Source organism: Oncorhynchus masou, chromosome 23, assembly GCF_036934945.1.
Source record: "Oncorhynchus masou masou isolate Uvic2021 chromosome 23, UVic_Omas_1.1, whole genome shotgun sequence".
Taxonomy (NCBI): Eukaryota; Metazoa; Chordata; class Actinopteri; order Salmoniformes; family Salmonidae; genus Oncorhynchus; species Oncorhynchus masou.
The window spans coordinates 38,069,065-38,213,243 of NC_088234.1; the positions used below are offsets into that span (position 1 = coordinate 38,069,065).

Sequence of the window (144,179 nt, forward strand, 5' to 3'; positions counted from 1 at the left end):
TTGGCATGACACAAAGTATCCTGGTGGCTGTACAGAGTCCGTCAACATATCCCGAGAGCCATGTTTCTGTGAAACAGAGAATGTTACAATCAAGGATGTCTCTCGAAAAAGCAACCCTTGCCCTAATTTTGTCTACCTTGTTACCCCGAGAGTGGACTTTGGCGAGAAAGCGGTGGGTGGTGTGCACGCCTTCGAAGCCTGACCAGGAGGCCGCCCCATCTCCCTCTTCTGCGGCAACGTTGTTTTGGGTCGGCCTCTGGAATCAGATCAAATGCCCTGGGTGGTGGTGCGAACAAAGGATCCGCTTCGGGAATGTCTTATTCCTGGTCGTAACGTTAGCTCACTAAGTCCTCTATCCAGCTTCATGATACACCCCTCAGGTGTCTGCCAGTCGAATACACGTCACTTTCTAAAATGTAATATAACAGAGAGCAAGAGAGAGTTAGGCACAATGGGCAGGGGAACACATTTTTATTGGTAGACAGGCAGAACCGACAGTGGAAAAGACAGATGTACAGATGACATATCCAGTATAACATGTAAGAACCAAAATAGATACAAGACAGACAGAACCTTACTAGAGCAGATGCATTGCAGCATATTGTTCAGCTGAACCTGAATGGCTTTTAAGTACAAAAGATGAATCACAAACCCTGATTATGAAAAGTGTGAACAGATATGTCAAACTACTACGCAGATACCCAATATGTACCAGTGTTAAAAGGACAACAAAAACAAAATGTTGAACAAGGTTGTATTCATTCGGGCACACAGTTTCAAAACGTTTCAAGACTTTGTGTAACGTCAAACAAAAAAGTGTTTCCTTTTGTACATTTTCAGATAAACGGGGAGGTGCTTTCTTTAATTTTGTGCCTAGTGAATATATCACATAACATGCCATTTATGTTCAATGTTGATTTTCTTTACATTACAGTTGATCCCATGTGGCTCAGTTGGTAGTGTGGCACTTCCAACACCAGGGTTGTGGGTTAAATTCCCATGGGAGCCCAGTACAAACAAAATATGAAAATTACGTACTCACTACTGTATGTCGCTCTGTCGCTCTGGATAAGAGCGTCTGCTAAATGAATAAAATGTAAATCAAAAAATAGAGACCCACCCAAGAGTTGTGCAAAATTATCACCCCCCAAAAAGAATCATATATACACATTTAGTATCATGTATCATCCCAAGTAACTCCAATTTAAACCATAATCTTAAGAGAGTGCCTGCTGGTGGTGATCATAACATCAGACAGTAAAATTCAATGACCTCATTCTGGGTGGAGCCATCTGGTGAATTCAATGACTTTTCAAGCATCTTACTTCAGAACACCCATGGCACCAGTGGGTGGCAGCAATGTGCTTAACATCAACCCTGTTATCTATGGTTACTTCCCAAATGGCACCCTATTCTCTATTTAGTATGCTACTTTTGACCAAGGCCCATAGGAGGGCCCTGGTCAAAAGTAGAGCACTATGTAGGGAATAGGATGCCATTTAGGACACCCACCTATACTAGTCACACAGTATTTCATTTTATTCGCCCTATTATCCAAAGCTTTCTACCAACACCCTGTCTCCCTAGCAATCTCAATAGGCAACGAAAGGGTTAATAAATCTTAAGTTTATGTAAATCCTGCCAGAATGACAGCAAACCAATTTCCTACCAACATGTAGTTAGCTCTATCTGGGGGGGAGGGGGAATCCGTTTTTGTTTTACAAGGTAAAAATGCAAAACAATTTGCAATGTTAAAACAAGGAATAGCGGCACAGGAATACTAAATCAAGACTGTAGGATTCAGCACAATTAAACAAAAGTATTTTACAGGGATATCGCAATTACAGAAAAGCACAGCAATGGCAACAGAGATTCCAGATGTAACTAAACCGTGTACACACACACAGTTATTTACTAAGGGTTTACAGGAAACATTTCACAAGAGGTGTGTTTCTTGCTGGGTAGTTTCCCAGTCTGATCCCAATAGCCTATAGGGACACACGCCTGTTTCAGGAAATGCCCTGTTTTTAATGTGTCCCATAGCCAACATGCCCTGTATACCTCTAGCCCAGAAAACATTCCCTCACCGGTAGAGGGTGTGGCAGGGGGGTCTTTGGGAGGAGGTCCTGATTACTGAGAGGGAGAAGCGGGCATGTCTTTGGGACCAGAGTATCTGAAAGAAACAGGCAACCGCATGGTTGCCTTGGGTTCAAGGCTCAGAAGACTTTAGAGCAACATGGATGTGTCTTTAGGGAAGTGGTTGTGGTAGCAGAGATCAAAGTGTCGCTGAATCTTTGGGCTTCTGGCTCTGGGAGCTGACTTGGTGTAGTAGGTAGATGTTTCTTTGGGGCAGTGTTTATTTTGGTGGGCTTAGACAGAAGTAATGTGTGCTAGTATGTTGCTAATTTCTCAGTTTCCGCTGTACAGATCTACAGTGCTGGAGCTCAGGCCACGGCTCTCCTTTAGCCTGCTGATGCCTGGACCCTGAGAAAGAAAGAGAGAAGAGGAGTTAGAGAAAGGGGGGCATCAATATATGCATCATAATTAAAGGAAAGAAGCTACCACACAAATAAAATAACATTTTATTTATCACATGCGCCGAATACAACAGGTGTAGACTTTACAATGATATGCTTGTTTACGAACCTTTCCCAGCAATGCAGAGTTGAAAAAATTAAATAGTAACTAACATAAGAGGTATAAAATAAAATACACATGAATGGAGCTATATACAGGAAGTACCAGATCAATGTACAGAGGTACGAGGTACTTAGTGTATGTACATGAAGGCAGGGTAAAGTGACTAGGCATCTGGATAGATTAGAGTAAAATAAAGAGTAGCAGCAGCAAATGTGTAAAAGTGTGTGTGTGCAAATGTATGTTTGTGTTGTGTCTGTATGCGTTGTTTGAAAGTGTGAGGGACGTGTGTGGGAGTGACAGTGTGTGTGTATACAGATAGTTCGGGTACCATTGGTTGACTATTTAGCAGTCTGGCTATTTAGCTGTCTTATGGCTTGAGTGTAGAAGTTGTCTCGGAGCCTGTTGGTCCGAGAGCAGATGCTCCAGTACCATTTGCAGGACGGCGAAGTATACAAAGAATCACTTTTATTACTAACATCTCAGCCTCACTGCTTTCATACCTTAATATATGCATATTACTGTAGCAGTCATATGGCTCCCTGATTTCTACATCCCACGGAGCTACTAGACAGTGTCTCTTACCTGGAAACCATCTAGGTCACTGGCCTTGTTCAAGTAGTTCAGGGAGGCAGCTCTCTTCATGCTGTTGGAACACCCCCCAAAAAGTTACATTTAAAGTAACCTTTATTTAACTAGGCAAGTCAGTTAAGAACAAATACTTATTTACAATGACGACCTACCGGGGAACAGTGGGTCATCGGATGGGGCCACGGTGTCTCCTGACCCCTCCTGTCTCAGCCTCCAGTATTTATGCTGCAGTAGTTTATGTGTCGGGGGCTAGGGTCTGTTTGTTATATCTGAAGTACTTCTCCTGTCCTATCCGGTGTCCTGTTGTGAATTTAAGTATGCTCTCTCTTTCTCTCTCGGAGGACCTGAGCCCTAGGACCATGCCTCAGGACTACCTGACATGATGACTCCTTGCTGTCCCCAGTCCACCTGGCCAAGCTGCTGCTCCAGTTTCAACTGTTCTGCCTGTGATTATTATTATTTGACCATGCTCGACATTTATGAACATTTGAACAGCTTGGCCATGTTCTGTTATAATCTCCACCCGGCACAGCCAGAAGAGGACTGGCCACCCCACATAGCCTGGTTCCTCTCTAGGTTTCTTCCTAGGTTTTGGCCTTTCTAGGGACTTTTTCCTAGCCATCGTGCTTCTACACCTGCATTGCTTGCTATTTGGGGTTTTAGGCTGGGTTTCTGTACAGCACTTTGAGATATCAGCTGATGTACGAAGGGCTATATAAATACATTTGATTTGGGTTAACTGCCTTGTTCAGGGGCAGAACAACAGATTTTCTCAAGCCAGACTTTTGCTAGGACTGTCTGGGAGTGGTCTGAGTGATGGACAAGCCTAGTGGGAGGGATATTTAACCTGAAAACTAGTGGTTATTGGCAGAGAATTGAAACTCTTGTTATTGGTCTATTATTATGGTCTACTATTGGTGACGTCGCCTGGCAAACCAAAACAGGCAGAAAATCCAGGTGGTCTTTTCAAACAGCACTTACACTAAAAGGGCATTATCATTGTCACAGTTTTATTCCAACATAGAAAAATCATGTTTTTGACTACACTGGGCTTAAGAACACCAGACCTGGGTTCAAATACATGCATGTTTAAGTATTTGTATTTTAAATAATGTGTATTTTAGTTTTTTCAAATAATGTGGCTGAATCAACTACTTCTATTTGAAGTATTTGAAAGTATTAGTTTCAAAAAAAGTATTAGAAAAGATCCCATAAATAGCCTAGTATTAGAAACTACTTTCAAATACTTGTTTCCAAATATATTATTTAAAATACCCCTAGGACAAAAAAGACCTGGGTTCAATTGCATGGAATATTTGTGTATTTCAAAATACATTCAAATATTCAACTACTTGCATTTTAAAAAGAGTAGAAATATCCAAATGTATGTGAAAGTAATTGAAATTGTATTTGAACCCAATTCTGAAGGACACAAGAGGTTGTTTGTGATCTGAGCATGTGCCTGCTAGACTTTTAGACATCAAATTATGATCCATCTAACCCAGTTTTAGCAGATTTTGTCATGTTAATGTGAAAAGTGTGTTTCAGCTTTGCCAGGCATCTTGACGCGTTTTTTTCCCCCGTGACTTTCATTGAGTTATTTTCATTAGGCACCAAACAGATGTTAGACTATGTCCATTGCAAAATGCTTTCTGTTGTGTGCCCTAAAGAACACGACTCAGTTCTTAATTATATTCATCTGGACAGTGATGGTGTTGTTCTTACTTGGTGCTGGTTCTGGTTGGTTCTGGAGGTCCATTGCCCTGTAGTTTTTTCACTAGTAGCTCGCTGCTTCTACGCAGGACGTCCCTTAGCTTCCCTAGGGAACCACTGCGCTGTAGCGCCCCACTACCATCCTGTAGATACACCCACACATCAATGACCCTACACATACTGTACACATATACAATCAAACCAATTAGTAAACATGAAGACAACCACACATCAGGGACCCCATATACACATATTAAAATTACACAATCAGCGCAAATCAGATGACCTGCAGAAAACCACAGCTCATTAAGCTGGCAGGCACTTTCACAATAAAAAGAGACTGCAGCCCAATCCACACACTCCACATTGATTAAATAGACGTGGCTTTACTGGGTTATCAGTTATGTTAATTTCAGATTCAGATTGAAGTTGACATGAATATGCTTGTGGCATAGGAAGGTGCCAATTAGTATTTCCTGTAGGCAGGGGATCCCTTTTTTTTTAACGTGGCCAACTTTATGGAATAGAGGTAAAAGGTACACAAGTGGAAGAGGTATGAATGTTTGTTATTTCACTATAGAGGTGGTCTACAGTGGGCTCCACCTGTCAATCCATGCATCACTTTCGTCCAGACGTGTCTGTCCTACATAATAGGTCCCTCTGGATCCAAACCAGACATTCACAGGACTTTGTAGCATCTTTTGAACTGGACACTTCACAGCATTTTGATAAAGTGATTTTCATAGCATTTTCGCTATCCCTTAACCTGCTAAGTTAATTCTACTAACCTGCTGCGTAAAATCAGGAAGATGTGCAGAGAGAAATGACACCTCACAAATTAAAAACTTTATTTGGGAATACCAACAAGCATTGATGCAACAATCACAATGCAAGAAGAAATGGTAAATATTATGCAGTCCTACATTCTAAGATGGTGCTTATAGAGCTTGCCATGGAGTTTACTTCTGCCCTAGGAAACAGAAGTTCACACTATATAACATCAATTACAGACAACTTTAATAATTAAATCAGCATTCCACTATAACAATATTGTCCGAATTACATGATGAACATTGTTGTTTCTCTCCCTCTTTTTCAGTGTTGCTTGCATTCTTGAAAGTATGCTTTATGGCTAGGAATGTCAAAGGACATTTCAAAAGCCTGTGTGACGAGTGCCTTATCAAATCCATAAATATCATTACTACATTTACGCATAATATGGAAATTATAGTACATTCAGTTAGTTAAACACTTACGATAATGATCTTAAACCAGCACTGACTATGGGTTATGCAGTTCAAAAAGAGGTCTAGTCAAAATGGACAATGTTCACCTGTAATGAACTGTGTGACGTAAGGGGTAGGGAAGGCAACATATTAAAACACACAAATACACACATGCAATGATTCATACGTTTCCTCAAATGGCAACACTAATATGTCCTATAATCTCAACAACACATTCAAAGGCAATATGAAGCAGGCAATGAAGAGCCCACGTGGTCACTAACTTGCCCTTGGGTCTCAAGAGGTTAGAAAATCTAATTTGAAGGCAACAGATGTGCTGTTGCTTCGACAGGGATGTTTTGGCAACGTTACATGTTGGTTCTGTTACAGTAGCCTTTAACCAGATAATGTGCCACTATTCCCTTTTTAAAATGTAACCGATGCACGGTAAACAATAGGCCTACGGTGTGTAAAATGCTATGCATCAAAGAAGGGAGAGCAGTCTAGCCAAGAAGAACTCGAGCTCTCTGGAAATTATGAAGGTGACAGTTTGCTTATAAAGCTGCTGTATGACACAGGCTGAAAAAGGCTGCAGTGTGTTTTAGTCGATCAAGACAAAATAGGCAGCGGCTACTATAAGACCACATATTGGTAGTATAATAGGTTGACATACCACCGCCGCCTTCGGCAGTCAATACAAAGCAAGCATAATAAAAGTTGTAAATAAGAAAAACACACTAAATTAAAAATGAATAGGAAAAATATATATAAAAAGAGGATAAGTTTGAAACCCCAACATCAATCACTTTTGTCACAGCCAACCTAATATACCAAAGTCATACGCATTTATTACAATACAGTACCTTTTTAAAACTGCTCAGGCATATGGTTACACTTCAAAATGATGAAATTAACTTTAAGGAAGCAAATTATTATTAAGATACAGGCACCAAGTTAATCAACTGCAGACCCCAAGCCATTTTGTATTTGATCACAGACTATTTTCACCTGCCAGCTGCTTACAGTCCTGGGAGTGTACGTGTACGCTCTAGAAGGCAAAGCCACTCCAACACAAATACAGACTGAGGCCAATGCAAAGCAACAGTGAAGTCCTGAAGGGAGATGTGAGATGCAGACAGTCAAACCACAGCTACGTTGTGAAGGCAAAAGGACAGGCGTTATCATGGTAACAGACTGGCGTTTTGGGCAGATGTTAAGGGCTGTGGAAGCAGTTGCAGGTCATTGTCCAAAACCACTCTGGCATTTCTGCTTTGCTCTGTGTTCCCAACGGGCCACCGTATTTCCAAACACTTACCCCTTTCTATCATGCCATTACTAAATACAGTTGAATATTACATATGCATGTTAGAAGAAGACTGAGGTGGAGAGGGAGAGTTGGTGAGTTTTAGAGGAGAATGTGATAGGCATGACTTCATGTTATGGGAATAGGGAGAGAAAATTCTGACGAAGGAGCAAGACAAGGTTAGTGAAAGAAAAGGGTGAAAAGGGAGAGGGATCAGAGGGAAGAGGAAACCAAACATCCCAACGGTTGTCAGTACTGGGACAGACGTGACAACAGGGGGCAGTCTCGCCGAGGACACCAGGAACGGTAGAGGAGGAGCTTTTCATTTGGTGGTAGGAGAGAAGAGAAGGCCAAAGGGGATCGACAAAAACATCCTTTACTATTTGTTGGGGAAGAGGAGAGAAGGATGGAGGAATAATCTTGATGTGGCTTAGGCCTGAAGGAAAGAGGAAAAACACAAACAAACATATGATTAAAAAGCTCTGGGGTGGGGGCATCTTAATTATCCTAATGAGAAAAGATGTGATCTTGGCCAAATCTGCACTGCAGTATGATCTACTCTTGATTTAAAATAGAATCTATCTTAATTTGCATGGTATAAATGTTTAAATAGAAAGGAAGCATGCTTATGATGTGGCTCTGCCTTCCTATTCGAAGCTCAGAAATAATGTGTAGGCCTATGTGTTTATCAATTTACTTTAACAGCTTCACCATAAAATAGCAAATTAATGACTGGCAATCAAATAAATTCAAGTAGCCTTTCCTAACACATCAAATTCATCCATCCATAGCCTGCAGCATCCCAGCTGTGTTTTGTTTGAGGAATGAATAAACAGTGGGCAGTTTATGGATGGTGCTACAGCCTCCCTTCACCTACAGTGCTGGTCAGTGATGCTACTATTGTGTTTGTGTGCAGTCAGTCACTGTGACTCAGCCGTTTGCTGTACCGTCTCTGTGAGCAGACAAGCAAGGGTGGACTTGGCACACCGAGCCCAGCCAGTGACTGTGCACTGCAGACTGAAGGGCATGTGCAAGCATCAGCACTTCAGCAGCACAGTCATCAAACTAACAAATTGAGAGGCTGACGATGGCTAATACACCTGAAAATCTATCCATCTCTCTATACATATGATATACTGCTGTGAAGAAACTAGCAGTGGCACACGAGGAATATGTATAGACCTGATCATATGAATGCAGGACAGATAATTGTTATGAACATACCTTAAAAATTAATAAATAAACATTTTGGTTATAGATATGTTCAATAACATAAGGTAGTCTATATTAAGTGATAACAGCTAAAATTGTAACCCACACCCCGTACTAGGCTACATTATAATACACAAGATATAATAGCTCTCATATTGTAGTCTGTTTTCTGACATAAAGACCCCGCCCCAGCCCCCCCCCCAGCTTTGGTCCAACCTTAGTAGAATGCCGGAATCAAGAGGAAGAGTACAATCCACTGAACGAAGGAGGAACATTTGATGGACAGGCTGATTGGTTGCCATGGCAAGGGTAATCATCAAAAAGGTAGGTTAGTTGCACAAACAGAAAGAAAAAGGAACTTGAAGAGGATGACATGCATAGATGATGCAAAAAAGGCACCTACATCACAAGCACAGTACATACGCACATTCAAATCATGCATTTTTAACAGGCAAACATATACTGAGACAAGTTCCACATAACTACAGAATACGACCACAAGACAACACCTGCTTCCATGCTGCACAGAAAATCCCCACTACCCTCCGTGTACCGCTCTCAAACACTTGTTCAACACAGTGAGAAAGGAGTAAGGATGTAAGAGGGAAGGGACCTTGTGCCAACAATGCTGTTTTCAGCATACTTATATTTTTTCATAACTGATAATGCAGTAAATAGGCTATTCAATATACACTGAGTATACCAATCATTAAGAACACATTCCTAATATTGAGTTGCACCCCCCCTCTTTTGCCCTTAGAACAACCTCAATTCGTCTGGGCATGGACTCCAAAAGGTGTCGAAAGCGTTCCACAGGGATGCTGGCCCATGTTGACTCAAATACTTCCCACAGTTGTGTCAAGTTGGCTGGATGTCCTTTGGGTGGTGGACCAGTCTTGATACACGTGAAACTGTTGAGCGTGAAAAACCCAGCAGTGTTGCAGTTCTTGACACAAACCAGTGCGCCTGGCACCCACAACCGTACCCCATTCAAAAGGCACTTTTGTCTTGCCCATTCACCCTCTGAATGGCACACATACATAATCTGTCTCAATTGTCTCAAGGCTTAAAAGTCCTTCCCTTTATCTACACTGATTGAAAATTGATGCCACTTGTTAAATCCACAAGGGATCATAGACATACCAGGTGAAAACTACGTCATGGAACGAGGTGTCCCTAATGTTTTGTATACTCAGTGAGTCACACACTGGCCTTTAAACTGCACAAAGGAGTCAGAATCCAGAAGACAAGTTCACGTTTCAAGAAGCCAACTGTATTGCACTTTGAACGATTCAAAGTGAAAGACGTCTGAAATATGGACCCAAGAGGAGCCAAAAAAAGATTTTGAATGAAAAAGACACATCAGTTTATAAATCAATGTAGGTGATGAACTGGTAGTAAGTACCACACCAGAATTATACATGGGAAGTGATGAGCATCCCATACTCAAAATGTGTTAAGAAAACAACATAATTATGCTTAGAAGGAACCTTTTGTCAAATTTGACATGTTCATACAGTTGTACATGTATGAAATATTGATTTGATTCTCTATTCATTGAAATGGATGGATGGAGAAACATGTTCTTGAATCTGAAGAGTTTCCCCCTCGATTGCCATGATATTATTTCAACAGCTATGGCCATCACAATGATGGTAAACACGAGCATTCACCAAACAAGATTGACCTTGAGAAGACCGGCACAAACCTCAATAAATGGATGGGTTGGTGTGAACCTCATTGGACAATTTAATAGTGCGATCTATTAAAATCAATTTGTAGCAATCTCATTGGCAGAACTCAAGTGGACGAGTGAGCTTTGTAATCTTCTTACAAGATCATTAATTACACCCATGTGAAAGGTCTGATAATATGGTACTAGGTCCGCACAATTCCTATAGGAGACTGAATTTTGGCAAATGGAAAATATATTTTTAAACCCTCTGCATATCCGAATAATTGAGTTCAGACTGTGATAGCAAGCATCATATTTGTTCAGCCATCATACACGATTCAACAAATATATGCTCTACCCTTCATTAGAAGATCAATTCCAGATCTGAAAATAATTACATGAGCATAAGCAGAAAATAACAGAAAGGATTATGATGACACATGAATCAGCCGCAGCACAGCAGGTGGTTAATGGGTAATGTAGTGCAGTTCAAACCAATAGAACAACACGTTAAACATTGCTGGACTGTGTTAAAAAAAAAGGTGTGCCTCGCAGGCTAGCAGTTGTGGAACATGCGCGTTTGGAGTGGGAGGGCTGCAGTGAAGACTGGGTGTGCTAGTAGAAGAAGGCACAGACTCAGACTGGGGATCTCAGGGCAGTACCAGAAACGGGCATCCCAAATGGCACCCTACAGTGTTTCCCCTATACCCATTTGGCAACTGCTGCCAAACACTGAAATGTTTAAATTATGTATTCAATATAGATAAGTAAAATACAATACTTATGTGTTATTAGTTTAAGCACACTGTGTTGGTCTATTGGTGTGACTTAGATGAAGGTCAGATCAAACTGTATGACCAATTTATGCAGAAATCCAGGTAATTCCAAAGGGTTCACATACTTCTTCTTGCCACTGTATGTTTGAGTTACTCAGATAGCATAAGAACATGTCTTAAACCATGGCAAAATGTGTATAATTGCAGGAAATTAGCTTTAAAACTGCACATTTTCTCTCAGCATTCAGCCCTATGACAAAATGTGTATAATAAAAGGAAACTAGCTTTAAAAAAAAAAATCTCTTTTAGAGGCCAAGAGGAGGGCCTCTAAAAATGTTTGGGAGACAATGCCATTGGCCACGCCCACTACCATGCCCCCTCCCCCCCCCCTCCTCCCCTACACTAACGATGAGGTCGCAGTGCCTATTTTGGACACAGCCTAGCAGTAAACTCTCCCTATTAGCTCCTAACGGCAGAATCCCTTCTCACTATCCCGCACCGGCTTAGTCATGGCCCATCCGCAGCAGATCTGTAGCCCGACTTGCCTGCGCAGTAATAGCCCATTAAGTGCAGTAAGTGAGAAGGGGATTAAAGCACACGCCAGAATTGGAAGTCCAGATGTCCAAACAGGGACAAGCAGCCAGCATCTAACAGAGGCATTTCACTGCCAGGCTCAATTGGTTTGGATTCTAACCAGGTTTGGGCCCTTCCAGGGTTGGGGTCAATGGCATTTAAATCCATTCAACTTTCTGAATTGAGTGCATTGAAATGGAACTTCCCCAAACAAGGATGACTGAAAGGAAAGGCGGTCTGCCTAGTCACTGAATGCATTCAACTGAAATGTTTCTTCCACGTTTAACCCAACCCCTCTGAATCAGAGATACGCGGGGGACTGCCTTAAATCGACATCCAAGTCGTCAGTGCCCGGGGAACAGTGAGGGCCCTGGCAGAGTGGTGCCAGGAAAATAACCTCTCCCTCAATGTCGACAAAATTAAGGAGCTGATTGTGGACTTCAGGAAAGAGCAGAGGGAGCACGCCCCTATCCACATCGACGGGAGAAGGTGGAAAGCTTCAAATTCCTCTGCGTTACTTAACCCTGCACCTTAGAGGCTGCTGCCCTGTATACATAGACATGGAATCAGTGGCCACTTCATAATGGAACACTACTCACTTGAATAATGTTTACATACAGCTTTACTCATGTTAATACTGTATTTTAGTCAATGCCACTCCGACATTGCTCATCCTATATTCTTAATTCCATGATTTTACTTTTAGATTTGTGTATTGTTAGATACTACTAGGGGTGGCAGGTAGCCTAGTGGTTAGAGCGTTGGGTCAGTAACCGAAAGGTTGTTAGATCAAATCCTTAAGATGACAAGGTAAAAATCTGTCATTCTGCCCCTGAACAAGGCAGTTAACCCACGGTTCCTAGGCCGTCATTGAAAATAAGAATTTGTTCTTAGCTGACTTGCCTAGTTAAATAAAGGTTAAACAAAAATAAATACTGCACTGTTGGAGCTAGGAACACAAGCATTTTGCTACACCCGCAATAACATCTGCTTAGGTTATTGACTGTACGATTGTTTATCCTATGTGTAACTCGGTGTTGTTTTTGTCGCACGGCTTTGCTTCATCTTGGCCAGGTCACAGTTTTAAATGAGAACTTGTTCTCAACTGGCCTGCCCGGGGAAATACACATTTTATTTTTATGTGACCAATAAAATAAATGTGATAACTGCCTTGCTCAGGGGCAGAACGATTTTTACCTTGACAGTTCGGGGATTCGATCCAACAACCTTTCGGTTACTGGTCCAACACTTCTACCCGCCAGGCTACCTGCCACCCCTATACTAAATCAAGCTGTGAGCTATCAGATTGCCCCATTACCTAGGTGTCAGTAAGGTAGGACAAACAGTATAGCCCAGTGAATTCTGTAAAAAGGGATTCTGCCTTCCCAGGATGCCCCAGAGTGAACCTGTGCCATTTGATTCTCCCTTGTTTAAGCAACATTTAACAAAAACTGTTGGATATTAAAACGAGAAATAAAATACTTCAACAAGCGTCACCCAAAAAATGTAACACATTCAAAGCCAGCAGTTAAAATGAACAAGAGTTACATATCAGGTTATGCCAGCACTCAATCAGCTTTGTGCCTTTCCAAAAAGGATTTACAGGTGACGCTTTGGTGAGGACAGGGCAATAATACAGAGAGCTGGCTGACTGATACAGTATATATCTGGAATACAATTCCTTATAGATACACTCCTGGTCCTGGAGATGAACAGCCTTGATTGCCTTGCACACATACTTTACTACTTGATGACACTGTCAGCCTCCCAAATATGTTTCATGCTTCACCCAAAATGTGCGCTTCAGACGACGGTACACTCCCTCTCATGGATTTAACACCCTCCAGAAAAATGGTTACACACCAATCCAATGCTTTTAAATCCATGATAGGTAGTGTGCAAGTACACACGCTGGGAAAAGTGTGTAGAATTGGTACACAACCACTGTATGCAGTGTTTAAGATTAGGGCTGCGGGGTGTGTGCAACCTGTACCAGCCCATCAGCTCAGCAGTGTACTGTGTATAACTGCTCTGTCCATCATTAAGGCCACCGAAATTTAGGGGACTGAATAAATTAATGTGGATTTGTACTCACCCCGTTCCACTCTACGCCCATACTCACTTCCTCGAGGGTCTCAGAGCCGCTCTCGTACTTGACGCTGGACAGGCTGTCCCGGCTCCTCCGCCTCTCCCTGTCCCCCTCGCCATCCTTTAAGATCTCCACCACACGTGTCTGTTGGATGGGGTCTATGCCCTGGGGGAGGTTCCAAAGACAATCGCCCCAGAGACACACACACACACACACAAATACAAACACATGCATACACACACTTTAAGAAATCACTAACCTTGAACAATTTAATGGCTAGCTAGTGAATTCTGGTACAGATAGGCTGTGAAATTAGAGTGGAATTACAGGGGTGTTATGTGATATTCGTTCCACTGCCTCAGGCATTCTGCTGGTGCATGGAGACAATGGAGCCACTACAGAGACATGGACACTACAATGACAGTTACATGAGAGTGATGTTAGTAGGGATACATGGAGACTATTGACAGTTCCTGTTATAATTAAACCACTTACTGTGTTGATCTGCATCCAAAGCATGGTAGAGAGAGGAAAAAATAGCATGAGATTCTTTGCCCAGCCTATGAGCAGGTAGTGCATACTGTACACACTTACGCAATAGATATGCACTAATAGTTTATTGGTATATGAGGAAATATTTATTCAAATCATACAAGTATTCAAGTATCACAAAAGCATTGTAGCTTTAGGCATATACAGTGACTATAGAAAGTCTACATCCCGTCAAACTTTTCACATTTTGGGATTGAGATAGATTGAATTATAATTTTTTGTCATTGATCTACACCAAATACTCCATAATGTCAAAGTAATTTCATTTTTTTTTTAAACTAAAGTAGTAATTTCATAAGTATTCACCTCCTTTGTTTAGACAAGGCTAAATTAGTTCAGCAGTCAAATGCAGTCAAATTCCTTTTTTGCATATGTTGATGTTGGGGTGGTGCTGGAGATGACGAATATGAAGCAGGCATTTTTTTTTTTTTTTTTTTTTTATTTCCCTTTAACAAATCACAAGTTATATATATTGACTGTGTGAAATAGAGATTGACATGATTGTTGAATGACTAACCCTTGCTCTGTCCCCCATACATCAACTGTAAGGTCCCTTGAATATCAAGCACATTCAACTACAAAGACCAGGGAGCTTTTCGAAAGCCTCAGAAGGGCAGTGATTGGTAGATGGGTAACAATAAATCTGACATTGAATATATCTTCAAGCATGGTCAAGTAAATAATTATGCTGTGGATTATGTATTAAACCACCCAGACACATCAGTGATGTCACCATGAGACCATTGGTGATTTTAAAACAGCTACAGAGTTCAATGGCTGTGATGGGAGAAAAGAGAATATGGATCAACACATTGTTGTGACTCCAAAATAATGACAGTGAAAAGAACACAAAATATCCCAAAACATGCATAGGTATGAAACAAGGCACTAAATGAATACTGCATTAAACAGAGAAAAGGAATACACTTTTTCTAAATGCAAATCTTTATGTTTGGGGCAAATCCAACAACACTGAGTAACTGCCTATTTACAGTATTTTCAAGCATGGTGGTAGATGAATCATGGTATGGGTATGTTTGACATCGGCAAAGCCTGGGGAGTTTTTCAGGATAAAAATAAACTTGGAGGCAAGCACAGGCAAAATTATACAGGAAACCCTGCTCCAGTCTGCTTTACACCAGACACTGGGAGAGGAATTCACCTTTCAGCAGGACAACCTACAACAAAACCAAATCTACACTGTTTCTTACCAATAAGATAGTGAATATTCCTGATTGGCAAATTTACTCTTTTCACTAAAAATCTGCTTGAAAATCTATGGCAAGCCTTGAAAATTGCAGTCTAGCCATGATCCCAACACCTTGACAGAGCTTAAATAATTTTGAAAATAATAATTGGCAAATATTGCACAATACAGGTGTGCAAAGCTCTTATGAGACTGACCCAATAAGACTTACAGCTGTAATCGCTTCCAAAGGTGTTCCTAACATGCATTGACTCAGGGGGGTGAATACTTCTAATCTAATCAAAGTATATTCATGTTTTATTTTTTCATTCATCTTTAAGAAATATTTAAATGTTTCATCCACTTTGGAATTAGAGCGTATTTTGTGTAGATTGTTGACAAAAAAATTACAATTAACCCCATTAGTGTCCTGAGTTAACAGTATCATCCGTGGTCATTTGTGTACATTATACACTGTGTGAGTATTTATAGCTAATGTATTATCCTGACCTGCTTGCGGGACCTCATGGCACACTCCTCCAGGGTCTCAGCGGCCTCTAGCTTGCCCTGTCGGCGGTACAGAGCTCCCAGGTTTCTCAAGGTGGTGTTCACTGTCGGGCTAGAGGGTCGACAGACACAGCAGTGGTCACTCATAATGATGACAGATGTGTGTTCAGTAGGGTACACCGTAGTTTTGCAAGTTCAGAACATGATATTAATCTCTTAATAACGCTATGCATAATTGACAAAACTACATTGCCCTGTTATATTGAAACCTTTGAAATACATAATCTCAATGTATGTTTGAATAGGGGCAAGACTAATGACTTAATGTGTTGTCTCCGCTAAGTCATCCCAATTCATGGCTCTTGGCTCACCTGTTCACTTTGCAGGCCTTGTACCATCCTCCATACTCGCCGTACGGGGTGTTGTCTCTGTGCTTGCCCTGGAATCAAATCAAAGTTATTGGTCGCATACACAGATTTTCCAATGATATCGCAGGTGCAGCAAAATGCTTATGTTACTAGCTCCAACAGTGTAGTAATTAAAGAGACGTCTTTAAAGGGAGAAGGAGAGACGAATGGAAGTGGCGAGAGATGAGTGGATCTTCAGACAGTAACTATGACATTCATGCCGTTATACAGGTAGGTGTTATAGAGCTCCACCTAGTATGGCCTTAGGTACACGTGAGCTCAACGTAGGCAAATACACAAAACCCACCTTACTCATCTCCTCTCTCTCTTCGGCGTGCATCCAGATGGGTTTGTTCTCAGCTGCAGATAAAGAGAGCACAGACAGACGTATACAGTGCCTTCTGAATACTTTTCGACCGCTTGGACTTGGCCGCCGACCACTTGGACTTTTCCAAATGTTGCTACATTACAGCCTTATTCTGAAATGGATTAAGTACTTATGACTGCAGGGGCAGTATTGAGTAGCTTGGATGAAAGGTGCCCAGAGTAAACTGCCTGCTCCTCAGTCCCAGTTGCAAATATATGCATATTATTGGTATTGGATAGAAAACACTGAAGTTTCTAAAACTGTTTGAATGATGTCTGAGTATAACAGAACTCATATGGCAGGCAAAAATCTGAGATGAAATCTAAACAGGAAGTGGGAAATCTTAGGTTGGTTGATTTTCAACCCAGCCCCTATTGAATACACAGTGGGATATTGGTTGTTGCACTTCCTAAGGCGTCCACTAGATGTCAACAGTCTTTAGAAACTTGTTTGAGAATTCTACTGTGATGTGGGACCGAATGAGTCAGAGGTCTGCCAGCAGTCACGCGCTGGTCACGCACATTTCACATGAGGGAGCTGCGTTCCTTTGCTTTTCTGAAGGCAAAGGAATTCTCCGGTTGGAATATTATTGAAGTTGTTAAAAACATCCTAAAGATTGATTCCATACATCATTTGACATGTTTCTACGGACAGTAACGGAACTTTTTGACATTTTGTCTGCAACTAGGGAACGCGCTTCATGACTTTGGATTTTTTTACCAAACGTGCTAACAAAAGTAGCTCTTTGGACAAAAATGATGGACATTATCTAACAAGTCAAACATTTAACGTGGAACTGGGATTCCTGGGAGTGCATTCTGATGAAGATCAAAGGTAAGTGAATATTTATAATGCTATTTATGACAAATGTTGACTACCTAATATGGTGGATATCGTTTGGCTGCTTTGTTGTCTGAAATTCAGATTATACTCAGATTATTGCATGGTTTGCTTTTTCCATAAAGCTTTTTTGAAATCTGACACAGCGGTTGCATTAATGAGAAGTGTATCTACATTTCCATGTCCAACAATTGACATTTATAATGAGTATTTCTGTAAAATGTGGCTCTCTGTTATATCACCGGATGTTTTTGGAACTATTGAACATAAAGCGGCAATGTATATTGAGATTTTTTATATAAATATGCACCTTATCGAACAAAACATACATAGATTGTGTAACATGAAGTCCTATGAGTGTCATCTGATGAAGATCAAAAGTTAGTGATTCATTTGATCTCTATTTGTGCTTTTTGTGACTCCTCTCTTTGGCTGGAAAAATGGCTGTGTTTTTCTGTGGCTTGGCTCTGACTTAACATCATCGTTTGTGGTGCTTTTGCTGTAAAGCCTATTTGAAAATTGGACACTAGTGAGATTAAAAACAAGATTACCTTTAAAATGGTATAAAACACATGTATGTTTGAGGAATTTTAATTATGAGACTTCTGTTGTTTGAATTTGGCGCTCTGCACTTTCTCTGGCTGTTGTCATATCAATCCCGTTAACGGGATTGCAGCCCTAAGAAGTAAAAAAAAAAAAAAACTTCAGCAATCTACACACAATACCCCATAATGACAAAGCAAAAACAGTGTTACACACACAGTTCAGACCCATTGCTATGAGACTCAAAATTGAACTCCGGTGCATCCTGTTTGCATTGATCAACATTGAGATGTTCTTACAACTTGGAGTCCACCTGTGGTAAATTTAATTGATTGGACATGATTTAGAAAAGCACACCTGTCTATATAAAGGTCCCACAGTTGACAGCGCATGTCAGAGCAAAAACCAAGCCATGAGGTCGAAGGAATTGTCCATTGAGCTAAGAGACAGGATCGTGTCGAGGAACAGATCTGGGGAAGGGTACCAGAACATTTATGCAGTATTGAACGTCCCCCAAAACACAGTGGCCTCCCATCATTGTTAAATGGAAGCAGTTTGGAACTACCAAGACTCTTCCTAGAGCTGGCCGCCCAGCTAAACTGAGCAATTGGGGGAGATGGGCCTTGGTCAGGGAGGTGGCCATGAACCGATGGACACTGACAGAGCTCCAGAGTTACTTTGTGGAGATGGGAGAACTTTCCAAAAGGACAACCATCTCTGCAGCACTCCACCAATAAGGCCTGAATGGTGGAGTGGTCAGACGGAAGCCACTCCTCAGTAAAAGGCACATGATAGCCCACTTGGAGTTTGCCAAAATACACCTAAAGACTCTCAGACTACAAGAAACAAGATTATCTTGAACTCTTTGGCCTGAATGCCAAGCGTCACGTCTGGAGAAACCTGGTACCATTCGTACGGTGTAGCACCATCATGCTGTGGAAATGTTTTTCAGCGGCAGGGACTGGGAGACTAGTCAGGAGCGAGGCAAAGATGAACGGAGCAAAGTCCAGAGAACTCCTTGTGAAAACCTGCTCCAGAGCGCTCAGGACCTCAGACTGGGGCGAAGGTTTACCTTACAACAGAACAACAACCCTAAGCACACAGCCAAGACAACGCAGAAGTGGCTTTGGGACAATTCTCTGAATGTCCCAGCCAGAGCCCGGACATGAACCTGATTGAACATCTTTGAAGAGAACTGAAAATAGCTCTGCAGCGATGCTCCCCATCCAACCTGACAGAGCTTGAGAGGATCTGCAGAGAAGAACGTGAGAAACTCCCCAAATACAGGTGTGCCAAGCTTGTAGCATCATACCCAGAAGACTTCAGGCTGCCATTGCGGCCAAAAGGTGCTTCAACAAAAGGGTCAGAATATACTTAAGTAAATGTGATATTTCCCCCTCAAATTATACATTTGCAAAAATGTCTAAAAATACATTTTTGCTTTGTCATTATGGGGTAGTGTGTGTAGATTGACGAGGGGGGAAACTATTTAATCAATTTCAGAGAAGGCTATAACGTAACAGAATGTGGAGAAAGTCTCTGAAAGTTTTCAGACCTCTAATGCACTGTATATGCTCTGAGGACCAGGCAGTGCACCTCTCATTTCTATTCTTTAAAGTGTGTGAAGCAGCACTCTTCAGACGGAATAAAAGTTGTCATTTTAAAGTGTCATTGTTTCAAACCAATAGGTATTCTGATCTATTAACGATCAAGACTTGGGACTTTCACAAGAAATTGACTGTACCATTAACATTTCTCCTAGAGATGAAATGTAACCTGCTAAATACAGTTTCTCTCGTTGAAACCAGACCAATCAATTAAGTTATTTTGCAAATTGAGACAGAGGTCAAATATAGTCCATTTTAAGAATAAAAAGACAAAGATAATATATGACACATAGTAAAATTGTTATACTGCACCTACTTTGTCTAAACTTCACGAAACCAACAGAAACAAAGAGTTGCCTTGTCCCAATTCATGAACAAGCCTTGAAGCAATTTCGAGAATCCACCAAACTCTTTTAGTTTCGCTCTGTCAGCGTTAATGTTCCCTTGTGCCAAGTCGCACACTTTCTATTTTTGTACCAAAGCGACATTCCAAAGTAGGATATCGAATCGCTTGAGGCAGACCATTAAATAGCAAAGTTTAACCAAGTTTTTTTGTAAAAGGAATAAGAGCAAGGAAAGTTCATGTTAAACCAGGAAAACCCCTCTTTATTTTGTTCAGAATGGTCTCTTGAAAAATCCTATCCTGACTGGTGGGCGAGCCTTGCCTTGACGAACCAACGTCACTGTTTAGAACACTGTCCATTTTTTAACCCTGTGTCCGTCAGTGACCCTGCTAGCTGGGGAAAGACGAGCAGTAAGACAAGAGGCATATCGAGAAGATTTGCATGTTGTAAAAACATGACATCTTTCTAAGGGAGCCCTGCCCTACCACCTCCACCAGTTCTGCTCATATCTTGATTATGGAAAACTACAGGTAAATGCCAAAATATTGGAAACACTTGAATAAATGAGGAATACAAAGTATATTGAAAGCAGGTGCTTCCACACAGGTATGGTTCCGGAGTTAATTAAGCAATTAACATCCCATCATGCTTAGGGTCATGTATAAAAATGCCAGGCAGGCCATTATTTTAGCTACTATGGCTATGCCACCAAAGGATCACAAATCCCCCATCCACAGGGCACGGGTGGTCATTGAATGGTTTGATGAGCATGAACACAGTGGAAACCATATAACATGGCTGTCTCAGTCACCAGATCTCAACCCAACTGAACACTTCTAGGAGATTCTGGAGTTGTGCCTGAGACACTGTTTTCCACCACAATCAACAAAACACCAAATTATGGACTTTCTTATGGAAAAATAGTGTTGCATCCCTCCAGTAGAGTTCCAGACATTTGTATAAATCTATGCCACGGTGCATTTAAGCTGGCTCATGGTGGCTTAACACCCTATTAAGACACTATTATTATTTGACCCTGCTGGTCATCTATGAACATCTTGGCCATGTTCTGTTATAATCTCCACCCGGCACAGACAGAAGAGGACTGGCCACCCCTCGTAGCCTGGTTCCTCTCTAGGTTCTGGCCTTTCTAGGGAGTTTTTCCTAGCCACCGTGCGTCTACACCTGCATTGCTTGCTCTTTGGGGTTTTAGGCTGGGTTTCTGTACAGCACTTTGTGACATCAGCTGATGTAAGAAGGGCTTTATAAATACATTTTATTGATTGACTGTTGGTGTTTCCTTTATTTGGGCAGTTACCTGTATATTCCCCTTCTGAGGTAAGAGCTTAATTGAAAAGCATTGATGTAGGAAATGCAATTTGGCTCATATCCAACCTTAATTGACTACACCATATACATTCCTCCTACAGATAACCATTAACTTCTGGTGTAACAACCAGACTGTGGACCTCCTTTCCATAGGTTCCCTGATGATTAACAATATTTCAAATCAGAACCCATCAGATGCGTTGGATCATACAGTAGAACTCAGTTCTTCTTACCATCGACAGATCCAAACTCTTTCTCATGGGCACGGGTCAGAATCTCTTTGTACAGAATCTCAGCCTCTTTGTATTTCCCCTGCTTGAGAAAGCAGGATGCCTGGAGAGAAAAGAGGAGAGAAAAAAAGTACTTATCAATGTTGTATCAAAACGAGGGTATTGAATCACACTGTGTTCCCTGAAAGAACATAGCCAATCCATCCATCCACATATTTCCCCAGTGTAGTTCAGAGGCTCATGAACAATGATATAGCACTGCTGCGCCTGCCTCTGGGTCTCAATACAACACCTCAATGAATCATAAAGCAGACAAGATATGAATGGGCGGACGAGACTAGCTACGGGACTCTGAAAGCTGGCGGAGAATAGACAAAGCTCTAGTGACCTTGTGCAGTGCACCAGTTTGCTTTACATACTAATTGAGGCCGTTTTCCCCCTTTTTTAGAGCGCCAAGTTCAATTAACTACAAAGCAAAGGTGCCGCTGTGTGTCAATCATGCTTTGAATGTGAGGCAAACTCGAAAAGTATCCAATATAGATGGTTCATCCTGACTGAATCAAATTCTGTGTCTTTCAGAATACGAACTTTGAAACTCCACAGCTGAATGTGAAGTGATGCTTCTATTTACAATCTATCAAAACTCTGGGCAAGCATCTTAAGCATCTACAACTGTAATTACAAGCCACTCCCACAGGAACATAACTAATCTAGGGACACAGAAACCCTGACTCTAACCAAACATGCAAATTCAAACTAACCCACACATGGTTTATATGGGTGTGATTTTGTAAGTGAATGACTATGCACATGATCATTTGTTTTCTAATTGGACAAGTCCAGGTAGTCCCTCTCCCGGTTTCAGTAAATTTTATTTGGTTTGGTGCCTATTGAACACCACCCAAGTGTTGCCCAGTAGTACTCACCAGGTTGTTCTTGGTCTTGGCCACATTGGCATCGTCTGGACCCAGTCTGCACTCATAGATCTCAAGGGCACGGCAGTAGTAGTACTCCACCTCTTCATACTTGCCCTGGTTCTGACACAGCAGGGCCAGGTTGTTCAGCTGCTTAGCCACATCTGGGTGGTCCTTGCCCAGCACCTGAGAGGGACAAAAACACAAGAGGTATATGTATTTAAATATGTTGTCTGGCAACCAGGAAGGTCAATACAGTATCCATGTAATTATCTGTGGTTGCATGAACGAATCACATAATGAAAATGGCAAAATAACAGAAATTCAACCAAAACCGTTATAAAACGGTCAAATAAAAACTGCCAAAACATTAACACAAGTCAGTAGCTTTTTCTAAGCATATTATACAATTATCTTAGTGCTGCAGGCAGAGAGCTTAACTGTTTTGTTGTCTACCATTCAAGTATGTCTCAACCTTTGATTGTGTTCTAATCTGCTTAATTAAATAATATCCCCAAGTCTCTTCCAGCAGTCAACATAAGGTTTCTCCACTCAAAAGAAGCAAATCTAATAAAACCCAGATCAATATGGAGCGAGCTGTTTGGGGCTCTGAGGCACAGAACGTATCTGCTACGTTACGGCCACACTGTACTTTCTCTCTTTTCTTCCAAACCCCTCTCTCCTGCCTGGTAATTATAATCATCACGTCACAGGAATATCATTCTGCGAGAGTTTCTATCAGAACTGAGGCCTAGATAAGTGTGTTTTCAGGTGATCTGAGCAATATTATGTCAGGGTAGCAATAGATAAGAGGTCTACCTTTTCTCTTATCTCCAAAGCTCTCTTGCACAGTGGCTCGGCCTCCTTGTACTTGCCCCTCTTTCCATAGAGCACGGCCAGGTTGTTGAGTGTAGCAGCAACCTGGATGACAGGAACAAACACACACAACAAGGATTAGACTCCTTGGAGTTGTCACTAACCAGTAACCATTTGTATATAATATCAATATTTCCATCTATGTCATCAGGTGATGTATCAAGACCATAACATGGATATTGCCCAGTCTAACATGTTTTAGCTATTCGTCACTTGGGTCTGGTATAAGTGAGATTCATATAGCCAACAGTGTTTTCATTAGTTTGTCTAGAGGACCAGGGAGAGAGAGGGAGGGGGAGAGAGGGGCATGGCACCTAGTGCATGCTTCAAATTGACTTCCTCCAACCCTTATTCTTAAACAAAAACATAGTCATCCTTCCTTTCTCTTGACTACACCAGCAGCATACGAGTCTTTGTCCCAAATGGCACCCTACATAAAGCACTCCAGGGGCCCTGGTCAAAAGTATTTTACTAAATAGAGAATAGGATTCCATTTGGGATGCAGACGATTGTTATGGATCATTCTCAGGGATGTTGATGAAGTGGTCATAAACACCGAAGGACCATTTCTCTGTGTGTGAGGTTGTTTTGGAAATGCATTAGCTCTGGGTTTAGGTGAAAGGGTATTGAACAGTTGTGATTGATGACCTTCAGGTAAGAGACTAGCAACATAAATCCATATCAGGAATTGATGTGGATAAAGCAAAAAATGCATATACAGACGTAGTGTGGGACGGTAAGTAAGGCGGGCTTGTACATTATTGGCTCCCCAGTGACAAAGCCCACCAAGCCATTCTGGCTATTGTAAACTAACACCCGATGACAATTTTTTTTATTCCACATATGGGTCAGTCTGTCCACATAGTGTGGTTGTCATGAAGAGGGTCCTTGCTTACAGCAGGGTGGTCTTTGCCGAGAGTCTTCTCCCGGATGGACAGAGCGTCGTTGAGCAGATGGGCAGCCTCTTTGTATTTGTTCTGATCCCTAGAGACAGAGAGATCGAGAGAGAGATCGAGAGATTGAGAGAAAAACACAGTAAAAGTGTGAGAAAATTTTATCAGTGTTATTTCTTGATAGTTGCCAGTTGAAAATACAAATTTACACAGGACCTACACAGGACCTTCTAATCAGCAGGTTTGCACGGGCAGGAGTGTCGGCGTTCCATGGTGACATCACCATGCGGTAAATTGGTTAACAGGCCAATAAGAGTTCCAAACCACTGCCAATAACAGTTTTCCCCTCCCAAATCAGACTACTCTCAGACAGTCCTAGCTAAATTCTTGCATGAGAAAAGTGTCATGAAAAAAAGCTATTTACGCCCATTTTAAAGTAAGGTACTTCAATTGTTATCCAGAAATGATTTGATATAGAAAAAAAATGTCTGCAATGGGTCTTTAAATCATTGTCTGCTAGATGCCCTAATGAACACAACCCTGATATAGATCACGAGAATGCCAGGCCTCACCTGTAGACAAGGGCCAGTATATTGAGCATGGTGGCGACATCAGGGTGGTCGTGTCCGGAGGTCTTCTCCAGGTCCTCCAGGGCCTGTTTGCAGAGGGGCACGGCCACCTCGTAGCGCCCCTGGGAGGCATACTGGATCACCAGATTGTGGAGGGTCCTCAGGCGGGCTGGGATCTCATAGCCTCCCTGTTGGGCTGCGGCCACCGCAGCACTGTTGTGCTGGTGCTGCACTGTGGGGGTGAAGGAAGGAGGGGACACAGAGCAAAGGGCATGTCAACAGGAAGACGAAGGACACTGGTTGACCTTGTTATTTGTAACAAACAGTGCAGTGAAAGTGGAAGACTGAAATGTTGCCACAATAAACAAGGTGCAGAGGTAATTGTGTGTGTGTGAGGGAGAAATCTTTTCTACAACAGTGCATTTTTTTTTTATTGTAGTTGAGTAGCAGAACTCCAATAATACAAGCCAAGGATCTACAATTATATCTAAGACTGTGTCCCAAATGGCAGCCTATGGGCCCTTGTCAAAAGTAGTGCACTTGATAGGGTCGAGGGTAGGCTGACATCATTGTTAACCTTTATTTAACCACAGAGGTCACATTGAGATTAACATCTCATTTACATTTGGGAAGCATCCTAAAAAGTACAGAGATGTCAGTGGTTCTTACTGCCTTGGCCTTGCTCCTCTTCGTCGTTGGGGAAGAGATCATCCAGAGAGTCCTTTGGTGGCTCGCCGTCCTTCTCCTCCTGCTGAGAGACATCACCAGTCATTAGCCCAATTAACACAAGCACTCAACTACCATGAACAGCCACGTAAAATCCGAATATTATATTGTGATCGAGTGAGGGTGGGTGTGTGATGGCCGGTATATTCCTGCTTGTTGGCTACATCTGCTGGCCAGGAGAGAAGGTGGCCCGGAATGGTAAGAGCCTAATTAACCACACCTGAATATAATTAGCTTGGCGGTTGGGTGGTGGCTGTTTTTAACCTGGCTTTGGCCAGATCTGCTTGTGTCCCTGGAGCAGCAAGAGCTGAAATGCTGAGCCCTCTAATGCGGAGAGGGATATCAGACCCAACGAGACAAGAACCTACCGGACGTTACTTGGCCGTAGACCTGACCCCAGTAAGAACAAGACTGCTAGATTTCTGTTTTATATCCCGGCAAACAGCTTTGCTGTCCAGTAGCAGAGACGGACCGGAGGAATCATGTAGAAAGGCTCGGTTTTGATTCTGTTTTTGGTTTATATTCTGTTAATGAATAAAAGTCCTGGGTAGTTTCCCTGGAGAAAAGGTCCACCTTGGTCTAAGCTTGTGCTACTTCACATTATCGTCACTTGTGGGCCAGCCCGGCACCCCTGACCGCTACACTGGTGGAGAATGCAGGCATTAAATCTCTGGGTTTGGAGGGCTAAGAGACAAAAGACTGATGTAATTCCATATCATGGAGAACCTCAAGTAGCTGGCTCATGACAGCCAGGCCCAGTATGACATAACACAGGGAGTTCATTACAAATGCTAGGTTCCTGGTCCATTTACAGACCATCACCACTGGTGCTCCACAGGCAACCCCAGCCAGTGGACCCAACCTGGAAAGGCTCCTGCTGAAAATTACAGAGGCGGATGATGTGGAAGCCTACCTCTTGCCTCAGAGAACCGCAACACGGGAGGGTTGGCCTGAGAGCACCTGGGTTGGGCTGCATGGACCCTTCCTGGCTAGAGATGCACACCGGTCCTACTATGACCTATCAGATGATCAAGCTAAAGATAACAAGGTGGTTAAGGCAGCGATTCTGGCGCAGCATGGCTACACGTTGATTAGCCAGGTCTTGGAGTTCCATGAATGGACCTTTGTCCCCATCCAGTCAGTTAGGGCCCAGATGCACTACCTTATGTGGCTGGCGAAGGCCTGTTTGCAGAGTGACCCCTCAGGGCCTAGTGTGGAGGAGAGTGGTAATGGACCACTTCCTACGGGCCAAGAAGGTGGCCAGCCAGGGCAATCCACAATCCGTGTACCAACTAGTCCTCCTAGTGGAGAGCCACCAGACCACAATGGATATGCTGGAATCTGGTAAGACAGACAAGACTGAGGGTAAGCTAAGGTAACAACCAGAGACCCCTGCCTCACGCCCAGAGGTGGAGTCGCCCTGACAAGGTATGTTCGGGCTAAGCCCAGACCTAAGTTATGCATGTAGAAATTAACCCATTCCCACTCCGCAGACCCAGTTGGGGGGAGGCCCTGTCACTTAATGACTTGTTGGGAGGAATCACCAGCCCCCAGATTCCCAACCAAAGTAGATGGAAGAGATGCAGAAGCCCCGTTGGACACCGGCAGTACTATGTCGTTGATACAGCCACAGCCAGTAGGTGAGCACAATCGTACCCCAGAGAATCCCGTGGCAGTGTCCTGCATTCGTGGGGACACCAAGGAGTATAACACGGCAGTGGTGAAGCTGACAACCCCTCAATGGAACTATCAACTTCGAGTAGGGGTAGTGTCCAACCTCCCGGTACACCTTCTGGTGGGTCACGATTGTCCTCCTTTCTAAACTGTTGGGAAACAGAAGGCCCGGTTCAACTGTCTTCCGTTGGAAGACCCCAACCTCACCCAAGCGAGGAGCAAGGTCACTGAAGTAGATGGAAAGATGATCCCTGGGGAGAGCGAATTAAGATATCATTGATTCAGAGATTTCCATACCCAACTATAACATCTATAACATCTTCCGTCAAGATAGAACTGCCAAAGGGGGAGGAGTTGCAGTCTACTGCAGAGATAGCCTGCAAAGTAATGTCATACTTTCCAGGTCCATACCCAAACAGTTCGAACTACTAATTCTGAACATTACTCTCTCCAGAAATAAGTCGCTCACTGTTGCCGCCTGCTACCGACCCCCCTCAGCTCCCAGCTGTGCCCTGGACACCATTTGTGAATTGATTGCCCCCATCTAGCTTCAGAGTTTGTTCTGTTAGGTGACCTAAACTGGGATATGCTTAACACCCCGGCAGTCCTACAATCTAAGCTAGATGCCCTCAATCTCACACAAATCATCAAGGAACCCACCAGGTACAACCCTAACTCTGTAAGCAAGGGCACCCTCATAGACGTCATCCTGACCAACTGGCCCTCCAAATACACCTCCGCTGTCTTCAATCAGGATCTCAGCGACCACTGCCTCATTGCCTGTATCCGCTATGGAGCCGCAGTCAAACGACCACCCCTCATCACTGTCAAACGCTCCCTAAAACACTTCTGTGAGCAGGCCTTTCTAATCAACCTGGCCCGGGTACCCTGGAAGGACATTGACCTCATCCTGTCAGTTGAGGATGCCTGGTCATCCTTTAAGAGTAACTTCCTCACCATTTTAGATAAGCATGCTCCGTTCAAAAAAATGCAGAACTAAGAACAGATACAGCCCTTGGTTCACTCCAGACCTGACTGGCCTCGACCAGCACAAAAACATCATGTGGCGGACTGCAATAGCATCGAACAGTCCCCGCGATATGCAACTGTTCAGGGAAGTCCGGAACCAATACATGCAGTCAGTCAGGAAAGCTAAGGCCAGCTTCTTCAGGCAGAAGTTTGCATCCTGTAGCTCCAACTCCAAAAAGTTCTGGGACACTGAAGTCCATGGAGAACAAGAGCACCTCCTCCCAGCTGCCCACTGCACTGAGGCTAGGGAACACGGTCACCACCGACAAATCCATGATTATTGAAAACTTCAACAAGCATTTCTCAACGGCTGGCCATGCCTTCCGCCTGGCTACTCCAACCTCGACCAACAGCTCCGGCCCCCCCGCAGCTCCTCGCCCAAGCCTCTCCAGGTTCTCCTTTACCCAAATCCAGATAGCAGATGTTCTGAAAGAGCTGCAAAACCTGGACCCGTATAAATCAGCTGGGCTTGACAATCTGGACCCTCTATTTCTGAAACTATCCGCCGACATTGTCGCAACCCCTATTACCAGCCTGTTCAACCTCTCTTTCATATCGTCTGAGATCCCCAAGGATTGGAAAGCTGCCGCAGTCATCCCCCTCTTCAAAGGGGGAGACACCCTGGACCCAAACTGTTACAGACCTATATCCATTCTGCCTTGCCTATCTAAGGTCTTCGAAAGCCAAGTCAACAAACAGGTCACTGACCATCTCAAATCCCACCGTACCTTCTCCGCTATGCAATCTGGTTTCCGAGCCGGTCACGGGTGCACCTCAGCCACACTCAAGGTACTAAACGACATCATAACCGCCATCGATAAAAGACAGTACTGTGCAGCCGTCTTCATCGACCTTGCCAAGGCTTTCGACTCTGTCAATCACCATATTCTTATCGGCAGACTCAGTAGCCTCGGTTTTTCGGATGACTGCCTTGCCTGGTTCACCAATTACTTTGCAGACAGAGTTCAGTGTGTCAAATCGGAGGGCATGCTGTCCGGTCCTCTGGCAGTCTCTATGGGGGTGCCACAGGGTTCAATTCTCGGGCCGACTCTTTTCTCTGTATATATCAATGATGTTGCTCTTGCTGCGGGCGATTCCCTGATCCACCTCTACGCAGACGACACCATTCTATATACTTTCGGCCCGTCATTGGACACTGTGCTATCTAACCTCCAAACGAGCTTCAATGCCATACAACACTCCTTCCGTGGCCTCCAACTGCTCTTAAACGCTAGTAAAACCAAATGCATGCTTTTCAACCGATCGCTGCCTGCACCCGCATGCCCGACTAGCATCACCACACTGGATGGTTCCGACCTTGAATATGTGGACACCTATAAGTACCTAGGTGTCTGGCTAGACTGCAAACTCTCCTTCCAGACCCATATCAAACATCTCCAATCAAAAATCAAATCAAGAGTCGGCTTTCTATTCCGTAACAAAGCCTCCTTCACTCACGCTGCCAAGCTTACCCTAGTAAAACTGACTATCCTACCGATCCTCGACTTCGGCGATGTCATCTACAAAATTGCTTCCAACACTCTTTTCAGCAAACTGGATGCAGTTTATCACAGTGCCATCCGTTTTGTCACTAAAGCACCTTATACTACCCACCACTGCGACTTGTATGCCCTAGTCGGCTGGCCCTCGCTACATATTCGTCGCAAGACCCACTGGCTCCAGGTCGTCTACAAGGCCATGCTAGGTAAAGCTCCGCCTTATCTCAGTTCACTGGTCACGATGGCAACACCCATCCGTAGCACGCGCTCCAGCAGGTGTATCTCACTGATCATCCCTAAAGCCAACACCTCATTCGGCCGCCTTTCGTTCCAGTACTCTGCTGCCTGACTGGAACGAATTGCAAAAATCGCTGAAGTTGGAGACCTTTATCTCCCTCACCAACTTCAAACATCAGCTATCTGAGCAACTAACCGATCGCTGCAGCTGTACATAATCTATTGGTAAATAGCCCACCCATTTTCACCTACCTCATCCCCACAGTTTTTATTTATTTACTTTTCTGCTCTTTTGCACACCAATATCTCTACCTGTACATGATCATTTATCAATCCAGTGTTAATCTGCAATATTGTAATTATTCGCCTACCTCCTCATGCCTTTTGCACACATTGTATATAGACTCCCCTTTTTTTCTACTGTGTTATTGACTTGTTAATTGTTTACTCCATGTGTAACTCTGTGTTGTCTGTTCACACTGCTATGCTTTATCTTGGCCAGGTCGCAGTTGTAAATGAGAACTTGTTCTCAACTAGCCTACCTGGTTAAATAAAGGTGAAATAAAAATCAAATAAATAAAAATTTGTGATTAAGAGGCAGCTGTTGTATTATGCTAAATAAGTCAATTCTAAAGTTAAACTGTTATTGGTCCAAAGGCAGTATGACCCCACCATATTGAAAATTATCCAACTCTGATGTCCTTGGAGGCAATCTGGGGGTCCAGAAGACAAAGGACAGGGTCCTCTGGCGCTTCTACTGGCTGGGAGTAGTAAGAGCCATGAAGGACTATTGTCGGTTGTGTCCCGAATGGCAACTCAGTGCATCTAAAGCACACATCCTCTAATCCCTCTTCCTATTATGGATGTCCCCTTTGAGAGAATCACAACGGACCTGGTGGAGCCCCTGGTGAAGTCCACCAAAGGGCACCAATAGATCCTGGTGATTCTAGACTATGCCATTCCCATAAGAACTATGACCTCAAAAGGGATTGCCAAGGAACTGGTGTTGTTCTTCAGACGAGTTTCCTGTCCGCACAGAAGCAGCTCGAAAGGAGGTTGCAATCAACACGCAGCTTACAAAACTACAGCGGCAAGAGATGGGGGAACTAGTGGACCAGAGCAGGGACCTCTCTCCCTTCCCAGGGTGCACAACCTTGAAGCACCACCACATCATAACACTGAGACTGCACTTGTGAAGGTGGTAAATTACCTTTTAATGGCATCAGACCGAGGCTCTGCATCTGTCCTCGTGCTCCTAGACCTTAGTGCTGCTTTTGATACCATCGATCACCACATTATTTTGGAGAGATTGGAAACCCAAATTGGTCTACACGGACAAGTTCTGGCCTGGTTTAGATCTTATCTGTCGGAAAGATATCAGTTTGTCTCTGTGGATGGTTTGTGCTCTGACAAATCAAATGTAAATTTCGGTGTTCCTTAAGGTTCAGTTTCAGGACCACTATTGTTTTCACTATATATTTTACCTCTTGGGGATGTCATTCGAAAACAATGTTGACTTTCACTGCTATGCAGATGACACACAGCTGTACATTTCAATGAAACATGGTGAAGCCCCAAAATTGCCCTCGCTAGAAGCATGTGTGTACATATGCATATGTTTACACATAAGGAAGTGGATGGCTGCAAACTCTACTTTTAAACTCGGACAAAACAGAGATGCTTGTTCTAGGTCCCAAGAAACAAAGATCTTCTGTTGAATCTGACAATTAATCTTAATGGTTGTACAGTCGTCTCGAATAAAACTGAAGGACCCTGGCATTACTCTGGACCCTGATCTCTTTTGAAGAACACATCAAGACTGTTTCAAGCTTTTTTCCATCTACGTAACATTGCAAAAATCAGAGACGTCCTGTCCAAAAATGATGCAGAAAAATTAATCCATGCTTTTGTCACTTCTAGGTTAGACTACTGCAATGCACTACTTTCCGTCTACCCGGATAAAGCACTAAATAAACTTCAGTTAGTGCTAAATACGGCTGCTAGAATCCTGACTAGAACCAAAATATTTGATCATATTACTCCAGTGCTAGCCTCCCTACACTGGCTTCCTGTCAAGGCAAGGGCTGATTTCAAGGTTTTACTGCTACCCTCCAAAGCATTACATGAGCTTGCTCTTGCCTATCTCTCTGATTTGGTCTTGCCGTACATACCTACAGTGCCTTGCAAAAGTATTCGCCCCCCTTGAACTTTGCGACCTTTTGCCACATTTCAGGCTTCAAACATAAAGATATAAAACTATATTTTTTTTGTGAAGAATCAACAACAAGTGGGACACAATCATGAAGTGGAACGACATTTATTGGATATTTCACAAGACGCACGCAGGCCTCCTAATTGTCCCAAGAATTTCTAAGCAAACGGCTGGAGGCAGGGCTTTCTCCTATAGAGCTCCATTTTTATGGAATGGTCTGCCTACCCATGTGAGAGACGCAAACTCGGTCTCAACCTGTAAGTCTTTACTGAAGACTCATCTCTTCAGTGGGTCATATGATTGACTGTAGTCTGGCCCAGGAGTGTGAAGGTGAATGGAAAGGCTCTGGAGCAACGAACCGTCCTTGCTGTCACTGCCTGGCCGGTTCCTCTCTTTCCACTGGGATTCTCTGCCTCTGACCCTATTACAGGGGCTGAGTCACTGGCTTACTAGGGCTCTTTCATACCGTCCCTAGGAGGGGTGCGTCACTTGAGTGGGTTGAGTCACTGATGTGATCTCCCCCCCCCCCCCCCCCTTGGGCTGTGCCGTGGTGAAGATCTTTGTGGGCTATACTCGGCCTTGTCTCAGGATGGTAAGTTGGTGGTTGAAGATATCCCTCTAGTGGTGTGGGGGCTGTGCTTTGGCAAAGTGGGTGGGGTTATAACCTTCCTGTTTGGCCCTGACCGGGGGTGTCCTCGGATGGGGCCACAGTGTCTCCTGACCCCTCCTGTCTCAGCCTCCAGTATTTATGCTGCTGTAGTTTGTGTCGGGGGGCTAGGGTCAGTTTGTTATATCTGGAGTACTTCTCCAGTCCGATCCGGTGTCCTGTGTGAATTTAAGTATGCTCTCTCTAATTCTCTCTTTCTTTCTCTCTCGGAGGACCTGAGCCCTAGGACCATGCCTCAGGACTACCTGACATGATGACTCCTCTCGGTCCCCAGTCCACCTGGCCGTGCTGCTGCTCCAGTTTCAACTGTTCCGCCTGTGATTATTATTATTTGACCATGCTGGTCATTTATGAACATTTGAACATCTTGGCCATGTTCTGTTATAATCTCCACCCGGCACAGCCAGAAGAGGACTGGCCACCCCACATACCTAGAGAGGAACCAGGCTTTCTTCACAGATTTTGGCCTTTCTAGGGAGTTGTTCCTAGCCACCATGCTTCTACACCTGCATTGTTTGGGGTTTTAGGCTGGGTTTCTGTACAGCACTTTGAGATATCAGCTGATGTACGAAGGGCTATATAAATACATTTGATTTTGACTTCTGAAAACTAAATAAGATATCAAAATGTGACGCTTATCCTATGCCCGGTGTAGATGAGCTGACTGACCGCTTTGGCAGCGACTAGTATATCAGCACCCTGGATCTTACTAAGGGGTACTGGCAGGTTCCCGTGGCTCAAAAAAAGGGGGGAGAAGACTGCCTTTGCCACACATACAGTGCTGTCCCATTACACGGGTTTACCCTTCGGCCTGCATGGAGCTTCGCCTACTTTTCAGAGGCTAACGGCTAGGGTCCTGAGACCCCACAGTGAGTACTCGGCAGCATATTTGGACAACGTGATAGGGCTGTACACAAAGTGGAAATCTCACCTGAAGCAGCTCAACGCTGTCTTGGAGGTACTTCGCAGAGCAGGTCCAACCGCCAATGCAAAAAACATGCAGGCTGGGATTTGAGTAAGGAGAGTACCTGGCATCACCATCGGGGGGGGCAAAGTCAAACTGCTAGAGAACAAAGCTCAAGCCATCCGACAGAGGCCACAGCCACAAACCAAGTCTCAGGTAAAAACCTTAGGAATGCTGGTTAGCCTATCAAACTATGCAACTGTAGCTGGTCTTTTCACAGACCTGACCATAAAAGCCCCAGCCCAGCCTGGTCAGGTGGACTGACAAAGCGGAAGAAGCCTTCCAGAACCCAAAGGAGGCCCTGTGTTCCAGACTGGTCTTGGTGATGCCAGACTTTGGGGGAGAGAAGGTGGTCCAGACTGATGTCTCAGACAAATGGGTGGGCGCAGGCTTGTCCCGATAAATATGCAGGGAGGAGCATACCATCCTATATAAATCAGCCAGAAGCTGTATCCACAAGACCAAATACTCAGTGGAGAAAGAGTGCCTAGGGGTGCTGTGTGCATTGAAGAAGTTAATGTACCTCCTGGGACGACACTCACACAGGTCATGGACCATGCTCCTCTGGTCTGGATGTCCAGGAACAAGGAGACCAACAATAGTGCCCAGGTGGTTTCTCTCACGTCCACAGATCTGGGTCTAAATACGGGAATGCAGTCGCACTGTCCCGCTGGAACGCTGTGTGGACGACGACCACCCTACCCAGAAAGGGTGGGTGTGTGAGATGGACACTATATTCCTTCTCGTTGGCTACATCAGCTGGCCAGGAGAGGGGGTGGCCTGAAAGGGTAAGTTACACACACCTGAAAATAATTCACTTGGAAGTTGGGTGGAAACTGTTTTTAACCTGGCTTTGGCCAGATCTGCTTGTGTCCCTGGAGCAGCAAGAGCTGAAACGCTGAGCCCTCTAATGCAGAAAGGAATATCAGACCAAAACAGGACAAGAACTTACCGGACGTTAATTGGCTGTAGACCTGACCCCAGTAAGGAGAAGTCTGTTAGATAAATGTTTTATTTTGTTTGATATGCCGGTAAACAGCTTAGCTGTCCGGTAGCAGAGGGACCAGAAAAACACGTAGAAAGGCTCAAAGGAAGAGCTAGGTTTTTGGTTTGGTTTCATTGTTACCCAGCACGATGGCACATTCTGTTAATGAATAAAAGTCCTGGGTAGTTTCCCTGGAGAAAAGGTCCACCTTGGTCTGAGCTTGTGCTACTTCACACTTGTGGGCCAGCCTGGCACCCCTGCCCGCTACAATATTAAAATCACTCATGGCAATCATTCGGTCAAGTGCCACTAGAATAGAGAGAGACCGAGAATGACAAGCGTATTCATCTAATTATCTAAACAGCTGCGTCCTGAGCGCATGACAGAATGCCAGTTCTGAGGCATGTCTGTCTGAGCAGCTGTCATGCAGTTTCTTTACCAGCCATGTTGGAAAAATCTTGCATTCACTATAATGTCATCAGTACTTATTCTTCAGATATTTCTTCAGTCATAGTCATCTCAAGACAAGTGGGGGAAAAACCTGAACCATTTGATTCCTTTTCAAAATTCAGTTACGTTTTATGAACTAATGACACGACCCAGAAGAGATTTTAAATTCTATATTGTCAGCGTTCTTCAAGAACCCTAGGGGGGGAAGAAAAAAAAAAGAAAAAAACAATTCACACATCCATATGCATTTAAACATTTTCTTAGTCAGGCAACCTCTTCAAAGACCTTAAAATAAATAGCAGGGTGAGGGTTGTGGTCCCAGAGGAGATTAATCTGGAACGGGTCCTGCAGGGCCATTACAGCTGCAGTGACTGACTAATGAGAAAGTCTGGTGCATTCAATGACATTCAGTGACAATGTTGCAGATATACATTTAATGAATCAACCTGACAATGGCCAATTCTATATGACAGAAAATCATATCTGTCCTACAAAATGCAGTTCTATCTGAATGTTTTGTAACATTGCAACCTTCTAAAAGAGACTCACGAATACAGCCAGGGTCATTTTCAATATGCATTAAACAGAAGACAAAGAAGGGACTGAAAAAGGGAGCGACAACCTAGACTTGTCCAATAAGAAACATCTATTTTTTGTCGCAAAACACTTTGCATGCCCTAGTTAACATGACCCAGGGGGATTCATTCCAACCACTGGATCAATGAGGCCCTGACCAATCACTTTCCAGGAAGGCCATGCAGGTCATTTCCCCTTACCGGTAAAGACGTGATGGCTGCATTAATCTCACACCATAACCTGTGTGTGTGTATATACAGTTGAAGTCGGAAGTTTACTTACACCTAGGTTGGAGTCATTGAAACTAGTTTTTCAACCACTCCACAAATTTCTTGTTAACAAACTTTAGTTTTGGCTAGTTGGTTAGGACATCTACTTGGTGCATGACAAGTAATTTTTCCAACAATTGTTTAGACAGATTATTTCACTTAATTCACTGTATCAAAATTCCAGTGAGTAAGAAGTTTACATACACTAAGTTGAATGTGCCTTTAAACAGCTTTGAAAATTCCAGAAAATTATGTCATGGCTTTAGAAGCTTCTGTTAGGCTTATTGACATAATTTTAGTTATGGGTGTATTTCAAGGCCTACCTTCAAACTCAGTGCCTCTTTGCTTGGCATCATGGGAAAATAAAAATAAATCAGCCTAGACCTAAAAAAAAAATTTGTATACAAGTCCGGCAGCGATTTCCAAACACCTGAAGGTACCACGTTCATGAGTACAAACAATAGTACGCAAGTATAAACACCTTGGGACCACACAGCCGTCATACCACTCAGGAAGGAGACTCGTTCTGTCTCCTAGAGATGAACGTATTTTAGTGCGAAAAGTGCAAATCAATCCCAGAACAGCAGCAAAGGACCATGTGAAGATGCTGGAGGGAACGGGTACAAAAGTATCTATATCCACTGTAAAATGACTCCTATATTGACATAACTTGAGAGGCTGCTCAGCAAGGAAGAAGCCACTGCTCCTGAACCCCCGTAAAAAAGCCAGACTATGGTTTGCTACTGCACATGGGGACAACGATAGAACTTTTTGGAGAAATGTCCTCTGGTCTGAAGAAACAAAAATAGAACTGTTTGGCCATAATGACCATTGTTATGTTTGGAGGACAAAGGGGGAGTCTTGCAAGCCGAAGAACACCATCCCACCCATGAAGCACGGGGTGGCCGCATCATGTTGTGTGGGTACTTTGCTGCAGGAGGGCCTGGTGCACTTCACAAAATAGATGGCTTCATGAGGGAGGAAAATTATGAAGCAACATCTCAAGACATCAGTCAGGAAGTTAAAGCTTGGTCGCAAATGGGTCTTCCAAATGGACAATGACCCCATGCATACTTCCAAAGATGTGGCAAAATGGCTTAAGGACAACAAGGTCAAGGTATTGGAGTGGCCATCACAAAGCCCTGACCTCAATCCTATAGAAAATGTGTGGGCAGAACTGAAAAGGCGTGTGCGAGCGAGGAAGCCTACAAAACTGTCTCGGTTACACCAGCTCTGTCAGGAGGAATGTGCCAAAATTCCCCCAACTTATTGTGGGAAGCTTATGGAAGGCTACCCTAAATGTTTGACCCAAGTTAAACAATTTAAAAGGCAATGCTACCAAATGCTAATTGAGTGTATGGAAAGTTCTGACCCACTGGGAATGTGATGAAAGAAACAAAAGCTGAAATGAAAATCACTCGCTCTTCTATTATTCTGACATTTCACATTCTTAAAATAAAGTGGTGATCTTCACTGATCTAAGACAGGGAATTTTTATTGGGATTAAATGTCAGGAATTGTGAAAAACTGAGTTTAAATGTATTTGGCTAAGGTGTATGTAAACTTCTGACTTCAACTGTATGTATGCATGTATGTATATATACACACACATTCAAGGGTTTTTCCTTATTTGTACTATTTTCAACATCTTAGAATAATAGTGAAGACATCAAAACTATGAAATAACACGGATTCATGTAGTAGCCAAAAAGTGTTAAATCAAAATATATTTTAGATTCTTCAAAGTAGCCACTCTTTGCCTTGATGGCAGCCTTACACACTCTTGGCCTTCTCTCACACAGCTTCACCTGGAATGCTTTTCCAACATGCAGAGTTCTAGTAGGCTGCTTTTCCTTCACTATGAGGTCCAACTCAACCCAAACCCATCTCAATTGGGTTGGGGGTCAGGTGATTGTGGAGGCCAGGTCATCTGATGCAGAACTCCATCACTCTCCTTCTTGGCCAAATAGCCCTTACACAGCCTGGAGGTGTGTTTTGGGTCATTGTCCTAATGAAAAACAAATGATAGTGGGACTAAGCGCAAATCAGATGGGATGGCGTGTCGCTGCACAATGATGTAGTAGCCATGCTGGTTAAGTGGGCCTATAATTCTAAATAACTTGGTGATGACGGAAAGCACTCCCACACCTCCTCTTCCATGCTTCACGGTGGGAACCACAAGTGGAGATGATCAGTTCACCTACTCTGCGTCTCACAAAGACAGCGTTTTGAGCCAAAAATCTCTAAAATTTCACCGGTCTAGTGTCCATTGCTCATGTTTCTTGGCCCAAACAAGTCTTCTTCTTATTGGTGTCCTTTAGTAGTGGTTTCTTCGCAGCATTTCAACCATAAAGGCCACACAGTCTCCTATGAACAGCTGATGTTGAGATGTCTTACTTTATATGGGCTGCAATTTCTGAGGCTGGTAACTCTAATGAACTTATCCTTTGCAGCAGAGGTAACTCTGGGTCTTCCTTTCCTGTGGCAGTCCTCATGAGAGCCAGTTTCATCATAGAGCTTGATGGTTTGTGAGTGCACTTGAAGAAACCTTCAAAGTTCTTCATTTTCTGCATTAACTGACCTTCATTTCTTAAAGTAATGATGCTCATTTCTCTTTGCTTATTTGAGCTATTCTTGCCATAATATGGACTTGGTCTTTTACCAAGGAGAGCTATCTTCTGTATACCACCCCTACCTTGTCACAACACAATTGATAGGCTCAAACGCATTAATTTCAACAAATTAACTTAAGGCACACCTGTTAATTTAAATGCATTCCAGGTGACTACGTCATGAAGCTGTTGAGATAATGCCAAGAGTCTGCAAAGCTGTCATCAAGGGTGGCTACTTTGAAGAATCTCAAATATAAAACATATTTAGATTTGTTTAACACTTTTTTGGTTACTACATGATCCCATAGTTTATGTCTACTATTATTCTACAATATAAAAATAAAGAAACTCTTGAATGAGTAGGTTTGTCCAAACTTTTGACTGGTATTGTACATGCATACGTGAATCCACACATTTGTTAACTCACAGTGGGTGAGACGTCCTCGTCGTACTTCTTGAGCTGGTTCATGAACTCTAGGTGCTTCTTCTCCTCCTCCAGCTGTGCCACGCTCTGTTCGCTCTTCTGCAGCTTCTGCTGTGTGTTGGCCAGCTCGTCCCTCAGCCACTGGTTCTCCTGGCACAGCCGACGCACCTGGGCTCGCAGCTTCTGCTTTTCAGACTCCACCGCATTTAAGTGGTTGGACAGGGCCATCATCACCTGAGGAGAAGAGGGGAGGTGGTTATCAAACCACTGCACATCAGTAGCTGTCCATGGTTCTCTTCAGTCCGCTTCCATCCTAGTTCTCCCTGGTTCCTCAGATGGAGAAATAGCATTAGAGGTAAGAGAACAAGGCAATTGCAGAGAGAGCCTTGTGAAAAACAGAGACCCTAACAGACAACATACAGCTGTGTTAAGGGTGAATCATGACTGATTTCCTAAGCTTGGTCTAATATACTGTAGATTAAGTTGCTGTCTAATATAAGTACCCTCAGAAGTTAAAGCAGCAACCAACTTGAGTCATTTGCAGAGAACCTTATCCCAGATCTGTTAAACTGTCTACCTCTAGCCAATGGTAATTTTAACACCAAATAAATTTTGCAAGACAGCATTAAATAGATATGAGACCAAACTACTCAGCTCCTCCCTCAGGCTTACATACCTGTGCTTCTCCAAGGCCCAGCTCGATCATCTCCACAGACTTGCGCAGAAGGCTGGACTTCTCGTGCACCAGGTTAGCCTCATCTTTCTTCAGGCACTTGATGGTCTCCAGCAGGCTGTGCAGGATGGAGTTGTGCTCATTCTTCAGTGCCTCCAGGCCCTGGATCACCAGCTTGGTGTTGGAGATTATCTCCTCCTGGGACAGCTTCTCAAGCTTCTCTTCCCTTGGGTACACCATCGTGGACATCGTCTAGTCTACCGTAGGGGGGACCTGGGGGAGAGGAAGGGGGAAACAGGAGGACAAGGGTGGGTTGATGTCTTGGAAGAGAGGATAGATGTGTGTGTGTATGTATGTGTATATATATATATATAGTTGCAAAAAATTCCCAGGCTTTCAAGAAAACTTGGTTGGAAGACTCCCCGGAATCTGAAGTTTTGCAAGGTAGATGGGCCCACTCAATGTCAGGTGAAAAGAAATGTCAATTAAATAAAACTATGCATCCCAGTGGGACAATTATTGCAGGGCATATTAGAAGACAAGTAAACAACACATTTGATTAGTATTCCAACAGAGCAGAGTTCATTTACACAGAGCCTATTTAGCCGGGCGTACAATACATAATTATGGCCCCGATTTAGCTGTTGCAGAGAAGTTTGAGATCATAGCCAAAATCACCATGTCATTGCCACTCGGGGCACACTGACGTCACCAACGCTCGTTTAATGTGAGGGGGTCAGACACAACCTAAGGGCTACCAATCCCATCTGAGACTCCCCAGACGTCCCAATATTTTCAAAACATGTTTGATAAAAAATTAAATGACATCGGCACAAAATCTGCAATACGCTTGTAGTGTGAGATGTGCAACTGCAAGTTTTGAGAACTGTGATGAGCAATAACTTCATCTCTGGGGTGCTCATTGGTTATCGCATCAACCAGAATGTGTAGACTCTTGAACAGGAGCGATGACTACTACTAGTATGATTTCATACTTGCCTATAACCAAAGCGTCAAATCACTACATCTCTGAAGTTCAAACAATCTAAATCACTGTTTTCGCGAGACAGCGTGGTATTGAGAATCCTCACGACCAGGTGAAGAATCTTGTGTTAAGTGACCCATCTGTACAACATTGTTTAATGTGCGCACCACTACATTGGCAGGACAAAAAAAACAACAGGAAAGACAGTTGTTTAAATTGAGAGGCTCAGCGATGTTAGGATTTTGAAAGTGGGGTTGTGTACGCCCCGTATGACAGGAGTGAAGCTGGGTACTGTCAAATCTATACTGAACAAAAATATAAAAAACGCAACATTAAGTGTTCTTCCCATGTTTCATGAGCTGAAATTTGTTCCTTACGGACAAAAAGCTTCTCTCAACTTCTTTGCACAAAATTGTTTGCATCCCTGTTTAGTGAGCATTTCTCCTTTGCCAAGATAATCCATCCACCTGACAAGTGTGGCATATCAAGAATCTGACAAACAGCATGATTACACAGGTGCACCTTATGCTGGGGGTAATAGGACAATAAAATGTGCAGTTGTGTCACACGACACAATACCACAGATGTATCAAGTTGAGGGAGCATGTAATTGGCATGCTGACTGCAGGACTGTCCACTAGAGCTGTTGACAGATAATTTATGTTAATTTCTCTACCATAAGCCACATCCAGCCACCTGGACAGCTGATGAAAATGAGGGTTTGCACAACCGAAGACTTTCTGCACAAACTATCAGAAACCATCTCAGGGAAGCTCATCTGCATGCTCGTTGTCCTCACCAAGGTCTTGACCTGACTGCAGTTCGGAATGGTAACCGTCTTCAGTGGGCAAATGCTCAGCGTCGACGGCCACTGGAGAAGTGAGCTCTTCACGGATGAATCCCGGTTTCAACTGTACCTGCGCAGATGGCGTGTGTGGGGGCGAGTGGTTTACTGATGTCACTGTTGTGAACAGAGTGTCCCATGGTGGCAGTGGGGTTATGGTACGGGGCAGGCATACGCTATGTACAATGAACAAAATTGCATTTTATCAATGTCAATTTGAACGGACAAGAGATCCCGAAATAAGATCCGCCGCCACCCCCTCATGTTTCAGCATGATAATGCACGGCCCCATGTCGCAAAGATCTGTACACAATTCCTGGAAGCTGAAAATATCCCAGTTCTTCCATGGCCTGCATACTCAGACATGTCACCCATTGTGCATGTTTGGGATGCTCTGGATTGACACGTACAACAGCATGTTCCAGTTCCCGCCAATATCCAGCAACTTCTCACAGTCACTGAAGAGTGGGAGAATATTACACAGGCCACAATCGACAGCCTGATCAAACCTATGCGAATGAGATGTGTTGCGCTGCATGAGGCAAATGGTCACACCAGATACTGACTGGTTCTCTTTTAAAGCTATCTGTGACCAACCGATGCATATCTGTATTCCCAGTCATGTGAAATCCATAGATTAAGGCCAAATTCATTTACTTAAATTGACCGATTTCCTTATATGAACTGTAACTCTGTAAAACATTTGAAATTGTTGCATGTTGCATTGATATTTTTGTTTAATGTAGATGAAAAAAAAACATGAACACAAAACATCCGTCTACATCTCAGTGACTCAGTGAACCCGCCCTTCACAGTGATAGGCAGGCACGATGTCATCTCTCTGCTCCAGTCATGACACAGTAAGCGTAAAACTGAGGATGTGTGACTGACAAATTAACAGATTTTCTGGACATACAAGAAGAGATGAAAGGATTCAGAGATTTCATCAGTGAGATGGGTCATTACTTGTATGCTGTTAAAATTATGCCATGACTAACAAATGTACTAGGATTAGGCTAGGCTACTAACTGCCCAAAGTGAGTCACTACCGCAGCCTTAATGAGTACCCTATGAAAGACATTACTCACTGTTCTGTGTGGCCTTGATAGAAGAATGTTAGACCCAGTCTTATCACAGATAACTACAACAGCAAAACAATTAAGAAAATTGTATGCAAAAACAGACGAGACAAAAATTCTTTACAAACTGTAGGCCTGTAGGCTGTAACACTGGCCTTGTTTACTTATCAGCTGCTCTTATTACTATAATTTGTATAGACTTCATGTACACTACAGTATGTGGAAGGTGAACTTGTCTATAGACCTGCTTTCCATGATGAACAGCCGTGGGGGAGAATGGGATAGGCAAATTCTAGTGGCTAGGCTGGCAGGCGGGAATGCTTTGGGCCAATCCCAATAACACCAGGTTCAGAGCAGGACAGGGCTGCAGTTTGCCGGCTGTGGACTGAGGGCACACAGATTAGAGGTTGACCAATTAAATCGGCATGGCTGATTAATTAGGGCCAATATCAAGTTCATAACAATCGGTAATCTGCCTTTTTGGACGCCGATTACATTGCAATCCACGAGGAGACTGCGTTGCAAGCTGACTACCTGTTACACGAGTGCAGCATCAAAAGGACCTTGTGGATATGCAAGGAGCCGAGTTAAATTGCTAGCTAGCGTTAAACTTATAAAAAACAATCACTAATTTACTTCACATGGTTGATGATATTACTAGGTTAACTAGCTTGTCCTGCATTGCATATAATTAAAGTGGTGCCTGTTAATTTATCACCGAATCACAGTCAACTTCAACTTTGCCAAAAAGGTGATGATTTAACAAAAGCGCATTTGCGGGAAAAAAAGCACAATAATTGCACAAATGTACCTACCCATAAACATCACTGCCTTTCTTAAAATCAATACACAAGTATATTTCTTTAAACCTGCATATTTAGTTAAAATAAATGTTAGCAGGCAATATTTACTAGAGAAATTGTCACTGCTCGTGTTCAGTGCAAGCAGAGTCAGGGTATATGCAGTAGTTTTGGCCTCCGAACAAAGACCGTATTTTACATAATTATGACATAACATTGAAGGTTGTGCAAACTAACAGCAATATTTAGATATAAGGTTGCCACCCGTTCGATAAAATACGGAACGGTTCCGTATTTCACTGAAAGAATAAACGTTTTGTTTGCGAAATGATAGTTTACAGATTTGACCATATTAACTTCTTCGATATAGGGGGCGCTCTTTTAATTTTTGGATAAAAACACGTTCCCGTTTTAAACAAGATATTTTGTCACGAAAAGATGCCCGACTACGCATATAATTGACAGCTTTGGAAAGAAAACACTGACGTTTCCAAAACTGCAAAGATATCGTCTGTGAGTGCCCCAGAACTAATGCTACAGGCGAAACCAAGATGAAATTTCATACAGGAAATGCCCCAGAATTTTAATGCGCTGTGTTCCAATGTCTCCTTATATGGCTGTGAATGCGCCAGGAATGAGCCTACACTTTGTCGTTTCCCCAAGGTGTCTGCAGCATTGTGACATATTTGTAGGCATATCATTGGAAGATTGACCATAAGAGACTACATTTACCAGGTGTCCGCTTGGTGTCCTCCGTCGAAATTATTGCGCACTTTTCCATTTGGTTCAGAGGAGAAAGGCAACTGCCACGAATGATTTATCATCGAATAGATATGTGAAAAACACCTTGTGGTACGGCAACTGCTCCGCCCACAACCGTAAGGCTAAGTCGGAAGTTTACATACACCTTAACCAAATACATTTAAACTCAGTTTTTCACAATTCCTGATGTTTGAATCCCGTCTTAGGTCAGTTAGGATCACCACTTTATTTTAAGAATGTGAAATGTCAGAATAATTGTAGAGAGAATTACAGCTTTTATTTATTTCATCACATCCCAGTGGGTCAGAAGTTTACATGCTACCAAATACTAATTGAGTGTATTTAAATTGTTTCATTTGGGTCAAATGTTTTGGGAAGCATTCCACAAGCTTCCCACAATAAGTTGGGTGAATTTTGGCCCATTCCTCCTGACAGAGCTGGTACAACTGAGTCAGGTCTGTAGGCCTCCTTGCATAAAAACGCTTTTATCAGTTCTGCCCACAAATGTTCTATAGGATTGAGTTCAGGGCTTTGCGATGGCCACTCCAATACCTTGACTTTGTTGTCCTGAAGCCATTTTGCCACAACTTTGGAAGTATGCTTGGGGTCATTGTCTATTTGGAAGATTAATTCACGACCAAGCTTTAACTTCCTGACTGATGTCTTAAGATGTTGCTTCAATGTATCCACATAATTTTCCTCCCTCATGATACCATCTATTTTCTGAAGTGCACCACTCCCTCCTGCAGCAAAGCACCCCCAACACATGATGCTGCCACACCCGTGCTTCACGGTTGGGATGGTGTTCTTCGGCTTGCAAGCCTCCCCTTTTTCCCTCCTAACATAACGATGGTCATTATGGCCAAACAGTTCTATTTTTGTTTCATCAGACCAGAGGACATTTCTCCAAAAAGTTCTATCGTTGTCCCCATGTGCAGTAGCAAACCATAGTCTGGCTTTTTACGGGGGTTCAGGAGCAGTGGCTTCTTCCTTGCTGAGCAGCCTCTCAAGTTATGTCAATATAGGAGTCATTTTACAGTGGATATAGATACTTTTGTACCCGTTCCCTCCAGCATCTTCACATGGTCCTTTGCTGCTGTTCTGGGATTGATTTGCACTTTTCGCACTAAAATACGTTCATCTCTAAGAGACAGAACGCGTCTCCTTCCTGAGTGGTATGACGGCTGTGTGGTCCCAAGGTGTTTATACTTGCGTACTATTGCTTGCACAGATGAACATGGTACCTTCAGGCGTTTGGAAATTGCTCCCAAGGATGAACCAGACTTGTGAAGGTCTACAATTTTTTGTTGTTGTTGTCTTGGTTGATTTCTTTTGATTTTCCCATGATGTCAAGCAAAGAGACTGAGTTTGAAAGTAGGCCTTGAAATATATCCACAGGTACACATCCAATTGACTCAAATTATGTCATTTAGCCTATCCGAAGCTTCTAAAGCTTCTATTTTCTGGAATTTGCTGTTTAAGCCAACACTAGGTGCCATTCATAAGACTGTGCTATATTAAAGAAGATGTTGTTAGTGAGGCATTAAGGTGTTTCATGTATAAAAGTCTTTAAGAGAGAGGTCACTGTTCCTGCAACATTGTTTTGACCACATTCACACTTTATGGTTTAAACATTCTGCAGATAGTTGTTATAGAGCTAACTGATCTGTCAAAAGTGCCTGAAGTCCCCAGTACAGATAGGAGCAGAGTATGACCTTAGAAAATGTCACAGTCCATGTCAGTAGCCCTGTTCTGACATTTTACCTTTGTCGGGTGTCCAATCAAACATCTTTTGACCAATGGGTAAAATAATGTGTGTAGATGGTCACTGGTTTTCTTAGATGACTCAATCTCATGTTTCTATCATAATCTGTTTTAAAAGGGACAAAAAAAACACAAAAATAATGTATATATATATATAGAAAAACTCGGCAAAAAAAGAAATGTCCCTTTGTCAGGTCCCTGTCTGTCAAAGATAATGTGTAAAAATCCAAATAATGTCACTGTAAAGGGTTTAATGCAGTTAAATTGCAAAGAGAGGACAAGGTCTAGACATACACTACATGACCAAAAGTATGTGGTCACCTGCTTGTCAAACATCTCATTCCAAAATCATGGGCATTAATATGGAGTTGGTCCCCTTTGCTGCTATTCCAGCCTCCACTCTTCTCAGAAGAGTTTCCACTAGATGTTGGAACATTGCTGCGGGAACTTGCTTCCATTCAGCTACAAGAGCATTAGTGAAGTCGGGCACTGATGTTGGGCGAGTAGGCCTGGGTCACAGTCCGCATTCCAATTCATCCCAACGGTGTTCGATGCGGTTTAAGTCAGGGCTCTGTGCTGGACTTTATACACCTGTCAGCAACAGTTGTGACTGAAATAGCTGAATCCACTAATTTGAAGGGGTGTCCACATACTTATATGTACATAGTGTATCTCAGAAGGGCCGGGTCATGAATGAACAGGAAACATTTTTTTTAAAGTCTCAAAATGAAGCCAGTCAGGAGACCAGATGAAACATGTTTTTAGGAGTGCTAGAATTGCCTACAAAATGTACAGAAATAGTGTAGTGGCTTACATCAAGGTGTGTTTACTTTTCAAGACAAGAAACCTGCAAAACCTGCTTCTTTGCAAATACAGGCTAATCCTGTAGGCTAATGAAATACCAGGTGACTCCAGCACTAGCATAGCCAGAACCTCTGACTTCTACACACTTTGCCATTGGGCAAAGAGAAGCATTTGCAGTTTTATAGCTAATCTCATGCAATTCTACACATTTTGCCATGAAGCTGAGAGAAAATAGTGCTGTTTTAAAGCTAATTAAAGTTAAATTATAGTTGTGTGTTGACAGTGATAAAGGCAATGGATTATAAGAAGTTTTGTTTGCTAAGTGAACAAATTAAGTAGGCAGTGGCATGGTGCATACAGCCAAAGAAGCACAGTAACATATGCCTTAATGCAGTCATATTTGTGGCTTATTGCGGGTGTGGCTTTTAGCTTATTTTTGGCCACCCATCCCATGAGACTGAATGTCATTCAAGTTCATCTGAATGTCATTTCAGTGCACTGCTATGAATTCTGATGGTGTTTGCATGTTTAGGCAAAAATAAATGTGACATGTAGAGCATAAAAAAATAACTTTTTGTTGTTGCGCAATGTGATTGGGTGGGCCTGACTCCCCAGTGGGTGGGCTGGACTCCAGTAGTTTGACTTCTTATCGAAGGTTAAAACGTCAGTGGCAGAGAAGGATGTGGCTGTGTGCGAACAATAACTTTGCATAGGCTAGTAGTCTATAGGCCTTATCTTGCTTTACAAACAAAATTACTGTATAATTCCCCTTGCCTAGGCTATATGACAAATGTCTACCTGAACAGAAAATGACAGTCAAACTAAGCCAGGAGGAGCCAAACGCTTAGGGTAGATTTTGAAAATCAAACACAAACTTGAATCCAGTGAACGGAGCAGAAGGGGGATTTAGAGAAACACTGGATAGAGTGAGAGAATATTACAAGCCTCTCACCAAGGTTGCACTAAAAGGAAAAAAAAAGGGATTACAAACATGAAACAGCAGTGCCACAGAAGCTCAGGCTATGTTTCTGGTTGATGTGGTGCTCAAAGCTTCCCACTAATATTTCTATGCTATTTGAGCTCAAACGAGGAAACACATTCACAAATCAGGCTGTTGGGGCTAATAAAGTCTCACTGTAGACTTCCACTGCTATGGATGAAAGGATACAAGTCTCAGAGGCTCACAGCAGTGACAAACTAACCAGGGTCTCAGACAACAACAAAAAAGGTGTGAGCTATTGTTTCAAGCAGTAAGGCATCACTGTGCAACAGTGTAAGAACAAACCCCCTTGTGGTATGATTACTCGAGCAAGGACTTCTAGCTACTTCAGTAAATGGCTATTAGATCATCAAGAGCTGTGAAAGCTCAAACAGAATTCTTACTGGTATGTAAGGACTTGTCTAGAATCCAACCATTTAAAATGCAAAATAACCAACAAAAAAAAAGGAGTTTGGGAGGCAAGTTGAAGTTTGTCATGAGTATTTCCCAGGAGGCAGAACTGAGCGATTTCTGTTAGATCGGCCAGTTGCAAAGTAAAAATTGCCTATACTATAACAATTTATGAAAACATGATAATTTAAGGTTAGGGTTAGGCATAGCACATTACATCAAGCACGTTTAAAATCAGATGTTATGACTTTGTGGCTGTACCAGCTTGTGACCACTGCAGTGCTGCCTCCAGTACTGGAGTCATCCCAATAAATGCCAACCTGCGTTAGGGAAGGGGGTAAGTTACTTTGTAAGGTAAGCATTAGACAATCACATACCAGAATACATTTCTAGGCGAGGCTATATTCTTTCCAAACAAGTATTTTTGGGGGGTTTTATTTATTTTTGTTTACAATGTGACCTAGTCATTACCATTGATTACCAGGTACTAAGATGGTGTGATAGATTTTTACCTTTTTCCATACCAGCACCAGAGGGTCTCCAGTGATTATGGTAAAGTAGGCTCTAGTGCAGGGCTCTCCACCCTCTTCCTGGAGAGCTGCCCTCCTATAGGTTTGTTTCAGCCCCTGTTGTAACTAACCTGAGTCAGCTTATTAAAGAGGCTGCGAATTTTCGCAGCTTTTTGTTAAAAATAGCGCAAAATTTCAACGTCCTGCTAGTCATGCCAGGAATATAGTATATGCATATGATTAGTATGTGTGGATAGAAAACACTCTGAAGTTTATACAACTGGTTAAATCATGTCTGTGACTATAACAGAACGTGTGTAGGAGGCAAAATCCCAAGGAAAACTGTTCACAAAAAACAAAAAAAATATCAATCCGCCAGTCTCTGTATTGTCTATGGCAAGGGAAAGTAGATAGCGTCCGGTTTACAGTTCCTACACCTTTTGCACGATGTCGCCAGTGTTGGGAATTGTGTTGAAGTTAATCCTTGGTCAAATGAGAAATAGGCACTTCCTGTCGTCGAGTACACCCGAGGAAGTTATGAAAGGGAGAATATGGACCATGATTTCAAGACTTGCTGCTATTGAATAGAGATCGCCCCGTGATCAATTTGATCGATTATTAACGTTTGCTAATACCTACAGTTGGATTACAAAAGTAGTATGAAGTGTTTTGTCAAAGTTTATAGGCAACTTTTTTAATAAAAAAAATGACGTTGCGTTTTGAAACTGAGTTTTTTCCTGGATCTGACGGTTTTCATAAATGGACATTGTGGGTATACATGGACCGATTTAATCGAAAAAAAGACCCAATTGTGATGTTTATGGGACATATAGGAGTGCCAACAAAGAAGCCCGTCAAAGGTAATGAATGTTTTATATTTTATATCTGCGTTTTGTGTAGCGCCGGCTACGCTAATTATTTTGTTTTACGTCCCCTTCATGTATTTCGGGGGGTTGCATGCTATCAGATAATAGCTTCTCATGCTTTCGCCGAAAAGCATTTTAAAAATCTGACATGTTGGCTAGATTCACAACGAGTGTAGCTTTAATTGAGTACCCTGCATGTGTGTTTTAATGAAAGTTTGAGTTGTATCGAGTACTATTAGTTGGCGTTCTGGAATTTCCGCTGATTTTGATCCCTGTACAGGGACCGCAGCCATAGGAGGTTATCAAAAAGCTAATTGTTAGAATCAAGTTGCACTAGATTAGGGTGGAGAGAACACCTACAGGAGGATAACTCTCCAGAAAAAGGGTTGGAGCGCCCTGTTCTAAGCAGTTTTTTTTTTTTTGGGGGGGGGGGTCTCCGTCACCCAGGGTGGCACAAAAGACTTGTGAAGAGCAGAATCAACAACCTCTGCATAATCAAAACAGTTGCTTTGTGAGGTGTTACCTGTGGAAGATGTTAGTCCATGTGCACAGTTAGCCATTATATATAAAATGACACCCTCAAGTCAGAGCAGGTCTATAATCCCCTATCAGGGTGCCAAGGAATTCCATTGTAGGTTTATCAGAGGCAATGAAGTTTGCACAGTACAGTAGCTACTACAATAGTCTGTGGGCATACTTAGACATGCTGACACCTATTAGCAAAAACACTGGCTATCACGCGCCACTCCTAATGAAAAAGCGATGCTCGTTAGTTATAACACACTGCAGAACCCTGCATGACAGCCTACTCCTGCCCATATCTAGGCTAAAGACTTGCTAGTTCTGTTAATAAGCAGATGGGATAAGAAAAGTGGGAGATGGTGGCCCATGTGCTAATGATGATGATATCCAAGCAGTTCAAGCAAAGTAGCTACATTGTAGAAGAAAGGTAAGATTAATCAAGTCCTACGTAATTATCCTGATGCTTACATCTAACCTAGGAACAAACTTTACCGATTTTTAACCTAGGTCTAATCTAAATCACACAGAAGAAAATCAGTGAGTATAATTTCCATCAGAACATTCTTCAGGCAAAATACTTGGCTAAATGACATGTGGGCAGTATTTTTCTAGAAATGACACTAACCAGACATATGGTTATCAAAACATCTCCCCAGTGTTTTCAGTTAACTTGACATGGACGTCATAGAAAGGCCCACATCTAAACATTCCAGCAGAAAAATAACCAGACACAGAGAAAACCATTTAAAACGCTGAGAAAATGTGTTTCATAAGAAACCTCATCCCAAAATGTCCTGGTCCAAGAGTGATTCCTAAACACCGGCACTAAACACAATCTATTAAGTCCCTGTACCGTTAATATGTACTGACGTTGAAATAAAGCTAACTCAGTGGATCAGAAAACCAACCTCCGTTTCGGCAACAGATGATCAGATCCTCATCGCTCGACACAAGGACAGGCTGTTGAAATAATGACTCCGTCACCAGCAATAGACCCCGAGCACAGTCACCGTAGCAACAGCATCACAGAAAGACAAGGTTAATCCAAACAGAAAGAGACTGAGTGAGGCTCCTTTAGATGAGGGAAGAGAATCACTGAATGGATGGAAACAGCTAGGCAGGGCAGGGATAGAAAGGAAGGAGTGTGTGTCTGTGGTGGAGAGGATGGGAGAGCTCTGTGCCTGCAGGACTGTGACCTTCCCACTGACTGAGAACAGCCAGCCTCAGCATGGGGTGACGGAGCAGGCTTCAGAGTGTGGAGCCCCACCCTCACAGAGGAGCAGGTCAGGTGGGGGTAGGGGGAGGGAAGAGGGAGCTGTCCTGATCAAGAGAGCAGACACTGCCTCTGCTCTGCAGCCTGCATGCACAGGTTTGGGCACGTTTGCCAGTTCACATACCATTATCCAGGTGTCATGCAGACATAACACAGGCTATTTAACAAAAACAGACATTCAGGCCACAAAGAATACACAAACACACTGCCTAGGCTACAGTAGGCGAAGTAGAATTTTTTTCTTCAATCACAGTATTTTCAATATAAAGCTATTGGCAGTGCTATTTTGGTTATTATAGTTTGACATTCTGCATCAATAATATGGGCAACATTTTGTTATTGATAATGAAAGAAGTGGGAATGTTGTTCCCTTGTCATATAATTGCTACATTTAATATAAATATAGCATTAAAAGTAATTCCCCAGATATTGTTTTTTTTGGCTATTGGCTGCACAGATCAAGGTCACTGGCTTATATGGAGTTTCGCTGCAGAATTCTGTGGTAGCCATGCTGGTTTTTTTTTCCTTGAATTCTAAATAAATCACTGACAGTGTCACTAGCAAAGCACCCCCACCTCCATGGTGGGAACCACACATGCAGAGATCATCCGTTCACCTACTCTGCGTCTCACAAAGGCACGGTGGTTGGAAGCAAAAAAAACTCACATTTGGACTCATCAGACCAAAGGACAGTCCATTGCTCATGTTTCTTGGTCCAAGCAAGTCTATTCATCTTATTGATGTCCTTTAGTAGTGGTTTCTTCGCAGAAATTAGACCACGAAGGCCTGATTCATGCAGTCTGCTTTGCTTTATCTTGGCCAGGTCGCAGTTGCAAATGAGAACTTGTTCTCAACTAGCCTATCTGGTTAAATAAAGGTGAAACCCCCCAAAAAAACTGTTGATGTTGAGATGTGTATGTTGAACTCTTAAGCATTTATTTGGGCTGCAATCTGAGGTGCAGTTAATTGTCAATTTCTGAGGCTGGTAAACCTAATGACCCTGTCCTCCGCAGCAGAGGTAACTCTGGGTCTTCCTTTCCTGTGGCGGTCCTCTCATCATAGCGCTTGTTGGTTTTTGTGACTGCACTTGAAAAAACTTGAAATTTTCCAGAATGACTGACCTTCATGTCTTAAAGTAATGAACTGTCGTTTCTATTCACTTATTTGAGCTGTTCATGCTATAATCCGGACTTGGTCTTTTACCAAATAGGACTACCTTATCACAACTGATTGGCTCAAACACATTAAGAAGGAAAGAAATTCCACAAATTAACAAGGCACACCTGTTAATTGAAATGCATTCCTCACCTCATGAAGCTGGTTGAGAAAATGTGCTGTTTGAATGAATGTTTACACGCCTGCTTCTGCCTACCACCGCTCAGTCAGATACTTAGATACTTGTATGCTCCGTCAGATTATACGCAACGCATGACACACTAGATAATATCTAGGAATATCATCAACCATGTGTAGTTAACTAGTGATTATGATTGATTGATAACTTTTAAAAAACTAAGTTTAATGTTAGCTAGCAACTTACCTTGGCATACTGCATTCGCGTAACAGGCAGTCTCCTTGGAGTGCAACAAGAGGCAGGTCGTTATATTGCGTTGTAGTGAAAATCTGGTCGTTCTGCTCCTGAACGAGGCAGATAACCCACCGTTCCTAGGCAGTCATTGAAAATAAGAATGTGTTCTTAACTGACTTGCCTAGTTAAATAAAGATTAAATAAAGGCGTAAAAAAATAATTCGGCAAAATCGGTGTCCAAAAATACCAATTTCCAATTGCTATGAAAACTTGAAATCGGCCCTAATTAAATCGGCCATTCCGATTAATCGGTCGACCTCTAATTTGAAGAATATCGAATATATTTGTGATTTGTTTACCACTTTTTTGGGTTGTCTTTACTATTATTCTACTGTAGAAAAATAGTAAAAATAAGGAAACTCTGGAATGAGTAGGCGTGACCAAACTTTTGACTGGTACCGTATATTACGGACCAACATTGCTTATTCTAATACTTTATGAATTTGTTATATTTATTTATTTTACGATATTGGATTATGTGTGTATTGCTAGGTATTACTGCACTGTTGGAGCTAGAAACATAAGCAAAAATAACAACTAATAAACTTTTAGTTGATAGTGAGTGTTTGGGTGCAGGTTGACGTCTGTCTTGAATCCTGCCCTGGAGGCAGAAATGAGCGGTTTCCACCAGATGGGCCGGCGACAAAGTAAAAAATGGGCTATATCATAAAAATGTATGAAAAGCATATTTTTAGTTTTCAGTCTTAATTTAAGGTGAGGCATTAGGGTTAGCAGTGTGGTTAAGGTTAGGTTTCAAATCTTATTTTATGATTTTGTGGCTGGTTGACTCCGGCTAGTGGCCACTCGCAAAGCTGCCTCCAGGGCAAGATTATTGACAATACATGTCACCCTGCTGTTTGGGTGTGGTACGCTTTAGCATGACATCTCAGCTTTGAACTAACTCACCACCCATGGTATAGCCAAAACATCAATAGGCTATGAGATTAATCTTAATTACCATTTGTTACAACAATAAAAAGAGAGAACACTGCAAAAACAAGCCAGTTTGAATGAAACCAAGACCTCTGTACCATCTCTCCAGAGAAGCATTTCCTGTCCGCTTGCTCAGGCTGCTGAACACCAGTAGATAATTCAATCGTCCTGTTTACTGCACACACACACACACACATATCTCTTCCTCCCCAGTGGTACCAGACACAAAGAAACGTCAGCCAACTGGGAGGGTGTGGCAGGACATGGGACAGCTGAGAGGGAAGTGACCATGACACAGCTCCAATTCAATAATCTGCCCTATAAGCTGGTAGACACTGTGCTCTCTCTGTAGTACAGACAGTGGCCTCACAGATAAAATATCAAAAGAGTTAAGTGTATTGCTAAAGCGAGCCAGATGTGCAGCAAATCAAATGGCACAGCATATTCGTTAGCTTCTCTGTACACATATTGTTTGTTTACAATATAGTGGATGGTTGACTTCATATGCACAGATATGAAGACAGAGAAAACAATATTTGCCTATAACCTTTAAATTCATATGCCTTGTGACCCGTGATATATAGGTCTAAAGGCTGAAACAAGACAGTGGCCGAATAAATTCAACCACACCTTTGTTTTATCACAAAACTGGATAACAACCTCTGTCCAGTGAAGTCCACAAAACATATTGCATGTACAGTAACAGACAGTTACATGACCTACAGCATGGACAAGCAAGTTTAATATTCCTAACATTTTCGGACCACTAAACTATTGATTTAGAAGAGAGTTACCGTAAGCAGTAAACAGGAGCTGCCTCCACTATTCCAGCACAATTTCAACATCAAATCACCTATGCTTAGTCTAATACAGTGTCTTCACTGACATGTTCAACCTCTCCCGAACCGAGTCTAATACCTGCATGTTTCAAGCAGACCACCATAGTCCCTGTGCCCAAGAAAGAGAATGTAACCTGCCTAAATGACTAGCGCCCCAGTAGCACTCACGTCAGTAGCCTTGAAGTGCTTTGCAAGGCTGGTTATGGCTCACAAACCCATCATCCCGGGAAACCCAATCCAATTTGCATACCACAGATGACACAATCTCAATCGCCCTCCACACTGCTCTTTCCCACCTGGACAAAAGGAACACCTATGTGAGAATGCTGTTCATTGACTACAGCTCAGCGTTCAACACCATAGCGCCCACTAAGCTCATCACTAAGCTCATCACTAAGCTAAGGACCCTAGGACTAAACACCTCACTCTGCAACTGGATCCTGAACTTCCTGACAGGCGGTAAGTGTAGGCCACAACACATCTACCACACTGCTCCTCAACACTGGGGCATGTGCTTAGTCCACTCCTGTACTCCCTGTTCACCCACAACTGTGTGGGCAAGCACTCCAACACCATCATGAAGTTTGTTGACGACAACAGTGGTCGGCCTGATCACCGACAACTGCTTAACCAATTAATCCAAAAAGGTTACACTGCTGCTACTCGCTGTTTATTATCTTTGCATAGTCACTTTACCCCTACCTACATGTACAATTAACCGACTAACCTCAACCCCCGAACATTGGCTCGGTACCGGTACCCCTGTATATAGCCCCAGTATTGTTATTTGGTGCAACTTTTGTTCGTTTATTTGGTAAATATTTTCTTAAACTGCCGTTGTTGGTTAAAGACTTGTAAGTAAGCATTTCATGGTAAGGTTGATGTATTCGGCGCATGTGACAAATACCATTTTATTTGAGTAGCTAGCAAGCAACAAGATATGCTAAATAACCTCAAAAAAACACTTACAGGCAAATCAATCAGATTTGACCATTCAGACAAGTCACATGGCCAGGAATCAGATATGTATCTGAGGATAGATTTCCTATTAAGATGGCTTGAAATATACAATTCCATGTGCTTTTTTGGATGTTAAGACTGCAGGAAAAATAAGATTCCAATATGCAAATAAATAGGATTGGAGTCACTTCAAACTACCAACACGAACATGGCTTTAGCCTGAATCACAACCATTCCTGGAAGTATTGTGATGCTGCATCTCTTGGTTTAGAAACTGATGACAAAATGAGAAAAAAATATGTATAAATGGCACTAGTCACAACCACTCTAGCTGCGTTCAGGGAACAGGGAACGGTTATCCAACAGGGAACTTGGAAAAATACAAGGTCAAATAAAGACGTCCTTTATCTTGATGTCGGAGCTCTAGAAATAGGTCCGAGTTCGAGTTGGATAACCGTTCAAATCACAAGTCAGAGATATTCAAGTTCCCAGTTTTTTGAACGGGGCATTGATTGAGTACAACGACGGCTGGTAGTGACTTTTAGTATCAGGTTAGGAGAGCATTTTCGCTAACCCTTTTCCTAACCTTAACCTAATTCACCTAGTTAGCTAGGTTCATTATCTTAACCTGCTGCGTAAGTTCTCCTTACCTGCTACGAAAAATTAACTGTAGCTGTAGTAGTTATACCACAGCTAGAACAATGACTAAATATTTGGTTATACCACTTAGCAGCCTATTTTATCCATGAAGATTATAGGTAGCTACTAGAACATACCGAATGCGTTAAAATTGATTGCTACAAAAACAATGCGAAATGCTTCACGCCAGTTCAGAGAAAGCTAACGTTATCTAATGAATGTTTGCTAGCATTATCAAGCTAGACAATGGTTTCACCACAACCTATGAGAATACACTGTAAATCACCAGCAAACCACAATAATTGAGTGACATGACTTATTGTAATAATATACGTTTATGGCAGTCACACATTGACTTGAAGAAAAATCAAATTAATATCGAACTTGGACTCACCGAGAGCTGAGACTAACAGCTGGACCAGTCCCTTTAAATCCAAAATGTCCTCTGGAAAACGTATGCTCCCAGCAGGCTTTGCGTAGGGGTAAAATTACGTCATATTTTGTTTTCACCAGTTTGCTGGTCGGAGTATGGGTTATTGTTCTTTATCTGTATGTTGGCGTTCGCGCACTTTACCCACAGAATACTCATTGTTCGAATACTGATTGTAACCGCACAGACCGTACTATTCGTGACGTAAATTGAGCATGTAGTATGCTTAATGGTAATAGTATGACTGGAGTTAGTATGCCAAAAGTTCCCGGATGTCGTACTACATTCGCCAAAATACGAAGTATACAAGCAGTGGACACTGTTTCCGTGCTTTTAGTGCCCATAATGGAAATGTTCCGAAAATGGGCGTGGCTTCACAAAGTTATCAGATTTGAAGAATATGGCAAAAGTCCCACAAGAGGGCATACAAATTCATTGCTTTAAATAATTATGACAAATATTAAGAAAATGTTGAGCAATGTAATAAAGTAATGACTTTTCAAATAAGTTATGCTACACATTAAGTGTACAAATCGCAGAGCATATCATAACAGAAGTAGGTACTGTTAGCTAGCTACCTACTGTTAGTTGGCTACAAATACATCGAACTTGCCAGTATATTAACTATATGCTATCTAATAGACTGCTGCGCCACTAAGGAACTGCAACTCAGTGCAAGAGGCATCATGACAGTCCTGGTTCGAATCCAGACTGTATCACATCCGGCCGTGATTGGTAGTCCCATTAGGTGTAGGCCATCATTGTAAATAAGAATTTGTTCTTAACTGACTTGCCCGGTTAAATAAAATATCCAACGTTTATTGATTTGATTATTCACGTCATTCTTAGCTAAGTGCTAAAGTTGTTGTGCGTTCTCAACGGACATAAATTCGCTCTTAGCTATCTACTCCGATTTCAGAGCACTCTCTTATTAGTGTGCCAGAGCGCAGAATAACTGATGAATTTACTAACGCTCAACACCTGCTGAGCATTCAACACCATAGTGCCCTCAAAGCCCATCAATAAGCTAAGGACCCTGGGACTAAACTCCCTCTGCAACTGGATCCTGGACTTCCTGACGGGCCGCCCCCAGATGGTAAGGGTAGGGAACAACACACCCACCACGCTGATCCTCAACACAGGGGCCCCTCAGGGGTGCGTGCTCAGTCCCCTCCTGTACTCCCTGTTCACTCATAACTGTACGGCAGACACGACTCCAACACCATCATTAAGTTTGCAGATGACACAATAGTGGTAGGCCTGATCACTGATTACAATGACGAGACAGCCTTTAGGAAGGAGGTCAGAGACCTGGCCGTGTGGTGCAAAGACAAAAACCTCTCCCTCAACGTGATCAAGACAAAGGAGATGATTATGGACTACAGGAAAAGGAGGACTGAGCATGCCCCCATTATCATCGACGGGGCTGTAGTGGAGTAGGTTGAGAGTGCTGTTGTGTCCACATCACCAACAAACTAACATGGTCCAAGCAAACCAAGACAGTCGTGAAGAGGGCACGACAAAACCTCTTCCCCCCCCAGGAGACTGAAAATATTTGGCATGGGTCCTCAGACTTTCAAAAGGTTCTACAGCTGCACCATCGAGAGCATCACTGCCTGGTATGGCAACTGCTCGTCCTCCGACCGCAAGGCAATACAGAGGGTAGTACGTACGGTCCAGTACATCACTGGGGCCAAACTACCTGCCATCCAGGACCTCTATATCTTTCAGAGGGAGGCCCTAAAATTGTCAAAGACTCAAGCCACCCTAGTCATAGACTGTTCTCTCTGCTACCGCAAGGCAAGCGGTAACCAGAGTGCCAAGTCTAGGTCCAAGAGGCTGCTAAAACAGCTTCTACCCCCAAGCCATAAGACTCCTGAACGTCTAATGAAATGGCAACCCAGACTATTTGCATTGCCCTCCCTCCTTTACACCGCTGCTACTCTCTATTATTATCTATAAATAGTCACTTTAATAACTCGACCTACATGTACATATTACCTCAATTACCTTGACTAACCGGTGCCCCCTGCACATTGACTCTGTATCGGTACCCCTGTATATAGTCTCGCTATTGTTATTTTACTGCTGCTCTTTAATTACTTGTTACTTTTATTTCTGATTCATATTTTTTAAACTGCATTGTTGGTTAGGGTCTTGTAAGTAAGAATTTTACTGTAAGGTCGACACCTGTTGTATTCGGCGCATGTGAATAATACAATTTGTTTTGATTTGATTTGGCTGGTGAAAAGCGTAATTAAATTGTTGCCAGCAGCACAGTTAGTCACCAATGCTCTGGATAACATGAAAACAGCCTAACCAGCTCTGCTAGTGTGAGTAAAATGGTCAGAGTGAGGTGTTCTCTCTTTTGTGTCTGGAAGTATCGAGCTAGAAACCCTGCTCCTCTGCCAGAATGTCCAGTGTGCGCTCTGAATGCTTCGAGAGGGAAACGCTCTGAATTTACTAACATACAATCTGACAATGCTATGAATTTACAAATGACCAGAGCGCACACTGGCACTCCAGATAAAATGTATGAACACATCTGAAATCGCAATCTGGGGAGAGGTTGCATAGCAACAGCATCAACTTCCGGTAGACAGGTGCTGGTATGCTCTACTGAAAGGATACCGTTTATTTACAGTATACTGAAATGAAGTAATAGTATGTAGTATATACTCATTAAGTATGTTAGTATGGGTATTCGAACACAGCCATAGTTCTAAAAGTCGTTTTACTTTAGTGTACATCCCGCAACCTAGTTTGCAGGATGGAAACATGATTCCCCCCACAAATCAAACAACTTTTCTGTTAAAAAGAAATCAGATCTGATCCCTACACAGGCTCAAGGGAGCCTGGGAGGGCACTCCGTCTTCCAGCACCAGTACACACAAGTCTTCAGATGTATAATCCTTAAGTCTCCCAAACTTTTCTGCCACAGCCACAATAATGTCCAGTTTATTTGAGTTCTTTGAGAGTGGAATCGTATCTTCACTAGCTTCACTTGTTTTCTCAACTCTTTAATTTCAACTGCATAGGAGATTCGATTGACCGCTCTAACTTTTGCCACGTCAATATCCTTCACCCTTAGAAGGCACTCCAGAAACTCGGGATCATGATCCCCACCACAATTGCAACACTGTCGTCCTTCTACACATTGTTCTTCAGTATCCTCTGTCTGTCTGCACCCATTTGAAACATGGCCAAATCCTTACTTCTTTTTACACTGCAGTGGTTTGGCGACGAAAGCTCTTACAGCGTATCTTACATAACCAAGCTTCACATGCGTAGGTAGGTGCTATTTATTTAAAAAACAACAGGACCAACAGATTTTATTTTTCTCCATTCACCCAACGAGTAAGACGCTGGGTACCAACCACACCAGGAATTATTTTCAGGTATTCAACCTGAACATCCATCGTCACCCCTGAGATGACTCCTTTGATGAGTGCTCTGCTCTGAAGTTCAAAGCACAATACTTTTGTTGTCAGGATTCTTTTGAGGCTCACTGCAGTCTTCCTCTTGTTCTTCAGAAATACAATTCATCCAAATAAGACCCTCTGAAAGACTCAACCTTTCCCAGCACACACTTCACCATTTTCAACACCTCAAACGGGTCTCCCACATATGCATCCTTACTCAACAAACACATCCCAACAAGGAACGATTCATTATCATTCATACACGTATCCTCCACTTCAATTTTAGACAATTTCCTTTTTGTTCAAGTTTTTGACATTGCAGTTGTCCAGTCAACTTTGCTCGACGGGCTGCTTGATTCGAACTCAGCATCCACTTTAGCCATCTCTCAGGGGGAATTGGTTTGGCCTCACAGTACATTAAGTAATATCAAAGATTTTTTTTAACTAACCCAAGATAGACCACATCCTGTAGATTCCAATGGGAGGCTAGTGCCGAGTGGGCAGGATCAAGTGTGGGGATAGATTTTTCACGTTTATCCTCCCTCTTAGTGCTTTCAAAACAGCTGGGAACTTGGAAAAAAACAAGGTCAAATCATGACGTCAGTGATATTCAGGTCAGAAAGTCGGAGCTCTAGAAAGAGGCCCAAGTTTCCAACTTGGAATTCCAAGTTTTCAGTTGTTATGAGCGCAGCCTCTGCTCAAACCATGTGGTCATTATCAATAAAACATCCCAATACGGTGCAGAGCATTCGATTCGTCTGCTGGGGGGCAAGGAGAGTAGCTGCATTCTTTTCGTGATCAGTAAATATAATAATAATAATTACATTTCTATTTTTCTTTTCATAGCATCCGAAAGTGCTTCAAAAGCAAAAAACAGACAAGCAATATATCATGACAGGTGACATGTCAACCAATAAAGGCCAAATCTTTGAAAGCTGCATCCTCCAAAGAAGGAGAGGGTCGAGTACGAGGAGAACTACTCCCGAGAAAATGTCAGAAGTGGATGTTATGTTTGAATCAGATGGTGTGTCGAGTGGAGATGAGAGTGAGAAGAATTGGATTACAGTGGCGAATGCAAAAGAAAATAAGAGAAGTAAAGTGGTCGTGAAATCTAGTAAATCCAAACCTAGTTCAGATATTTCTTTAGTCAGAGTAAGGGTTTGGATCGATGTTGTTACCTGGGAGATCCGATTGAAGACTATTAAAATTCTGGATGTGTTGGATGAGATGTCGATGTGAGTAACGAGAAGTGGCCTTATTAAATTTTTTTGTGTATCTATGGAACAGAAGGAGCGTGCTCTGCATTTCAAGAAGATATCGGATTGAAATGTGTTGTCTGTGGATCATCGAAGCTGGGCGCCTATCAAGGGTGTAATCTCTGGGATGGCACTAGAAGTAAAAGCAAAGGATATACAGTGCCTTCGGTAAAGTATTCAGACCCCTGGACTTTTTCTGCATTTTGTTACGTTAAAGCCTTATTCTAAAATTGATTACATTTAAAAAAAAATCCTTAGCAATCTGCACACAATACCCCATAATGACAAAGGTTTTTAGACATGTTGGCTAATTTATTACAAATAAAAAACAGAAATACCTTTGTTACATAAGTATTCAGACCCTTTGCTATTAGAGTCGAAATTGAGCACAGGCACATCCTGTTTCCATTGATCATCCATGAGATGTTTCTACAACTTGGTTGGAGTCCATCTGTGGTAAATGTAATTGATTGGACATGATTTGGAAAGGCACACACCTGTCTATATAAGGTTGACTGTGCATGTCAGAGCAAAAACCAAGCCGTGAGGTCAAAGGAATTGTCCGTAGAGCTCAGAGACAGTGTTGTGTTGAGGCACAGATCTGGGGAAAGGTAGCAAAACATTTGCAGTATTGAAGGTCCCCAAGAACACAGTGGCCTCATTCATTCTTAAATGGAATAAGTTTGTAACCACCAAAACTTTTCCTAGAGCTGGTCGTCCAGCCAAACTGTGCAATCAGGGGAGAAGGGTCTTGGTCAGGGAGGTGACCAAGAACCCGATGGTCACTCTGACAGAGCTCTGGAGTTCCTCTGTGAGGATAGGATAACTTTGCAGAAGGACAACCATCTCTGCAGCACTCCGCCAATCAGGCCTTTATGGTAGAGTGACCAGACAGAAGCCACTCAGTAAAAGGCACATGACAGCCCACTTTGAGTTTGCCAAAAGGCACCTAAAGACTCTCAGTCCATGAGAAACAAAATTCTCTGGTCTGATGAAACCAAAATGGAACTCTTTGGCCTCAATGCCAAGCGTCACGTCTGGAAGAATCCTAGCACCATCCCTACGGTGAAGCATGGTGGTGACAGCATAATGCTGTGGGGATATTTTTCAGAAGCAGGGACTGGGAGACTAGTCTGGGTCGAGGGAAAGATGAACAGAGCAAAGTACAGAGATAAAAACCTGCTCCAGAGCACTCAGGCCCTCAGACTGGGGTGAAGGTTCACCTTCCAACAGGACAACGACCCTAAGCACACAGACAAGACAAAGCAGGAGTGGCTTCAAGACAAGACTCTGACGTCCTTGAGTGGCCTGGACTTGAACCCAATTGAACATCTCTGAAGAGAACGGAAAAAAGCTTTGCATCAACGCTCCCCATCCAACTTAACAGAGCTTGAAAGGATCTGCAGAGAAGAATGGGAGAAACTCCCCGAATACAGGTGTGCCAAGCTTGTAACGTCATTCCCAAGAAGACTCAAGGCTGTAATCGCTGTCAACTCGAGGCTGTAATTGCTGTCAAAGGTGCTTCATCAAAGTACTGAGTAAAGGGTCTGAATAATTATGTAAATGTGATATCAGTTTTTTATTTTTAGTGAATGAGCAAAACATTCTGAACCTGTTTAGCTTTGTCATTATGGGGTATTGTGTGTAGATTGATGAGGGGAAAAAACTATTTAATACATTTTAGAATAAGGCTGTAACGTAACAAAATGTGGAAAAAGTCAAGGGGTCATAAAACTATCCGAAGTCACTCTATGTGAAGAATTGGATCAAGTGGTTGGTGCACACCAACTGACCCACATGGTGGATGGAGTGAGGAATGTCAATCCATCCATTCTATTGTTTTTTATGAAGAGTCTCAAGTGTATGTAGACGGGAGGGGTATCGTATGCCAGCTGAGCTTTAATGATACAATTGTGGTAGTGAACATGCACCCAAATTTCTGAAGTGTCCGGTTAGGGTAAAGGAGACAGAGGTGGTACGAATAAGGACTGTCCAGCATGTCTCCTATGTGGAGGTCTGAGAAGAGTGGAAGAATAGAGTGAAATGGAATAAATAATGTTAGTAGGAGTAGAGACACCAGACAATATTCATTGTCAACAGAGGGACCCTGACAGTCGGAAAGATATCAATTTGTCTCTGTGAATGGCTTGTCCTCTGACAAATCAACTGTAAATTTCGGTGTTCCTCAAGGTTCCGTTTTAGGACCACTAATGTTTTCACTATATATTTTACCTCTTGGGGATGTCATTCGAAAACATAATGTTAACTTCCTCTGCTATGCGGATGACACACAGCTGAACATTTCATCGAAACCCTTGCGAGAAGCCTGGCATAAGGAAGTGGATGGCTGCAAACTTTCTATAAGATCTAAACCAGGCCAGAACTTGTCCGTGTAGACCAATTTGGGTTTCCAATCTCTCCAAAAGAATGTGGTGATCGATTCACGTAAATCGGCTCACGTAAACTGGCGCCAGGGGTCAGCGGCAATGTCGACAACCCACTGTGGTGGAGGTCCGTAGCGGTCCTGACTTGCAAATCGGTCGTCCGACCTGGGTATAGGGGTGAAAGACTAATCGAACCATCTAGTAGCTGGTTCCCTCCGAATTTTCCCTCAGGATATCTGGCGCTCGAAGTCTCGCAGTTTTATCTGGAAAAGCGAATGAATTAGAGGTCTTGAGGCCGAAACGATCTCCACCTATTCTCAAACTTTAAATGGGTAAGAAGCCCAGTGGGCCACTTTTGGTAAGCAGCACTGGCGCTGCGGGATGAACCGAACGCCGGATTAAGGCGCCTGATGCCGATGCTCATAAGACCCCAGAAAAGGTGTTGGTCAATATAGACAGCAGGATGGTGGCCTTGGAAGTTGGAATCCGTTAAGGAGTGTGTAACAACTCACCTGCCGAATCAACTAGCCCTGAAAATGGATGCCGCTGTATCGTCGGGCCCATACCCGGCCGTCGCCGGCCACGGGAGCCTCGAGGGCTATGCCAGGACGAGTAGGAGGGCCGCCGCGGTGAGCACGGAAGCCTAGGGCACGGGCCCGGGTGGAGCCTCTGCGGGTGCAGATCTTGGTGGTAGCAAATATTCAAACGTGGACTTTGAAGGCCGAAGTGGAGAAGGGTTCCATGTGAACAGCAGTTGAACATGGGTCAGTCAAATATGATGGCCTCCGTCGCCCCCGGCCGTTCGAAAGGGAGTCGGGTTCAAATCACCGAATCCGGAGTGGCGGAGACGGGCGCCGCGAGGTGTCAAGTGCGGTAAAACGACCGATCCCGGAGAAGCTGGCGGGAGCCCCGGGTGGAGTTCTCTTTTCTTTGTGAAGGACAGGGCACCCTGGAATGGGTTCGCCCCGAGAGAGGGGCCCAAGCCCTGGAAAGCATCACGGTTCTGGCGGCGTATGGTGAGCTTTCGCTGGCCTTTGAAAATCCAGGGAGAGGGTGTAAATCTCCCGCCGGGCCGTACCCATATCCACAGCAGGTCTCCAAAGTGAACAGCCTCTGGCATGTTAGAACAACGAATTTGAAACTTATTTTTTGACACTTTTTGAAAATCTTTTTTTATGCCGCTAGTTCGTCATGATGGAGACATCGTTTCTGGGTTAGGAATTTGAAATTTATTTTTCTGCACATTTTTGTGAACATCGCAGAAAATATATTTTTTAGTACCTATACGGCATAACGGTAGTTTCTCAATGAAGGGAGATACCGTTTCTGGGTCACAAATTTCAAAAACATAATTCTGCACTTTTTGTGAACATGGCAGAACATATTTTTCTTGTACCTACACAGCATAAGGGACGCTGGCATTACCTGTATGATTGATGAGGATCTCCATATTGCAAATGTACGGTCCCTTACTCGATGTCTGCAAAGTGTAATTTTCTTCAGTGTTGTCACATGAAAAGATATACTCAAATATTTACAAAAATGTGAGGGGTGTACTCACTTTTGTGATATATATATATAGATATATATATATATACAGTATAAATCTGGTCATGAAGCAGTGATGTGAATTCTCTAGTGCTCTTGTTCAGTAACATTTTTCCTGCTACAGTAACTGCCATCATAGCTCAAACTGAGATCTGTGTGAATCTATATTGGTGCCCAGGCTTGGTCTTAAGTGGAAGAGCCTCACTCTTCTTCTATTGTTTTTAATTCATATGTATAAGTGATGAGGCTATAGAGTGGATATGCAGTCTACATTGGAGAGTTGAAATCCCCTGCATGTTAGCTAGCGAGAAAACCCCCTTTTGGAAATGTTTTGGGTGTATTATAGTTTGGGTTCATATAGTTTGTTCAGACTCGGTGAGAATGGAGAGAGTTCAACACATGGGAATAGTTCAACACATGGGGAGAGTTCAGTTTTGTACATGGAACATTAGAGGGAGCCATAACCCCATTAAAAGGAAAAAGTACTATCTTTTTTGAAAAAAGCAAATATTAACATTGCTTTTTTGCAAGAAACTCACTTGGAGTGAGGAGCATTTGAGCATTTGAAATTGCAGTGAGGGGGGTTTGGTAAAGTGTTTTTCTCATAATTTTCAACCAGAAGTTGTGAAAAATAATCTACCACTTAAGGTGTTGAATTGTGTGAAAGATGCATTTGGTTGTTTTGTTATAATTAAAGGTACTTTACAAGGGCAGGACATTTCTATAATTAATATTTACTTCCCCCCTGCCCACCCCCTGATTTCTTCACTAAGGTATTTCTAGACTTCTCAGAATTAAACTCAGTGGCTGGAGGAGATTTAAAGTATTTGTTGAACCTCCTTATTGACAAGTTTCCCAATAGTATAGCTTCACCCTATACTCAAGTTAGGTAGCTTAAAGCTAGTTATGATGATCTGGGGTATGCTGATGTCTGGAGAACCTTTCATCCCTCCAGCAGAGAGTACACCTTTTTCTCTGCACCTTATGGATGTCAGACAAGAATAGATTATTTTTTTTATGCCCATGACATCTTTGCAGTTTGTTTTATCTGCTAATATAGGAAGCATAGTCATATCTGATCATGCTGAAGTGATCCTGGACATAAAACTCAAAAGGGGCACCCTATTCATCAAGACATTGGAGATTGAATTCAACCATTCTTAAAGATCATAATGTATTTATTACAGAGTTTGAAGCATTTTTCTCCCTCTCAGTCAACAGATAACCCCTCGCTCCTTTGGGAAACCTGTAAAGCATACGCCAGGGTCCTGATTATGTCATACTCAGCCACTAAGAGTGAAAAGCAAAAAACATTAGAGGGTGAATTGGCAACTCAATAGTAGGACTACATTAAAATTCCCACCCGTGCCCTATTAAAGGAAATATCAGTCCTTAGATTAACTTTGGACTCTCTTCTAAAACAGGACACTGAAAAGAAAATTAGATTTGTCAGGCAAAAGCTTTATGAACATGGCGATAAACCATACAAATATTTGGCGTACCTAGGTAAAAAGAGAGCAGACTCCCAGTCAATTGCTACTATTACTGATTCTGATAGCAACCATTTATATGAAAATAAATGGGTTAAGACATTTTATGCAAATCTTTATGCCTCAGAACTGACAAATGATGCACCCAAACCAAGCGAGTGTGGGAGAAATAATTGTATTTTACTACTGACGAGGAGATGTGGGAGGACATTTGGAGATATGCAAAAACATTATATTTCTGTAATCGTACTAGAGAAATCCAATTAAGAATAATACATGCATTGCATATATCCCCAAATAGCCCAGTCTTGAATGTAAAACTTATACAGACACCCTAACACATTGTCATGTTCCACATTATAAAGACACTGGTCTAAGAAATTGAAAAAATCCTAGGGTTCGACCTAGAATTTGACACAGTCTCTTTGCAGTTATGTCTCCCTAGTAGGCATGTTAATTCTGTGGGTAAGAGGAGCCTTTACAATATTCTTACTCTTACATTGGATACATTTTTTTTACATTTAAAAAAAAAAACCTTTATTTAACTAGGCAAGTCAGCTAAGAACAAATTCTTATTTAGAATGACGGCCTGCCAAAAGGCAAAAGGCCTCCAGCGGGGACCAGGGATTAAAAAGCACAACATGGTAGCAGCACAAAACATGGTACGAACATTATTGGGCAAAGACAACAGCACAAAGGTCAAGAAAGTAGAGACAACAATACATCACGCAAAGCAGCCACAACTGTCAGTAAGAGTGTCCATGATTGAGTCTTTGAATGAAGAGATTGAGATAAAACTGTCCAGTTTGAGTGTTTGTTGCAGCTCGTTCCAGTCGCTAGCTGCAGTGAACTGAAAAGACGAGCAACCCAGGGATGTGTATGCTTTGGGGACCTTTAACAGAACGGGTGTTGTATGTGGAGCATGAGGGCTGCAGTAGATATCTCAGATAGGGGGGAGTGAGGTCTAAGAGGGTATTATAAATAAGCAACAAATAGTGGGTCTTGCGACGGGTATACAGAAATGACCATTTTACTGAAGAGTATAGAGTGCAGTGATGTGTCCTACAAAAAACGTTGGTGGCAAATCTGATGGCCGAATGGCAAAGAACATCTAGCCCCTCGAGAGTACCCTTAGCTGCCTTATCTATAAATTACATCGGCGTAATCTAGCATGGGTAGGATGGTCATCTGAATCAGGGTTAGTTTGGCAGCTGGGGTGAAAGAGGAGCGATTACGATATAGGAAACCAAGTCTAGATTTAACTTTAGCTTGCAGCTTTGATATGTACTGAGAGAAGGACAGTGTACCGTCTAGCCATACTCCCAAGTACTTGTATGAGGTGACTACTTCCACAAATAAAATAAAATAAAATGTTATAGATAGCAGATGTTAATGCAAGTCTAGCGAAATGCTTGTACTTCAAGTTCCGACCATGCAGTAATATCTAACAAGTAATCTAACAATTTCACAACAACTACATTTTACACACAAGTGTAAAGGAATGAATAAGACTATGTATATATAAATATATGGATGAGCGATGGCAGAGTGGCATAGGCAAGATGCAGTAGATGGTAGAGTACAGTATATACATATGAGATGAGTAATGTAGGGTATGTATGTAAACATTATTAAAAAGTGGCATTGTTTAAAGTGACTAGTGATACATGTATTACATCAAATGTTTAATTATTAAAGTGGCTAGAGATTTGAGTTGGCAGCAGCCACTCAACATTAGTGATGGCTGTTTAACAGTCTGATGGCCTTGAGGTGGAAGCTGTTTTTCAGTTTCTCGGTCCCAGCTTTGATGCACCTGTACTGACCTTGCCTTCTGGATGATAACGGGGTGAACAGGCAGTGGCTCGGGTGGTTGTTGTCCTTGATCTTTTTGGCCTGCCTGTAACATCAGGTGGTGTAGGTGTCCTGGAGGGCAGGTACATTGCCCCCGGTGATGTGTTGTGCAGACCTCACTACCCTCTGGAGAGCCTTATGGTTGAGGACTGAGCCGTTGCTGTACCAGGCGGTGATACAGCCCGACAGGATACTCTCGATTGTGCATTTGTAAAAGTTTGTGAGTGTTTTCCGTGACAAGCCAAATTTCTTCAGCCTCCTGAGGTTGAAGAGGCGCTGTTGGGCCTTCTTCACCACGCTTTCTGTGTGGGTGGACCATTTCAGTTTGTCCGTGATGTGTACACCGAGGAACTTAAAACTTTCCACCTTCTCCACTACTGTGTTGTCAATGTGGATAGGGGGATGCTCCCTCTGCTGTTTCCTGAAGTCCACGATCATCTCCTTTGTTTTGTTGACATTGAGTTAGAGGTTATTTTCCTGACACCACACTCCGAGGGCCCTCACATCCTCCCTGTAGGCCGTCTCGTCGTTGTTGGTAATCAAGCCTACCACTGTAGTGTCATCTGCAAACTTGATGATTGATTTGGAGGCGTGCATGGCCACACAGTCATGGGTGAACAGGGAGTACAGGAGAGGGCTGAGAACACACCCTTGTGGGGCCCAGTGTTGAGGATCAGCGGGGTTGAGATGTGGTTTCCTACCCTCACCACTTGGGGGCGGCCCGTCAGAAATTCCAGGACCCAGTTGCACAGTCCGGGGTCGAGACCCAGGGTCTCGAGCTTGATGACGAGCTTGGAGGGTACTATGGTGTTAAATGCCGAGCTGTAGTCGATGAACAGCATTCTCACATAGGTATTCCTCTTGTCCAGATGGGTTAGGGCAGTGTGCAGTGTGGTTGAGATTGCATTGTCTGTGGACCTATTTGGGTGGGAAGCAAATTGGAGTGGGTCAAAGGTGTCGGGTAGGGTGGAGGTGATATTGTCCTTGACTAGTCTCTCAAAGCACTTCATGATGACGGAAGTGAGTGCTACGGGGCGGTAGTCGTTTAGCTCAGTTACCTTAGCTTTCTTGAGAACAGGAAGCATGTGGGAACAGCAGACTGGGATAGGGATTGATTAAATATGTTTGAAAATGTATATTGCCATGATTAAAAGCAATGGTTCGCGATTTCAGATTTGCTTGAATGTGGCCATCAGTCCATGGTTTCAACATCACCGATGCACTTGCTAATAAACTCGCTCACCGAATCAGCGTATACATCAATATTATTGTCTGAGGCTATCCGGGAACATATCCCAGTCCACGTGATCGAAGCAATCTTGAAGCATGGAATCCAATTAGTCAGACCAGCGTTGAACAGAACTGAGCACGGGCGTTTCCTGTTTTAGTTTTTGTCTATAGGCTGGGAGCAACAAAATGGAGTCCTGGTCAGATTTTCCAAAAGTAATCACACTTGTGGGGAGAGGGACATTCTTCTAACCAAACCAAATTACCTTTGTTTCGGAGCTGTTCAGAACCAGGGCAGAAAAAGCTTGTTGGACACAAAATCCAGGGACGGGCCAGCTGAGTATAAGACTCTATCATCTGCATATAAATGGACGTGAGAGCTTCCTACTGCCTGAGCATGTTGTTGGTGTAAATTGAGAAGAGCGTGGGGCATAGGACCGAGTCTTGGGGTAAACCCTCGGTGACAGATTTCCTAATGTTTAAACCATGAGTAGAGAGAGACTGTCAACGAATACAGCAAAGAGCTGCTGTTTTTATGACTGAGTTCATGTTTAAATTCTTAATCAGCACTGTCAACACTGGATGACGGTGTCCCTTTTTGGTCAGTGTCAGTGGAGGAAATTTTAAAATCTCTCTTTAAAAAAAATGTCCTGAACAACAATGCATTGGCAGGTCAATTCAAGCAAAGCCAGTATGCGGTGATAATGTATTGGGCCTGTAGCTTACTGTATAAACCTCATTGCTACAGTACTGTTTTTAATTGGTTAATGTTGCATAGGCTTACATTTTTTTAAGTCATGTTAATAAAGCGGTAGATCTCGGCATGCATTTTGACTCAGAATTTGATCTTGACTCAGAAAAAGTTGGTGACCACTGGTCTAAACCATCTGAACCATAAGGTTTTTGCGGATTAAGTTTAGGGAGCTCCTTTAGCACCTCGGACTCAGTGACCGCCTGCAGGGAGAAACTTTGTAGCAGGGAAAAGAGGGAGGAGCATCGGGGCAAGTTGTGTTAGAAGGGGTGGGAGATGAGGAAATGTTGGATGGGCAAGGAGGCATGGATGAGTCAAATAGGAACCCTGACTTAATGAAATGGTGATTAAAGAGCTCAGCCAGGTGTTTCTTGTCAGTAACAACGACATCATCAACATTAAGGGATATGGGTAGCTGTGAGGAGGAGGGTTTATTTTCCAGGTCTTTAACCGTTTTCCAGAACTTCTTGGGATTAGACCCACAGAGAGAGAACTGCTCCTTAAAGTAACTAGCTTTGGCCTTCCGGATAGCCTGAGTGCACTTATTTCTCATTTGTCTGAACAAGAGCCAGTCAGCCTGAGTGTGTGCGCCGAGCCTTTCACCAAATGCAATTTTTGAGGTGGAGTAACTCTTCAAGATCACGGTCGAACCAGGGGCTGAACCTGTTTTTAATTCTCATTTTCTATATGGCGGTGTGTTTGTTAACAATACCACTGAAAATATCAGAAAAGAAGGTCCAAGCAACTTCGACAGAGTGTGATTCTGTACCATTTTATAGAGGATAGTTCATGAAGGAAGGCTTGCTCATTAAAGTTTTTTAGCAAGCGACAAATCAGGACAGGTCGTTTCACTGAGCAGCCATTAAGAACACAGGCTGTAAAACAGTGATCACTAAGGTCATTACAGAAAACACCAGACTGATACCTGTCAGGATTATTTGTGAGAATAACATTGATGAGATTAGCTTTTTTGCACACCTGGATTGTACAATATTTGCCAATTATTATTTAAAAAAATCTTCAAGCTCTGTCAAATTGGTTGTTGAACATTGCTCGACAACCATTTTCAAGTCATGACATTTTCAAGCAGATTTAAGTCACAACTGTAACTCAGGAACATTCACTGTTTTCTTGCTAAGCAACTGTGTAGTTTTGGTTTTGTGTTTTATGTTATTGTCCTGCTGAAAGGTGAATTAATCTCCCAGTGCCTGATGAAAAGCAGACTGAACCAGGTTTCCTCTAGGATTTTGCCTGTGCTTAACTCCATTTAGTTTTTTTTAATTCTGAAAAACTCCCCAGTCCTTAATAATTACAAACATATCCATAACATGATGTAGTAGATATTGTACCAGTACAGAGGAATGGGGCAACAAGTGATATATGTTTCAGTAAAATTGGATTCTTTGCAATTTTAGCCATGGTTATCAACTGTACTGCAGGGATTTAAATAGTGGAGTAGGGTGGTGTTATTTTTTTTTATGTAGGGAGTTTAGTGTTATTTAGATGGTATGGTATTTGTTTATTTATTTTTAAAGAAAAGTACAAGGTAATGCAACATATTGGATACCAACCGCCGGTAAACCTAATCGAAGAAAACTGGGATAATTCTGTCACGTGACGTGCGGAGTGACGACCAAATCATTTTCATTTGGCCATTTCCTGGGAGAAGACTTTATTTATAACGTTTATATTTATAACGTTTATTTAGTTAACATAGTATGTGAACATTTTCAACAAATTACTTTCATCTGAATGTAAAATTCGATCATTGGGGCATGAAACGAGTGTTTACGTTTTGACATTGACCTACTAGCCAAGTTAGTTAACGTTGGACACTAACGTTACCGAAATAGCTAGCAGGAGTTTAGACGAACAATCAAAATTAAACTAACTAGTTAATTCAGGAATGTGCGAGTTATGAATTACCGCCCATTTTAAATATACTGAATTGGTGATCGGTATAGCCAGCGAATGAGAAATGTTCCAAATCATTTTGTTCAATCTGTGATTTGTTTACAGGGCAAAGGAATAGGCTTTCACATTTCCCCGGCAGATGGCGATGTTGAATCGTTTGTCTTTACCGTCCAAATGCATTGTTTGCAGCTGCCAATAAACTCTTACAAACCTTTCCACGGAGGGTATGTAAAACATTCTTCATTCATGCTGCAAAGGTGTCGATTTCCTCCTTAACTGGATTTAATGGCAACAAATCGTGAAAAATATTGGGCAAGATATGTGTACTTTCTTTATGAAACCATTTTCCACCGCCATGCTTATGTGGTTTTAATGCTTATGAATGCTAGTCCCGGATGATGCATATAGGTTGCAGCAGTATATAGTACCAAACGACGTTCCATACAGCAGTCTTCTGTTTACACCTGGCTGTCAGGGTGAACCGGTCAGAAATTACAGCACTTTTTGTACATAGACCACCCATTTTAGGGGACCAAAAGTATTGGGACAAATTCACTTGTGTGTATTAAAGTAGTGAAAGGTGAAATATTTGGTCGCATATTCATAGCACGCAATGACTACATCAAGCTTGTGTTTCTACACATTTGTTGAAATCGTTTGCTGTTTGTGTTTCAGATCATTTTGTGCCCAATATAAATTGAATGGTAAATCATGTATTGTGTCATTTGAGTCACTTTCATTGTAAATTATATGTCTCTAAACAATTCTACAATAATGTGGATGTTTACCATGATTACAGATAATCCAGAATGAATCGTGGATAATGAGTGAGAAGACTACAAATGCACCAAAGACATACTAACCTCTCACCATTGCAATAACAGGGGAGGTTAGCATTTGTGCGTCTAACTTTGTCATTGATCATTATTCAACATTATCTAATCATGGTAGCATCCACATTCATGTAGTGTTTAGAAACATTATTTTCTTATTTAAAAAAAAATACTTATCTTTTTACTACTTTAATACACGTAAGTGATTTTTCACAATACCATATCTATTATGCGTGGGAATACTTTGTAATAAATTTCCCAAATTAATATGACTTGGAACTGATTGGCTGGTGTCCAGAAAACTTCGGGGAGCAAATAAAATCACCAGTTGGGGAACCCTGGAGTAGAAGGAGATCAGTAGACACTGTAACCAAGAGAGGTGGTTGTTTAAGGGGAAGTGGTAGTGAGCAAAAGGTTCTGACTCAGATATATGCCTGTGAGTGCATATCAATTCTGTAAATCAGGCAAGATCTTGGTGCACTTGGGTCAGGGGCGCTGGTCCTGGAGTATATGATGATCGAGTGAGGGAACTGGTCGACACTACGTCCTGCCCAATCGAGGCTTCCTGAAACAACTGACAGACCTGGATATACAACTACAGGAGGACATACTAATACACTGAAACACACACATTCATCAGTAGAGAAGCAAACATGAGATGGACTATAACAACATGAAGGGAATAAACTATAATAATCTGTCTGAATGCTCACTGCTTGTATGTTCAACTCCATTGGACTTTGTTAAATGTGTATATTGCCATAATGTTAAATTATTACACAGTAAATACACTATTAAAAAATCTACCATATTGTCATTTCATTCATATTTTGAAAGCAATATGGCGATGGCACCTATCAATAAATGTGTTCTCAATTTACCTGGGGAAATTAAGACAAAAATAAATGTGTTAATTAAATATCCTTGGTAATTTGGGTTAGCAGCTCATATCGAGGATACACAGGATCCTTTCCTGAATCATAACAGTGATTTTATAAAAAATAATATTGCTAGCCTGTGTCAATGGACAATGAGTGAAGTATTCTGTAGAAGCAGCAAGTCACAATACCACACGCAGACTCAATGATATCAACAACCATACACATGAGGTGCTTACTTCTGCCCTAAGCCTCACAGCCCCTGCAGACCAAGTTCCCCATTTACAAACTAAACATTCGCACAAAGGTTCCTAGAGTGTTATGAGACTTATACACAGGCTGTTTATAAAATTATAAAAAGCCTATTATGATATTTGGTTTTAGACCAACTGAAATGTGTTTATTAGCCAATATCTACAGGCTACACCCGCATCACTTTAAAATGCATGATTTAAATATGAATCATTTGTAAAACAGCCATAAAAATCACTAATGACTCAAGAGGCTTTGACACGTTTACAAAGTGCACAGAGGCCTTTACACATTTACAAAGTGTACAGAGAACTTTACACTTTTACTGTGCGCTTTAAGGTTAAGGAATCCGTTTGGTTTTACAGCAACACTACCCTGCAACAACACTTCTCCGCTTCAATAAGCCTCCAGTCACAATAAAACATCAATCAATGAAAACAATGATCAAATCTAAACCACAATGACACCGCCTATCTAATTTCTATGCGCAGTGTTCACCCATCTGTAACTAACCCATTAACCATGTCCCTAACCTGTTACCTAATCCTGACTCACTAACTTGGCTTTAGCTCGGTCTCCAAGGAGAAGACTGGACAGCAGTCGGATTCCAGCAGCATCCTGCAGTGTGTGTAAACATGACAGTTTATTGAGAGGCTGATAGTTAACTGTGAATCGGCAGTATTACGTTGGTACCTAAGGTCTAACTGTGTTTACAGAGGGCAGTAGACTTCAGCAGTCCTTAGGGAGGGCAGTTGAACATCAGTATAAACAGATACTGCTGTATCAGGCAGTGTGGCCCGAGAGCATCCTCTAGCGTAGGACAAGAAGAATAGGCACAGAAGTCTGGTTGCAGAAAGACAAGGGAAGAAGGGATGAAAGCAATGACAGATATATGGATGGATTGGATGAAGGCATGGATGGATGGTTGAAAGAAAAAAAAGGACAGGGGGGACCTGGTTTCATTCAGTTGGAAGGTAAGGGTGGATGGGTTAGGGGTAGGGGTAAGAGGTCAGCAATTAAGGTTACAGGTCATCAGTGGAAGTCTGGTTTTTCGGGGAAGGTGCATCCTGCTCGTCTGATGATGACGTTGGCAGCATAGTGTCCTGCTTTCACACACTGTTCCCACTCCTTGTCCTGGACCAACTCTGACAGGAATCCTGCATGACACACACACACTTATTCAACTTTCTCAAGGACCAACTCCAAGGACCAGACAAATATCCCTACAGAAAGCCACCCAAAATGTTCATGCACATAGACAAACACACACTCAGGGACACGTACCTCCTACAAAGGCATCTCCGGCTCCATTTGTGTCCACAATGTCCTTCTGGTCAATCTTCAGCACTGGGAACGTCTCCACCTTGTCACCTCCTTCACACACACACACACACACATACGGGTTGAAAATGGCAAAGCAAAACACACACACACGGTATACGGGTAGAAAATGAAATGAAAATGAATTTGGGCACTAATAGGCACCTTAATTGGAATGTAGTGGCTGTACAGTATCATGCTATACATGTCAGAACTCTGGCTCTACGCTTCACAGCGCTGTACAGATATAGGATCATCATTTGAGCCATTTGCTACTGCAGGAAAATATTCCTGCAGCAACAGGAACTGTGAAATATTATGTGTATTATAATTAAAAAACATTGTTTGTAGGGGTTAATACATTTTCATGTTTGGGCAAATCATGTTGAACATTTTAAAGTGGAAATTACCAACTTTAGAAGCCATTTTAAACCTAAAATACAATACAAGTATGCATTTCTTGCTGTGCAGGAAAATCACAGCAACAAAAGAGTGATCAAGTTAAGATCCTACATCTGTATGGGTGTTAACTGTCAGCCGTTCTGAATTTAAGCATTGCGCACAATTTATTTTGTTGTCAGTGAGGGCAATTAATGTAAATTGCGATGACTCAATGTATTTTGAACGATGAGACGTTGAGAATAAGAGGATTATAAATAAATAATGCTTTGATGTCATACAAGCAAGCCATACCTGTGCCGAAAATAACTCATGTCATATACAGTGTCAATGTTTATGATCCATGTTTGATGTACAGATACATGATGATATGATGTCATACTCTGGGTTGTTCCGAACAGAATGAGCCCATGTTTGTTTATTGTGAAGAAAATTCACTGCTGCACATGCACCTGAATGCACTCATAACTCCTTTCTAGGAGCACCAAGATTACGATCTGTTTCTCTGAATTGCCTTGTGAAAGCCTAACACTGTAAGATCATATTTTATAACTTAGCTAGTCAAAAGAACACGCTTTCAAATGATGCCCACCTGACCCAGATTGTGATTTATAATGGACCCGTTTTGGGATAACGTAAACAACAGTAATTGTTTGATGGCAGGGATGCAGGATTGTGTTACAAACTAAACAATTACTACGTGTGCTTGCTCTAGTTCCTCAAAGGCACAGCTAGGAGAGCTCCAAAAAAGCATCTTATAGTTGAAGACTCTTCTTTGAGTCATAAAAGTGCATTGAAATTGCTTAGAAACTGTACACACGTTGTCGATGTGTGTGGCCACTTGGAGACAGACACCAGTTAGTCCTCTCACTCAAACCCTCTTATGTTGCACCTACCACACATTTTTCAGGAATAGTCTTATGTTATTGAATCAGTGTTTTCAGATTTCATTATCAATAAATGTGGCGAAAAGTATGGTAAATGTAAAATGCACATAAAATCAACAGTGTAATGTTTGGATTCAGTCTTGCGTCCGGTGAACTGTTGTGTCATCACCTTTAGTTGAAAATTTTTTCCATTATCTCCAAACTGTTCCCGTTCAATTGCTACCATGTTTATGCATATTGTTTCAAATTTCTTGTGTAAGAAACATTTCAATTTATCCTTATACATAATGGCCAATTCCAATGAGTTGCTGAAGGCAGGCTAGTTTCTGCACTCAAATCAGTGTGCGAGTGACAGTGTGTGTGCCTGTCAACGTGTGTGTGTGTGTGTAGTTACCTTTGGTCATGATGGTTCCGTCCTTCCCCTGAGTAAAGACAACGATTCTCGGTCTCTTCTTGTTGACTTTGGGCAGAGCCTCTGCCTTCTTAGCAATCTCCTCGATGTCCTCAGTCTACAAACACACACCATAGTCACAAACAAGCTATACTAATATACAAGAGTGTGTGTGTTTGTATTTCAAATCGCAGTCCACCCACCTGAAAGCCTTGCTCTTTTGAAAACGTGGCCGCCTCCTGAAAAACAGAAATATCCCATTCGTTTCCATTTACACGGGAGTGTACAAAACATATTAGGAACACCTGCTCTTTTCATGACATAACTTTCACCTGGTCAGTCTATGATCCCTTACTGACGTCCCCTGTTAAATACCACTTCATATCAGTGTAGCTAAAGGGGAGGAGACAGGTTAAAGAAGGAATTTTAAGCCTTGAGACATAGATTTTTATGTGTGCCATTCAGAGGGTGAATGGGCAAGACAAAAGATTTTAAGTGCCTTCGAAAGGAGTATGGTGTCATGAACTGCAACGCTCTTGGGTTTGTCAGGCTCAACAGTTCAAGAACGGTCCACCACTCAAAGGACATCCAGCCAACTTCACACAACTGTGGGAAGCATTGGAGACAACATGGGCCAGCATCCCTGTGGAACGCTTTCGACACCTTGTAGAGTCCATGCCCTGACAAATTGAGTCTGAGGGCAAAAGGAAGGTGTTCCTAATGTTTTGTACATTCAGTGTATTTCTCCATGTCGTCCTATCTCGTCTGCCTGTCGGTCTCTCTCTCCATCGTCCTCTCGCTCCCCATCTGTCTGCTTGTGTCTGTCGCCCTTTCTCTGCCTATTTGCCCGTTGGTCTCTTTCTTTCCGTCACTCTCTCCCTCTACCATTCAGTCTGTCTGTCTCTCTCTCTCTCTCCAGAAGTACCTAGATACTGGACAAATGAATGAATGAGGGTGTGTGTGTGTACCGTCTCGTTGCCGAACAGCACATCCACATAGGGCATGACCTCCATGAGGGCATCTTTGAAGAACTGAGAGATGAAGGGAGCGGAGAGGTTCAGAGTGAACAGCTTGTTGTTCTCAGAAGCGTGTTTGGCCACTTTCAGTATGGACTCCAGAGACACCGTCAGGAAGAAACCCTACGGAGGAGATAATAAAGCCTGTTATCACTGCTACACAGCCAGTTGTAATGCTACACAGAGCCTGTAATTACGCTACACAGCATGTTATAATCAATGCTACACAGCATGTTATACTAAATGCTACACAGCCTGTTATAATCAATGCTACACAGCCTGTTATAACCAATGCTACACAGCCTGTTATAACCAATGCTACACAGCCTGTTATAACCAATGCTCCACAGTATGTTATAACCAATGCTCCACAGTATGTTATAAGCAATGCTGCAGGGTATGTTATAATCAATGCAACACAGTATGTTATAACCAATGCTACACAGTATGTTATAACCAATGCTCCACAGTATGTTATAATCAATGCAAAACAGTATGTTATAACCAATGCTGCACAGTATGTTATAACCAATGCTCCACATTGTTATAACCAATGCTCCACGGTATGTTATAATCAATGCTCCACAGTATGTTATAATCAATGCTCCACAGTATGTTATAACCAATGCTTCACAGTATGTTATAACCAATGCTACTAAGCCTGTTATAATCAATGCTCCACAATATGTTATAATCAATGCTACACAGCCTGTTATAACAAATGCTACTAAGCCTGTTATAATCAATGCTCCACAGTATGTTATAATCAATGCTCCACAGTATGTTATAACCAATGCTCAACAGTATGTTATAATCAACGCTACTGAGCCCGTTATAATCAACGCTACTGAGCCCGTTATAATCAATGCTACACAGTATGTTATAATCAGTGCTCCACCGTATGTTATAACCAATGCTCCACAGTATGTTATAACCAATTCTACTGAGCCTGTTATTATTCCATGCTACTAAGCCTGTTATAATCAATGCTACACAGTATGTTATTATTCCATGCTACCCAGCCTGTTATAATCAATGCTACTAAGCCTGTTATAATCAATGCTACACAGCCTTTTATAATCAATGCTACACAGCCTTTTATAATCAATGCTACACAGCCTTTTATAATCAATGCTACACAGCCTGTTATAATCAATGCTACACAGCCTGTTATAATTAATGCTACACAGCCTGTTATAATCAATGCTACACAGTATGTTATTATTCCATGCTACTAAGCCTGTTATAATCAATGCTACTAAGCCTGTTATAATCAATGCTACTAAGCCTGTTATATTCAATGCTACACAGCCGGTTATAATCAATGCTACACAGTATGTTATTATTCCATAATCAATTATTCACAGCCTGTTATAATCCATGCTACACAGTATGTTATTATTCCATGCTACTAAGCCTGTTATAATCAATGCTACACAGTATGCTATAATCAATTATTCACAGCCTGTTATAATCAATGCTACACAGCCTGTTATAATCAATGCTACACAGTATGTTATTATTCCATGCTACTAAGCCTGTTATAATCAATGCTACAAAGCCTGTTATAATCAATGCTATAATCAATTATTCATAATCAATGCTACTATGTTATAATTCAATGCTACTAAGCCTGTTATATAATTATTCAAGCCTGTTATAATCCATGCTACACAGTATGTTATTATTCCATGCTACTAAGCCTGTTATAATCAATGCTACACAGTATGTTATAATCAATTATTCACAGCCTGTTATAATCAATGCTACACAGTATGTTATTATTCCATGTAACTAAGCCTGTTATAATCAATGCTACACAGCCTGTTATAGTTAATGCTACACAGCCTGTTATAATTAATGCTACACATCCTGTTATAACCAATGCTACACAGCCTGTTATAATCAATGCTACACAGTATGTTATTATTCCATGCTACTAAGCCTGTTATAATCAATGCTACACAGCCTGTTATAAGCCATGCTACACAGTATGTTATTATTCCATGCTACACAGTATGTTATAACCAATGCTACTAAGCCTGTATTAATCAATGCTACACAGCCTGTTATAATCCATGCTACACAGTATGTTATAACCAATGCCACTAAGCCTGTTATAATCAATGCTACACAGCCTGTTATAAGCCATGCTACACAGTATGTTATTATTCCATGCTACTAAGCCTGTTATAATCAATTATTCACAGCCTGTTATAATCCATGCTACACAGTATGTTATTATTCCATGCTACTAAGCCTGTTATAATCAATGCTACTAAGTCCGTATTAATAAATTATTCACAGCCTGTTATAATCCATGCTACACAGTATGTTATAACCAATGCCACTAAGCCTGTTATAATCAATGCATTACTGCCTGTTATAATCCATGCTACACAGTATGTTATTATTCCATGCTACGAAACCTGTTATAATCAATTATTCACAGCCTGTTATAATCCATGCTACACAGTATGTTATTATTCCATGCTACTAAACCTGTTATAATCCATGCTACACAGTATGTTATAACCAATGCTACTCAGCCTGTGGTCAACAATGCTACTCAGTGTGTGTGTATGTGGTCTTTGTTACATACAGCGATATAGTAAACTTTGGCTTTTTCCACCAGTTTCCAGTTCTCCTTCAAGTCCAGATGTTTGTCCTTCTTATAACAGTTAGCTGCCGCTAGGTTAGCTACCAGGGACCTGAGAGAGGAAGGGGGGGAGGAAGAGAAGAACGAGTGGAGTTGATGAGAGGGACACAGTGGAGTTACAGTGGTAAGACAAAGTATGTGAACCCTTTGGAATTACCTGGATTTCTGCACAAATTGGTCATGAAATTTGATCTGATCTTCATCTAAGTCACAACAATAGACAAACACAGTCTGCTTAAACTAATAACACACAAACAATTATACGTTTTCATGTCTTTATTGAATATATTCATAGTGTAGAGTGGGAAAAGTATGTGAACCCTTGGATTTAATAACTGGTTGGCCCTCCTTTGAAAGCAATAACCTCAACCAAACATATTCTGTAGTTGCGGATCAGACCTGCACAACAGTCAGGAGGCATTTTGGACCATTCATCTTTACAAAACTGTTTCTGTTCAGCAATATTCTTAGGATGTCTGGTGTGAACCGCTCTCGAGGTCATGCCACAGCATTTTAAATCGGGTTGAGTTCAGGACTCTGACTGGGCCACTCCAGAATGCGTATTTTCTTCTGTTGAAGCCATTCTGTTATTGATTTACTTCTGCGTTTTGGGTCGTTGTCCTGTTGCATCAACAAACTTCTGTTGCGCTTCAATTGCCGGACAGATAATAGCCTTACATTCTCCTGCAAAATGTCTTGATAAACTTGGGAATTCATTTTTCCGTTGATGATAGCAAGCTGTCCAGGCCCCGAGGCAGCAAAGCAGCCCCAAACCATGATGCTTCCACCACCATACTTTACATTTGGGATGAGGTTTTGATGTTGGTGTGCTGTGCCTTTTCTCCTCCACAAATAGTGTTGTGTGTTCCTTCCAAACAACTCAATTTTAGTTTAATCTGTCCACAGAATATTTCGCCAGAAGCGCTGTAGAACATCCAGGTGCTCTTTTGCGAACTTCAGACAGAAGTGGCTTCTTCCGTGGTGTCCTCCCATGAACACCATTCTTGTTTAATGTTTAACATATTGTAGACTCGTCAACAGAGATGCTAACATGTTCCAGAGAGTTATGTAAGTCTTAGCTGACACTTTAGATTCTTCTTAACCTCATTGAGCATTCTGCGCTGTGCTCTTGCAGTCATCTTTGCAGGACGCAACTCCTAGGGAGAGTTGCAACAGTACTGAAATTTCTCCATTTGGAGACAATTTGTCTTCCTGTGGACTGATGAACATCAAGGCTTTTAGAGATACTTTGGTAACCCTTTCCAGCTTTCTGCAAGTCAACAATTCTTAATCTGAGGTCTTCTGAGATCTTTGTTCGAGGCATGGTTCACATCAGGCATTGCTTCTTGTGAATAGCAAACTCAAATTTTGTGAGTGTTTTTTACAGGGCAGGGCAACACTAACCAACACCTCCAATCTTGTCTCATTGATTGGGACTCCAGGTTAGCTGACTCCAGACTCCAATTAGCTTTTGGAGAAGTCATTAGCCTAGGGGTTCACATACTTTTCCCAACCTACACTGTGAATGTTCAAATGATGAATTCAATATATACAATGATCAGTGTGTTATTAGTTTAAGCACACTGTGTTTATTTATTGTTGTGACTAATGTTAATGACCAATTTATGCAGAAATCCAGGTAATTCCAAAGGGTTCCCATACTTTATCTTGCCACTGTACATGGAGTGGAGCCTTGACCTGTTGTCCTTGGAGTGTGTGTATTATGAGAGTGAGCGAGTGACGTGTTTACCTGTTGTCTCCAGTGATGCATGCGGCGCAGGTCCCTGTAGGCTCCTCTGTCTGCTCATAGTAGTAGGCGTCTACGTGGGCATCGTCTGCCTTCTGCTTCAGAATCTCCCCAAACTTATCCTCTCCGATACAGCCGAAGAACGTACACACCTTGTGGGGATCCTGGATCATCCACTGTGTGTGTGTTTAAGTAGGTTAGCACGTGTGGTGCGTGTCAGTGTGTCTGAATGAAACATACCTGGGCAACCTTTACACATTTTGAAAAAGGTACAGTGGGATAGTGTAATGACTAAGTGTGTGTGTGCGTCTCATACCTGGGCGATTTTAATAGAGTTCTGTGTAGCTCCTCCGGCATGGTACTCTACTTTAAACTTTTTGACAATCTCTTCAAACCTACAACACACATGCACGTACAATGTTTAAGACAACAGGGAAGTTTGTTGTATGGTTTCAAGCTTTACCAGGATTCAGTACATATGGTATGAGAAACATAATATTTTTTCTTCCGAGACAGAGCTAAAGACCATTATGGCCCCAGTAGCTCCAAGTAACATGTTCTGTTCTCTATATATAGGAGCCTTATCACCTACTGATAACACACACAGACGGACAGAGAGAGTGTGAGAGATGGAGAGGGGATGGTAGAGGGGGAGAGAGGGAGGTGTTTGCGTGAGTACATATGCGGGTCCACGTGTGTATTAATGGGGGGGTGCATGTTAAACTGACTAAAATAGGCCTGGCCCAGCAGAACAGAGCTAAGGAGGTGAGGATGAGATTTTGCGAGATTGTTTGCGCCATTGGCTGAAAGAGACGCACAGGAGTGAATCAGAGGCCTTTCCCCTCCAGCACAGCTATTTCCCAACCTTAGTGGTTTGTTTACTGCCCAGTCTGTCTGCTGACTCAACTAGAGCAGGGTGGTTGTGTGCTAACACTACAGCTGAGGTCAGTATTGGTCATAACTCAAACATCTGGACAGGAATGGACTAAGGCTGGGGGGGAAGGGGGCCAACACACCTAGGACACAGCTCAAACACCTAAACTTGGGGTCCGTTCAGTATGACACAAAGTTAAAAAACATTCAGATAGAAATGTATTGTGTATAACATACATGATTGTCTGAAGAGTAGAATAAATCAACTAATTTATATCTGCAACATCATGAGTTGTACACTTCTTAGTCTCAATAAGCCACCTGCAGTGAGACGTTTCTCCTCGACCAATAAGAATGCCTGGATTAGAGCAGAGGGAAACTCTCAAGGCTACAACAAAACTCTGCACAGCTGAGACTGTTGCTCCCTCTGTCTGGACATGCTCCAGATATACTAATTATGTACAGATTTTCTGGGGCAGAATGAATCGAATGTCTCAGAGTAAGGGATTTCCCACATAGTTTTGAGCATAGTTTGAATCAGAGTCCAATTTTTTGTATTTACATTGTATTTCTTTTTTTTGGTCCAGTTGGTTTCACATTGCCAAATGTCAAACAAATAAAAAGTCCTAAACAAAAACCACGTGTCCATGCAAGTAATTTGTTTATTGGAAAAAATGCTCACGTTAAATCCATCTGTGAGCATCACTTGCGTGTCCCAATCTTCATAGTACTTTCGCTTTGGTCTTCCAACAACATGTGGGAGAAAACTGAGCAATAGCCACTCCAACCCTTATAGCCCACATCGCCCCTTAACGGATGCGCTTCTACTCAGAATGTTTCAGACATGTCAAGTTATAATGATGCATGCATTTTGCAACCAATCATAAGTTCTCACCTGCAGTGAACCACGGTGCATTATTTAGTGCGTTCCCGAGTGCAATAGTGTTCACACCAGTCCAAACAAACAGAATTAGGGGGGAAATGCACTAGAGTTGTAAAAGAGAAGCTCCAAATCAATTTGAAGTGAAAAGCCCCCTAAGAGTGCTGATCTAGGATCAGGTTCCCCGTGTCCATGTGATCATATTAATTGTGATCTAATTGGCAAAACTGAACCCAAATCAGCACTCCTTCTCTGAGATGCTTAGTTAATAGGTCCTTATCAATAATTTGCTTGCTGGAGGGCAAGGAGTCTCCCAGCTCCGCTAAAACTATTGACAACTGTGTGTCGTATTCAAGGGATTGTTAAATAAATGTTAAATATTTAGTTGGAATATCATCACCTATTGAAGAGCATTGCCAGAACTACACATTTCCAATTACTTGATGCAAAACAATTGCTCACATTTAGCTCTATCATCAGAGTTATACAGCAAGTAACTGCATGCTTTTCATGATCAGTAAACATCAATTGATCGTGTAATTTCAGATACGCGAGGGAAGTCTCACGATATCAGCCACCATTAATTTGATGTTTGAGTGATATAAAATAAAAGTGAACTATACCTGACAAGTATGAGTGGTTTAGCTTAATTTCCCATCCTTTGTGGGCTCTGCCTGTCAAGCAGCAGAAGGGCGCATTTGCCGATGTACTGTTGGTTGATAATGTTTACTTTGCAATGTACCGGTATAAACTTTGTACATTTGGCTACACATAGTGGTAAGTAGAACTAATGACTGCTTTGCACGCTGGCATTCTCTCAACCAGCTTCATGAGGTCCTTCGGTAGTCACCTGGAATGCATTTCAATTAACATGTGTGCCTACTTGAAAGTTAATTTGTGTAATTTCTTTCCTTCTTAATGTTTGTTTAACACTTTTTTGGTTACTACATGATTCCATATGTGTTATTTCATAGTTTTGATGTCTTCACTATTATTCTACAATGTAGAAAATAGTAAAATATTAAAGAATAACCCTTGAACGAGTAGGTGTTCTAAAACTTTTGACCGGTAGGGTAGTTAACAAGCAAACTTTCAGGAAATAAACTAGATGGCTATATCCAAATATTGATTGATTTGCTTGCCATCTATAATGGTGATGACAGTAGTCCGACTGACAACTTTGCCAGGACGAGAACTTGCTGATGTCAAGCTCTTTCCAAAAGCCTAATATCTGATGAAGCAAGCTAAATGCTTATCTAGCTAGCTACATGCCAAATTAATCTCCCAATGCCAAAAGAAGTGCTCAATGTTTTATGGTACAACATTCATATGATATACAGATCTGATCCGAAGGCAACGTTGGTTTTACCCTACTGAACCACGGGGAAAACCTCCACAGTCCTTTCCTTCCCCGCAGCTGTCTTCTTATCTCTATGTGATTAAATGTAGACTTTCTTCCTCAAACTGCTTTGGCCCGGCCAGGTGGGGGAGGTTAGGCCTCTTGCCCTTCTACTGGCTAGTTCTGAACCTCCTGCCCCATCATTGGCTAGACTCGTCCTGGAGAATTCTAGAACGTGCCTGTTCTGTCCAGCCCACTCCAGGAAAGAGAACAGCTCAGTGTGTGAACTTACGGACCCTATATGTGTCCCTGTGTGCCTGAACATCGACCACAGACAATCAGGAGTTTAAAATGGAAAAACACTTCTTCATGCAACAAAGAAATAAGCCAAATGTGAGGCAACTAAGACTTTAGATGAATCTCGGACGATGTTGAATGATTGATTGAAGTAATGTGAGTGGTAGGAGGTACTCACAATGCTTTATGCTTGTCCTCGGCCAGGATCTGGTCGTTGGGCTTCAGACCGTACCTGAGAGAGAGAATGAGAGAGAAGGGGCAGGAAGGGGGAGAGGGAACGAAAGAAAGAGATGAGTATCTTTCAGTCGTTGAGGATGAAAAAACAGGAGAGCTTCAGGGAACAAAGTCTGAGTCTGTGCCCTTTAAATGTCATTTTCTACGACACACAGAAATCCCCTCTGATTATATACATACGCACACAACGAGGTGATTAAAACCCACTCCACTTTGATCAGGATCTAGTTGATTACTTTACACCACAGCTCTCTCTGTATTTATCAGCTTTGTGTGTGTGTGTGTGTGTGTGTGTGTTGAATGTGAGTCTAGACTAAAATGATTGTTCCATAAAACCAAAGAATGTTCAAGGTTTGGTCACATTCTAGTTCTAATCCATTGTTTACGTAAGTGGTCTGAGACAGACTGGTCTCGGGGCTGTAATCTAGCAGAGCCCTTTGATCCGCTCCCACTACATACAACTACTAAACACTAATTAAACCTATATAAATTTTATCCAAACCCCATCTAACCCTTAACATGCTCTCACTACATACAGCTACTACCCCAACATAGGAGCTACACCAGTGCATCGAGGAGCGTCTCACGCTCGGAAAGAGTTACAGGTCTAGTGTAGCAGGCCAATAACCCCAATGATTCAGTCCAGATACATTTCCTCCACTCTGAACTAATCATCTCTCCCCTTTTCTCTTCATTTGGTGACATACAACTTCATAGCACTGTGACATGATGGTACAGGCCAGAGGAGTGACACACACACACAATCTGGTCCCTTACTATGGTTGTCTCCGTGCCAGCCTGCTAGCTATATATATCTCACACATACACTACCGGTAAAAAGTTTTAGAACACCTACTCATTCAAGGGTTTTTCTTTATGTTTTACTATTTTCTACACTGTAGAATAATAGTGAAGACAACAAAACTATGAAATAACACATAGGGAATCATGTAGTAACCAAACAAGTGTTAAACAAATCAAAATATATTTTATATTTTAGTTTCTTCAAAGTAGTCACCCTTTGCCTTGATGACAGCTTTGCACACTCTTGGCATTCTCTCAACCAGCTTCACCTGGAATACTTTTCCAACTGTCTTGAAGGAGTTCCCACATATGCTGAGCACCTGTTGGCTGCTTTTCCTTCACTCTGCGGTCCGACTCATCCCAAACCATCTCAATTGGGTTGAGGTCGGGGGATTGTGGAGGCAAGGTCATCTCATGCAGCACTCCATCACTCTTTTTCTTGGTCAAATAGCCCTTACACAGCCTGGAGGTCTGTTGGGTCATTGTCCTGTTGAAAGACAAATGACAGTCTCACTAAGCCCAAACCAGATGGGATAACGCTGCAGAATGCTTTGGTAGCCATGCTGGTTAAGTGTGCCTTGAATTCTAAATAAATTGCAGACAGTGTAACCAGCAACACACCCCACACCATAACAACTCCTCCTCCATGCTTTACTGTTGGAAATACACATGCAGAGATCATCCGTTCACCCACACCACATCTCACAAAGATACAGCGTTTGGAACCAAAAATCTCCAATTTGGACTCCAGACCAAAGGACAGATTTCCTCCGGTCTAATGTCCATTGCTTGTGTTTCTTGGCCCAAGCAAGTCTCTTCTTCTTATTGGTGTCCTTTAGTAGTGGTTTCTTTGCAGATATTCGACCATGAAGGTCTGAAGGTCAGTCACCTCTGAACAGTTGATGTTGAGATATGTCTGTTACTTGAACTCTGAAGCATTTATTTGGGCTGCAATTTCTGAGGCTGGTAACTCGAATGAACATATCCTCTGCAGCAGAGGTAACTCTGGGTCTTCCATTCCTGTGGCAGTCCTCGTGAGAGCCAGTCTCATCATAGCACTTGATGGATTTTGTGACTGCACTTGAAGAAACCTTCAAAGTCCTTGAAATGTTCCGTATTGACTGACCTTCATGTCTTATAGAAATGATGAACTGTCGTTTCGCTTTGCTTATTCAAGCTTATTTTGCCATAATATGAACTTGGTCTTTTGCCAAATAGGGCTATCTTCTGTATACACCCACCTCGTGAAGCTGGTTGAGAGAATGCCAAGCGTGTGCAAAGCTGTCATCAAGTCAAAGGATGGCTACTTTGAAGAACCTAAAATATTACTACATGATTCCATTAGTGTTATTTCATAGTTTTGATGTCTTCGCTATTATTTCACAATGTAGAAAATAGCACAAAATAAAGACAAACCCTTGAATGAGTAGGTGTTCTAAATTTTTGACCGGTAGTGTACACGTGCCATCTCTGAGCCCATGCCAGCCAAGACACCACTGATAGGACAGGGGTGAGGGAGGAGAGAGGGGGTGAAGAGAGGGTCGAGGAGTGGGGGAGAAATGAGGCCAGTGAAATAGTTTGGCCCTGGCCTTTTGGAATGGTCGGACGGTCAGCCCTACGTGTCAGTTCAGGACACTTCCTTCCACGCACACTGTGGAGCACTGGGGCATGGTCTCAGTCAGGGTAGACTGGGTAGGTGGTAGATAAGCAACTGAGGCGGAGCAGGTAGCTTTTGTGAGCCAAAAGGGTTCTTGCTCCAAACATCCAGTTCAAGTCAGTTTCTGTTTTTTCAGTTTTACAATATAGCATTTCCAAAACTGCCCCTCCAAAAAAGGCTTGTGTAACATGTAGGCTTACTGTTTAACATTTTGTTAAACTAAGAAAATATATTTCAGAGAAGGGGCCACCTACTGCAGTTTGTGGCCTTGAGGATGGATCATCTGTTACCCTAACCTGCTCAGTGGCTGACAGTTGCCGCTTCCAGCCACTGAGGTGCGTATGGGTGTGGTGTCTGTCCAAAAGGTTGGGAATTAATACAAAAGACAGCAACAACATGCGGGAGGAAACACAATAACCGCTGATTGCTGTGAATAGGGGAGACCGGGGCTGGTTGTCACAGTACTTAGCCTATTCCTCCCAATCTAGAGTGCGTTGTAGCCAAATAATTGTAAGATAGAAATGTGTGACTTCTTTGGAAGAGGTTATCTACCTAGTCAATTCATGTTAGCATCTCAAAACATTGAGATGAGGTGAATTCCTGTTTTTATAGGTGGCGGAAGTAAAGAAAATTGGCATGTCTTGGTATTTTCATTGTTTGAATTATGGGAGGCTATCCATGAACAATTATGTTTGTTGAAAAAAGCAAAGGGAGAGCTGTATTTCAAACCTATTTTCAAATTTCTAGGTCAAGCCATGTAGAATTATAGCATCATAGTTAGCCTTTATGCTTAATTCGGGATGGTTATATAAAAAGTTGTACTGACAAAGTATAAGCTGTTGAATAATAAATATTGTTTAAAATCAATTGTCTGGTTATTACTGGGCTACATTCATTTCAAGTAGACAGTGTGATAGGTAGGCTTAAACGAATAATTCACTCAAACTATCTTGCAGTATGTTTAGCATGTCAGCAGTCAAGTTTTAAAGATATACCATTTTCAAGAAGTAAAGTTTCACTTGCCACATCATAGCGAAAATTGTATCGCCATGATGCAAAACGCAGTGAAAATTAAAATCCTATATCTTGAAAACTTGACTGCTGACTTTCAAAACATTTTGGGACTTTATCAGCAATGGGCTAATGAAAAAAATACCAAAAGATAGTAGAAACGGTCAGATTGACCATCTTGGCCATTTTCAATTTAGTAATTTCAATAAAAACCTTGAACCTACCTGTCCCTGACTTTCCCTAAATATGTGTATTTTACACTATAGGAGTATTTTGAGATAAATATCATAAAATACAATAACTTTAAGCATTTCATTCTCAAAAGAGCCATGACACGACTGTATGCATATATTGAACAGTAGAATAGCAGGGCCGAGACGAGTACCAATAGCAGCTAATGACACGTCTTTTGGATGTCAACATTCTAACAGTCAAATAAATATATTAAATATATGCGATTGGAAAAATAATCATTTGGATGGGTTTCTAAAGATCTGAGGTAACAATCCGGAAACATTTATATTCGAAAGAACATAACTTTTCCTTATGTTACTTTAGGCTGGCTATGTGTAAAAAAATATATATATATAAAAATAAACAGAATTTCAAGTGTCAAATACATTTTATTTGTAGAGTGCCTTTGTTACAACTATGAATCAAAAATACACGTTGGAACACAGTAAAAGCTCATTTTTATAACGACAAAACAAATAAAAATACCCAAACCAAGACGCACGGTCAGCAAGATATTGGACACATTTTTTGCTTCGCTCGTGCTTACAGTATGGTATGCGTCGTCACCCGACAGTTGGATCTCATTTAGGGATAACAATCCCTTGTCCTAACAATCGACACAAATCTTTGTCACTTTCACTTGCAACACTTCCCACAAACAAGTCACTTTCAGCTGAAACGGGTGTCGCGGGTTCTGTTCCGAGTGCATCTTCCCCACCTGGCAGTTTCCCTTCCCCGGGAGCTGAATGCAATTTCGCTTGCCCAATGGCTCGTGTGGAATCTTTGCTGCTGCCTTGGCCCTCATATATCTCTCACGTTGCCCGTGTGCCAGATAAAGTCTCTCCTGCTCATGGTTTTGTTAAATTACTGCTTGAACACCACGTGTGCGTTGTTAGCAGCCAAGTCAAGCAGGTTGTAGAACACAGCAACAAGCCAGCGGCGAGTTCCACCTTTCACCGAGTACAGCAGTGCCATCTGATTCAAAACATCCATACCGACCTATGGAATAGAATAAAAAAGGCGAGGATAATTTTCTCATAGGAAAACAACAAGTGTGATAGAGCATAATGCATTGCATATGTTTATCTATATATGGCGATGTGTATTACGTAATAGTGACATACCTTTGTTCGTTGTAGTATGCAAGTCTCCGGTTCTCGTTGTGTCCCGATCAATGGCAACTGTCGACTGTCGGATGCATGATGCTCAAGACTCAAATGTTATTTCTTGCCATGGTAATGTGCGAGTGTTTGCTTGCAATTCTGAAGCACTGTTTGAATATTTATTTATTTAACCTTTATTTAACTAGGTTGTGGGAAACTGTTACTGTACAGTTGCCTTATTTTTGCACGATGGGAGGGAGCTCCCATCTCCTTTGTTCATGGTGCCGACCAGGCTTGTTTTCTTGCAAGCAACTTGTTCGCCAATGACGGTGAAGAAATTGTCCATGGTGACATTTTGCCCCTTGCCAATGTAAGGTTCCACAAGCATCATCACCACATTATCCAACACTCGCTCACCTGCTGCCCGATATGGGTCTTTCCCAGATATGGAAAGCCGTTCAGCACTAATCAGAAGGATAATCAGAGATGTCTTGATCCATTTCTTCCCCGCCATCCAAGTCGTTTTCATTCAGACTTGTAGTAACGCTAATGCAGCATGTACATCCATTCGTCTTGCTCTTCTCTTTGAAAATTACGCACGCGCTCACTGTAACCTACTCCAAGTAGGCCTAGAGTAAACTAAGACTGTTTGGATTTGGTGGACTGAAAGGGTAAACTGTTTTGAGTATAATTAGAAAATATTAATACAATAGACTGGCCCACCTGTTCTTCATTCACAATTAGTGATTACAGAATTGTATTTATCTGTGCATGGCTGAGCCATGCAAATCTATGGCTGATCCATGCCCTACCACAGTCAACATACTTTACAGTACATATATAATGGAATATAACAGAAAAATAAAATCCCAAATAGCTGTTGCTGATTGTCACCTGTACTCACATGGGCATGGAGCCATGGTTATTCTAGGAAAAAGTTATGAAACAGAGAGACCATCAGCACAATTTGTAGAGTTGTTTGGCAAAAATAGGTTAATTAGAAACCTTGGAATCTTCTCTTTCCGATAGGGTATAGCAATCAAAACGTATGTCCTGCATCGACTTCTGTAGGAGGATATGAAAGAAGTGCTATTTGGTAAACTCTGTTCCCTTCTTAGTCAATGCATCAGTCTCTTCATTCTCAATTTGATAATATTGTCACCAGGTTTGGAAATTAACACCAGCCAAATGAGGGTAGATTTTGTATGAATGTACATTCCACCAACCACGTTGGCAGGTGGTCCACACAGAGCGTTTGGGAACAATTTAAAAAAATAATAATCCAAAGCCCAAGTTTAGAAAGAAGCAGGTCGAAATGATGAAATGTTGACGTGTTTCTTGGTCAGTTAAATCATTTTGTTCACATGCTAGGTTGTTTTTCGATGTTAGTTTGAGTTTGTTGCAACTTTCTGCTGCTAGGAAGACATTGCAGTCTGAGATTTAAAACAAAATCACAGACCACAGAGTGCCCAAATTACCATGTTAACAGCCCTTCCCTTAAAAGGCCAAATGAAATTGTGTCTCACCTAATGATTATTTTTTTTACTCCTTTTTCTCCCCAATTTATACCAGTTATCCAATTGGTAGTTACAGTCCTGTCTCATCGCTGCAACTCCCGTACAGACTCAGGAGAGGCAAAGGTTGAGAGCAGTGCGTCCTCCAAAACACAACCCAACCAAGCCGCACTACTTCTTGACACAATGCTTGCTTAACCCGAAAGCCAGCCGCACCAATGTGTCGTAGGAAACACCGTGCACCTGGCGACCGTGTCAGCGTGCACTGCGCCCGGTCCGTCACATGAGTGGCGATGGGACAAGGACACCCCTGCCGGCCAAACCCTTCCCCTAACCCGGACGACGCTGGGGAAATAGTCTCCCGGTCGCGGCTACAGAGCCTGGACTCAAACCCAGAATCTCTAGTGGCACAACTAGCACTGCGATACAGTGCCTTTAGACCACTGCGCCACTCGGGAGGCCGTATGATTGTGCTTGATTGAGCATTTTTTATTTATTTCACTAGGCGAGTCAGTTAAGAACAAATTCTTATTTACAATGATGGCCTACCAAAAGGCAAAAGGCCGTCCTCCGGGGACGGGGGCCTGGAATTAGAAAAATACAAAATAAATATAGGACAACACACACATCACAACACTATATAAAAAGAGACCTAAGACAACATAACAGCAAAACATAACACAGCAATGGAAGCAACCCAAAATGACAACATGGCAGCACAAAAACGTGGTACAAACATTGGGCAAAGTCAACAGCACAAAGGTCAAGAAGGTAGAGACAACAATACATCATACAAAGCAGCCACAACTGTCAGTAAGAATGTCCATGATGGAGTCATTGAATGAAGAGAAAACTGAGATAAAACTGTCCAGTTTGAGTGTTTGTTGCAGCTCGTTCCAGTTGCTAGCTGCAGCAAACTGAAAAGAGGAGAGACCCAGGAATGGGTGTGCTTTGGGGACCTTTAACAGAATGTGACTGGCAGAATGGGTGTTGTATGTGGAGGATGAGGGCTACAGTAAATATCTCAGACTGGGGGGAGTGAGGTCTAAGATGGTTTAATAAATAAGTATCAACCAGTGGGTCTTGCGACAGGTATACAGAGATGACCAGTTTACAGAAGAGTATAGAGTGCAGTGATGTGTCCTATAAGGAGCATTGGTGGTAAATCTGATGGCCGAATATTAAAGAACATCTAGTCGCTCGAGAGCACCCTTACCTGCCGATCTACAAATTATGGCTCTGTAATCTAGCATGGGTAGGATGGTCATCTGAATCAGGGTTAGTTTGGCAGCTGGGGTGAAAGAGGAGCGATTACGATAGAGGAAACCAAGTCTAGATTTAACTTTAGCCTGCAGCTTTGATATGTGCTAAGAGAAGGACAGTGCACCATCTAACATTACACCCAAGTACTTGTATGAGGTGACTACCAGAGAAAGCATGTTGGCTTTGTTGTAGAGCATTTAACACAAAATCCGTGGAGGGTCCAGCCGAGTATAAGACTGTATCATCTGCATATAAATGGATGAGAGAGCTTCCTACTGCCTGAGCATGTTGTTGATGTAAATTGAGAAGAGCTTGAGGCCTCGGATCGAGCCTTGGGGTACTCCCTCTGACAGGTAGTGGCTGAGACAGCAGATTTTCTGACTTGATATACTGCACTCAGAGAGGTAGTTAACAAGCCAGGCCAAAGACCCCTCAGAGACATCAATACTCCTTAGCTAGCCCAAAAGAATGGAATGGTCTACCGTATCAAAAGCTTTGGCCAAGTCAATAAAAATAGCAGCACAATATTGTTTAGAATCGAGGGCAATGGTGACATCATTGAGGACCTTTAAGGTTGCAGTGACACATCCACAACCCGAGCGGAAACCAGATTCCATACCCAAGAGAATACTATAGACATCAAGAAAGTCAGTCAGTTGATTATTGACAAGTTTTCCCAACACTTTTGAGAAACAGGGCACAATAGAAATAGGCCTATAACAGTTAAGATCAGCTTGATCTCCCCCTTTAAATAAAGGAGAAACTGAACTGTGGCTGCCTTCCAAGCAATGGGAACCTCCCCAAAGGAGAGACAGGTTAAAACAGTTGGAGATAGGCTTTGCGATGATAGGGGCAGCAACCTTAAAGAAGAAGGGGTCTAATCCATCTGAGGTCAAAGTCAGGTTTAAGGAGCTCCTTTAGCATGGATCACTTCCAAAAACGTTTATTCATGAACAGCTAAAAAGCTTACAACAGCTAAGTGTTGTATCCAGGCACTCTGCGTTGCATCGTGCTTAAGAACAGCCCTTAGCCGTGGTATATTGACCATATACCGTACCCCCTCGGGCCTTATTGCTTAAATAAGCTGTATCACTCAGCATTTTGTTGCAGGGCAGGCACTTTCTTGATTATTGATGTTCAGTTGAAGTTTTTGTTTTTATTATTGGATCTTAATGATTTATTTTGACATATATTGGTTAAAAGCTGCAATAAACAACTTTTTGGTTGATCCTACCAAATTTACATTGAAAAGTGTGTTATACAGTACTTTTGAGAAGGTACTCACACCCCTTGAACTTTTTTCCACATTTTGTTACGTTACAGCCTGAACTTAAAATTGATTAAATAAAATGTTTTGTCACTGGAAGTGGAGAGATGTTTCTCTACATTTTTCTCTAAACCTTAATTGTTTCTCTACAACTTAATAAAAAAATGAAAAGCTGAAATGTCTTGAGTCAATAAGTATTCAACCCCTTTGTTATGCAAGCCTAAATACGTTCAGGAGTCACATAAGTTGCATGGACTCACTGTGTGCAATAAGTGTTTAATGTGATTTTTTAAATGGCTGCCTCATCACTGTAATCCACACATACAGATCATTTTAAGGTCCTTCAGTTGAGCAGTGAATTTCAAAAACAGATTAAACCACAAAGAACCGGGAGGTTTTCCAATTCCTCACAAATAAGGGAACCTATTGGTAGATGGTAAAAATAGAAAAATCATACATTGAATATCCCTTTGAGCATGGTGAAGTTATTACACTTTGGATGGTGTATCATTACACCCAGTCACTACAAAATACAGGTGTCTTTCCTAACTCAGTTGCCAGAGAGGAAGGAAACTGGACAATAACCTAAAATACAAGACCAAATCTACACTGGAATTGCTTACCAAGAAGACAGTGAATGTTCCAGAGTGGCTGAGTTAGTTTTTTTAATTGTATTTTTATTTTATTTAACTAGTCAGTTAAGAACACATTTTTAATTTACAATGACGGCCAACCCCGGCTAAACCTGGACGATGCTGGGCCAATTGTGCACCGCCCTATGGGACTCCCAATCACAGCCGGATGTGATAGACTGGATTCGAACCAGGGACTGAAGTGACGCCTCTTGCACTGAGATAGTGCCTTAGACCGCTGCGCCACCCGGGAGCTTTAACTTAAGTCTGCTTGAAAATCTATGGAAAAATATTGAAAACAGTTCTCTAACCATGATCAACAACCAATTTCAACCAAGCTCAGCGTTCAACACCATAGTGCCCTCAAAGATCATCAATAAGCTAAGGACCCTGGGACTAAACACCTCCCTCTGCAACTGGATCCTGGACTTCCTAACGGGCCGCCCACAGGTGGTAACGGTAGGTAACAACACATCCGCCACACTGATCCTCAACAGGGGCCCATCAGGGGTGCGTGTGCAGTCCCTTCCTGTACTCCCTGTTCACTTATGACTGCATGGCCAGGCACGACTCCAACACCATCATTAACATTTCCAGATGACACAACAGTAGGCCTGATCACCGAAAACGACGAGACAGCCTATAGGGAGGAGGTCAGAGACCTGGCCGTGTGGTGCCAGGACAACAACCTCTCCCTCAACGTGATCAAGAAAAAGGAGATGATTGTGGACGACAGGAAAGAGGGCCGAGCATTGACGGGGCTGCAGTGGAGCAGGTTGAGAGCTTCAAGTTCCTTGGTGTCCACATCACCAACAAACTAACATGGTCCAAGCACACCAAGACAGCCGTGAAGATGGCACGACAAAACCTATTCCTCTTCAGGAGACTGAGAAGATTTGGCATGGTCCTCAGATCCTCAAAAGGTTCAACAGCTGCACCATCAAGAGCATTCTGCCTGGTATGGTAACTGCTCGGCCTCCGACCGCAAGGCACTACAGAGGGTAGTGCGAATGACCCAGTATATCACTGGGGCCAAGCTTCCTGCCATCCAGGACCTCTATACCACACAGTGTCAGAGGAAGGCCCTAAAAATTGTCAAAGACTCCAGCCACCCTAGTAAGACTGTCATCTATGCTACCGCAAGGCAAGCGGTACCAGAGCGCCAAGTCTAGGTCCAAGAGGCTTCAAAACTGCTTCTACCCCCAAGCCATAAGACTCCTGAACATCTAGCATCTAGTCAAATGGCTACCCAAACTATTTGCAATGCCACCCCCCCCCTCTTTACACCACTGCAGGTCTCTTTTGTCATCTATGTATAGTCACTTTAATAACTCTACCTACATGTACATACTATCTTAACTAACTGTGCACATGTGTAGTGCACATCAGAGTCCAGATGGTGTTCACACCTGTTCAAATGAACCAAACATGGGGGGTAAACGCACCAGAGTAAAAAAACTAAACAAAAATCCTAACGAACTAGGTGTGAAAGCCACCTACGCCCCTTCCCCAGTGACTCACTTCTCCAGGAAGTCCTTGTCCACGACAGCTGAGATGTCCAGCAGGGGATTCCCCATCCCGAACAGAGAATTAGGGCTGTAAAACACACACAATTATTATCAGTCACAACATTAGTTTTGTATTGTTACAAACCATAGGATAATGTCATATGCATATGGTGGAATAACAGTCTATGCGTTCCATTGACCGTCCATAAGTGTACCATTCACGCAACGGCAGAATTATAGGTAGGCCTAAACCGTCTCACGTCAATAGGTGAGAATATGGACTGTGAACACAGATGGTGTTAACACAGATGTGATAGAAGCCCTATATTCATTCATGCATCATCACATGACATATTTCACGAAAAGGCACAATCAGGAGGATAGCAGTGTGTGTGTCTTCCAGGGATGAGTTGAACACAAAGGTTTATTTTGTAACAGTTGTAGAGTCTTGTGACGAGCGTTATCCCAAACATGTTTCTAAACCAACATCTCTCCTTACCCACCTCTCCTCCCCCTCTGAGACCCAATGGTAAAACAGAAGACTAAACAAACAAACCTGCCTGCCTGTGTTTGTGTGTGGGAGAGTGTCAGGGAGTTTCAGCTACGGGTCAAAAGACTGACACCACTGAGGGACACAGTGCCAGAGTGATAAGCATATTAAATCAGGCTTCAGTTCACACACACATACCTTGGGTATAATATTCAACCTTAAGAAAAATAAAAACGAGGACAGGCTGTGCAGGGTCAGGGTAAACCTTGAACTCTCCGCTACTGTACACCTGGGGTGTATTCATTAGTGCACACTGCACACTGTAGCAAAACGAAAATAAGTGTTTCTTGATGGACAAGTTCAGGTTATTCCCTCCTCGTTTCAACCGTTTGCTTTCTGCACAGCCTTGTAGAAGTGTGAAAATGTATCAGGTAACAATAATGTAAATTCCTGCGCCTAAGCCTGCTACTTTATCCTCCAACAGAATCATTTCTTTATAAGTGCCTAAATGTCCTTTCATCTACTGTACTTAATTGTTTTGCATACATGTTTATAAATGATATAATGTATAATAACTGATACTAATATATACACTATAGAGGATTAAATGTATTATGACGCCAAAGGAAATATGTACCATGTTTGATTATGATGTTTTTTTAGTGTCTCAAAACTGGTCCACAATGTAGTTTAAAAAAAACTCTGTATTTTGTATTCTCAAATTGTATCAGTGTGCAGTGACACTTTAATAAAATGTAACTTATTATATATAGTTTTCATTAATACACTATGTTAATAGGCCTCTAGGGAGTTGGCCCGTTCTTAATAAAATAATCTGTGTTTCATTGACACCCCACCCTTAATACACACAGGTTCCTACTGAACAAGCTCTCCATCTGCTTGCTTAAGATTACAGAGTGGTGAGCCAATTTCCCTACCAGCAGACCAGCTACACCATCATTTCAGCATCCTACCATCCACTGTATAGATAGACCCAACACCTCAGCATTGAACCATGTACTTTACAGACTATATAACACAATGCACATCAGGTCCTCTCCCTAGTCTAGTGTCCTTACCGTGCTGCTGGCATGGTGTGCGTCTTTTTGTCTCAGTAACAGTTTCACTCTGTGTAACAGACCTGTTGGCCGCCTCAGACAAACCAGCCAAAAAGGACTCTCCGTCCAAAACCTCGGGTTTAAAATCTCTCTTGATGAATCGCTTGAATCGATTTTTTTTCTGAAAGCCTGAACCCTCCTTTCGACCTGGTCTGATAGGCTACGCGAGAAGAGGGAGTGACAAAGTACTGCTGTCTGGATCTGTGATTGGCGAGCTTCACTATTTCGTCTCCCGGGCGTTCATTATTAGAGCGTAATGTGTGTGACAAAATGTGCAGAGATCATATTCAGACACTTTCACGATGGAAACACACCATGTATCAGAATAGCTAACTAAATTAGAGGGAGATGTACAAGTCTTTAGAAAATAGCGCATAATAATGATGCAATGATTAAATTGTGAACACGCGAGAGGCATGCTTACATTTACTAAATAACGTTCAAATCGTTATTAGAGCAACTCAGAAAATACATTCTGTAAATTATAATTAGCTGACGTTAGCGAGCCTAGACGACGTGCTAGCGGAGTGGGTAGTTCCCCGTGACACGAGTGACATTGAAATTATGCCGAGGAAAGCGCTAGTCTGCCTCAGACTAAACATTAGTTTCGTCGGTGCTTCAAGGACTTTGAGTCACAGACAGACCGATACTTTGGTGACAGTGTATTGAGCCCCTACCCCTGACCCCTAACCTACTATGAACGCAGAGAACTTCACCGGCCACGCGCGTGCGCATGTTGATTTTGTCCATCCACACAAACTACATTAATTTGGGGACAGGTAGAAACATTCATGGACATTTAGCAGTATTGTAAAGTACTTTAGTCGTTATTTTGGAGGGGTTTCATATTTTTTTTACTATTATGCATACCTTAAGAAAATAATACTTTTTACTCCATACATTTTCCCATTCCATCTTGTGAATTGAAATAATGAGAACTTAAATTGATTTTGGTTGCATACACCACTGGTTATATTACTAAGATTTCTGAATTCAAGAAGCTACTACTACTACTAGCTAGCTACATTGACTAGCTAGGTTCACAATGTAAACAAATGCAACTTGTGCAATTAGAGGATAATTTAGTACAACCACGCGCAACAATTTAATAAGTACTTGCAGAAAACTGGACCAAATCTACTGTACCTACACAGATTAATTTAGTACAGTACAGTAGGGGAAAATATAATAAAGATGCTCTTCCCCCTGCTCCTCTCCCAAAACAACACACTCTGTGTTGCAGGTAGAACTTCAAGGAACAGCTTACATGCTGACCAAACTACCATCACCTGCAAGTTGATTTTGTTCACCCACACCAGAAGCGACCAGGACACGCAGGTTGAAATATCAAAACAAACTCAACCAATTATATTAGTTTGGGGACAGGTCAAAAAGCAGTAAACATGTATGGCAATTTAGCTAGCTAGCTTGCTGTCGCTAGCTAATTTGTCCTGGTATATAAACATTGGGTTATTTTACCTGAAATGCACAAGGTCCTCTACTCTGACAATACACAGATTAAAACAGTAAACCAAATTAGTTTCTCCTCATCTCTCCTCCTTCCTTCAAGCTTCTTTTTCTTCTTTGGACTTTATATGGCAGTTTGCAACCAACTTTACAGCATTACTACAACCAACCGGTGTGGTCTTAAATTAATCTTTCAATCACCCATGTGGGTATATGCTTCTAAAAACCAATGAGGTGAAGTCGCACTGGATAAGAGCGTCTGCTAAATGACTTAAATGTAATGTAAATGTAATGTGAGAGGCCGGACGAGCGTCACAAATAGAACCAAATTCTATTGAGTCGCGTGCTAGCAATGTGGGTGCAATGATTGAATAACATGTGCACATTTATTTTGCAACGCGAGCGGTGTGGTCAGCATTTTATAGTGGAGCGGAAGTGTAAAGAGTTTATCAGAGTCCAAAATATGCATGTACAGCAGTGTTCTAGACTATTGGTCAGTTGGCTTTCATACTTTGATTTTCAGCACAGCTCAAGTAATTTCTCCAACTGTCAACACATTCAAATTAATAGAAGATGCATTGGTTAGGAATTGTGGGGATGCGTGTGTTCAGGCTGTGTCCCCCGCCGATGGAGTGTAGCTATGTCACAATGGGACGCAGGACTATTGCATTCAGTGTCTGTGGACAATGATTTACTCTTAAATCTGCACCAACGGTAAGCACACAGAGCAGGCTTTATTCATTGGAACACACTGCGACCTCACCTATATATAATGTCAGTGGTGCAGTGGAGGGTAGGCCTATACGCAAGTACAGTGCATTCGGAAAGTATTCAGACCCCTTGACTTATTACACATTGTTACGTTAGTGTTATTCTAAAATGGATTGAATATTTTTTTCCATCAATTTACACAGAATACCCCAAGACAAAGCAAAAACAGAAATACCTTATTTATTTACATAAGTATTCAGACCCTTTGCTATGAGACTTGAAATTGAGCTCAGGTGCATCCCGTTTCCATTGATCATCCTTGAGATGTTTCTACAACTTGATTGGAGTCCACCTGTGGTAAATTAAATTGATTGGACATGATTTGGAAAGGCACACACCTGTCTATATAAGGTCCCACAGTTGACAGTGCATGTCAGAGCAAAAACCAAGCCACGAGGTCGGAGGAATTGTCTGTAGAGCTAAGAGACATGATTGTGTCGAGGCACAGATCTGGGGAAGGGTATCAACAAATGTCTGCAGCATTGAAGGTCCCCAAGAACACAGTGGTCTCCATCAATCTTAAATGGAAGAAGTTTGGAACCACCAAGACTCTTCCTCAAGCTGGCCGCCCAGCCAAACTGAGTAATCGGGGTGAAAGGCTTTGGTCAGGGAGTTGACCAAAACCCCAATGGTCACTCTGTCAGAGCTCCTCTGTGGAGATGGGAGAACCTTCCAGAAGGACAACCATCTCTCCAGCACTCCACCAATCAGGGCTTTATGATAGAGTGGACAGACTGGCGCCGCCACTCATTAAAAAGGCACAACAGCCGCTTGGAGTTTGCCAAAAGGCACCTAAAGGACTCTCAGACCATGAGAAACAAGATTCTGTGGGCTGACGAAACCGATATTGAACTCTTTGGCCTGAATGCCAAGCGCCATGTCTGGAGGAAACCTGGCACTATCCCTACAGTGAAGAATGGTGGTGGCAGCATCATGCTGTGGAGATGTTTTTCAGCGGCAGGGACAGAGACTAGTCAGGATTGAGGGTAAAATGAATGAAGCAAAGTACAGAGAGAGATCCTTGATGAAAACCTGCTCCATCAGACTGGGGCGAAGGTTAATCTTCTAACAGGACAACGACACTAAGCACACAGCCAAGACAATGCAGGAGTGGCTTCGGGACAAGTCTCTGAATGTCCTTGAGTGGTCCAGCCAGAAGCCGGACTTAAACCCAATCGAACATCTCTGGAGAGATCTGAAAGTAGCTGTGCAGAGACTCTCCCCATCCAACCTGACAGAGCTTGATGATCTGTAGAGAAGAATGGGAGAAACTCTACAAATACAGGTGTGCCAAAGCTTGTAGCGTCATACCCAAGAAGACTTGAGGCTGTAATCGCTGCCAAAGATGCTTCAACAAAGTACTGAGCAAAGGGTCTGTAAATGTAATTGATTTATTTTTAATAAATCTGCAAAAATGTCTAAACCTGTTTTTGCTTTGTAATATAGGGGGTATTGTGTGTAGATTGATAAGGGGGAAAAAACTAATCAATTTTAAAATAAGGCTGTAACATAACAAAATGTGGAAAAAGTCAAAGGGTCTGAATTCTTTCCGAATGCACTGTATATCCACAAATTTCTTAGTGGGTATTGTGTATAGGCCTACTCACTTCTTAATCCCCACAATTTGTATCAAAGTAGTGTAGTGGCTATATGCTGTATCAATTAATAAGGTTGATGGAATAGATCAAAATGTTTAGCTTAAAATGTTTAACTTTTATTTCTTGACATTTTAGGCACTACAATGTCCACATAGTGGTCGGCCTATGCAGGAATGTTCTAAAATGCTATTTACGGGAAAACGCCTAAAATGCACACAGCACATACAAGCAGTTTCACAGAAATGGAAATATCTGTTTGAAGCTTAGAGAGGGGAGATCTAAAGATGGATCAACTATCATGGGTTGCTAATATGACTAGGATAAAGCCTTTGGCTGCTAGATAATTAAACAAAGTTGAAAGAAAACCAATAGAACAGGAGAACGATATGAGAGTCTTTATAAAATAATTGCTTGCAAGTTTCAAAGGCGGGATTTTGGCAATAGGCTACTTTGAAGCAAGGCAAGACATGCCTCATAATATGAAGCAAAAGACCTGGAAAAATATAGCGGTGCTAATGATAGGCCTAACAGTCTTCTGGTAGATGGAAAGGCTTTCCCAAAAAATGTTAACTGGCTACAAAAGTACCCCATGCCTACCTGGCAGAATGATATCATGATTATTTGCATCGATCCAGTGCATTTCTTTTGCTAACTCCATCCCATGTGCTACAGAAACACTGCTAACTAAACAACAGCACTAGGTGCCTGCGAACTTGAATGACCCCTTGTGTAAAATAACTACAGTATTCCTATAGGATATTATAGGATTTCTATAGTACCCTATAGTGGGGGCACTATAGTTTCCTATAAGTTCTCACCCTCTATAATATTCATAAAGGATTTCCTATAGGGTTTCTATAGGATTTCCTGTCCGATGTTCTCTGTTATACTTGTATAGTACTATCATTAATCAAAATATAGTATCTATAGTATTCCTATAGTGAGTTTTGATAGTATTCTAGTTTTTAGTATTTCTTCCAGCTGCTTATGAACGCTTGCATGCATATTATTATTGTGCTTTTTTCAGTGAAGAACATTGCTGTTCATTGTCTTATTTGAAGTTCAGCTTGTTTGCCTTGTTCTGCTTATTTCAGAGCATCCACGTTTAAAATCAATGTTAATTAAATAAAATTGCAGAAAAGTGCCCATGTCTCAATATGTCTCAACTCCAACTGAATGGATTGAAGAGCTATTCCACACTTTGACTTATGTAGAATTTAAGTTACGCAAATATTTTTTTTAAATGTACTCAAATAAGGAGTGTGGCTAATGGTAGGTAGCTGGTGGTGTATACAGTGCCTTGCGAAAGTATTCGGCCCCCTTGAACTTTGCGACCTTTTGCCACATTTCAGGCTTCAAACATAAAGATATAAAACTGTATTTTTTTGTGAAGAATCAACAACAAGTGGGACACAATCATTAAGTGGAACGACATTTATTGGATATTTCAAACTTTTGCACGCCCAATTTTTCAGTTTTTGATTTGTTAAAAAAGTTTGAAATATCCAATAAATGTCGTTCCACTTCATGATTGTGTCCCACTTGTTGTTGATTCTTCACAAAAAAATACAGTTTTATATCTTTATGTTTGAAGCCTGAAATGTGGCAAAAGGTCGCAAAGTTCAAGGGGGCCGAATACTTTCGCAAGGCACTGTACATATTCAATTTAGATGACTTCAATACAGCATGTGTAACTATTCAAGTAGGCGACATCAGTCAACATGTCAGGATATTCATAAATTGAAATTTACACAAACATATATTACATGTTTTTATAAATAGCACCAAAATACAAAATCATTCTCATGTTTAACATGTAGTTGACATATATTTAACAATCTCAGATAGCTAGGTCCTATGCTATTTGCACAACTCAAATATTACCATGGTATTGCATTATTTATACCATGGTATAGATCTGAATAATGGAAATGTACCATGGTTTTAGCTTTGAGGTATGATGGTACTGCCATGCACCTAAATAATATCATGGTTTAAATGATGCAATACCATGGTATTGTTTCAGTGCATGGCAGTACTATTATTCTTCAAAGATGTGGATCATGGAAATACCATGGTTTTAAGCACCATACATTCTACTATGGTACCTCAGAATTATGATAAAGTGGCGCAAAAAAAGATGGTAACGCACAATTAATAAAGATGGTACCATGGTACAATGGCAGTATAAAGCATTAAATAAACAAGTCCACCAAGGTCAAAATAGGTTGGATGGTATTATAATGATACGTTTATATTTTTGGTAGGCCGTCATTGTAAATAATAATGTTTTCAACTGACGTGCCTAGTTAAATAAATATACCACCATGTGCACGTTTCTGATAAAGTCAGAGGCATTAGGCTACTATTGTTGGTCCTATTTTGTAACATCAAAGGCAACATTTTTTTTTGCACCTGTTTGGGTTCCCTGTATGCCAACAAGAAATGTGGGAGAATGTGAGATATGGTAGCCTAATATTTTGCATTCTGCAATCATGTATAGTCAAGGCAAATATTTGTATAACTAACCCAATATGGACCAGAGCCTGTCATTTCGAATGGGAGTAAATAAATCATAGTGGGCAGAGCCAAGCACGAGCTAGTGAGATCCTAGGCGCATGTTTTAGCATTTATTTATATATTTCCTTTAGGGAACACCTACTCTGAAGAGCACGTGTGCAATAACTCAATTCACTCTTGCACTCCTTCTAAACACCATTTTTAAAGATTTTGGCAAAGGGTAAAGTCTACAAAAACGCAGACCACTCATTTACAGATTATAGTTTGGAAACAGAAAACTGTATGGAGATCAAATGTTTCATTGATGAGAATATTTGCAGAATGTTGGCTAAAATCCATCTCGCTCCATCTTCTTCCCTACTGCTGGCCACTGGGCTTCCACTCATCAGTGTAAACGCCAACCAGATTCATACATCCGGTGAAATATCTGTCTCATTGTTCCATCTGTGGTCAAGGGGTGTGCTTGTTTCTGCACGCAGACGGAGCCATGTGCTCTAGTGGTTGGATCACGTGCTCTCGCTCTACAGTGGCTTTCGCGCTAGCGAGTCAGTTGAATGAGAGAGCCAACTGAAACTGGAGAGAAGCACCAGATAAACAAATTATTTTAATCCGTATCTTCACAGTGAGCAAGTTATAAAGCATATGATATGAAACACCAAGTTAAGCAGAGTTGAATGATACTGTTATATTTTGATGACATTTTCATTGTTGAATTAAATTTATAAAACTCTGTTAGCATAGAAGCTAACACCGCCTAATGTTAGTTCCAGTCAAGTTAGCCTGTCTTGGCAACAGAGCGGACTCCAATGAATGTTCACACAGAGCGTAGGGATATGTTGAGAATAACATGATGAAAATGTATTGATGAGATATGCCTTTTTACAAATTGTTTTTAGTAGCTATTTTGGCTATTTAGAATTGTATAAGAGTAGCCAAGTCAGGCACATGTAGCACTTCATCTTGAATCACTATGGTGGATAAGTAAGGGACAAAACGCCGAAGTTGTGTACATTACCTTGGAGCCGAGTCCCTTTGCAGAGTTAATTTTCCAAGGTCATGTACAGAACGGAGGCGTTTATCCCACTTATGTCACAGTTGCCAAAGAAAACAATATGAAAGCACACATTCACTGGTAGAAATAATTATTTTCGTTGATGTTTATTTTTGTAAGATAATTCATACTTTTTCGTCTTTTGGTTGCTAGAGACGCAACCCAATCGTTTGTTTGATTAGTTCGATATTTACAGACGTGACCCAGTTGTTCGTTCTTCAAGTTCCGTTGCCATCTTATCCCTTACTTGCTGCTAGCTAGCCAACTTGCTACGACTACACAGGCACTGCCTCTGCAACAAGAATAACAGCAAAGTTTATTCCGTTGCATTTAAGCCGTTTATACCACAGTTGCCAAAGAAAACAATACAAAGCACATTTTGTTGTTATTGATATTTATATAAACTAAATCATACATTCTCATATTTTGGTTGCTAGAAACGCGACCCAGTCTGTTCGATTTGTTCAATATTTATGGAGCTGACCCAGTTGTTCGTTTTTATGTTCCGTTGCCATGCTCGGAAGCAACATTCCTATCCATTGTTTCCTAGCTAGCTAGCCAGCCAACTAGCTATGGCTAACACAGTCAAGACTTCTGCAGCCAGAATAACAGCCAAGTAGCTGTTTTCTATTGACATTCACTATGATACATCCATAACAATGAGCTGATACTGCCCAATTTTGTCTGGCGTAGCTAGAAAAGTTTGCCTTCATGTCAGGAAACTCGTCAACACTGACTGTTAATTATGAGAAGATCTAACACTAGGCTAGAAGCTAGCTAAATAGTTTGTTGCATGCAAACCTGCCAATATCACAAAAACAAAACACATGTTGCTGAAAACACCTGGTCCCTCATTATTGTTATTTTATTGTGATACTTTAGGTTTCCTATTTTCTTAAAACTGCATTGTTGGTTAAGAGCTTGGAAATAAGCATTTCACGGTAATGTCTACACCTATTGTACTCGGCGCATGTGACAAATAAAATTGACAGCATAGTGCCACGTGTCATGACTGCAGCAGTAGGGACAAGATAAATTAGTGTTCATCACTCACCATGTTTGGTAATCATCAGATGGTCCCCCAAAAATTATTTTTTATTTTTTATAAAGTCTGCAATAACAAATCAAAGCTAAGCAAAGTTATTTCCTCGTTGGACCTGAGTGCAATGTTTTAATGTCCATTCTAAAACGCCCTTCTCGCCAATCAGAAACGAGTATTCAACAACGCTGTGGTATAAATAGAATTTCCTAAAATATTATTGTAGCCTGACACACTACTTTTATATTTGATTCATTAGTTTGTTTCTCCAAAATACAATGTGTTCCCTAGTTTTAAAATGACTATATCTAACAATGTTTTGTGGAGCTTCCATTTCTTCTCAAAGAAGTGCAGGTGCTTGGGAGAGAAAGGAAAATCATTTGGGTAAGCTTCAGTCACCCATCTTACTCAACTTAATATCCTCATCCTATTGTGCATACAGTATTGTGAATGGCAGATCTAATTGTTACATTCATAATGCATATGAGACAGTTGATTGAAAGAATGTATTTTTTACTCCATACATTTTGAGACAACCAAAAGTACTCTTTACATTTGGAATGCTTAGCAGGACAGGAAAATGGTCCAATTCACACACTTATCAACCCTACTGCCTCTGATCTGGCGGACTCACCAAACACAAATGCTTAGTTTGTAAATTATGTGTTGGAGTGTGCCCCTGACTATCCGTTAATTTTGACATCTGGTTTGCTTAATATAAGGAATGTGTAATTACCTTTCAGTTGTAGCTTAAAATAGTGTTTTCTGCATGCATGGTCACCAACAACAAAATGTAGCCTACACAGATGCATTTTAACATACAAATAGCAGACCTGTCAACATTGGGAAATGTTTTTGAATAACAGCGCAACCCCCTCCGCTCATTCTCCACAATTATGATACTCAATAACGTGTGTACCATCTTAATAAAACACAATTTTCCTCCAACATTTTCAGACAACTTAGGATGTTGCACAACATCCTAAATTGTCAGAAAATCTGCCTTTGCAGCCTGAATGGTGGATGCTTTATGTACGAGCTGGCCCACGGGGGACAGGAGTGTATTAACGGCTGGGCACATCAATCCTAGCATCCACTATCAGTTGCCTAGGCTAAGACAATATACCGCATGACTCCAAGATTACTTTAATATGATGGCTATTATATCAATGTTTGAGCATAAAATGGTATTTCCACAGCCATTTCTCGCATAATTAATTTGACATACACAAAAAGATCACACCTTGTCTAGCCTATTTCGTTTTGTCGACATTTGGAAAGTTTCCCAGACAAATTAGCAAATTTGTCCAACAGGCCTTCCATAAAAAAATGTATCAGACACTTTACTCAAATAAAAAGGTTGGATGGAAACCTGGCTAGTGATTTCAGTTTATTGCTGTATCTGGCTAGGATATAAGCAATAAATAAAGGATATAAATATAGGCTAAGCCTGATTAAATCAATGCTAAAAAGACTTAACATTTTGTTAATATAGAGCTAGCATATACAAGCATCACTCATTTTATTTTGCTGGACCCCATGTCAGTCTGTCGTTGATTTGAAAACAGCGGGCCTAGATTGCATTGTTATAGCCTGAATTGTGCCACTTTATAGTAGAAGCCATATAGGCTATTATGCCTATTTGTTATCCCAAGACATATACAGTACCAGTCAAAAGTTTGGGCAGACCTACTCATTCAAGTGTTTTTCTATAGTTTTTACAATTGTCTACATTGTAGTGAAGACATCAAAAATATAAAATAACACATATGGAATCATGGTAGAAACCCCCCCAAAAAGTGTTAAAACAATTCAAAATATATTTTATATTTGAGATTCTTCAAAGTAGCAACCCTTTTCCTTGATAATAGCTTTGAACTCCTGGCATTCTCTCAACCAGGTTCATGAGGTAGTCACCTGGAATGCATTTCAATTTACAGGTGTACCTTGTTAAGTTAATTTGTGGAATTTATTTCCTTCTTAATGTGTTTGAACCAATCAGTTCTGTTGTGAAAAGGTAGGGGTGGTTTTCAGAAGATAGCCCTATTTGGTAAAAGACCAAGTCCAAATTATGTCAAGAACAGCTCAAATAAGCAAAGAGAAACAAGTCCATCATTACTTTAAGACATGGAGGTCAGTCAATGCGGAACATTTTAAGAACTTTGAAGATTTCTTCAAGTGCAGTCGCAAAAACCATCAAGTGCTATGATGAAACTGGCTCTCATGAGGATCGCCACAGGAAAGGAAAACCCAGAGTTACCTCTGCTGCAGAGGATAAGTTCATTAGAGTTACCACCCTCAGAAATTGCAGCCCAAATAAATGCTTCACAGAGTTCAAGCAATAGACACATCTCAACATCAACTGTTCAGAGGAGACGGTGTGAATCAGCCCTTCATGGTCAAATTGCTGCAAAGAAACCACTACTAAAGGACACCAAGAAGAAGAGACTTGCTTGGGCCAAGAAACACAAGCAATAGAAATTAGACCGGTGGAAATCTGTCCTTTGGTCTGATGAGCCCGTTTGGAACTGTAGATGAACAGATGATCTCTGCATGTGTGGTTCCCACAGTGAAGCATGTATGTGGTGGTGTGATGGTGCTTTGCTGGCAACACTGTCTGTGATTCATTTAGAATTCAAGACACACTTAACCAGCATGGCTACCACAGCAATACGCCATCCCATCTGGTTTGGACTTAGTCCCACTATCATTTGTTTTTCAACAGGACAATGACCCAACACACCTCCAGGCTGTGTAAGGGCTATTTGACACAATCCCCCGACCTCAACCCAATTGAGATGTTTTGGGATGAGTTGGACCGCAGAGTGAAGGAAAAGCAGCCAACAAGTGCTCAGCATATGTGGGAACTCCTTCAAGACTGTTGGAAAAGCATTCCAGGTGAAGCTGGTTAAGAGAATTTTTGGTTACTAAATAATTCCATATATGTTATTTCATAGATGTCTTCACTATTATTCTACAAATGTAGAAAATAGTAAACAAAGAAAAACACTTGAATGTGTAGGTGTCCACACTTGACTGGTACTGTATGTGTTTGCTGGGTTCAGTGAAATGCCTCCCTTTTTATGCTAGACTTGCGCTTGTCGCACAGATCTTCGGCTGGAGAGATCAAGAGCTCAACTCCAAGAATTGTGTTAAGCATGGACCGTAACTATGTGGTTTGAAATTAAAGATACATTTTATTGTTAACCAAAAGCATAATAAATTAACTAATAGTCATCGTAGGCTGTACGTTATAACAATTGTCTGATGGGGTCTGAAGGGGCTCCACTCACCCACAAATTATCTGCTTTGGCTTGAGAGCACAGCTCCCGAATAAGCGGATACTTCAATAAAAAAGAAAGACAAAGAACTGCGAAATATAGCGGAGTTGGGTACACAAGTTGGCAGGTCTGAATTGTTATTTGAGTGCATTATCATTGAATCACATTTCCATTCTTTACTGTCTGCGTGATAAAAGTGTGCCCAAGCATGAGCACAAAGGAAGCGATAGTGTGAGTATTGGTGAAGTGGGACACTTTCTGAAAATGTGCTTTCCCGGGACACCTTAGAGAATCATCCTATTTTTTAACCCCCAACATGATACCATTCTAAATAGCTCAAGAACTTTCCTACACAAAATGAAAAAATATTAAAAACACACAGGATGGATGGCTCTTCAAACCCAAATTGTCCCGAGACCGCATTTTTTCAGTTAATACTGGCATATTGGGCCACCTTGATCGGGAAAGTGGGAAAGTCTTTATTGTAAAGACGGATAAATTAGAGCCTATAAAAGCAATTTCTATATTTTTATGATAAACTTAAATTATTCATACAAATGAAATCTATTATAACATTCTTTAGGTATTTTTGTGGACAGTTTTGTCACACAACACAATGCCATAGATGTCTCAAGTTGATTGAGCGTGCAATTGGCATGCTAAATGCAGAAATGTCCACCAGAGTTGTTGCCAGAGAATTGAATGTTCATTTCTCTACCATAAGCCGCTTCCAACATCGTTTTAGAGAATTTGGCAGTATGTCCAACCGGCCTCACAACCGCAGACCACATGTAACTACGCCAGCCCAGCCCATCCGGTTTCTACACCTGCGGGATCGTCTGAGACCAGCCCTCCGGACAGCAGATGAAACTGTGGGTAAGCACACCAGAAGAACAGTCAGAAACCGTTTCAGGGAAGCTCATCAGCATGCTCGTCTTCCTCACCAGGGTCTTGGACTGACTGCAGTTCAGCGTCGTACCAGACTTCAGTGGGCAAGTGCTCACCTTCGATGGCCACTGGCATGTTGGATAACTGTGCTCTTCACGACTGATTCCCGGTTTTAACTGTACCAGGCAGGTCTCCCGAGTGGCGCAGTGGTCTAAGGGACTGCATTGCAGTCCTAGCTGTGCCACTAGAGATTCTAGGTTCGAGTCCAGGCTCTGTCGCAGCCGGCCGTGACCCGGAAGACCCATGGGGCGGCGCACAATTGGCCCAGTGTCGTCCGGGTTAGGGGAGGGTACCACGAAATTGGGGAGAAGGGGTTCCATATATTATTCTTTTTTTATATAAAACTGTATGGCAGGGTGTGTATGTCAACAGCGTGCCCCATGGTAGTTAGTGGATGGGTTATGGTATGGGGCAGGCATAAGCTACGGGCAACGAACACAATTGCATTTTATCGAAGGGAATTTGAATGCACAGAGATACCGTGATGAGATCCTAAGGCTCATTGTCGTGCCATTTATCGGTTCATGTTTCAGGATGATAATGCACGGCCCCATGTCTCAAAGATCTGAAAACAATTCCTGGAAGCTGAAAACGTCCCAGTTCTTCCATGGCCTGCATACTCACCAGACATGTCACCCATTGATCATGTTTGGGATGCTCTGGATCAAAGTGAACAACAGCGTGTTCCAGTTCCAGCAAATATCCAGCAACTTCGTACAGCTTTTGAAGAGGAGTGTGACAGCATTCCACAGGCCACAATCAACAGCCTGATCAACTCTATGCAAAGGAGATGTGTTGCCCTGCATTACAAAAATGGTGGTCAGACCAAAAATACTGACTGGTTTTCTGATCAGTTCCAACTTTTTTTTGCTTATCTGTGTTCCCAGTCATATGAAATCCATAGATCACAGCGTAATGAATTTATTTCAATTGACTGATTTCCTTATGTGAACTGTAACTCAGTAAAATCTTTGAAATTGTTGCATGTTGTGTTAATATTTTTGTTCAGTGCATTTAGAATATGGATTTCTGTTACAAAAACATGTACACTATTTCACAGTGGGGGTGGTGGGAAAAATAATTGAAGAAGCCAATCCAGTTAAAAGGCTCACCACTTGGATTCGGTCTTTTGCAGCAAAATTTGAAATGGTGTATTTTACATTTGATGAAAGTAGAGACTCAGAGCTACCAAACAGTATATCATACACTGCATTTGAGGAACAATGGCAAAGTAATTATGCTTTGAAAGTTGATAACTTGTAAACTCACTTTAGACAAAATCCCTTTTGAATGTTTTGGTATCTCGTGAAGAGCTCTTTGTCTACACCCATTCAGCATCAATCACACTCTCTTAAGCTTAAGCCCCACAAATCTTGTTTCGCTGTCAGAGCGTTCAGAGCACACACACTTGACGCTCTGGCCAATTATTTGTTTACCTCTGGATAATATGAAAACAGCCTAACCAGCTCTGCTGGCAACAATTTCATGACGCTTTTTTGCCAACGTTTACTAACACCGGCCATATTCAACTGGTGTTGTACACTTTAGCTTAAGACATGTAGGTAGCTAGCTAGGTAAATAATGAACCTAGCTAGGTAAACAAAGTGTAAGATCACACACGTCACATAAAGTTAGCTAACGAGCCAGCCAGCTAACGTTAGCTAATTAAACAACAATGAACATAGTGCCAAATCATGTCGTTACTACCATGCATGAATCTGCTAGCTAACTTTAGGCTCTAACTAGGAAAACAAACAGCTCTGGGATACAAATAATAATGTCAGCTAGCTAACAGTACACTTCAGCTTAAGACACGTAGCTAGCTAGGTAAACAATGAACCCAGCTAGGTAAACGTATAAAATCACACGTCACGTACCGTTAGCTAACGAGCTAGCCAGGTAACGTTAGTTAGTTAAACAACAATGAACATAGTGCCTAATCATATCGTTACTACCCTGCATGAATTTGCTGGGAGCTAACCAACAAAAAATGTTCTTCCCCAAAAACATCTGTTTCTGTAGCTTGATGTTACCTAAATTAACCCTAATTTATAAGACAATTCTTATTTGATTAACGGTGGTCGGACCCATCCATGTGAAGCTAGCCACAATAAGGATTAGCCACAATAGTGGACTTTGCGGTTAGCCTTCAAAATAAAAGTATGTCATTGACAGTGATGCAAATTAATATAAATGGTGGAATTATGCCACAATTGAATAGATCATGCTGAACAAGGTTGGAGTGTTGTTATATAAAATCAAAAGACAATTTGTTAATTTGACAAAAATCTGTTGAAATCATACTTTAGAATTGCATGTTTTGGAGTCTGATAACTGAGGAGGACGTTGGACCCCATTTCCTTGATCCCCAATCCTTAGGTAAAGCTGTTCAGTGCAATATGAATGTCAACACACAAAATAGGCTGACTGGAGAGGTTATTTCACACAGTCACAGTCCCACGATGAGAGCTACACTGCTAATATTTGCGTAAACTCTTCACAGTTGTGTTCTGTGTGTGTCAGAGTAGACTGATACCCCATTTCATTGCTTCACATTCCAACCTTGTTTAACATTATCTAGTCTAAATATGGCATGATTCCACCAATTGTAACCTTCTGCATCACTTTCAAATAGGTACTTTTAAAAATTCCACTAAAAAAAAAAATCCACTATTGGGCCTAATCCTTATTGTGGCTAGCTTCACAACACAAGCCGGTCCGGTTGAACCTCACTAGCCAGGTGAAGCTAGCTGGCTGCTTATAACATTAGCTTTGAGTAACAGGGTTAAGTAGCTGGCAACCTGAAGTTCAATTTAAATAGGCGAACAACAAGTGGCTACCTAGCTAATACTTACAAGGATTCCTAAATCATTGCTAAGAATAATGAAAATGACTGCAGTTTCTACTGGTCATTGTTTTCAGGCTGGTTGTATTCCTGCTAGCTAGGTGCCAAGCTAAAGCTAGCTAGCTACCCCAGAAGTTGCAGTCGAACAAATGCTGCTTTATTACCAATGCGGTATTGTAAACACATTGTTCATGGCCGGTGTTTGTAGACTTTTTCGTACAGCTTTGACAGTGCTACTGATAGTAGTGGTGGCACTTGGCTTGCGTGTGCAAATTCAGAGCACACATTCTATAATAGAACTGTGTTATTTGAAGTGTCAAATTAAAATCTTATTTGACACATCAACGCGTTATTTGACGTGTACCTTTTTTGACAAAGACCCAAACGACATGTCGTGAAGCTAATAGCAGTGGCGCTATTATTGTATAACTCCAATAGGGCAACATCTGAAAAATAGCGCACTTAGTGTGTACCGGTGCTCGACCAGTCGGCAAAAGCCAACATCACACACGACAATGAACGGTTGATTGTCAAGGGCAATGAATTCCATTTACCTTGACGTTCATGGATTTCGCCTTCTCGTTGAAATGTTCTTACGCTTTCAAATGACTGCTCGACTTCCACAGAGCAGACATTGTGGGCTAGGTTCGGAATGCTGTGTTGCATGTGTAGCGCAAAAGTTTGCGTGACGTCATGCAACTACGTTATATAGGTATGCACGTCAGCTTTGACATCGGTTTTCCACATTGGCATTAAACTAGACAATGTTGGCATTTTTAGCTAATATCGGCCGATTCCGATATGTTCACCGATATATCATGCAACCTTATTAGCTAGCTAACATTAGGCTCTTACTAGCAATAATGTCATACACATAACGTTAGCTACGGAGCTAGACAGCTAACTAACAGTTCACTTTAGCTTGAAATGAAACCACTTTGTCAAAATCAGAAACATGTCATATCTGAAAATGTAGCTAGCTAACGCTGGACTATCTTACCCGTCTGTATACAACATCATGCATGATGGACGCGTCTCCCTGTCACAGATGCCATGCCACGGTTGCCCTTAGTTTGAAGATGCAAGACAGGTTTTCTAATTCCACTGATTTCTCAACTCGATCGTCCAAAAAGTGGAAGGCAACACTTATGCAGCTCCACCACAATTTGTTTTGAAAGACGCGTTTGACAGGATTACCAACACAGACTTAACAGCTCAAATAGACAGACATTTTCAGGACCCTGTCTTTCAAAGATAATATGTAAAAATCCAAATAACTTCACAGATCTTCAATGTAAAGGGTTTAAACACTGTTTCCCATGCTTGTTCAATGAACCATAAACAATTAATGAACATGCACCTGTGGAACGGTTGTTAAGACACTAACAACTTACAGACGGTAGGCAATTAAGGTCACAGTTATGAAAAGGCCTCTTTAGTGTCCTAAGTTCTGACTCTGAAAAACACCAAAAGAAATATGCCCAGGGTCTCAGCTCATCTGTGTGAACGTGCCTCAGGTTTGCTGCAAGGAGGCCTCCTCGCAGTGGCAGACCATGTGTAACACCTGCACAGGATCAGTACATCCTAACATCACACCTGCGGGACAGGTACAGGATGGCGACAACAACAACTGCCCAAGTTACACCAGGAAAGCACAATCCCTCCATCAGTGCTCAGACTGTCCGCAATAGGCTGAGAGAGGCTGGACTGAGGGCTTGTAGGCCTGATTTAAGGCAGGTCCTCACCAGACATCACCGGCAACCACATCGCCTATGGCACAAACCCACCGTCGCTGGACCAGGCAGGACTGGCAAAAAGTGCTCTTCACTGACGAGTCGCGGTTGTCTCACCAGGGGTCATGGTCGGATTTGCGTTTATCCTCGAAGGAATGAGCGTTACACCGAGGCCTATACTCTGGAGCGGGATCGATTTGGAGGTGGAGGGTCCATCATGGTCTGGGGCAGTGTGTAACAGCAGCATCGGAGCTTGTTGTCATTGTAGGCAATCTCAACGCAGGGAACAAGACATCCTCCTCCCTCATATGGTACACTTTCAGCATGACAATGCCACCAGTCACACTGCTCGTTCTGTGATTGCCTGCAAGACAGGAATGTCAGTGTTCTGCCATGGCCAGCGAAGACCCCGGATCTCAATCCCATTGAGCAAGTCTGGGACCTGTTGGATCGGAGGGTGAGGGATAGGGCCATTCCCCCCAGAAATGTCCGGGAACTTGCAGGTGCCTTGGTGGAAGAGTGGGGTAACATCTCACAGCAAGAACTGGCAAATCTTGTGCAGTCCATGAGGAGATGGTGCCCACACCAGATACTGACTTACTTTTGATTTTGACTCCACCCCCTTTGTTCAGGGAGACATTATTCAGTTTCTGTTAGTCACATGTCTGTGGAACTTGTTCAGTTTATGTCTCAATTGTTGAATCTTGTTATGTTCATACAAATATTTACACATGTTAAGTTTGCTGAAAATAAATGCAGTTCTTTTTTGCTGAGTTTATATGGCAAACCAATTCGAACTCCTCTCTCGACATGTCCAGTCCACTCATTATCTCAGCCAAACACGGCTCGTGGGAAGGTTGCCATTTTTTTCTGTGGCTTAACCAACAAGGCTCGTAATTTAACAATTGTATTCGTATTTACAGATGTCATACAATTTTGTTATTAAAGCACATGAAAATTCACATTTTCCGGAAGGCATTTCTGCCCAAAAAATGCATTTTGATATAAAAAAAACTTGAAAATGTATTTTCTGTGAAGTCATGACTTGTGACATATGCCTAGTTTCCTGAAACGCGACACATATTAGAAGCTATGTGTTGTGATAATTGCGTTGTTTGCTCTATAACCTGTTCATATGCCTTGCGACTGTGATATATATATAGGCCTAAGACCGAGACAATAAGACCGTGGCAGGCAGAATAAATTCAACCACACCTTTTTTTTCATCACAAAACCGGAGAGCAACCTCTGTCCGGTGGTCCACAAAGCATACTGCGTGTAACAACCAGTTACATGACCTACAGCATGGTCAAGCAAGTTAATGTTCATCATTTTTGGACTACTAAACAACCACTGAGAGTTACCGCAAGTCACAAAGAAAACAGGAGCTGCCTCCACTAATTCCAGCACCATTTCAACTTCAACATCATCAAATCATCTATGCTTAGTCTAATACAGTGACAACTAAAAGATAACAAAAACAATTTAGTCCCATCAATGTACACTAAATATGATGTGGCTGTCCACGGTTCTGATGTGTGTCTGCATTCGTACAGGTAGAAAAAAATAATGTTGACTCACCCTACTTGTAGAGAAACGCCAATGCCATCCTCCTCTCTTTCATGATGACAAAACGATCGGACTATGCCATACATAGGCCTACACGCCTTTACCACAAGTCCAAATCCCCATCCATGGCTAATTTAGGAAAAGGACAATTTTAGCTAGCTTGCCAGCCACTGGAGGACAACAACGTATTTCCCTTGATGCGATAGGAGTGATGCCAAATACAAACTGGCTTCCCTTGACACTTTTTTTGATGCTCCAGGACCATTCACAGTTGAGCTCACCCAGTTGAACTCAACGCTGATTGGCTATTATTTTATACTTAATTTTTTATCAAGGGAGGCCAAATTCCATTTATCAAGGGATGCTTGCTTCGATTGCATTCAATGCTGCGGGTGGCAACAATGTCATGCCGTTTCTCTCGTTCGGATGCTTTCTCTGGTGAGATACATTCAGCCTCTTGGGAATTGAAGGAAAATTATGAAAATACAAAGACGAAAGATAAATTATTTGATATGTTTTCTTGGTCCATTTTTTTGAGAAGCCTGGCTTCACTTGGCAACCACAAATACACGGCACTGGTATTTCATAGTCCACCTAAATATTTTTTCTGCATTAAAAAAAATGGCCTAGAGGAGTGTCCCAGTTTGACAGTAGGCGATTGGCAAACTGGGACGCTGTCAAAATGTCAATATTCTAAAAAGGTGCGAGTAGTACGGAAAGCATGAACAGTCATTATGCCTTACAATTACATCCCATTACAAAATATGTTGTAATGAGACACTGAATATCCTTAGTTTTTTTATAACCCTAACATTATTTACCTCAGAACCCATCATTTTCCTTACCAGGCAGTGTTTCAAACTCATAAATGACACACCCTCATCTTATGCCTGTGGGATAATCCCTGCAGCCATATTTGTTGTTGGTCCAAGTTATTAGCAAAGCAAGAGAAGTTTGCAACGTAAGCCCCTCAGCCCTCGTTTTTATTGGAGTTTGTGAGTGTACAATTATGTTCACGTCGGGGCCTGAAACATCCTATAATTCAATTTGCGATGATTGTACATCCACTAGAAAAGTCAGCCAAAACTTAAAACCTCAACATGGAGTCAACAAACAAGTGTAAGTAAAAACTAATGTAAATAAGTTTGAAATTGTGCTACTAATGCACAAACACTTCTCAAAAGTATTAAATTATGTTTTTGTTTGGTTAGCGTTTGGAAATTCTACAAAGAAAACATTTTCTTTCTTCAGAGGTTCCAGCTAGACAGGTTATGTTAGTTAGCTAATTAATTTGCTAGCTGGCATTCAGTAGGCCTATATTAATAATTATATAGTTAATATAAGTAGACATGCAATTATAATTGACTGTAACGCATATAGAGTACCACAAGCTACCGGTGGCTGAAATAATTATAATAAACATGTTTATTAACTATAAGACATGATTTGTAATGTCAGTAGCCTATAGGCTGTTTAGGTCTATGAATCCATAAGGGATAAAAACTGACGTTCTGTACATTAAGTTGGAAATAATGGACAATGCCGCGGGAAGAGGTGGAGCCCAGTACTATAATATTCTTATAATAAAGGTTTATGATAATCTTATTTTTTTCTGTAAGGGAAAGGTTCACTCAAATCTACATTTTTCTCAGACCTCAAAAGTGGTCTAAGCATTGTTACTGTTTTCAGTTATTGTACCACCAACTGAATTTTGCTCTGCCCGGATTGTCTCTTAAGTAACCCCTCAAGTGTATTTTAGCAGTAGAGACCAGCCTATGGTCTCATGAGTCTTCTGAAGTACCCCATGTGGATAGGCCAAGTACCCCTAGGGGTGCCCCTTGGTTGGGAAGCACTGATGTAGAACTTCCAAGTTTGTTCAGTCTTTCCATTTTTAAACTAAAGCGTGGAAGAGAGAACCTGAACAATAAAAAAAAAAAGGGAAAATCTGAAACCTGTGAATTTCTTACTCAGTTGACAGCCTAATTTATCAGTTTCTATAGTAGGCCTACTATTTGCTTCTTGCACAGTACACATTGGGTTGGCCTGACTGTGAAAGATATGAGATTTATTAATTTTAGGTCATTCAGAGTATGTCATACTGTGTGACATACTCTGAAGGCACAACTAAATAATGCTTCCACACACAGCTAGCGGACAAAACATGCACGCATTGCATAAACTAGCTAGCTGATGTTACATTCTTTCCATTGACGTGATCAGACTAATAATGAATGAACGATGCTGAAGTTTAAATGCTTAATCGATATCTCATTGATTCAGAGTTCACAAGCTAGCCCCTCGCCTCAAGGTTTTGGCCCACGCCTCAAGGTTTTGGCAAACATCTAAAGCATAAGCACGTGTAAAGTATTTAACTAGCTATAGCTGCAGCCAGACTCGTGTAGTCAGTGGCGATGCTCAGCAGAGCTGCATTGAGTTAACTATAGCTACCCCAGTTTGGTCGGGGCTTTCCTTGAACTCTCTGGAGTTTTCTCTGAGGTCTTCTTTTCTGGGGTTTTCTTCTCCTTTTTCTCATCTGACAGTCGGAGTTTCTTCGCTCTTGGTTCGCCTGACGCCATGGTTCTGAAGGAACACGCTTCAACCTCGTCGAGTCAAGATAGCTATCGTGGATATTAATCAAGAGGCAGATAGCGGAAAACGGCTATTAGAATCAACAGACGGAGCCCAAATATAGCTGCCCACAGACTGCGCCTGACCAGAAAGACAAGAACTTTGGTCAGAATTTGATGACTTAGTTGTGCGCACTTCGGTCAGTGCATATTACACGCAGATATTCACTCATGTCAAGGTAGAATATTGAAAGGTTTTATGTAAAGTTTAATTGTGCTGATAAGAGAGGATAAGTGTGCATGGTAAATCAGGCTTCTGTGTATTCATAGGTCGCACCTCTGCCACGTCACGTGACGGAGGTGCGATGCCAAGCCGCCCTCTACCGGCGGCGCCATAGTGTCAGGGTTGAAATCAGGCAGTGAGCAGGGCCCAGGGGCTTGCTTTCATTAGCTTTTTCTCTCACTATCCTGAGTTTAAGACAAGGGTTTAGCTATCTTGGAATTTAAGAACATTTCCAATAACTTTATTTTCAAGAATCTAATTTCTTTTAAACTTTTTGCTTCAGGAGAAACATAAGTAATAGCGCAAGAGACGTTCCAACAACATTTTTGAGGAATAACAACTTTGCTTAACTTTCTTCGTAAGTCTATAGTTAAGGAAAAAATGGCGGTTAAGAATACAATTCTTCTTAAGAAGGTTTTGTGAAGCCGGCCCCTGGTTGTTACTGAGTGAGTGAACGGTGGGGCGGTCCGGAGTGGTGTGTATGCTCGCACCTGATTAGACGACAATCACCCCATTGAAAGGAGGAAATCATCGTACATATCACATTCATATAATACCCCACATGTCTGGTTCGCGTTACCTTTTAATAGTGATTCAGAACCACACATCCATCGTACTGTGTGCTTCATAGAACCCAAAGCCGAAACGTTTCCAGTGAGTTTTTACCGTCACTTTCCTGGGTTTCGCGGGAAATTGTTTTTGAGCTTTTGACCTGGGGTGTACAGTGTAATATTTACAGGAAGGGAAAGTTTTTCTACAGCGTAATTATGTCACTGGCAATGATATGTTCTATCATATTTAGGTTTAGCATGATTCTTATAAAAGCATGCTTGAATTATTGTATAGTCTCTGAGCTAGCTAAATTAGCTAGTATTGCCAAAATAATGTTAGTTACAGGAGCTAGCTATAAACAGATTAGCTAGCTATCCTCATCACGTTGTAGCTATATGTAACATACCAACTGAGCCATATGTTTAAAACTGTCAGCGCTGTCATCCATGGTCCAGATAAAATGACATTCACTGTAAACGTTTCGTATAAATTCTGGAAGCAGTTAGCATAGCACACATGCATACTACCTTATATTACGGTCACTGTATATTGTGACATTTTCATTGTTCTCACAGCCCTTTAAGTAATGACGTCATTACTTAAAGGGCTGTGAGAACAATGAAAATGTCACAATATATTTAGAGATACATAAACCAGATAGAAATCACGTGTTGCTCTATTGCGATGGACGTAGCATCTTCGTTTCTCAATCCATTTGGTAAATTACTTTAAACTGCATGTTTCTCGTTGATTTAGGATGTTAACTAATGGGCTGTAGATGATGATCTACAACATCTCACCACAAGAAAAGGGTGTGGTGGAGTGTGCTTCAGGGTTCAAATGGCTCCATGTAGGTAAGTAAGAAGGAGCCTTGGCTTGTGCAAGCCAGAATGGCTCATAGGAGCAGCAGGAAAATGGCCTCTCGCTAAGTAGTAGAAGCAGATCATTCGGTCAACTTTCCTTCCAGTCCTAGACTATGGAGACATCATCCACGTAAGTATGTGTGAATTATTTTGCTGTATAAAGACATTTCTGGCCATTGCAACACTACAATAAATGTGACTTTCCAAATCCAACAATAGTAAGGCCTATCCAACCGTATCACTCCTATTTAGTGGAATGTTACCCAACATATATACATTTTAAGCAGTGTAATGTAAGTACACTACACCACAATTTCAAATGGTAGGACATACAGTAGGTACTCTTTCCATTTGTCCTATTGAAGCACACAAACTATAGTATTTAGCCTAAAGCAGCGTATGATTTTACAGTAGACTATAGATGTAGGCTACAGTATAGTCACATGGCATGATGTTAATATGTTAGCGCAGCACATTGGTCTGAACAAATTATAGCCTCTTAGTGAATGTCCCTTAATGAGAATGTTGCAATTCTGAAATTTAAATAGTGATTCTGACATTGGACCTGCGTGAGGGGTATGTCAAATGAATTGGGGCATTTTAGAGGGGCTGAATGATGCACCATTAAAGCCTAGGCTACAGCCGGGCGCCTCCCGTGGTATTACTTTTTCCTGATGAATTTGCATGGGTATGACCGACAGACAAGAAGTCAGAGAAATATACAGTAAGTAAGCAACGTCAAAAAAGGATAAAGACAAATTATAGGCCTAACATCCAAAACACGGAGCTGCGGCACAGAATGAACCACTGGTAGTTCACTTTCCATAATATTAGGCTAATTTTTTATTTTTTTATTTATTTCACCTTTATTTAACCAGGTAGGCAAGTTGAGAACAAGTTCTCATTTACAATTGTGACCTCAGGGAGGGGGGGGGGGGCTCAGTGGCAACCCCAAAGGTCAATTGTAACCACACTTTCATGATTTGAAAGCAAATAGGTTTAGGAGAAACTACAAAACGGTGCCATGTTTGTAGTTCACATATCTTCTGGTTTTTGTAACAATGTCATTAGTAATTAATGCAAATGAATTACTTAAAAATCATACAATGTGATTTTCTGGATTTTTGTTTTAGATTCCATCTCTCACAGTTGAAGTGTACCTATGATAAAAATTACAGACCTCTACATGCTTTGTAAGGTGGAAAACCTGCAAAATCGGCAGTGTTTCAAATACTTGTTCGCCCACTGTACATTATTTAAAACAATCCATATACAATAACATAGTTGTGAATCAAACGAAACAATGATAGAGCAACAATAATTTATTAATCAGAAAATTCTGAAAGAATCACATCTGAGACATACGCAATATATTTTAAGGTAATTTTAGATTGAGCTGACATATGCAGCATTTCCCGAGAATGCAGTCTCCGCTAAAGAGCCTGTTGCCTTGGCATGTGGAAAAACCTATCTGATCCATTTTATAGAAATGCTTATTATCATTGAAAGTGTCTAGTAGTACAATCAAGCTGTTTAGAAAGTTTACTGATGAGCATATTCAACCCTAGCTAACAGCCTATAGGGCTATTTATCAAAAATAAAATTCACCACTAAGAGTCCTACATTGTAGTGAGAACATTGTATAATATGTATAAGGGGTGTTTCATGATTGTGATTACTAAACAAAAATGACCACGTTTCTGTGAAGAACTAGAACTGCCTGTTTCACGTTGCATCGTGTCCTGCAGCGGAGACCGGAAGTTCTAACCCCTTTGTGGTTTGTTTAGAATAACTATTTATTGAATTTGCTACTTCGACCACATCACGGCCTTGAGTCTCCTCTCCCCAGCAAAGTCAATTTATCAGACATTACAAGTCTACAAGGCTTGATCTCTAAATTGATTTCGCTGTAGGCTACATACTTAACGCTTAAAGCCAGAATCCTTAGTTGCTAAACCCATTTTGGGACCGTTAAATGTTGCAGGTGCAGAAGTTATTTTATTTAAAGATGATAATGGTGATCTAGATGTTCAAATGACAATATTTACAAAATAATCTAAATTGATATTTACAAACTCCACAACTAACAGGTAAATTTAAAATACAATACCTTGGAGAAAGCAAACCTGTCTATTCCATTAGACTCATGTTGGGGTATACCAGGCACACTTCAGGTTCCCCTCACAATGACATAAATGGTAAATGACTTGCAACAATGGCCTGTAATCGCATCTAACAATTAAACTGAAATGTCCACAGATCCTTAGTGCTTCTTTTAATCTTTTAACTGAAAAAGAGCAATAAAACATAACATTTTAAACAAAAACAAGGAATAAAATTACCTAAATTAAAACAGAATGGACATGCTAAATAAAACAAAAAACTGACAACAAATAGACAAGGCACACCCCCCGCCTCACTCTCAGCCTCATTAATCTATCCTTCAATCAATATCGCCATCGTAATCGCTGTCATTGTCATCATAATAGTCATCATCCTCAATGTCTTCCACTTCAAGGTTTCTGCCACTGCCCTGCCAAAAGCCCTTCTGAACAAGGACAGTTCTTGCCCCAAGACAAAATCAATCTTTCTCTGTGTGATGTTCCTGCTCATGTGAGTATAACTTTTTGACAGTAAAGACATCATCCTCAATGTACCACTTCTCTTCACACGCCCGCTCTGAGGGAATTGAGCACAAAGAGCCTTTGCTTGAGGTGAAACTCCCCATAATCCTCTGCTCTTCCTGCTCTCCAGGACCAAACAGTGCTGTCCACCTGCACTCCATCCTCGTACACAAGGGCATGTGGGAGCTGTGAGGACAGAGAAGAGATGCATCGTTATTTGCAAACTTTGATTTAGCCATGGCTAAAAGCATGACCTGGCGAAAGTAAGTAAGTTGTGGGTGGAAATATGTATCGGAGAGACAGAGAGCAAATATATTTGGTTTATCAGTTTAAGTGCAACTGCATATTGTACAAATGCTTTTTTTTTTAATTAACTAGGCAAGTCGGTTAAGAACAAATTCTTAATTACAATGACGGCCTACTCCGGCCAAACCCGGACGGCGCTGGGCCAATTGTGCACCGCCCTATCGGACTCCCAATCACAGCCAGATGTGATGCAGCCTGGATTCAAACCATGTACTATAGTGACGCCTCTTGCACTGAGATGCAGTGCCTTAGACCGCTGCGTCACTCAGGAATTTTAAGGTGATGACTGTGATCCTTCGTGGGATTAACCTCTGCGAAGGCCTCAGACTGACCATATCACTTGTGTTTGAGAAATTCTATTCTTTGTCAATTAAAAAAATCTAAATCAAATGTTATTTGTCACATTCACTGAATACAACAGGTGTAGACCTTACAGTGATATGCTTACTTACAGGCCCTTAACCAACAATGCATTTTAAGAAACATAAGTGGTAAAGTATTTACTAAAATAAACTGAAGTAAAAAATAAATAGAAGAAAATAGACAATAAAGCAAAAATAAATAACAGTAGCGAGGCGACATACAGGGGGTACCGGTACAGAGTCAATGTGCGGTGGCACAGGTTAGTCGAGGTAATTGAGGTAATATGTAGAGGTAAAGTGACAATGCATAGATAATAAACAGCATAGCAGCAGCGTAAAAATGGGGTGGGGACAATGCAAATAGTCCGGGTAGCCGGACTATTCGGTCCTCCTTTTCCTGTCGTCCACAATTATCTCCTTTGTCTTGATCACATAGAGAGAGAGGTTGTTATCCTGGCCCCACACTGACAGGACTCTGACCTCCTCCCTGTAGGCTGTCTCGACAGTGATCAGGCCTACCACTGTTGCATCGTAGGCAAACTTAATGTTGGTGTTGGAGTCGTGCTTGGCAGTCATAGTTGAACAGGGAGTACAGGAGTGGACTGAGCATGCACCCCTGAGGGGCCCCCAGGTTGAGAATTACCTACCCTCACCACCTGGGCGCGGACCGTCAGGAAGTCCAGGATCCAGTTGCAGAGGGAGGTGTTTAGTCCCAGGCTCCTTAGCTAAGTGATGTGCTTTGAGGGCCCTATGGTGTTGAACGCTGAGCTGTAGCCAATCATAGCATTCTCACATAGGTGTTCCTTTTGTCCAGTTGGGAAAGGGCTGTGTCGAGTGCAATAGAGATTGCATCATCTGTGGATCTGTTGGGGTGGTATGCAAATTGGAGTAGGTCTAGGGTTTCTGGGATAATGGTGTTATACTACGGGTCGGTAGTCATTTAGGCAGGTTACCTTGGTGTTCTTGGGCACAGGGACTATGGTGGTCTGCTTGAAACATGTTGGTATTACAGACTTGGTTTTGAGTACACGTCCTGATAATCCGTCTGGCCCTGCGGCCATGTGAATGTTGACCTGTTTAAAGGTTTTACTCCGGAGAGGGTGATCACAGTCGTCCGGAATAGCTGATGCTCTGCATGTTTCAGTGTTGCTTGCCTCGAAGCAAGCATAGAAGTCATTTAGCTCATCTGGAAGGCTCATGTCACTGGGTAGCTCGTGGCTCGTCAAGTTCTGTGATGTGCTTACAAACCCTGAAGGAGTGTTTCAGATGTTAAATCCTGACCCAATCCACCAGAAGGACTAATGAGTGAGGATTGGATTATGTGAGCACTGAGCAGAGCACCTGTTCTAGAATACTCTCTCTCTGGACTTGGGGGTGTTAGAAACAAACTTAAGGACTCTCTGGCCCCAGCCTTGGCTACAGTTGCTAAGTGGTCGTCAAAGCCCCCTCCAGAATACCCTCCCTGGCTAGAGTCATGTGACCTGGTCAGCCAATCACAGGCTGTACTTGGTGGGGATCTTAAAACCCTAACAGTCTTTGCTTTAGTTGGACACAGAGGTGCAGAGAGACCACCGGTCAGAAGAACTCTGCACCACCTTATTAACGCATGCTGGACCTCTCTTGACCAATCCTCCACCATGGACTTCCGAACCGTGTTAGTGCCTGGATTACCATGTAAGTGTACTTGAACTGGTTAGGGTTCAGTTGATGTACAGTGCATTTGGAAACTTGGCTTTTTCCCAAGTTACAGCCTTATTCTAAAATGGATTAAATTGTTTTTATTCCCCTCATCTACACACAATACCCCATAATGACAAAGCAAGAACATTTTTGCAAATTCATAAAAAATGAATAACTGAAACATCACATTTACATAAGTGTTCAGACCCTTTACTCAGTACTTTGTTGTAACACCTTTGGCAGCGATTACAGCCTTGCGTATTCTTGGGTATGACGCTCCAAGCTTGGCACGCCTGTATTTGGGGAGTTTCTCCCATTCTTCTCTGCAGATCCTCTCAAGCTCTGTCAGGTTGGATGGGGAGCATTGCTGCACAGCTATTTTCAGGTCTCTCCAGAGATGTTCGATCGGGTTCATGTCCGGGCTCTGACTGGGCCACTCAAGGACATTCAGAGTCTTGTCCCGAAGACACTCCAGCGTTGTCTTGGCTTTGTGCTTAGTTGGAAGGTGTTGGAAGGTGAACCTTCACCCCAGTCTGAGCTTCTGAGTGCTCTGGAGCAGGTTTTCATCAAGGATCTCTCAGTACTTTGCTCCGTTCATCTTTCCTGACTAGATCCTGACTAGTCTCCCAGTGCCTGCCGCTAAAAAACATCCCCACAGCATGATGCTGCCACCACCATGCTTCACCGTATGGATGGTGCCATATTTCCTTCAGACGTGACACTTGGCATTCAGGCCAAAGAGTTCAATATTGGTTTCATCAGACCAGAAAATCTTGTTTCTCGTGGTCTGAGAGTCCTTTATGTGCCTTCTGGCAAACTTCAAACGGGCTGTCGTGCATTTTTACTGAGGGGTGGTTTCTGTCTGGCCACTCTACCATAACCGCCTGATTGGTGAAGTGCTGCAGAGATGGTTGTCCTTCTTCACAGAGGAACTCTAGAGCTCTGTCAGGTTCTTGGTCACCTCCCTGGCTGGGCGGCCAGCTCTAGAAAGAGTCATGGTGGTTCCAAACTAAATCCATTTTAATATGGATGGCCACTGTGTTCTTGGGGACCTTAATGCTGCAGACATTTTTTGGTCCCTTTCCCCAGATCTGTGCCTCGACACAATCCTGTCTCGGAGCTCTACAGAAAATTCCTTCGACGTCATGGCTTGGTTTTTGCTCTGACATGCACTGACATGCACTGTCAACTGTGGGACCTTATATAGACAGGTGTGTGCTTTTCCAAATTATGTCCAATCAATTCAATTATAACCACAGGTGGACTCCAATCAAGTTGTAGAAACATCTCAAGGATGATCAATGGAAACAGGATGCACCTGAGCAAAATTTTGAGTCTCATAGCAAAGGGTCTGAATACTTATTTAAATGTGGTATACGTTTTTTTTTTAAAATTTGCAAACATTTCTAAACCTGTTTCGCTTTGTCATTATGGGCTATTTTGTGTAGATTGATGAGATCTTTATTTATTTAATACATTTTAGAATAAGGCTGTAAGATAACAGAATGTGGAAAAAGTCAAGGGGTCTAAATACTTTTCGAATCCACTGTATATCCCTGCTGTGATCGCTAATGCCCCTCTCTCTCCTATCCTGGAGGTCGGATTTTGACTGCATGTTCTCGATCTTCTCCATGAGGACCACGAACTGATCAGTTGTCACATAGGTCAGGGCTTCAACTCTCCGAGTTACTGGAGGTGGATTGCAGGTCACATGACCTTCTTCCACCCAAGCAATGCACCTGGTCCTTCTCTCCCCGTCAAGCTCACATGCCAGTGTGGATCGGTAGTTACAGTATGTTCATGGGTCTCAGGTAGCTTTTGAGCCGACACCAGTGAGCTGGTTCATGACCTTGTAGCCTACTTTTGTGAAATGCATCAGTGGCTAGCTGGTCTTGCAGTGCCAACTCCACGTTAGGGTAGGCGAAAGTGGCCAAGTGACGTACCACGTCCACAAACTCTGCTGTTGACTCGTTGTTCTGTCGTAGCTCTCCAAGTTTTTGACACGCAGTTTGGTCTTACAAAGCACTGTGTCAGCTAAGGAGTAATCCTCGCTTATGTGTTCAGGTAGGGATCAAACATAGAGGATGTCAACCCCCCTCAGGTATTCGTGCAATCTATCCACTCCTTCCTCACTACTCCATCCATATTTATGCTTGTCTCTTGAATGGCAAGGACTGCCAATCCTCTGTCCCATCGAATGTAGCCATCTTTGTTCTGTGGCCTTCATATCCAGTGGGGAGGTTCAGGTCATGGCGGCTTATATTGTTGCGGTGGTCAGAATGGTTAGCAGTGGTGGAGCGACGAAGGATGCTTGTCTCTGCGTCTCACATTCGCATGGGGCCTGCTGCGCTTTCTTTGTTGGATTACCTCTAGTTCAGCAGCGAAAGGACCACCAGCTCAAGTTCTAGATGTGTCTGGGGCATCCACTGAGAACGATGTTGAGGGCATTAGGTTGGAGTAGTTGGCCTGACGTCGCTCAGATGCTCCACACATGTAGCCCTCAGCCACATTATCACCAGGCTTTGTGTCTCGTGGTTCGGTTGTGAGGCCACTGGCTGTATTAAGCTGGTTCAGAAATAGTGAATAGAATCTGCTGATTTTGGTTTTCCTGAAGCTGTTCCCTTTCAGTCAGTCAACTTTGGTACAACATACTATGGGGGGAGTCGTACTCTCACGACTTCGGTTGAAGGATCTATTTATTTTTTTATTTAACTAGGTAAGTCAGTTAAGAACAAATTCTTATTTAAAATGACAAACTACCAAAAGGCAAAAGGCCTCCTATGGGAACGGGGGCCTGGATTTTTTTATTTAAAAAATAAACTATATACTGTAAATATAGGACAAAACACACATCACAACATGAGCGACACAACACTACATAAAGAGACACCTAAAACAACAACATAACAGCAAAACATGACAACACAGCATGGTAGCAACACAACATGACAACAGCATGGTAGCAACACAACATGGTAGCAGCACAAAAACATGGTACAAACATTATTGGGCAAAGTCAACAGCACAAAGGTCAAGAAGGTAGAGACAACAATACATCATACAAAGTAGCCACAACTGTCAGTAAGAATGTCCATGATTGAGTCTTTGAATGAAGAGATTGAGATAAAACTGTCCAGTTTGAGTGTTTATTGCAGCTCGTTCCTGTCGCCTGCTGCAGCGAACTGAAATAGGAGCGACCCAGGGATGTGTGTGCTTTGGGGACCTTTAACAGAATGTAACTGGCAGAACGGGTGTTGTATGTGGAGGATGAGGGCTGCAGTATATATCTCAGATAGGGGGGGAGTGAGGCCTAAGAGGGTTTTATAAATAAGCATCAACCAGTGGGTCTTGCGACGGGTATACAGAGATGACCAGTTTACAGAAGAGTATAGAGTGCAGTGATGTGTCCTATAAGGAACATTGGTGGCAAATCTGATGGCCGAATGGTAAAGAACATCTAGCCGCTTGAGAGCACACTTACCTGCCGATCTATAAATTACGTCTCCGTAAGCTAGCATGGGTAGGATGGTCATCTGAATCAGGGTTAGTTTGGCAGCTGGGGTGAAACAGGAGTGATTACGATAGAGGAATCCAAGTCTAGATTTAACTTTAACCTGCAGCTTTGATATGTGCTGAGAGAAGGACAGTGCACACTCTAGCCATACTCCCAAGTGCTTGTATGAGGTGACAACCTCAAGCTCTAAACCCTCAGAGGTAGTAATAACATCTGTGGGAAGAGACGCATTCTTCTTACCAAACCACATGACTTTTGTTTTGGAGGTGTTCAGAACAAGGTTAAGGGTAGACAAAGCTCGTTGGACACTAAGAAAGCTTGTTGTAGAGCATTTAACATGAAATCCGGAGAGGAGCCAGCTGAGTAGAAGACTGTATCATCTGCATATAAATGGATGAGAGAGCTTCCTACTGCCTGAGCTATGTTGTTGTAAATTGAGAAGAGTGTGGGGCCTAGGAATGAGCCTTGGTGACAGGCAGTGCCTGAGACAGCATATTTTCTGACTTTATACACTGCCCTCTTTGAGAGGTAGTTAGCAAACCAGGCCAGGGACCTCTCAGAGACACAAATACTCCTTAGCCAGCCCACAACAATGGAATGGTCTACCGTATCAAACGCTTTGGCCAAGTCAATAAAAATAGCAGCACAATATTGTTTAGAATCGAGGGAAATGGTGACATCATTGAGGACCTTTAAGGTTGCAGTGACACATCCATAACCTGAGCGGAAACCAGATTGCATACCCGAGAGAATACTATAGACATCAAGAAAGCCAGTCAGTTGATTTTTGACAAGTTGACACTTTTGATAAACAGGGCAAAATAGAAATGGGCCTATTATTTAGGATCAGCTTAATCTCCCCTTTAAATAAAGGATGAACTGTGGCTGCCTTCCAAGCAATGGAACCTCCCCAGAAAGGAGAGACAAGCGTTACGATGATAGGAGCAGCAACCTTAAAGAAGAAATGGTATAAACCATCTGATCCAGATGTTTTTTTGGGGTCAATTTTAAGTAGATCCTTAAACTGCCTGCAGAGAGAAACTTTGTAGCGGGGCAGGGGAAAAAGAGGGGGAAGCATTGGGATAGTCGCATTAGAAGGGGTGGGAGATGAGGACATGTTGGACGGGCAAAGAGGCATGACTGAGTCAAATAGGAATCCTGACTTAATCAAGTGGTGATTAAAGAGCTCAGCCATGTGCTTCTTGTCATTAACCACATCATCAACATTAAGGGACATGGGCAGCTGTGAGGAGGAGGGTTTATTCTCCAGGTCTTTAACTGTTTTCCAGAACTTCTTGGGGTTAGACCCACAGAGAGAGAACTGCTCATTAAAGTAACTAACTTTGGCCTTCCAGATAGCTTGAGTGCACTTATTTCTCATTTGCCTGGACGATAGCCATGATAGTATGCGTGTGCCGAGCCTTTCACCAAATGCAATTCTTGAGGTGGAGTAACTGCAAGATTGCGGTCGAACCAGGGGCTGAACCTGTTTTTAATTATAATTTTCTTCATGGGGGCATGTTTGTTGAAAATACTACTGAAAATTTCTAAAAAAGAAGGTCCAAGTGTCTTAGTGAGAGGGGATCAAGCTGATTCTATACCATTTTACAGGGGCCAGTTCATGAAGGAAGGCTTGCTCATTAAAGGTTTGTAGCAAGCGTCTATGACAAATCAGGACAGGTCGTTTCACTGAGCAGCCATTAAGAACACAGGCTGTAAAACAGTGATCACTAAGGTCATTACAGAAAACACCAGACTGAAACCTATCAGGATTTTTTTGAGGATAACGTCGAGGAGATTAGCCTTTCTGGGTCTTTGGAGTCATACCTTGTGGGATTGGTGATAATTTGAGAAATATTTAGGGAGTCCTACTGCTTTAGGACTTGGTCAGGTGGATTTAAGCATGTACCAGTTTAGGTCACCTAGCATGACAAATTTAAACTTGGTGTAAGGGGCCAGGAGAGAGCTTAGGGCAGGTAGGGTACAGGCCGGTGCTGATGGAGGACGATAGCACCCAGAAACAGTCAACAAAGAGCTATTTAAAAGTTTAATGCTTAAAACTAGCCAATCAAATTGTTTGGGGACAGACTTGGTAGACACAACCGAGCACTGAAAGTGATCCTTGGTAAAGATTGCCACTCCCCCACCTTTGGAAGATATGTCTTGCCGAAAAAGGTTATAACCAGAAAGGTTAACTTAGGGATAGCTCCTCTTTTATTTTTTTATTCTTCGCCTAAAATGACATACCAAATCTAACTGCCTGTAGCTCAGGCCCTGAAGCAAGGATATACATATTATTGGTACAATTTGAAAGAAAACACTTTGAAGTTTGTAGAAATCTGAATTGAATGTAGGAGAATATAGCACAATAGATCTGGTAGAAGAAAATACAAAGAAAAAAACAACTGTTTTTTTTTCTATCACCGTCTTTTAAATGCAAGAGAAAGGTCCCAGTTCTAGCCATTACTCTGGTTGTAATTCCGATGGTGTCCACAAGATGGCAGCAGTGTATGTGCAACGGTTCAGACGGATAACTTGAAGTGTGAGCATTCTTCATGACATTTAGTGTGAAGTCACCGAGGTACACATGGGCAAATCGTGAAGGAGACATCCATATTACATTTTTCTGCAAGAATATCGTCAATTCTGTATACTTGGACTTTGATTTAGCTTTTCCAGTATTAGTAGCCGTTTTATTAGTTCAACATTTGCAAAACAACCAGTTTTCATAATTTCATAACTCTGAATATTCATATAATTTTTGTCCAAAAGGAGAAGGCATGCTGTCGCAAAAGGTTAGCACCTACATTTTGCAACAGACACAGGGTTTCCGGATACTCCCGTAAAGCCCGGCTTATCTAGCTAGCTTGACCCCGATTGGTGCTTATTTGACAAAGTTCATTTGTGTGCCATGAAGGCGTCGCTCTCTGACCTCTCTCTGACCAAATATGGTGTTCTATAGGACATACTACACCCCTAATGATATATAGTGAAATCTTATGTCCTACGATCTCTGAGAAATACATTTGACTCGTTGAAACAACGTTTAGTGTGAGATTTTCACAGATTCCTTTCTTTGCAAATTGAACAAGTGGAAATACAATATCGATTGTACATGCTATATGGACCTTTTTAGGATATGAAAAAGTATTATCTAACATAACGACACTTGAACTTGATGTTACCTCTGGGAATCTTTGGATGATAAATCAGAGCAAGATTTCAGAATGGAAGTACACATTTCACCTTCAGAGGTGAATTTATCAAACCCATCGCAGTGAAAAAAAGTGTTTTGTTGTTAGCTCTCCCCAAACAATAGCATGGCATTTTTCACAGTAATAGCTACTGTAAATTAGACAGTGCAGTTATATTAACAAGAATTTAAGCTTTCAGACGATATAAGACACTTTTATATGTATCGGATTTGTTGTTTCTCTAAAATCTGCGATCTTGACACAAGGAGCTGCATGATTTACAAGGCGCTGCATGATTTAACACGTCTCGGTAATGACCAACACATCTGGATTGGAGCTGTGAACCTACACTTTCAATTGATCCATTTTAGGTAATAAGCTTATCGTGTTAACATGCAGAAAACCCAGGCTTTTTCAGTGAAGCAGATATCAGAGCACAAGTCAGAATTGGGGCTAGCAACAGTAGATGGGCCAGGGTGTACATGCACATTTCCAGATATCATCAACAGTAATACCATCAGGGCACAGCATAGGACAGGGAGAGCTCTGCAGTGTTGATTTATGACATCTGATATTGTACAGCAATTTCATCAGGTAACATGAATACAAAGCCAGCGAGAGATGGTTTAAATAGGATGGAAGGCCAAAAGTCTGTGTAACCAATAGAGAGTCCCGAGTGTGGGAACAAACATAGTCCGTCCCACGGTTGGGTAAAAAAAGTTTGTAGTCAGCAAAGTATGCAGGAGTCATGAGGCAAATAGCAAAATGTACAATATTTTGTTTTAATGTATTGTATAAATTGACTTGGGGCTAGCCATTGTAAGTTCAGAGTCACTTGCCCCAACAGTGCGTGTGTGCTGGAGGCGAGCGACAGCTCGGGAGAGAGGGGTGAGTGTGTTGGAGGTACCTGTACCAGACAGGGGGAGACAGGACAGGACAGGGCAAGACGGTCAACAGATCGCTAGGTGGAATCCAAGCAGCAGTGCAGCAGGTTTGTGTCACACCCACTTGGAAGAAGCTTTCATTTCTGGAGGCAGATTTCTTGTAGAAAATGCCAGTGAATGGTCTTTGAACAGCAGGAGGGGGCTTCAGAGGATGCTTGTTGGGCCAAAAGCCCTTTTACTTCACACCTTAGTGGTAATTTAGTTTGTATCTGATCTGTCCTTTCAAGCCTGGGAGCTCAGTTCCAGGTTGGAATGGTGTCTTCAGGTCACTGCTGTTTGCTAGAGCACCCTCTGTATAGCTTGGAAAAAGGATCCCTTGGACGCGGTTATCTCTCCTGTTAATTTTGGTCAAAATTAGGTTGTAGGTTTGGAGTTCTGATCTGGAGCGAAGGCCATGCTGTGGAGAGTAGCATCCTGCATATGTACCTTCTGAAAAATCCAAGTTTATCTAACTCCAAATCTATCCTTTTGTAAAAAACATGTTGAAAGATGATGTAATCTACTTTGTGCATGACACAAGTCATTTTTCCAACAATTGTTTACAGACAGATGATTTAACTTATAATTCACTGTATCACAATTCCAGTGGGTCAGAAGTTTACATACACTAAGTTGACTGTGCCTTTAAACAGCTTGGAAAATTAAAAATTACAGAAAATGATGTCATGGCTTTAGAAGCTTCTGATAGACTAATTGACATCATTTGAGTCAATTGGAGGTGTACCTGTGGATGTATTTCAAGGCCTACCTTCAAACTCAGTGCCTCTTTGCTTGACATCATGGGAAAATCAAAAGAAATCAGCCAAGACCTCAACAAGAACAAAAAATTGTAGACCTTCAGAAGTCTGGTTCATCCTTGGGAGCAAATGCCTGAAGGTACCACATTCTGTACAAACAATAGTACACAAGTATAAACACCATGGGACCACGCAGCCGCCATACCGCTCAGGAAGGAGGAGCATTCTGTCTCCTAGAGATGAATGTACATTGGTGCGAAAAGTGCAAATCAATCCCAGAACAACAGCAAAGGACCTTGTGAAGATGCTGGAGGAAACAGGTACAAAAGTATCTTTATCCACAGTAAAAGAAGTCCTATATCGACATAACCTGACAGGCTGCGCAGAAAGAACAAAGCCACTGCTCCAAAACTGCCATAAAAAAAGCCAGGCTACGGTTTGCAACTGCACATGGGGACAAATATCTACTTTTAGGAGAAATGTCCTCTGGTCTGATGACACAAAATAGAACTGTTTGGCCTTAATGACCATCGTTATGTTAGGAGGAAAAAAGGGGAGGCTTGCAAGCCGAAGAACACCATCCCAACTGTGAAGCACGGGGGTGGCAGCATCATGTGTTGGGGGTGCTTTGCTGCAGGAGGGAGTGGTGCACTTCAGAAAATAGATGGCATCATGAAGAAAGAAAATGATGCGGATATATTGAAGCAACATCTCAAGACATCAGTCAGGAAGTTAAAGCTTGGTCAAAAATTGGTCTTCCAAATGGACAATGACACCAAGCATACTTCCAAAGTTGTGGCAAAATGGCTTAAGGACAACTAACTCAAGATATTGGAGGCCATCACAAAACCCTGACCTCAATCGTATAGAAAATATCTGGGCAGAACTGAAAAGGTTTGTGCGAGCAAGGAGGCCGACAAACCTGATTCAGTTACACCAGCTCTGTCAGGAGGATTGGGCCAAAATCCACCCAACTTATTGTCAGAAGCTTGTGGAAGGCTACCTGAAACATTTGGTACAAGTTAACTTCTTGAAACTCCCCATCCCGGATCCGGGTTTGTGACTAAAGCCTCAGGCTCATTAGCATAACGCAACGTTAACGATTTCTGAAAATCGCAAATAAAATGAAAATAATGTGTCTGCTCTCAAGCTTAGCCTTTTCTTAACAACACTGTCATCTCAGATTTTCAAAATATGCTTTTGAACCATAGAAATTGACTAATTTGTGTAAGAGTATGCAAAGCTAGCATAGCATTTTGAGTAGCATTTAGCACGCAACATTTTCACAACCAGATAACCAAATAAATAAAATCATTTACCTTTGAAGAGCTTCTGATGTTTTCAATGAGGAGACTCTCAGTTACATACCAAATGCGCAGTTTTTCCTGAAAGCGTCTGTGTGTAGGAGAAATCGTTCCGTTTTCTACATTGCGTCTGAAAACGGCCTACAACGTCAAACTTTTTCCGGATTAACTACAAATATCGACTTGTTTGGAATCAATCCTCAAGGTGTTTTTTCACATATCTCGTCATTGATATGCAGTTCATGGAAGCTTGCTTTCCTCTCTGTATCCCATGGAAAAATACTGGCAGGTGACTTTTGCGCACCAATTTCGGCGCAGGACACCGGGCGGACACCTGGTAAATGTGGTCTCTTATGGTCAATCTTCCAATGATCTGCCTACAAATACGTCACAATGCTGCAGACACCTTGGGAAACGACAGAAAGGGCAGGCTCATTCCTCTCGCATTCACAGCCATATAAGGAGACAATGGAAAACAGAGCCTCAAAAATCCTGCTCATTTCCTGGATGCCGTCTCATCTTGGTTTTGCCTGAAGCTCACGTTCTAGGGCACACACAGAAAATATCTTGGTAGTTCTGGACACGTCAGAGTGTTTTCTTTCGAATGCTATCAATTATATGCATAGTCGAGCATCTTTTTGTGACAAAATATCTTGTTTAAAACGGGAACGTTTTTCATCCAAAAATGAAATAGCGCCCCCAGAGCATCAACAGGTTAAACAATTTAAAGACTGCTGCCACATACTAATTGAGTGTATGTAAACTTCTGACTGAACGGGAATGTGATGAAAGAAATAAAAGCTGAAATAAATCCTTCTCTACTATTATTCTGACATTTCACATTCTTAAAATAAAGTGGGGATCCAAACTGACCTAAGACAGGGAACTATGACAGAGAAAATGAGAAAACAAAATCCAGAAAATCACATTGTAGGATTTTTTAATGAATTTATTTGCAAATAACGGTGGAAAATGAGTATTTTGTCAATAACAAAAGTTTATCTCAATACTTTGTTATATACCCTTGTTGGGTAATGACAGAGGTCAAACGTTTTCTGTAAGTCTTCACAAGGTTTTCACACACTGTTGCTGGTATTTTGGCCCATTCCTCCATGCAGATCACCTCTACAGCAGTGATGTTTTGGGGCTGTTGCTGGGCAACACTGACATTCAACTCCCTCCAAAGATTTTCTATGGGGTTGAGATCTGGAGACTGGCTTGGCCACTCCAGGACCTTGAAATGCTTCTTACGAAGCTACTCCTTCGTTGCCCGGGCGGTGTGTTTGGGATCATTGTTATGCGGAAAGACCCAGCCACGTTTCATCTTCAATGCCCTTGCTGATGGAAGGAGGTTTTCACTCAAAATCTCACGATACATGGCCCCATTCATTCTTTCCTTTACACGGATCAGTCGTCCTGGTCCCTTTGCAGAAAAGCAGCCCCAAAGCATGATGTTTCCACCCCCATGCTTCACAGTAGGTATGGTGTTCTTTGGATGCAACTCAGCATTCTTTGTCCTCCAAACAGGACGAGTTGAGTTTTTACCAAAAAGTTCTATTTTGGTTTCATCTGACCATATGACATTCTCCCAATCTTCTTCTGGATCATCCAAATGCTCTCTAGCAAACTTCATACGGGCCTGGACATGTACTGGCTTAAGCAGGGGGACACGTCCGGCACTCTAGGATTTGAGTCCCTGGTCTTGTATGTCTTCCACTTCCTAATAATTGCTCCCACAGTTGATTTCTTCAAACCAAGCTGCTTACCTATTGAAGATTCAGTCTTCCCAGCCTGGTGCAGGTCTACAATTTTGTTTCTGGTGTCCTTTGATAGCTCTTTGGTCTTGGCCGTAGTGGAGTTTGGAGTGTGACTGTTTGAGGTTGTGGACAGGTGTCTTTTTATACTGATAACAAGTTCAAACAGGTGCCATTAATACAGGTAACGAGTTGAGGACAGAGGAGCCTCTTAAAGAAGAAGTTACAGGTCTGTGAGAGCCAGAAATCTTGCTTGTTTGTAGGTGACCAAATACTTGTTTTCCACCATAATTTGCAAATAAATTCATTAAAAATCCTACAATGTGATTTTCTGGATTTTATTTCTCATTTTGTCTGTCATAGTTAAAGTGTACCTATGATGAAAATTACAGGCCTCTCATCTTTTTAAGTAGGAGAACTTGCACAATTGGTGGCTGACTAAATACTTTTTTGCCCCACTGTATGTACAGTATATATATATATATATATATAATCACACACACTGTTGAGTTCCAAACTGCCTCTGAAGCAACATCAGCACAAGAACTGTTCGTCGGGAGCTTCATGAAATGGATTTCCATGGCCGAGCAGCCACACACAAGCCTAAGATCACCATGCACAATGCCAGGAGTTGGCTGGAGTGGTGTAAAGCTTACCGCCATTGGACTCTGGAGCAGTGGAAATGTGTTTTCTGGAGTGATTTTTATTTTTTTACCTTTTATTTAACTAGGCAAGTCAGTTAAGGACAAATTATTATTTTAAATGACGGCCTAGGAACAGTGGGTTAACTGCCTGTTCAGGGGCAGAACGACAGATTTGTACCTTGTCAGCTCGGGAGTTTGAATTGTGACCTTCCGGTTACTAGTCCAACGCTCTAACCACTAGGCTACCCTGCCCTACCCTGATGGTGAATAACGCTTCACCATCAGGCAGTCCGACAGACAATTCTGGGTTCGGCGGATGACAGGAGAACGCCCCAATGCATATTGCAACCTGTAATAATGAAATAATGGTCTGTGGCTGTTTTTCATGGTTCGGGCTCGGCCTCTTAGTTCCAGTGACGGGAAATCTTAACACTACAGCATACAAAGACATTCTAGACAATTCTGTGCCTCCAACTTTGTGGAAACAGTTTCAAGGCCCTTTCCTGTTTCAGCATGACAATGCCCCGTGCACAAACAGAAATGGTTTGTCGAGATCGTTGTGGAAGAACTTGACTGGCCTACATAGAGCCCTGACATAATTCATCGAACACCTTTGGGATGAATTGAAACTCTGATTGCAAACCAGGACTTATTGCCCAACATCACTGCCCAACCTCACTAATGCTCTTGTGGCTGAATGGAAGCAAGTCCCCGCAGCAATGTTCCAACATCCAACACCCAGAAGAGTGGAGGCTGTTACACCAGCAAAAGGGGGACCAAATACATATTAATGCCCATGATTTTGGAAAGAGATGTTCAACGAGCAGGTGTCTACATACTTTTTTTCATGTAGTGTGTATATACATTGCCATCGGAAAGTACTCAGACCCCTTTCCACATTTTGTTATGTTACAGCCTTATTCTAAAATGGCTTAAATCGTTTTTTTCCCTCCTCATGAATCTACACACAATAGCCACTCCTGCGTTGTCTTGGCTGTGTGCTTATGGTCGTTGTCCTGTTGGAAGGTGAACCGTCGTCCCCAGTCTGAGGTCCTGAGCACTCTGAAGCAAGTGTTGATCAAGGAGCTCTCTATACTTTGCTCAGTTCTTCTTTCCCTCGATCCTGACTAGTGTCCCAGACCCTGCCGCTGAAAAACATCTCCACAGCATTATGCTGCCACCACCATGCATCACCGTAAGGATGGTGCCAGGGCTGTCTTGTGCCTTTTACTGAGGAATGGCTTCCGCCTGGCCACTCTAGGCCTGATTGGTGGAGTGCTGCAGAGATGGTTGTCCTTCTGGAAGGTTCTTCCATCTCCACAGAGGAACTCTAGAGAGCTGTCAGTGACCATCGGGTATTTGGTCACCTCCCTGACCAAGGGCCTTCTCCCCTGATTGCTCAGTTTGGCCATGCGTGTCTTGGTGGTTCCAAATTTCTTCCATTGAAGAATGACAGAGGGCACTGTGTTCTTGGACCTTCATGCTGCAGAGTTTTTTGGTACCCTTTCCAAGTCTCACAGTAAAGGGTCTGAATACTTATGTAAATAAGTTATTTCTGTTTTTATTTATAATAAATGTGCAAAATTTTCTGAACCTATTTTCGCTTTGTCATTATGGGGTAGTGTGAAGATTGATGAGGAACATTTTTATTTAATCAATTTTAAAATAAGGCTGTAATGTAACAAAATATGGAAAACTTCAAAGGTTCTGAATACTACCTGAAGGCACTGTATATTCTACAGACCCTAGTAAGTAATCTCAACCCCTTTTACACAGGCACAAATAATTGTTTTTCCTGTACACTGCTATATTTGTACCACAGTCTCTTTATAACTCATCTTCTGCACACCTATCTCTCCAGTGTTAAATTGCTATATTGTAATTATTTCACCACTTTGGGCTATTTATTGTCTTGCCTCCCTTATCCTACCCCATTTGCACACACTGTATATAGACTTTTTCTATTGTATTATTGACTGCATGTTTGTTTATTCCATGTGTAACTCTGGGTTGTTGTTTGTGTCACACTGCTTTGCTTTATCTTGGCCAGGTCGCAGTTGTAAATGAGAACTTGTTCTCAACTAGACTACCAGGTTAAATAAAGGTGAAATTAAAATAATGCCATATGTACACCAGATGCACCCTCTGCCATATGTTGTTTTTGCCTGATGTCTAGTCTGCATTTTCAGTACTTGATGCACATGTGCTTTGCAAGGCTGCAAAAAGATTTGCAGCATGGATAAGGTTATTTTCGCTGTAGTCAGTTGAATGTGAAATACTTAACTGGAAAGTTTTTTAGCTAAACTATCTAGAAAAGTGGTTAGCTTTTTTGTTAGATAGCAAGCTAACTGGCTTGACTGTTTATGAACTTCCGTTTGTACCACCACAGTCAAGCAATGCATTGCACGTGTTACACAGAACGCACCGCAACCTTGCGATGCGGACTTCTTCATTGACAATTCAGTGGATATGAGGCTTGAAGATGAAGCCAATATGTAATTCATATACAGTGATTTGCATTGGGGGCATTTATTTGACATTGGAACATGTTTTAAAACCAACATTTAATGCAAATGTAAATTAGATATGAACATATCGTTAATGTTTAGACAAATATTTTTCATACTTTATTCATAAATGCAGGTTTAAAATACTATAGGTTAATGACACTTTTCTATTACGTGGAGGACTTTAATTTGAACACTTTATAAATTCCGTGACCCGGAAGTACTTCAGTGTTGCTGACGAGGTGCTGATGGGTCGATGTCAACTGGATGAAAATACAAGATCTATCGCTTCAATACACTGGTAAGGTTGTATGAAGCCCTTCAGTCTGCACATTAACTAAATTGGAACTAGTAGCTAGTTTTGGCGTGTGTATTATTTTCAGGCATGACGTGCGATTTGCCAAGTTATAGCAGGACTGAACTAGCGAGCTAACTAACACGAATCATATCAGATAATAAATTACCTAGCTAGCCAACTTGGTTAATAGCTTTTATTGCAGTGATTATTGGCTGTTTTTAATTTGATAGAGTAGGGTTAATAGTTAGCGTTAGCTGTGACGAGGCAGTATTTCTAACCTATAACGGTATTATACACACATACTATGTTACATCAGAGTTTCTAAATCCAGAGGCGCAAATTGCGAGACTTCCGGGAACGTTCGCGAAACAGACCAGGCCTTGGTTTGAGAAAGCAAATGAGAGAAGTGAAAATAATTCTTTCTTAATTTTTTCCGAAAACTAAAGACACAACCAAGATTCGAGCCAATGTCTTAAGTAGTTTAACATGTTATTACTCCAACCTTGTAAAAGTGACAAACTGGCACGTTTTCGTCAATAACAACTTTAGATCAAAGGAGTGCCTTTGATTTGACTGCGTGCGCATGCGCTGTTAGGCGTGAGACGACCGATGACGTATTTGTGCGCATGCGCTTAGCTATTCAACGTCGCCATGACATCGCCTACTACAAGTGTGATTGGGAATTCCTAATGGAGAATCAGTTTCTGCCTGTCTTTGGTTACATGCCTGAACCAGAATCAGTTTACAGGGGATGTTGAATATGGCGATTCTCCATTAAATCCGTGGCCTTTGTTTAATGTCAAATCAGGTATAATAAGTTTTATATTGGATATTCGTTTTTTCTATCATCGGTAGCTATTGAATCAAGCATGCCATGACTATGACAATCGAGGGAGGCTATATGGTATCGCCTGGTGCCCAAATTGATGACGTTACGTCGTGCAGAGAGTCCATCCTGATGAGCCTTTCCCAGCCAACAACAAATATAGAATTTTCCCTTAAAGTGGAAACTGACAACGTTTTAATTACTTTGCATCGAGGAACACAAGCATTTCGCAACACCCGCAATAACCTCTGCTAAATATGCCTGACCAATATTTTATTTGATACGCAACACACTTAAATCAGTGAAATATAAATTTCCCAGTTTATGCTGCAAAACCAACTTTATAAGAGGTTTTAAAAATAGGTTATGTTTGAATACACATTGCATGATGTACATTAAAAGGCATTGTCAGAATAGATGGATGCTGTTCAATGCATGATTAATATAATTTGCCAATAGTCCAAAAAATATAGCTATCAGGTTGTAAATCACAGCTGGCCTGGTACATTTATTTGCAGCCTCCATTCAGGATGCACTGTTTGTTTCAAGGACTCAATATTTTTGACAAAAATGGACGAATGTAACTCAGGTTGGGAATGTCAAGATCATCAAACTAGCAAGGGCAAGGATCACAAGTCAGTTATAATGTGTCTAGGCTAGCGTATCTATTAGGCTTGGGCGGTATACCTTATACCGGGGTATTTGGAAATAGCCACAGGGTGGTTTTTCAACACTGTTTATTACTTTAGTTTTTAAAGAAATCTTAATATTTGTAGCTTATTTTTAAATAAATACCTGCAGCCAACTTGTGCAATGTGTAAGGAGATAAAGCATGTTCTTCATTTCACCTTTCACATTATGGAGCTTTATACTTCCCCAGAACAGTTGAGGTTTTGAGTGCTTGTTTGTAAATTCCACTACTGGAGTCCAGCTGTGTATTGACAGGGGTTGCGTTTTATATTGAAAGTTTAGGATTTTTTTGCTTCAATATTGTGATCAGGGACTT

General features: G+C 41.9%; 3 protein-coding genes across 8 annotated transcripts in view; 1 reads left to right on the plus strand and 2 right to left on the minus strand.

Annotated features, from left to right (window-relative positions):
- Nucleotides 1-454: 454 nt before the first annotated feature.
- LOC135510783 (kinesin light chain 1-like) lies at nt 455-57,186 on the minus strand. 5 transcript variants are annotated; one of them, XM_064931997.1, is made up of 16 exons: nt 56,908-57,186; nt 39,960-40,229; nt 39,287-39,517; nt 25,629-25,707; nt 24,963-25,191; nt 24,394-24,481; nt 23,441-23,542; nt 22,634-22,807; nt 21,711-21,810; nt 16,755-16,807; nt 16,412-16,479; nt 16,044-16,152; nt 13,802-13,960; nt 4,954-5,084; nt 3,223-3,283; nt 455-2,484 (listed from the first exon to the last, which is right to left on the minus strand). In XM_064931997.1, the coding sequence occupies exons 2-16, from the start codon at nt 40,203-40,205 to the stop codon at nt 2,410-2,412; spliced, it is 1,905 nt and encodes a 634-aa protein (XP_064788069.1). In that variant the 5' UTR covers nt 40,206-40,229; nt 56,908-57,186; the 3' UTR covers nt 455-2,409. The 5 variants fall into 5 exon arrangements, with proteins under 5 accessions (XP_064788069.1, XP_064788067.1, XP_064788068.1 ...); XM_064931995.1 differs by having other exon boundaries at nt 25,629-25,710; nt 56,908-57,181; XM_064931996.1 differs by lacking the exon at nt 56,908-57,186 and adding an exon at nt 51,190-51,482 and having other exon boundaries at nt 25,629-25,710.
- A 17,808-nt stretch (nt 57,187-74,994) lies between these two features.
- Nucleotides 74,995-120,867, minus strand: LOC135510795 (adenosine kinase-like). Of its 2 annotated transcripts, none has more exons than XM_064932013.1 (11): nt 120,663-120,867; nt 97,798-97,872; nt 86,736-86,789; nt 83,485-83,563; nt 83,172-83,344; nt 81,365-81,473; nt 78,715-78,885; nt 77,950-77,985; nt 77,750-77,864; nt 76,034-76,123; nt 74,995-75,906 (listed from the first exon to the last, which is right to left on the minus strand). In XM_064932013.1, exons 1-11 carry the CDS (start codon nt 120,788-120,790, stop codon nt 75,782-75,784), a joined length of 1,155 nt encoding a protein of 384 aa, XP_064788085.1. In that variant the 5' UTR covers nt 120,791-120,867; the 3' UTR covers nt 74,995-75,781. The 2 variants fall into 2 exon arrangements, with proteins under 2 accessions (XP_064788085.1, XP_064788087.1); XM_064932015.1 differs by lacking the exon at nt 120,663-120,867 and adding an exon at nt 99,354-99,500.
- A 21,379-nt stretch (nt 120,868-142,246) lies between these two features.
- erlin1 (ER lipid raft associated 1) overlaps nt 142,247-144,179 on the plus strand; it is a 20,568-nt gene continuing 18,635 nt past the window's right edge. Inside the window, exon 1 of the mRNA XM_064932000.1 lies at nt 142,247-142,350. The gene's annotated coding sequence lies outside the window, so the exon portion shown is untranslated. The remainder of the gene's footprint in view (nt 142,351-144,179) is intronic.

What these genes read in the sequence shown, in the direction of transcription:
- LOC135510783 (XM_064931995.1), bottom strand. Translation starts at nt 40,205, where the DNA reads ATGTCCACGATGGTGTACCCAAGGGAAGAGAAGCTTGAGAAGCTGTCC. An exon ending in AGAGGAGCAAGGCCAAGGCA is followed by an intron (nt 25,192 to 25,628) that starts GTAAGAACCACT and finishes TCACCCCCACAG; the next exon opens with TGCAGCACCAGCACAACAGT. An exon ending in TCGGCAAAGACCACCCTGCT is followed by an intron (nt 23,543 to 24,393) that starts GTAAGCAAGGAC and finishes CCTGTCATCCAG; the next exon opens with GTTGCTGCTACACTCAACAA.
- LOC135510795 (XM_064932013.1), bottom strand. Translation starts at nt 120,790, where the DNA reads ATGGCGTCAGGCGAACCAAGAGCGAAGAAACTCCGACTGTCAGATGAG. An exon ending in GAGGACAAGCATAAAGCATT is followed by an intron (nt 83,564 to 86,735) that starts GTGAGTACCTCC and finishes TGTGTGTTGTAG; the next exon opens with GTTTGAAGAGATTGTCAAAA. An exon ending in CGGAACCATCATGACCAAAG is followed by an intron (nt 76,124 to 77,749) that starts GTAACTACACAC and finishes GTGTGTGTGAAG; the next exon opens with GAGGTGACAAGGTGGAGACG.